At 42.1% G+C, this 143,340-nt stretch overlaps 4 protein-coding genes and 1 pseudogene across 15 annotated transcripts; 1 reads left to right on the forward strand and 4 right to left on the reverse strand.

The window, feature by feature from the left end:
• Positions 1 to 8,223: 8,223 nt before the first annotated feature.
• LOC122908309 (carbonyl reductase [NADPH] 1-like) lies at positions 8,224 to 16,893 on the reverse strand. The gene is made up of 3 exons (XM_044250965.1): positions 16,497 to 16,893; positions 15,583 to 15,690; positions 8,224 to 8,810 (listed from the first exon to the last, which is right to left on the reverse strand). Exons 1-3 carry the CDS (start codon positions 16,783 to 16,785, stop codon positions 8,329 to 8,331), a joined length of 879 nt encoding a protein of 292 aa, XP_044106900.1. The 5' UTR covers positions 16,786 to 16,893; the 3' UTR covers positions 8,224 to 8,328.
• SETD4 (SET domain containing 4) lies at positions 13,855 to 106,726 on the forward strand. 12 transcript variants are annotated; one of them, XM_044250952.1, is made up of 13 exons: positions 63,367 to 63,453; positions 64,110 to 64,167; positions 67,243 to 67,316; positions 74,125 to 74,220; positions 78,310 to 78,347; positions 81,248 to 81,336; positions 82,517 to 82,946; positions 84,997 to 85,171; positions 86,856 to 86,937; positions 88,185 to 88,265; positions 90,800 to 90,923; positions 91,762 to 91,892; positions 106,681 to 106,726. In XM_044250952.1, the coding sequence occupies exons 2-13, from the start codon at positions 64,148 to 64,150 to the stop codon at positions 106,721 to 106,723; spliced, it is 1,383 nt and encodes a 460-aa protein (XP_044106887.1). In that variant the 5' UTR covers positions 63,367 to 63,453; positions 64,110 to 64,147; the 3' UTR covers positions 106,724 to 106,726. The 12 variants fall into 12 exon arrangements, with proteins under 12 accessions (XP_044106889.1, XP_044106892.1, XP_044106887.1 ...); XM_044250954.1 differs by lacking the exons at positions 63,367 to 63,453; positions 64,110 to 64,167 and adding an exon at positions 13,855 to 14,487 and having other exon boundaries at positions 67,148 to 67,316; XM_044250957.1 differs by lacking the exons at positions 63,367 to 63,453; positions 64,110 to 64,167 and adding an exon at positions 32,519 to 32,545 and having other exon boundaries at positions 67,148 to 67,316.
• On the reverse strand, positions 27,322 to 32,545 carry LOC122908308 (carbonyl reductase [NADPH] 1-like). Its single transcript, XM_044250963.1, is given in 4 exon segments — positions 27,322 to 27,852; positions 27,855 to 28,052; positions 31,306 to 31,413; positions 32,220 to 32,545. Coding segments are annotated over 4 exon segments (879 nt in total). The 5' UTR covers positions 32,509 to 32,545; the 3' UTR covers positions 27,322 to 27,568.
• On the reverse strand, positions 43,044 to 55,310 carry LOC122909695 (annotated as a pseudogene).
• LOC122908310 (carbonyl reductase [NADPH] 1) lies at positions 55,689 to 60,131 on the reverse strand. Its single transcript, XM_044250966.1, has 3 exons — positions 59,757 to 60,131; positions 59,068 to 59,175; positions 55,689 to 56,372 (listed from the first exon to the last, which is right to left on the reverse strand). The coding sequence occupies exons 1-3, from the start codon at positions 60,043 to 60,045 to the stop codon at positions 55,936 to 55,938; spliced, it is 834 nt and encodes a 277-aa protein (XP_044106901.1). The 5' UTR covers positions 60,046 to 60,131; the 3' UTR covers positions 55,689 to 55,935.
• Positions 106,727 to 143,340: the final 36,614 nt, after the last annotated feature.

Genomic DNA, 143,340 nt, shown 5'->3' on the forward strand with positions numbered 1-143,340 from the left:
ATAATACCCACCACCTGGTACCCCAACCTCCCACCCCCCCGCCACTTCAAACCCCTCAGATTGTTTTTCAGAGTCCATAGTCTCTCATGGTTCACCTCCCCTTCCAATTTACCCAAATTCCCTACTCCTCTCTAACACCCCTTGTCCTCCATAGTCATGGGGAGTTTTAAGGCAAGAGTTACTAAGACTGGGATCTGGGCAGGGATTGATAAGCATTTGTAAATTCTATCAGTTGCTGAAACAGTCTGTGTTTAAACAGTTTACTGTTTATAGTCTTATCTTACTGGAACACAAAGCCAAGCAAGCTGTTGCTGAGCCCAGAGGGAAGAAGCTTAGGGCTCTGATGACAGAACTCAGACAGAAGTCAGAGATATTCTGGCTTTTTTTTTCAGAATTCCAGAACAAGTTACAGAACAATTTTGTAAATTGCTTTTGTCATATCACCACATTGAATGTATGGTTCTACCACAAACCTTTTTACCGTGAATTACAATACTCAACCCATATAGCACAAAGCCTCTCTTGTTCCCACTTCTTTCCCCCCCTGATCTCTTTCCAGATGATGGACATTTGTTTAGGTCCTGCATTCAGGAAACTACACTGGTCATTGATGGCCAAGAATCAGTTAGTCATCCGGTAGTTGTTTCAAAGTCGCCTGCTCTGGGACCGAGGTCCATGTGGTAGCCTCTCCTTTCTTGACCTGCCTGAAGAGGTAGCAGTGTCCTGTATCACTCGATAGCATGTTCTGTGTGTAGGGAGAGGTAGTAACCCTATGACAGAGTCCAAGGACACTCACAGAAGAAACATAGTGCTGATTCTGTGTGTTCCTTTGCTGAAGGCAAGGAACTTTCTGAACTCTTTGTTCTTCAATATCAATCCTTGGGTACAACCTGTAATCCAAAGGAGAGGTGCTGGAAAGAAATGCAAGAGGTTTTTACCTGAAGGCTCTTTAGGGTAATCTGCCAGAACTTATACTGAGTCACAAATATGGCCAAGCTGCTAAATAAACAAAGAACAAGTGTATCTTCTCTAGAAACTGAGAGTGCCCAGTACTGGAAGCACCTTGATTTCAGACCTCCATCCTCCAGAACTTTGAGAGAATAGATGGCTGTTGTTTTAAACTACCCAGTTTGTAATCATTCATTATGGTAGCCCCAGAAAAGTAAAACTCTTCCTTGACTCTTCTACCTTGTGGCTGTGGGTATTTCTTTCCTTGTGGCTACATCAGTCTGCTTACTGCATCCATGGTCACATGTTTCCTCTTCTTCCTCAAAACCTCCTCTGCCTCTGTCTATCACAGTATACGTGATGACATTTAGAGCCCAGCAAGATAATCCAGGATAGTTCCTTTGCTCAAAATCCTAACTTAAACATCTTTTCCAATATAGAATATTATTTATTCTTTTGCCATAAGTATTAATTAATTCAGAATATTGAGAGAAAAATGAACTGATATGGTGTGTGTGTGCGTGTGTGTGTGTATACACATACATAAAGGAAGAGAGGGAAAGTGTGTGTGAGATTTATTTTAAGGAACTTTAAAGAATTTCTCACAATTATGGAGGCTGGCAAGTCCAAAATCAGCAGGTAGACCAGTAGGCTGGAGACCTAGGGAAGAGTGGATATTGCAGCTTTATGTCAAAAACAATCTGAAGAGTAACATCAGCAAGGTGGAAGAGTAGGAAGTCCCATCCCTGGTTTTCCCACAGAAACACCAATTTGACTGAAGTCCAGAATCTAGTTAATACTCTGAAGTCCTCCAGATGAGCACAAAACTGAGAGGAGCTACAGTGAAATGAGCAAATGGAGAAATGAGTGTCCTTTGGAAATGTTGGTTTTAGACAGGGTTGGAGGTACTTGAGGTAGGAAGGGAGGACATCAGGTGCAAGTGAAGAGGCAGGAAGATAAATATGTGTGCCTGGGGATCTTGGAATATTAGGTAGATGACAGATTTTAGGGGTGCCTTATGAATTGGAGGTAGTGAAGTTTCCACTAGCCTGAATAGATCACTCAGAGAGAAGGAGAGAGGAATACTATATTGTAGACTGGCATGTCCAGGACCTTGTAGAAATCAAACAGGAAATCAAACAAGGCATAGATGCTCTGCAGGGTGTCGATGTCCAGCAGGTGAAAGCATGAATGTTAGCACAATGTCTCTAGAGAACTCACACAGGACATGTGGTGGTGAAGTAGTGCCTAGTTGGGTCCAGTCACCAGTGCCACATGGTGGCAGGCCTGCTAGGCTGAGTGAGGTAATGGATATGTAGAGCAGACATGGTGGGTCATTGGGGGTGCATGCTGTGGGGGCCTAACCACTGTCAGATGCCAGTAGAACTGTGTTCTAGAATCCAGTGCAGTATCACTTCTCGGCCTTTTGGCTAAAATCAAGTGAAGTGTAGAATCCAGTGCAGTGACTCTGAAAACTCAAGACTCCACCTCTGTCCTCCCTCAAAGTAGGGCCCAAATGTTCCAGAAGGTGTCCTAGTGACCCTACATGAAGTCTGTCTTTACTGGGGATGTACACTGACCACAAGCAGGACTCTATCCTCTCAGGATCGTACCTCTGAGCCAAGCAATGGTGCAGGTTGGGCTGATTTGCTCCCCCAAACAGAGGTGGTTGGTCATGGTTAATAGGGGGTTAGAGATTCATGGTAGTTGAATGAAAATTATTTTTGGAAAACCTCAACAGAAAAAGAAAAAAGGTACATAGAGATTAACTTGGGAATGTGTCCTTCCTCTGCAGAATGGGAATGGTTGCTTCCTTCTAAGATGTAGTGAAATTGCTTGCACAGGGGAAGTACTTCCAAGGAGAGAGATCCCCTTGCTTTCTTAGAAGAAACTCGAGGAGGAAATAGAGAATTAGGTCCTGGACTGAGACTTGGCTGTGGGCAGGGCTCTCCCTCTGCATGATTCCAGGGGCCACCAAATTAGAGGGGAGCATTATGAAGCTCATTGTGGACCAAGGTATTGATTAGAATGTTTGATTTAATGGTTACAAAATCCCCTGTATGCCTACAGTACCTACATTTTGGTTTTATTTAAGGTCACAATTAATAATGTTATATATAGTTAGGTGTTATTTTTAAAGTATTGAGGAAAAGAGATCTTTATGATACCAGGATACATTTCCAAACTAGCAGTAGAGATATTACTGTCTTGTCCTAGACATTGACATTCCTCATGGGTCAGTTTAGAATTACAAGCAAATAGGTGTAAGGTGGTATCTCTTTGTGGTTTTGATTTGTATTTCCCTGATGACTAATGATGCTGAATATTTTTTTCATGTGTCTGTTAGCCATTTGTACGTCTTCCTTGGAGAAATGTCTGTTCATGTCTACTGCCCATTTTTCAACTGGGTTATTTGTTTTTTTGAGTGTTGAGTTTGAGAAGTTCTTTATAGATCTTGGATATAAACCTTTTATCCATAATGTAATTTGCAAATATCTTCTCCCATTCCATGGGCTGCCTGTTAGTTTTGTTGACTATTTCCTTTACTGTGCAGAAGCTTTTTATCTTGATGAAGTCGCAACAGTTCATTTTTGCTTTTGTTACCCTTGACTTTGGAGATGTGGAGGAAGGGGAGCCCTCTTACACTGTTGGTGGGATTGCAAGTTGACACTTTGGAAACAGTATGGAGTTTCCTCAAGATGTTAAAAATAGAGCTACCCTACTACCTAGCAATTGCACTACTAGCTATTTACCCACAAAGATACAGATCTAGTGAAAAGAAGGGGCACATACGCTCTAATGTTCATAGCAGCAATGTCCACAATAGCCCAAACTGGAAGGAGCTGAGATGCCCTTCAACAGATGAATAGATAAAGAAGATGTGGTCCATATTTATAATGGAGTATTACTCAGCCATCAGAAAGGATGAATACCCACCATTTGCATCACCATGGATGGAAATGGAGGTGATTATGCTAAGTGAAATAAGTTAAGCAGAGAAAGTCAATTATTATATGGTTTCAGTTGTATGTGGAACATAAGCATGGATGACCATAGGGGAAGGGAGGGAAATCTGAAGGGGGTAAAAATCACAGAGAGAGATGAGCCATGAGAGACTATGGACCCAAGGAAATGAATTGAGGGTCTCAGAGGGGAGGAAGGTTGGGGAGGAGGTAACAGGGTGATGTGTATTAAGGAAGGCATGTGTTGTGATGTGCACTGGGTGTTATACACATATAATGAATCACTGAACACTACATCAAAAACTAATGATGTACTATACAGTGGCTAACAAAACATAATAAAAAAAATTACAAGCAAAAAGGGAAAATTAACAGCACTATTAAATGACAAAACTTGTAAAGAAAACCCCATCTTTAAATAAAGAGCCTTCCCTTATGTCAGGGGCCATCAGCTTTCATTGCCATCAGCTGAAGAGTCCTTGTAAAGAGTGAAAAATAATCATGAGAGGAGAGGAGTCTGTAGCATATGAATGCTTCTGTGAGGGGAGGGAGAGGGTGGGCATTCACTGAGCCCATGGTGAGCCGGGCTTGGTGCAGAGCCATGGCTGTGTCAGGTCCCACTACAGGGACTCCTGATGGTGGACACTTTGCACAGCCATTGTTTTTAGCCTGTCCAACTGTATCAGTTCACTTACTCCTCACAGCAGTGCTATGAGGTATCCCCCATTGTACACTTGAGGAGACTGGCATACAGCAACATGTGGCATTTTGCCACAAGGTCACCCAGTAAGGTGGCAGAGCCAGGACCTTTAGTTTCTAGATGTTTGTGTTCATGGCTTTCCAAGAGGACAGAATAGTATCGTGGACACCCATGGATTCACCAAAGTAACCTCAACAACGATGAATATTTCCCCCCGCCATGTGTTCACCTGTTCGTATTTTGCTGATCCATGTTAATGTTACAAACTTGGTGACCCTTTATCCCTACTTCAATAACACATTCACCTTGAGGAGATCTGACAATCATTCTTTCATATCCATTGAAACCAATCCACATTCACTTTCCCCCTTGTCTCAGCTTGTCTTATGGATGTATCTTAAGCACCCACTCCCATTTCTTTTTTTTTTTTTAATGTTATGTTATGTTAGTCACCATACAGTACTTCATTAGTTTTTGATGTAGTGTTCCATGATTCATTGTTTGCGAATAACACTCAGTGCTCTTTGCAGTACATGCCCTCCTTAGTACTCACCAACAGGCTAACCCATCTCATCCCCCTACCCTCTGAAACCTTCAGGTTATTTCCCAGAGTCCATAGTCTCCCATGGTTCATCTCCTCTGATTTCCCCCCCTTCATTTTTCCCTTCCTTCTAATGTCCTCCATGCTATTCCTTATGTTCCACAAATAAGTGAAACCATATGATAATTGTCTTTCTCTGCTTGACCTACTTCACTTAGCATAATCCCCTCCAGTTCCACCAATGTCAATGCAAATGGTGGATATTCATCCTTTCCAATGGCTAAGTAATACTCCATTATAAATATGGACCACATCTTCTTTATCCAGTCATCTGTTGAAAGGCATCTCAGCTCCTTCCACAGTTTGGCTATTTTGGACATTGCTGCTGTGAACATTAGAGTGCATGTGCCCCTTCTTTTCACTACATCTGTATCTTTGGGGATAAATACCCAGTAGCGCAATTGCTGGGTCATAGGGTAGCTCGATTTGTAGTTTTTTGAAGAACTGCCACACTGTTTCCAAAGTATCTGTACCAGCTTGCAATCCCACCAACAGTGTAGGAGGGTTCCCCTTTCTCCACATTCTCTCCAACATTTTTTGTTTCCTGCCTTGTTAATCTTTGCCATTCTAACTGGTATCTCAATGTGGCTTTTTGTTTTTTTAAAGATTTTATTTATTTATTTGACAGACAGAGATCACAAGTAGGCAGAGAGACAGGCAGAGAGAGAGGAGGAAGCAGGCACCCCGCTGAGCGGAGAGCCCGATGCGGGGCTCGATCCCAGGACGCTGGGATCATGACCCGAGCTGAAGGCAGCGGCTTTAACCCACTGAGCCACCCAGGTGCCCCTCAATGTGGTTTTGATTTGAATTTCACTGATGGCTAATGATGAACATTTTTTCATGTGTCTGTTAGCCATCTGTATGTTTTCTTCGGAGAAATGTCTGTTCATGTCTTCTGCCCACTTTTTGATTTATTTGTTTTTTTGGTGTTGAGTTTGAGAAGTGCCCACTTCCATTTCACACCTCTTAATTATTTTTCCCCCAGTGAATTTGAAATTTAAAGAGACAACAGGGGATGTCTATCCTTCATGGGGTTGTCCATGTCATAGTGGATAAAGTATGCTGGGCAGGGAAATTCAGCCCCATTCATGAATTAATTAATCAGATGATATTAATATATTATCTGTGGTGACTCTTAAGCTACAACAGCAGATTTGAGTTATTCCAACAAAAACCATTGGCCTGTAAAGGCAAAAATACTTACTATCTGGCTCTTTCACTGATGTTTACAAAGTCTTGAGTTAAATTGTCCCTTCTCTTGACATGGTTTAGGGTCTGTTGGAGTTTTAGACTTGTTGGCATGAAACAATTTGTACACATGGGCACTTAGATTGTTTATTCATCTATAATGTTCATCCATTATTGACATCAATTCTACTTTCTCTCTTTTTTAAAAGTTTATTTATTTATTTATTTATTTATTTCGTAGTGTTCAATGATTCATTACTTGCATATAACACTCAGTGTTCATCACAACACGTGCCCTTCTTTTTTTTTTTTTTTCCAATTTATTTATTTTCAGAAAAACAGTATTCATTATTTTTTCACCACACCCAGTGCTCCATGCAAGCTGTGCCCTCTATAATACCCACCACCTGGTACCCCAACCTCCCACCCCCCCGCCACTTCAAACCCCTCAGACTGTTTTCCAGAGTCCATAGTCTCTCATGGTTCATCTCCCCTTCCAATTTACCCAAAAGCACATACCCTCCCCAATGTCCATAACCTTCCCTCCTTCTCCCAACCCTCCTCCCCCCAGCAACCCACAGTTTGTTTCGTGAGATTAAGAGTCACTTATGGTTTGTCTCCCTCCCTATCCCATCTTGTTTCATGGATTCTTCTCCTACCCACTTAAGCCTCCATGTTGCATCACCACTCCCTCATATCAGGGAGATCATATGATAGTTGTCTTTCTCCGCTTGACTTATTTCGCTAAGCATGATACGCTCTAGTTCCTTCCATGTTGTCGCAAATGGCAAGATTTCATTTCTTTTGATGGCTGCATAGTATTCCATTGTGTATATATACCACATCTTCTTGATCCATTCATCTGTTGATGGACATCTAGGTTCTTTCCATAGTTTGGCTATTGTGGACATTGCTGCTATAAACATTCGGGTGCACGTGCCCCTTTGGATCACTACGTTTGTATCTTTAGGGTAAATTCCCAGTAGTGCAATTGCTGGGTCATAGGGCAGTTCTATTTTCAACATTTTGAGGAATCTCCATGCTGTTTTCCAGAGTGGTTGCACCAGCTTGCATTCCCACCAACAGTGTAGGAGGGTTCCCCTTTCTCCGCATCCTCGCCAGCATCTGTCATTTCCTGACTTGTTGATTTTAGCCATTCTGACTGGTGTGAGGTGATATCTCATTGTGGTTTTGATTTGTATTTCCCTGATGCCGAGTGATATGGAGCACTTTTTCATGTGTCTGTTGGCCATCTGGATGTCTTCTTTGCAGAAACGTCTGTTCATGTCCTCTGCCCATTTCTTGATTGGATTATTTGTTCTTTGGGTGTTGAGTTTGTTAAGTTCTTTATAGATTTGGGACACTAGTCCTTTATCTGATATGTCGTTTGCAAATATCTTCTCCCATTCTGTCAGTTGTCTTTTGGTTTTGTTAAGTGTTTCCTTTGCTGTGCAAAAGCTTTTGATCTTGATGAAATCCCAAAAGTTCATTTTTGCCCTTGCTTCCCTTGCCTTTGGCGATGTTCCTAGGAAGATGTTGCTGCGGCTGAGGTCGAAGAGGTTGCTGCCTGTGTTCTCCTCAAGGATTTTGATGGATTCCTTTCTCACATTGAGGTCCTTAATCCATTTTGAATCTATTTTTGTGTGTGGTGTAAGGAAATGGTCCAATTTCATTTTTCTGCAACACGTGCCCTTCTTAATATCCATCACTGGCTACCCCATCCCCACTCCCCTTCCCCTCTGAAACCCTCAGTTTGTTTCCCAGAGTCATACTTTTTCTTTTATATCACAGAATAAATCTCAGAAGACTTTACAGAATTAGTAGCCAATTCAGTGTGAGTACCCGATAGAGATGGTGATTTTTTTTTTTTTTTTGGTAAGGCTATTGTTGATGGTGTAAGAGTTGTTCTGGTCAAATCATGGCAGATATCAAATTGGGATCCATGAAGGGAACTGAGAGAGGATTCCCCATTTTTCAACTTTCTTCTCTATAAGAATCTCTCCCTGAGGTTTCTCAGCATCTGAGGGCAAAAGGGCCAAGTAGACAGGGATCTCTGCTCCTTCTTCTGGGCTTTTGATGGCTTTCGGTCCACCCATGTCTGTTCTCACCCACCCAGGGCAGCAGGCATTCAGGAGTATCTTGTCTCCTTTCCTCTGCTCACTCAGTTTCCTGGCATGGATTCTGGAGAGGACCACGATGCCCATTTTGGACACTCCATATAGGACTTGTTGTGTATCAGGCCAACCCTCCTCCTTGTGCACCCCGTTCTTTACGTCTTCCACAAACTTGTTCATGAGCACCCCCAGCTCCTCTTCTGTGATGGTCTCACTCATAAACTTCTGCTGAAGTTCTGGACTGCAATATTTAAGGGCTACGAAGCTCATTATGCTAGATATATTCACCACCCTGCCTAAAATATAACACAAAGAGTCAGGAAGAATGGCATGCCTGAGAGTGATAAATACCAAAATTGCTAGTATTTTGTTCATTTGGGAGCCAATTACCAGTTTGCTATGAGTGTTAATGAAGACTGCCTCTGTAAATGAAGGACATGATACAGGACAATGAAGGACATTGTTTTACCCATAATGTCTCAGAGGATGTCAGAAAATGACCTCCTGGGACTGGGCAGTGCCCAGATGTTCCATAAAGAAAAGATCATGTCTTGTATAGGAACATGCTAAGCAGAGTGTAAGGAGGCACTCTCTGAAGTTATATAGAACCGCTTTTCCTTATAGGTTCTCCTTGGACCGCCTGAAGATCTTGTGGTCACTTGTATAGTCCTCTATTAACAAGTGTCTATTAACCAAGAAATGGCTGATCAGTTTACTGATGGCATTTGAAGGTGAGCAGACTGCATTGGGTTAGGGAGGCTGTCACTCTGGGGTGGCCAGGTAAAAACAAATCACCTCGGTGGACTGAGTTGCCAGCTTTTTTCTCTAGGTTTGGGATTACATATCTTGGGAGCAGTGACAGAGTGCCTGGAAATATGGTCATGGAAAGGGGCAGTGGAAAGTGACATGTTAAGGAGATGGTATAAAAAGAAATGAAGTCCATGCTAGCATAGGTAAACCTTGAGAACATTATCTGAAATAAAGAGGGCAGTCACAAAAGACCATTCTATATGATTCTGTAAATGAATGTATTCGAAAAGGAAATGCACAGACAGAAAATATATTTGTGGTTGCTTGGGGCAGGGGAATGGGCTGGGCTGATGACAGTGTGCTGCTAGTCTTGAAGCAGTGATGGTTCCACAACTCTGCCCATTACTAAAATCCCGAGTTGGATATCTGAGGTGGGTGAAGAGTGCAATACGTGGACTGTATCTCAATAAAGCTGTTAAAAGTATAAAGCAATGACATACTTCTTACTAACTCTTCTTTGAGAATATCATTAGCAATTGTAACAATGAACTCATATTGACATGTATAAGTAAATGGTTTACTATTTTTATATATTTATTTAATTATTTACAGATTTATTTATTTATTTTAGGGAGAGCGTGAGCAAGAGAGCACTGAAATAATGAGTAGGGTTGGTCAACGAAAGACAGAGAGAGAGAATCCAAGAAGAGTCTCTGCAGAGCAGAGACTGACCTGAAAGTGATAAATACCAAAATGTGGACTCAATTCCACAACCGTGAGATCATGACCTGAGCTGATGATACTAAGAGTTGGTGACTAGTCCCACTGAGCCACCCAGGTGTTCCTATTTTTATGTTTAAATGAGTATTTTCAGCATTATAGAAAGGTTGAGATGGGACACCTGGGTGACTCATTCGGTTAAGTGTCTGCCTTTAGCTCAGGTCATGATCCCAGGGTCCTGAGATCAAGTCCCACATTGTGCTTCTTGCTCAGTGGGGAGCCTGATTCTTCTGCTTGTGGTCTCTCTGACAAATAAATAAATAAAATAAAAAAGAGAAAGTTTATGAGATCATACCAACAGTAAGAGATTCAAGAAAATTAGAAAGCTCTCCTTTTTAATGTAAATATCCAGGAAGGACAGTCATTGTCACTTAACTCTAAGCTCCCTCTCACTAAGGATTGGCAGTGCCAGGAAAGTTCAGTGGAAGAGAGAATGACTGGCACTCTGACTCTCATGAAGTGGTGTTTAGAGAGAATGAAAATGAATGATAGAAACTATCTTAATGTAACAGTCTTCTAAGATGAACACCTTTAAGAAAGGGGTCCTTTACTCTAGTCCTTTGTTTCACCTACAAGATGTTAAGTGTGAGGTTCATGGAACCTATTTTTCAAATGTTTTAATGAGTACTGCTATAAAATATTGAACACTATGGAAGAAATTGAAGAAGACAGAGGAAATAGAAAAACAGTTTATGTTCATGGATTGGAACAACATAGATTGTTAAAATGTCTATACTATTCAAGTACTCTACATATTCAATGCAATTGCTATCAAAATAACACCAGATTTTTCAGAGAGCTAGAACAAACAATTCTAAATTTGAATGGAACCAGAGAAGACTCCAGATAGCCAAAGGAATGTTGAAGAAGAAAAGCCAAGTGGGAGGCATCACAGTTCTGGACTTCAAGCTGTATTATAAAGCTGTAGTCATCAACAGTATGGAACTGGCACAAAAAGAGACACATAGATCATTGGAACAGAATAGAGAACCCAGAAATGGACCCTCAACTCTATGGTCAACTAATCTTCAACAAACCGGGAAAGAATATCCTATGGAAATGAAGGAGTCTCTTCAACAAATGGTTTTGAGAAAACTGGACAGCCACATGTGGAAGAATGAAACTGGAACACTTTCTTACACTATACACAAAAATAAATTCAAAATGGATGGAGGACCTGGATGAAGACAGGAATCTATCCAAATCCTAGAGGAGAAAGCATGCAGCAACCTCTTTAACCTCAGCTACAGCAAATTCTTACTAGACACATCTCCAGAGGCAAGGGAAACAAAGCACAAATGAACTATTGGGACCTCATCAAGATAAAAACTTTCTGCAGAGAGATGGAAAGAATCAACAAAATGTAAAGGTGACCAATGGAATGGGAGAAGAAATTTGCAAATGACATATCTGATAAAGGGTTAGTATCTAAAATCAAAAAAGAACGTCTTAAACTCAACATGGCAAAAATAAATATGCCCATAAGAAATGTGCAGAGGATAAGAATAGATGCTTTTCCGAAGAAGACATCCAGATGGCTAACAGACATGTGAAAAGATGCTCAACATTACTCATCATCAGGGAAATATAACTCCAAATCATAATGAGATACCACTTCACACCCATCAGAATGGCTGAAATTGCCCACTCAGGAAAGAAGAGATGTTCGTGTGGATGGGGAGAGTGGGGAACACTTTTGCACTGTTGGTGGGAATGCAAACTGGTGCAGACACCCTGGAAAGCAGTCCGGAGGTTCCTCAAAAAGTTAAAAATAGAACTACCCTATGACTCAGCAATTGCACTACTAAATGTGCTCATCCAAAGGATACAAAAATGCTGATTCTTAGGGACACACGCTCCCCAGTGTTTATAGCAGCACTATTAACAATAACCAGATTATGGAAATAGTCCAAATGTCCATCAATTGACGAATGGATAAAGAAGATGTGGTATACATATATATAGAAAGCAATGTTACTCAGCCATCAAAAAGAATGAAATCTTGCCATTTGTAACAACGTGGTTGGAAGTAGCGTGTATTATGTTAAGCCAAATTGGTCAATCAGAGAAAGACAAGTGTCATATGATTTCACTCATACACACACACACACAAAACCCAAACAGATGAACGTAGGGGAAGGAAAGGAAAAATAAAATAAGATAAAAACAGAGGAGGCTAAGCATAAGAGACTCTTAAGTATAAAGAACAAATTGAGGGTTGATGGGGGGGTGGTTGGGGGATGGACTAAATGGGTGATGGGCATTAAGGAAGGCACTTGTTGGGATGAGCACTGAGTGTTATATGTGAGTGAAGAATCACTAAATTCTATTCCTCAAACCAATACTACAGTATATGTTAACTATAATTTAAGTAAAAAAATTTTAGTGAGTTCTTCTCAGATATATATTACTTACCACTAGATTTATTTTCAAAAATATTGTCTGCCTGTCTCACAATAGGAAAAATACATATTCATGATTCAAAAGTGCAAAAATAAGACAAGATGGGACAGAGGGACCCACACTGGGTAACTGGTATACCAGAAAGGCAGCTGCCTTTACTCACAGGGGCTCAGGACCATTTTCTCATGTACCTGTAGTGGAGATAGTAGATGGAAAAACTCTATTAACTTTCTGTAGACTGTAACGAAGTGATGCCTTGTTTTCTATTCCATATTGTCTATCTCAGGAAGTCTAGAATCAGCTGTGAAAATATTGGCCTGTGTTATGAGTGAAACCTGATGGGGAGTCAAAGGTTGTTGTAGGTGAATTCCTAGATGTGGATGCTAGAACCAGTCCCTCTTCCCTTAGCCTGTCCCACCCAATTGCCACATTCCCCAAGGGGGCAAAGTGACCACCCGGGCCTTCTCCGTAGAACTGGGTGAGACTATAGACCCTTCAGGACTGATAGCTCAGGACATGAAACAGTGGGGCAGAAAACGGAAATAAATGTGGAGCTTCCGTATCAAAGACTCTGATCCAAACAATTTTGTCTTCTAGTCTACTCTCATGGCTTTCAAGAGTCATTTCAGGGACTCTGAACTAGAATGCACACACCTGTGCTCTAACTGTGTGGGCCATCTTGTTGTCCTTGTGATAAGTGTGTGTGAGGGCATGTGGGTGCGTGAGATATGTGTGTGTGTGTGTGAGAGAGAGAGAGAGAGAGAGACCTTTAGTACTGTAATTTCCCCACCCAATTCCTCTAGTGGTTTTTCAGAGTTCTAGACTTAGCAAAGCAGCTTTTCAAATGACGGTTGAGAACTTCTTCTTTAAGGTTTCCTTTGTAAGTGTAGCATTGACAAGTCTGTATTTCTTCCTAGTCCTTTAGCTAATATCTGATGAACAAGAATTTTCAGATTTGAAACATTTGCTTGACTCCTTAGACATGAGTATACGTTAATATCTTTTTGAAATAAATGTGTAGTATAATTTAAAGAGAAAAGAGAAAGACAGTAGTAAATGGTCTTAAATAAGTGCATATTATAATTTAGAGAGAAAAGGGAAGACAGCAGTTAATTACTTTCAAATTCAGGAGTATGAATTTGGAGGATGGGATGGGAAAGCCATGGAATGTGGGATTGGATGTACATGGCCTAGGCACTGATTGCCTGGTGGTGGCATTCAAGAAGGTGGTGGGCACCTCTTATTATTTTTTTTTTAAAGATTTTATTTATTTATTTGACAGAGAGAGATCACAAGTAGGCAGAGAGGCTGGCAGAGAGAGAGAGAGGAGGAAGCAGGCTCCCTGCTGAGCAGAGAGCCCAATGCGGGACTCGATCCCAGGACCCTGAGATCATGACCTGAGCCGAAGGCAGTGGCTTAACCCACTGAGCCACCCAGGCGCCCCAAGGGCACCTCTTATTATTATTATCTTTTTGGCTCAATTATTTCAGCAAAACTTAGGCTCACAGTTCTCTTTCATTTTGTCCTTCTAAGGCTCCGGAATGTGTTCTGCACACAGAGAACTGGTGAAGTCATTCAAGATTGTCCTTCATGTCTAAGGTTGTGAAGTATGAGTGAGAAGGGACAGTGTTTATTTGCTTTCAGTTATCCTAGCTACGATTTCTCCCAGATAGTTTCCCCAAAGAGGGTAAATTCCTGGTAACATGGCTGCAGAGGCTGGCATCCTCCCAAATAATGGAAGAACTCCCCTATTTCAAAAAGCAAGAAAACCCTACGTTCACACTGAGAATGTAGCTTGCATTTCCTTGTCCATGAAGTCCAGTTTCCCCGAGGCAAGAAGAGTTGTTTGATTAGAGCCTGCCTTAGCAAATGCAGAAGAGCACTCCCTCCTCATTCTGGTCCTAGGCCAACACACAGCAAGCACCAACACTGCTCGGTAGGTGAGAAGAATTTCTCAGCCAGAAGTCATTTTTGCCTTCTAAGGGAATACCTGTTGGATGTGTGGTGGCCCACAGAACTCCATCCCACTCAAGTGTTGTGGTGAGTAAAGGGGTCAGGTGACATCTGAGAGCTGCCCTTTGAGATGCCAGTGAAGCCAGTGAATGCTAGACGAAGCAGTAGAACTTTCCAGAACAGAAGAGGATTTGGGGGCAGAAGCGAGAGTCAACTGTACCTGCATGTTTTTAATTCAAGCCAGAATATTAATCTTCCTGAAAGTGTCAGCTTCCCTCTTAATGAGTATAGTAAAAGGGCTGTGCCTCCCCCTATCACGTTCTCATGGGGTTAAGTATTATAGTAGTTGACAACCAAGGAATTATGGCAGTTTGTTTTGAACCAGGGGAAGGGGAGTTGATGGGCCTGGAGTTTGGCAGGTCTGATGACAGAGATGCCTACAAGTGATGCTCAGGCTTGGGCTTTGCTTCTGAAGGTCTTTTGGGGGTAAGTGAGCCCTCAGAGAGTACAGAGAATGCTCAGAGAGGAAAAGACTGAAGAAGCAGGGTGTCTTAGGAAGGTTGAAATAATCCAGAAATGACAGCTGAGTGTGTGATGGGGTTTGTGACCAGGTTGTGTGTGGGAAATGATAAGTGTTTTGGAAATGTAGATGTTTAGATGGCGGTGCAGGATGGGTGCTGGAAGGGTGGGATTTGGGGAGGGGCAGGGGGCATCCTGAGGAGAAGGAGAGGCAGGAAGGGGACTATGTGTGTCTGGAACTCTGGGATTGTTTTAGGTAGGTGACACATATTAGCGGGACCTGAGAAGTTCAGAGAGTGTGGAGTCCACTAGTCTGGATAAAATCCCTAGGAGAGACGGAGAGGGAGAAGAAAGTGTTCAGAAAGGAATCCTCGGGGATCTTCTCCTGTGAGTGGCACCGAGGGAGTAAAAGGTCTCTCTGAGGAGTTTTGAACAACGACTGGAAGGATAAGACAGAGCCAGCTGTGAAGGACCAATGAGACCGAGGACACTGCTGACTTTAAGAGTCCTGAGGCAGAGGTACACTGTCCAGGTTGAGACTTGGTAATCAGGTTCAGGGTGTGGCTGAGCAGGGAGAGGAGCCAGCATCTGTAGATGAGGCCAGAGAGGCAGGGGCCAGATCACTCCCGAAACACCATAGCTTGGGGCCCTCATCAGGCTTACCTTGGGGTTTCATTAGAGGCAGGAGTTCTGTGCACACATCTTGGGTACCAAAGAAGTTTGTTTTCATGGTCGCTTCTGCTTGAATATGAAAGGGTGTGGGATCACCAGCTGTTAGGGGAAGAGGAGAACAGATTAATAAATAATAGCCATCTGAGAACATTCCATGAGTGACAGTAACATTTGTTTTTTGTACATGCAATCTGGTGAATTCTCACTGATGTCTGCGTTACTGAACTCTATTTTCCCAGTGTGTCGTATCTGCTGTGTTAATGCTGTGTAGCTTGGTTAAGTTGGCATCATTCCAGGAGGCTAAGGGAAGTGTGCCCAGTGGGATTTCTGTGTATCTCTTTTCCCAATTTGTTATTTATTAAATTTAAGTTAAACATTAACTGAGGGGGCACATGGGTCATTCAGATGGTTAAGCGTCTGCCTTTGGTTCAGGTCATGATTTCCAGGTCCTGGGCTGGAGCCCCGTGTCTGAATCCCAGCTCAGCAGGGAGTCTTGCTTCTCTCTTTCCCTCTGCCCCTTCCCCTGCTTGTAGTCTCTCTCTTTCTATCTCAAATGAATAAATAAAAAAACCTTTAAACAAACAAACTAAAAACCCAACAGAACAACCAAAGAAAAACATTAACTGAATGGCTGTGATCCAAACCAAATGAAACATACAAAAATCTCTGTCAGGTCCCTGAGATTGATTCATGGCTAAACCAAGGTGCTTTGGTTGGAAAGACTTGCAACCCGCGGAGGCTTCTGCTCTCCCTCTGCCTCCAGTGTGACCTCCTTCTGTGGGGAGACCCTTCTAGATCTTATTGGAGCTGTGGCCCCCCACAGGATTGGTTCAGGCACCAGCCCCAACCCATCCTTGGTGGTCCCCTAAGGGAGGTTGGTGCCCTAAGTGTTCCTGTGTCCTTACGCTTGAATATGATGCCCGCGTTGTTGACCAGCACGTCCAGGCCCCCGTACTCCTTGCGCACGAAGTCGCGCAGGGCGCGGATGCTCTGCAGGTCGTCGATGTCCAGCAGGTGGAAGCGGGGATTCAAGCCCTCGGCCTGGAGCTGCTGCACGGCCGCGCGGCCCCGCGCCTCGTCCCGCGCCGTGAGCACCACGTCCCCCGAAAACTGCCGGCACAGGTCACGCACGATGGTGAAGCCGAGGCCCTTGTTGGACCCGGTCACCAGCGCCACTCGCTGGGATGATGACATGGCTGTGAGGAGAGCAAGCAGTACCCTCTGTGGTGAGGTAATGTGCTGTGGGGTACACGGAGGGCTGGTGGTGCAGAGGTCTAGCGCAGTCAGAGATGCCAGTAAACATGTGTTCTAGTCTTCAGCATTGTGGCTTTTAATGCCCAAGGCTCCGCCTCAGTCCCTCCATAGAAGGAGGGGCCAAATGTCCTAGAAGATTTCCTAATAACACTATCCCAGGCCTGTCCCTCCGGTAGCTGCACCCTGAGCCCCACCTAGACTCCACCCTATTAGGATCCCTCCTCTGAGGCAAAAGGTGGTTCAGGTTACAATGAAATGCTCACCAAAAGCAAAGGTGGTTGGTGATGGGTTCTAGGGGGCTAGAGATTCATGGTAGTTGACCCAAAATCATTTTGGGAAAACCTCAAAAGGAATAAAAGGAGTAGATAGTCTTGGGAATGTGTCCTTCTTCTGCAGAATGGAAATGGTTGGGTTCTTCCAAGGGGTGGTGAAATTTCTGGCATAGGGAAAGTGCTTCTGAGGCTACAGGTCCCCTTCTGTTCCTAGGAGAGATTCAAGAAGGAGAAATAGAGAATTTGGTCCTGTGGTGAGACTTGGCTGTGGGCAAGGCTCTCCCTCTGCATGATTCCAAAGGTCTCTGAGTGTAAGGGGATGTTTATGAAGCCACTATGGGCTAAGGTATTGATCAGAATGTTTTGATTTAATGGTCACACATCTCATTTGCCTCAACTGCCCACTTTTTGAGTTCAGTTTAAGGTCCCAGTTAAAAAGTATTTTATATTATTAGGTGTTGCTTTAAAATATCAAGGAGGGGCACCTGGGTGGCTCAGTCATTAAGCATCTGCCTCCAGCTCAGGTCATGAGCCAAGGGTCCTGGGATGGAGCCCCGTATCAGGCTCCCTGGCTCCCTGTTCAGCGGGAAGAGTGCTTCTCCCTTTCCTACTCCCCTGCTTGTGTTCCTTCTCTCACTGTCTCTCTCTCTGTCAAATAAAAAAATAGTATATCAAGGGAAAAAGACCTATGACACCTCAGAGTACTTTTGAAAATTTATGGTGAAGATACACAGTGTTGTCCTAGACATTAATATTCCTCATGTATCAATTCTGAAATGCAAAGAAAAAATTAAATGCATAATAAACAGGGAGGAGGTTTTCATCCCTCTTGAAGTGAAAAACTTCTTTTTATTAACATAAAATGTATTCTGTGCCCCAGGGGAACAGGTCTGTGAATCATCAGTCTTACACATTTCACAGCACTCACCATAGCACATACCCTTCCCAATGTCTGTGACCCAGCCACACCATCCCTACCCCCCCAACTCCCAGCAAACCTCAGTTTGTTTCATGAGATCAAGAGTCTCTTATGGTTTTTCTCCCTCCCGATTCCATCTTTTTTAAAAATTTAATTTAATTTTTAAAAAATTTAATTTAATTTTTTCAGTGTTCCAAGATTCATTGTTTATGCACCACACCCAGTGCTCCACACAATACATGCCCTCCACAATACCCACCACCAGGCTCACCCAACCTCCCACTCCCCTCCCCACCAAAACCCTCAGCTAGTTCCTCAGAGTCCATAGTCTTCTCATGGTTCGTCTCCCCCTCCAATTTCCTCCAACTCCCTTCTCCTCTCCATCTCCCCATGTCCTCCATGTTATTCCTTATGCTCCAAAAGTAAGCGAAACCATATGATAATTGACTTTCTCTGCTTGACATATTTCACTCAGCCTAATCTTCTCCAGACCCATCCATGTTGGTACAAAAGTTGGGTATTCATCCTTTCTGATGGAGGCATAATATTCCATTGTATATATGGACCACATCTTCTTTATCCATTCATCTGTTGAAGGGCACATTGGATCTTTCCAGTTTGGCAACTGTGGCCATTGCTGCTATGAACACTGGGGTACAGATTGTAGTTCTTTTCATTGCATCTGTATCTTTGGGGTGAATACCCAGTAGTGCAATTGCAGGGTCATAGGGTAGCTCTATTTTAAATTTCTTTTTTTAAATTTCTTTTAATTTTTTCAGTGTTCCAAGATTCATTGTTCATGCACCACACCCAGTGCTCCATGCAATACGTGCCCTCCATAATACCACCACCAGGCTCACCCAACCCCCTCACCCCCTCCCCTCCCAGAATGCACCTGATCTTGTCTGACCTTGGATGCTAAGCATAGTTGGGCCTTGTTAGTATTGGATGGGAGACCACTCGATCCCATCTTATTTCATTTATTCCCACCCTAACCCCCATGACCCCCTGTACTGCCTCTCAAATTCCTCATATCAGAGAGATCAAATGATAATTGTCTTTCTTCGATTGTCTTATTTCACTTAGCATGATACCCTCTAGCTCCATCCATGTTGTTGCAAATGGCAATATTTTGTTTCTATTGATGACTTCATAGTATTTCTTTGTGTATATATACCACATCTTCTTTATTCATTCATCTATTGATGGACATCTAGGTTCTTTCCGTAGTTTGGCTATTGTGGACATTGCTGCTATAAACACTTGGGAGCATGTGCCCCTTCAGATCACTACATTTGTATCATTAGGGTAAATACCCAGTAGAGCAATTGCGGGGTTGTAGGGTAACTCTATTTTAAACTTTTTGAGGAACCTCCATATTGTTTTCCAGAGTGGTTGCACCAGCTTGCATTCCCACCAACAGTGTAGGAGGGTTCCCCTTTCTCCACATCCTCGCCATCATCTGTCATTTCCTGACTTGTTAATTTTAGCCGTTCTGACTGGTGTGAGGTGATATCTCATTGTGGTTTTGATTTGTATTTCCCTGATGCTGAGTGATGTGGAACATTTTTTCATATGTCTGTTGGCCATCTGGATGTCTTCTTTGCCAAAATGTCTGTTCATGTCTTCTGCCCATTTCCTGATTGGATTATTTGTTCTTTGGGTGTTGAGTTTGCTAAGCTCTTTAATTTTTATTTTTATTTTTTTTTAAGATTTTATTTATTTATTTGACAGAGAGAGATCACAAGTAGGCAGAGAGGCAGGCAGAGAGAGATGAAGGGAAGCAGGCTCCCTGCTGAGCAGAGAGCCCGATGCGGGACTCGATCCTAGGACCCTGAGATCATGACCTGAGCCGAAGGCAGCGGCTTAACACACTGAGCCACCCAGGCGCCCCTGCTAAGCTCTTTATAGATTTTGGATACTAGCCCTTTATTTGAAATGTTGTTTGCAAATATCTTCTCCCATTCTGTCAGTTGTCTTTTGGTTTTGTTAACTGTTTCCTTTGCTGTGCAAAAGCTTTTGATCTTGATGAAATCCCAATAGTTCATTTTTGCCCTTGCCTCCCTTGCCTTTGGCGATGTTCCTAGAAGAAGTTGCTGTGGCTGAGGTCGAAGAGGTTGCTGCCTGTGTTCTCCTCAAGGATTTTGATGGATTCCTTTCTCACATTGAGGTTCTTCATCCATTTGAGCCCATTTTTGTGTGTGGTGTAAGGAAATGGTCCAGCTTCATTCTTCTGCATGTGCTGTCCAATTTTCTCAACACCATTTGTTGAAGAGGCTGTCTTTTTTCCATTGGACATTCTTTCCTGCTTTGTTGAAGATTAATAAACCATAGAATTGAGGGTCCATTTCTGGGCTCTCTATTCTGTTCCATTATCTTTGTGTCAGTTTTTGTGCCAGTACCATACTGTGTTGATGATTATAGCTTTGTAATAGAGCTTGAAGTCTGGAATTGTGATGTTGCCAACTTTGGTTTTCTTTTTCAACATTCCTCTGGCTATTTGGGGTCTTTTCTGGTTCCATATAAATTTATAAATTTGTTCCATTTCTTTGAAAAAAATTGATGGTATTTTGATAGGGATTGTGTTAAATGTGTGGACTGCTTTAGATAGCATAGACATTTTCACAATATTTTTACTTCCAATCCATGAGCATGGAACATTTTTCCATTTCTTTATATCTTCCTCAATATCTTTTATGAGTAACCCGTAGTTTTCAAAGTACAGATCTTTCTCTTTGGTTAGGTTTATTCCTAGGTGTCTTATGGGTGCAATTGTAAATGGGATCGACTCCCTAATTTCTCTGTCTTCTGTTTTGTTGTTGGTGTATAGAAATACAACTGATTTCTGTGCATTGATTTTATATCCTGACACTTTACTGAATTCCTGTATGAGTTCTAGCAGTTTTGAAGTGGAGTCTTTTGGGTTTTCCATATAAAGTATCATATCATTGGCAAAGAGTGAGAGTCTGACTTCTTCTTTGCCAATTCAGATGACTTTTATTTCTTTTTGTTGTCTGATTGCTGAGGCTAGGACTTCTAGTACTATGTTGAATAGCAGTGGTGATAGTGGACATCCCTGCCATGTTCCTGACCTTAGGGGAAAGCTCCCAATTTTTCCCCACTAAAAGTGATACTCACTGTGGGTTTTTCATAGATGGCTTGATGACACTGAGGTAAGTACCCTCTATGCCTACACTGTGAAGAGTTTTGATCAAGAAGGGATGTTGTATTTTGTCAAATGCTTTTAAGCATCTATTGAGAGTATCATATGTTCTTGTTCTTTCTTTTATTAATGTATTGTATCACATAGATTGATTTGTGGATGTTGAACCAAACTTTCAGCCCAGGAAGAAATTCCACTTGGTCATAATGAATAATCCTTTTAAGGTACTGTTGGATCTTATTGGCTAGTACTTTGGTGAGAATTTTTGCATCCATATTCATGAAGGATATTGGTCTGTAATTCTCCTTTTTAATGGGGTCTTTGTTTTGGAATCAAGGTAATGCTGGCCTCATCAAATGAGTTTGCAAGTTTTCCTTCCATTTCTATTTTTTGAAACAGTTTCAGGACAATAGGTATTAATTCTTATTTAAATGTTCAGTAGAATTCCCTGGGAAGCTGTCTGGCCCTGGGCTCTTGTTTTTTGGGAGAGTTTTGATGACTGCTTCAATCTCCCCACTGGTTATGGGTCTGTTCAGGTTTTTTATTTCTTCCTGGTTCATTTTGGTAGTTTCTATGTCTCTAGTAATGCATCCATTTCTTCCAGATTGTCACATTTGCTGGGGTATAGTTCCTCATAATATGTTCCTATAATTATTTATATTTCTTTAGTGTTGGTTGTGATCTCTCCTCTTTCATATACAATTTTAATTAATTTGGGTCCTTTCTCTTTTCTTTTTGATAAGTCTGGCCAGGGTTTTATCAATCTTATTAATTCTTTTAAAGAACCAGCTCCTAGTTTCATTGGTTTGTTTTACTGTTCTTTTGGTTTCTATTTCATTGATTTCTGCTCTGATCTTTATAATTTCTCTTCTGCTGGGTTTAGGCTTTCTTTGCTGTTCTTTCAGCAACTACTTTAGGTGTAGGGTTAGGTTGTATATATGAAATCTTTCTTATTTCTTATTTCTTATTCTCTGAGAATAAGAGTAAAGCTTGTATAGTGATATACTTCCCTTACAAGAATGCCTTTGCTGCATCCCAGATATTTTGAACAGTTATGTGTTCATTTTCATTTGTTTCCGTGAATTTTTAAAATTCTTCTTTAATTTCCTGGTTGATCCCTTCATTCTTTAGTAGGATGCTGTTTAGGCTCCAGGCATTTGAGTTCTTTCCAACTTTCCTCTCATGGTTCACTTCTAGTTTCAGAGCATTCTGGTCTGAAAATATGAAGAATGATCCCAATCTTTTGGTACTGGTTGAGACCTGATTTGTGACCCAGGATGTGATCTCTTCTGGAGAATGTTCCATGTGCACTAGAGAAGAATGAGTAATCTGTTACTTTGGGATAAAATGTTCTGAATATATCTGTGATGTCCATCTGGCCCAGTGTGTCATTTAAAGCCGTTATTTCCGTGTTGATCTTTTGCTTAGATAATCTATCCATTTCAGTAAGAGGGGGTGTTAAAGTCCCCTGCTATTATTTTATTATTGTTGATGTGTTTCTTTGATTTTGTTATTAATTGGTTTATATAATCGGCTGCTCCCATGTTAGGGGCATAGATATCTAAAAGTTTTAGATCTTCTTGTTGGAGAGACCCTTTAAGTAAGATATAGTGTCCTTTTTCATCTCTTATTATAGTCTTTGGCTTGAAATCTAATTTGTCTGATAAAGGGATTGCCACCCCAGCTTTCTTTTGATGTCCATTAGCATGATAAATTCTTTTCCATCCCCTCACTTTCAATCTGGAGGTGACTTTGGGTCTAAAATGAGTTTCTTGTAGACAGCATATTGATAGGTATTTTTAAAAAATCCATTCTGATGTCCTGTGTCTTTTGATTGGGGCATTTAGCCCATTTACATTCAGGGTAACTATTGAAAGATATGAATTTAGTGCCACTGTATTCCCTGTAAGGTGACTGTTACTGAATATTGTATCTGTTCTTTCTGATCTATGTTACTTTTAGGCTCTCTCTTTGCTTTAAGGACCCCTTTCAATATTTCCTGTAGGGGTGGTTTCATGGTTGGAAATTCTTTTCATTATTGTTTGTCCTGGAAGCTTTTTATTTCTCCTTCTATTTTTAACGACACCCTAGCTGGATATAGTATTCTTGGCTGCATATTTTTCTCATATAGTGCTCTGAATATATCATGCCACTCTTTTCTGGCCAGCCAGATCTCTGTGGATAGGTCTGCTGCCAGTCTAGTATTTCTACCATTGTGTTACAGACCTTTTGTCCCGAGCTGCTTTCAGGATTTTCTCTTTGTCTCTGAGACTTGTAAGTTTTACTATTAGATGATGGGGTAGGGACCAATTTTTATTGGTTTTGGGGGGTTCTCTGTGCCTTCTGGATTTTGATGCATGTTTCCTTCCTCAGATTAGGGAAGTTCTCCACTATAATTTGCTCCAGTATACCTTCTGCCCCTCTCTTTCTTTCTTCTTCTGGATCCCAATTATTCTAAGATTGTTTCATCTTATGGTATCACTTTTCTCTCAAATTCTCCCCACGTGGTCCAGTAGTTGTTTATCTCTCTTTTCTCAGCTTCTTTATTCTCCATAATTTGGTCTTCTATTTCACTAATTCTCTCTTCTGCCTCATGTATCCTAGCAGTAAGAGCCTTCATATTTGATGGCATCTCATTAATAGCTTTTTAAATTTTAGCTTGGTTAGATTTTAGTTCTTTTATTTCTCCTGAAAGGGATTCTCTAGTATGTCCTATGCTTTCTTCAAGCCCAGCTAGTATCTTTATAATTGTCATTCTGAATTCTAGTCCTGCCATCTTACTAATGTCCATATTGATTAGGTCCCTAGCAGTTGGTATTTCCTCTTGTTCTTTTTATTTTTTTTTTGAGGTGAGTTTATCTGTTTAGTCATTTCATCCAGATAAGAATATATGATTGAGAGAACAAAATTCTAAAAGGATTACAATGACCCCAGAAAAATATGCGCTAACCAAATCAGAAGAGACCTGAAACTGGAGGAGATGAGAAAGGAGAGAGAAAATATATGATCAGGCTGGTGAACATAACAGAGCCAAACACTTGATTTGGGGTATATTTTGGACTGTTGGAAGAAGCTTCCTCCCAAAATTTTGAAGGAAGAAATAAGGGTAAATCTGATGAAGGAATGTTATATGATTGTAAAGATGAAATTAAAAGCAATTTTAAAAAAGGAATTGATAAGATAAGAAGTTGGTTAAGAAAAGAAAGAAAAAATTAAAAGAAAAAAGGAGAGAATGTGGTCAGGTGGAAGAGTAGAGCAAAGCCATAGACTAGATTTAGGATATATTTTGGTTTGTTAGAAGAAACTTATCCCACAATTTTAAAGAAGGAAAAACTTATATGTATACAAAAAATAAGGGTAATTACAATGAAGGGATAGAATATGAGTATAAAAATGAAAAGTAAAAAATATTTTTGAAAAGGTATTGATAAGATGTTGGTTAAAATAGGAAAGAGGAAAATTTTAGAAAAAATAGAAAAAGAAAAAAATAAAGAATATTTAAAAAATTAATTTTGAAAGACTAAAATATCATGGGAAGAAAACCATGAATTCTATGTGCTGTATTCCCCTAGTGCTGGAGTTTTGCATTCTCATTGATTGGTAAACCTGGTCTTGACTGGATGGTCTTGCTGATCTTCTGGGGGAGGGGCCTATTGCAGTGATTCTCAACTGTCTTTGTTTGAGGTGGAACTGCACCTCCCTTGCCAGGGGCCAGGCTAAATCATCTGCTTGAGTTTGCTCCCGGGAGCTTTTGTTCCCTGAAAACTTCCCCTACAGCTTTGGAGGATGAGAATGAAAATGGTGGCCTCCCAATCTCTGTCCTGGAGGAGCTGAAAGCTTGGGCCCCCCTCCTCACCGAGCCCTCAGAGAAAAGCAGTCAATCACTTCTGTCTTTCTGGTGTCTGGCTGCACTCCGGGCTCACCTGGCCTATGACTGAGAATTTCTATCTCTGGTGCATGGCCCCATTTGGAGTCTCTAAACCCAAAAGATTCCTGCAGCATGCTCCTGTGCCGCTCCTCCCAGTAGAGGAAGAAGGGGGGTCTCCCCAGATCTGCCACTTGTGGGATACCTGCTTGAACAGCAGTGGTCTGATTATGCCTTGGATCACAGTTAAGGTAACCCTGAGCTGAGAGCCCACTCCTTGGTGCTATCTCTACAGCTGGCTTCCCTGCTCCAATACCTGCCACACTCTGCCACACTCAAGCACCCCCAGTCTTTCTGTGACCCTGAGGGTCCTGGGACCACACTGTCCCAGCAAGTGTTCCACCCTCCTCTTAGCCACTGGAGCAATGTCCCTCATTAGAGCAGACTTCTAAAGTTTTGATTTTGTGCTCCGCTACTCTATCACTTGCTAGGAGCTGTCTGATGAAGGCACCCTTCTCCCCTGCAGTCTATCTTCCCCTATATCACCTCAGATTCACGTCTCCACACATCCTAACTTCTAGAAAGTGGTTGCTTTTCTGTTCATAGAAAGGTGGCTCTTCTTTTCTTTGATTCTCTGTTGAGTTTATAGGTGTTCAGAATGGTTTGATAACTAGCTGAATTCCTGGCACCAGATGAAATTTAAGTCTCCTCCTCCTCTGCCATCTTGCTCCTCCCCACTATTTTATGTTATTTTTTAAAAGATTATTTATTTATTTATTTATTTGACAGAGAGAGAGAGGAAGATCACAAGTATGTAGAGACTACAAATAGGCAGAGAGAGAGGGGGAAGCAGGCTCCCTGCTGAGCAGAGCCCAATGTGGTGATCAATCCCAGGACCCTGAGATCATGATCTGAGCTGAAGACAGAGGCTTAACCCATTGAGCCACCCAGGTGCTCCTATTTTATGTTATTTTTAAAAAAAGATTTTATTTTTAAGTAATCTCTGCACCCAACTTGGGCTCAAAGTTACAACCCTGAGATGAAGAGTCCCAAGATAAACCATTTGAGCCAGTTGGGTGCCCCAAAGGAATCCTCACTTTCAAAATAAAAAAAACTAACCCCTGCTTGCATGGGCCCTCAGTTTTCAATTCCATCACCTTGTAAAAGCCCTTGTAAAGAGTGAAAAATAATCATGAGAGGAGAGGAGTCTGTAGCACATGAATGCTTCTGTGAGGAGAGGGAGGTGGTGAGCATTCAGTGAGCCCACGGGAGCCCACGGGGAGCCAGGCTTGGTGCAGGGCAGTAAGAACTTCTCTTCAGAGCCATGGATGTGTCAGACCCCACTACAGGGACTCTTTTGGTGGACACTTAACACAGCCATTGTTTTCAGCCTGTCCATCTGTATCAGTTCACTTACTCCTCACAGCAGTGCTGTGAGGTGTCCCCCATTGTACACTTGAGGAGATTGACATACAGCAACATGTGGCATTTTGCTCAAGGTCACCCAGTAAGGTGGCAGAGACAGGACCTTTTAGTTTCCAGATGTTTGTGTCCATAGCTTTCCAAGAGAACAGTGGAAAGAACAGTATTTTGGACACTCATGGATTCAGCAAAGTAGCTTCAACAATGATGAATATTTTCTTCTCTTTATGTGTTCACCTTCTGTTGATATTTTGCTGATCCAAGTTAATGTTACAAACTTGGTGACCCTTTATCCCTACTTCAAGAACACATTCACCTTGAGGAGATTTGATAATCATTCTTTAATATCCCTTGGTACCAATCCACATTCATCCCCCTTGTCTCAGCTTGTCTTATGGATATATCTTGGGAACCCAGTTCCATTTCACACCTTGCAATTTCTTTTCCCTCAGTGAATTTGATTTTTAAGGATATATTAAGGATGCTTAAGGATATCAATGAGAAGGATAGACAGAGGATATCTATTCTTCCTGGGGTTGCCATGTCATAGTAGAGGCTGATAAAGTATGCTGGCCAGGGAAATCTAGCTCCATTCATATGTTGATATATCATCTGTGTTGACTTTCAAGCTTCAACAGCAGATTTGAGTAGGTCTTCAGAGACGATTGGCCTGCAAAGGCAAAAATACTTACTATCTGGCTCTTTCACTAATGTTTACCAAGCTCTGAGTTAAACTGTCCTTTCTTGACCCACCTCAGGGTCTGTTCCTTGAACTTAGTGTACTAAATTGTGATTTTTGGGATGGTTGCCATGTAAACACTCTGCAGACATGACATTTACTTAGAATTGTTTATTTGTGAGGTGAACGTGATAACCACTATAGAATTGTTTATTTGTGATGTCCATTAATTATTGTCATCAATTCTACTTTTTTCCCTCTCATAGCACAGAAGAAATCACAAGAAACTTCACAGAATTAGTAGCCAATTCAATGTGAATACTTGGTAGGGATAGTGATTCTTTTTTTGTTTCTGTTTTTTTGATAAGGATATTTTTGACAGTGTAACAGTTGTTTTGGTCAGTCATGGTGGGATTTGAGATGGGAGCCATGAAGGTAACTGATAGAGGGGTCCCCATTGTTCAACTTTCTTCTCTATAACAAATGCCCCATGAGGACCCTCAGCATCTGAGGGCAGAAGGGCCAAGTAGACAGGGGTCTCTGCTCCTTCTTCTGGGCTTTTAGTAGCTTTAGGTCCTGCCATGTCTGTTATCACCCACCCAGGGCAGCAGGCGTTCAGGAGGCTCTTGTCTCCTTTCCTCTGCTCACTCAGTTTCCTGGCATGGATTCTGGAGAGGACCGTGACACAATTTTTGTCACTCCATAGGCACTATTAGGCCAGCCCTTCTTCCTGTGCACGCCTTTCTTTGTGTCTTCCATGAACTTGTTCATGAGCCCCACCAGTTCCTCCTCTGTGATGGTCTCAATTATAAACTTCTGCTGCAGGTCTGGGTTGCACTTTTTAAGGGCTATGAGGCTTATTATCCTAGACACATTCACCACTCTGTCTAAAACAGAACACAAAGAGTCACAAAGAATGGCATGTATGAGGGTGATGAAATCCAAAATTGTTAGTATTTTGTCCACTTGGGAGACAATTATCAGTTTGCTATCACTATTAATGATGACTGCCTCTGTAACTGAAGGACATGATTCAGTTTTGAGCTTTGTTTTACCCATAATGTCTCCGACGATGTCAGAGAAATGATCTAATGGGACTGAGCAGTGCCCAGATGTTCCATAGAGAAAAGAATGTGCTTTATAGAGGAACATCCTAAGCAGAGTGGTAGGAGGCACTCTGTAGTCATGAGTAGAAAGCAACTTTTCCTCATTGGTCCTCTTTGGGACCATCTGACGATCTTATGGTTACTTGGGCAGTGCTCTATGAATCAGTGTCTACTGAACAACAAAGAGCTGATCACTTAACTGAGGGCGCCTTGAAGGTGTACAGACTGCATTAGGCTTGGTATGCTCTGGGTAGGTAAAAATGAGTCACCGCAGTGGGCTGAACAGCATACAGGTTTTCTCCCTGGGGTTTTTATTGGCTCAGAAGGAGTAACTAATGTCCTGGCAATATGGTCATAGAATGGAGCCATGGAAAACAAATCTGTTAAATGAATACTATCAAAGAAATGATGTTGGTGCTACAACATGCATGAACCCTGACAGCGATATTCAAAATTAAAAAGCCAGTCACAAAAGACCACTCATTATGTGATTCTCCGTCCAGAAAAGGAAATGTAGGGAGAGAGTATAGATTGATGGTTGCTTGGGGTAGAGGGAATGAGGGAACAGAGGGCTGATAGCTAAGGGCCCAGGATCTCCCTGGGCTGATGACAGTGTGCTAATCTTGAAGCAATGATGGTTCCACAACCCGGCCCCTTACTAAAATCCACTGAGCTGGATACCTGTAATGGGTGAAGTGTAGGATATGTGAACTGTATCTCAACAAAGCTGTTAAAAGTGTAAAGCATTGACATAGCTCTCACTTTTTTTGAAAATATACTCTTTTTTTGGCACCTGGGTGGCTCAGTTAAAGCCTCTGCCTTCAGCTCAGGTCATGATCCCAGGGTCCGGGGATTGAGCCCCGTGTTGGGCTCTCTGTTGAGCAGGGAGCCTGCTTCCTCCTCTCTCTCTCTGCCTGGCTCTCTGCCTACTTGTAATCTGTCTGTCAAATAAATAAATAAAATCTTTAAAAAAAGAAAGTATACTCTTTTTAAAAAAATATAGTTAGTATTTATAGAAATGAACTTATATTGACATGTATGAGTAATTGTTTACAGTCTTTATATTTAAATGGATATATATTTTTAATATCTTTTAAAAAATAAATCTAGTATAACTTAAAGGGAATACAAGGACAACAGTTTATCACTTTAGAGAATGTATCCTTTAAATTCAAGATTAATGAATTTAGGGGAAAGGGAAGAAAAATCCATGGAATGTGAGATGGGATATATATGGCCTAGATATTGATTGTCTGGTTACGATCAATGGTGGGCACCTTGTTGTTGTATTTTCTTTTTTTGTGGATCAATTATTTTAGTAAAACTTTCTTTTTTGAAGAAAGAATTTAAAAAGAAGAAAAATCAACATCTGCTATCCTGCATAGTCCTTAGGCTCACAATTCTCTTTCATTTTGTCCTTCCATGCCAAAAAACAGAGCAAACACAGGGCTATGAAGTGTGTTCTGCACTGACAGAGAGCTGGTAAAGTCATTCAAGATTGTCCTTCATGTCTTAGGTTGTGAAGTATGAGAGAGAAGGGACAGTGTTTATTTGCTTTCAGTTATCCTAGCTACGATTTCTCCCAGATAGTGTCCCCAAAGAGGGTAAATTCCTGGTAACATGGCTGCAGAGGCTGGCATCCTCCCAAATAATGGAAGAACTCCCCTATTTCAAAAAGCAAGAAAACCCTATGTTCACACTGAGTATGTAGCTTGCATTTCCTTGTCCATGAAGTCCAGTTTCCCCGAGGCAAGAAGAGTTGTTTGATTAGAGCCTGCCTTAGCAAATGCAGAAGAGCACTCCCTTCTCATTCTGGTCCTAGGCCAACACACAGCAAGCACCAACACTGCTCGGTAGGTGAGAAGAATTTCTCAGCCAGAAGTCATTTTTGCCAGGATGTGTGGTGGCCCACAGAACTCCATCCCACTCAAGTGTTGTGGTGAGTAAAGGAGTCAGGTGACATCTGAGAGCTGCCCTTTGAGATGCCAGTGAAGCCAGTGAATGCTAGACGAAGCAGTAGAACTTTCCAGAACAGAAGAGGATTTGGGGGCAGAAGCGAGAGTCAACTGTACCTGCATGTTTTTAATTCAAGCCAGAATATTAATCTTCCTGAAAGTGTCAGCTTCCCTCTTAATGAGTATAGTAAAAGGGCTGTGCCTCCCCCTATCACGTTCTCATGGGGTTAAGTATTATAGTAGTTGACAACCAAGGAATTATGGCAGTTTGTTTTGAACCAGGGGAAGGGGAGTTGATGGGCCTGGAGTTTGGCAGGTCTGATGACAGAGATGCCTACAAGTGATGCTCAGGCTTGGGCTTTGCTTCTGAAGGTCTTTTGGGGGTAAGTGAGCCCTCAGAGAGTACAGAGAATGCTCAGAGAGGAAAAGACTGAAGAAGCAGGGTGTCTTAGGAAGGTTGAAATAATCCAGAAATGACAGCTGAGTGTGTGATGGGGTTTGTGACCAGGTTGTGTGTGGGAAATGATAAGTGTTTTGGAAATGTAGATGTTTAGATGGCGGTGCAGGATGGGTGCTGGAAGGGTGGGATTTGGGGAGGGGCAGGGGGCATCCTGAGGAGAAGGAGAGGCAGGAAGGGGACTATGTGTGTCTGGAACTCTGGGATTGTTTTAGGTAGGTGACACATATTAGCGGGACCTGAGAAGTTCAGAGAGTGTGGAGTCCACTAGTCTGGATAAAATCCCTAGGAGAGACGGAGAGGGAGAAGAAAGTGTTCAGAAAGGAATCCTCGGGGATCTTCTCCTGTGAGTGGCACCGAGGGAGTAAAAGGTCTCTCTGAGGAGTTTTGAACAACGACTGGAAGGATAAGACAGAGCCAGCTGTGAAGGACCAATGAGACCGAGGACACTGCTGACTTTAAGAGTCCTGAGGCAGAGGTACACTGTCCAGGTTGAGACTTGGTAATCAGGTTCAGGGTGTGGCTGAGCAGGGAGAGGAGCCAGCATCTGTAGATGAGGCCAGAGAGGCAGGGGCCAGATCACTCCCGAAACACCATAGCTTGGGGCCCTCATCAGGCTCACCTTGGGGTTTCATTAGAGGCAGGAGTTCTGTGCACACATCTTGGGTACCAAAGAAGTTTGTTTTCATGGTCGCTTCTGCTTGAATATGAAAGGGTGTGGGATCACCAGCTGTTAGGGGAAGAGGAGAACAGATTAATAAATAATAGCCATCTGAGAACATTCCATGAGTGACAGTAACATTTGTTTTTTGTACATGCAATCTGGTGAATTCTCACTGATGTCTGCGTTACTGAACTCTATTTTCCCAGTGTGTCGTATCTGCTGTGTTAATGCTGTGTAGCTTGGTTAAGTTGGCATCATTCCAGGAGGCCAAGGGAAGTGTGCCCAGTGGGATTTCTGTGTATCTCTTTTCCCAATTTGTTATTTATTAAATTTAAGTTAAACATTAACTGAGGGGGCACATGGGTCATTCAGATGGTTAAGCGTCTGCCTTTGGTTCAGGTCATGATTTCCAGGTCCTGGGCTGGAGCCCCGTGTCTGAATCCCAGCTCAGCAGGGAGTCTTGCTTCTCTCTTTCCCTCTGCCCCTTCCCCTGCTTGTAGTCTCTCTCTTTCTATCTCAAATGAATAAATAAAAAAATCTTTAAACAAACAAACTAAAAACCCAACAGAACAACCAAAGAAAAACATTAACTGAATGGCTGTGATCCAAACCAAATGAAACATACAAAAATCTCTGTCAGGTCCCTGAGATTGATTCATGGCTAAACCAAGGTGCTTTGGTTGGAAAGACTTGCAACCCGCGGAGGCTTCTGCTCTCCCTCTGCCTCCAGTGTGACCTCCTTCTGTGGGGAGACCCTTCTAGATCTTATTGGAGCTGTGGCCCCCCACAGGATTGGTTCAGGCACCAGCCCCAACCCATCCTTGGTGGTCCCCTAAGGGAGGTTGGTGCCCTAAGTGTTCCTGTGTCCTTACGCTTGAATATGATGCCCGCGTTGTTGACCAGCACGTCCAGGCCCCCGTACTCCTTGCGCACGAAGTCGCGCAGGGCGCGGATGCTCTGCAGGTCGTCGATGTCCAGCAGGTGGAAGCGGGGATTCAAGCCCTCGGCCTGGAGCTGCTGCACGGCCGCGCGGCCCCGCGCCTCGTCCCGCGCCGTGAGCACCACGTCCCCCGAAAACTGCCGGCACAGGTCACGCACGATGGTGAAGCCGAGGCCCTTGTTGGACCCGGTCACCAGCGCCACTCGCTGGGATGATGACATGGCTGTGAGGAGAGCAAGCAGTACCCTCTGTGGTGAGGTAATGTGCTGTGGGGTACACGGAGGGCTGGTGGTGCAGAGGTCTAGCGCAGTCAGAGATGCCAGTAAACATGTGTTCTAGTCTTCAGCATTGTGGCTTTTAATGCCCAAGGCTCCGCCTCAGTCCCTCCATAGAAGGAGGGGCCAAATGTCCTAGAAGATTTCCTAATAACACTATCCCAGGCCTGTCCCTCCGGTAGCTGCACCCTGAGCCCCACCTAGACTCCACCCTATTAGGATCCCTCCTCTGAGGCAAAAGGTGGTTCAGGTTACAATGAAATGCTCACCAAAAGCAAAGGTGGTTGGTGATGGGTTCTAGGGGGCTAGAGATTCATGGTAGTTGACCCAAAATCATTTTGGGAAAACCTCAAAAGGAATAAAAGGAGTAGATAGTCTTGGGAATGTGTCCTTCTTCTGCAGAATGGAAATGGTTGGGTTCTTCCAAGGGGTGGTGAAATTTCTGGCATAGGGAAAGTGCTTCTGAGGCTACAGGTCCCCTTCTGTTCCTAGGAGAGATTCAAGAAGGAGAAATAGAGAATTTGGTCCTGTGGTGAGACTTGGCTGTGGGCAAGGCTCTCCCTCTGCATGATTCCAAAGGTCTCTGAGTGTAAGGGGATGTTTATGAAGCCACTATGGGCTAAGGTATTGATCAGAATGTTTTGATTTAATGGTCACACATCTCATTTGCCTCAACTGCCCACTTTTTGAGTTCAGTTTAAGGTCCCAGTTAAAAAGTATTTTATATTATTAGGTGTTGCTTTAAAATATCAAGGAGGGGCACCTGGGTGGCTCAGTCATTAAGCATCTGCCTCCAGCTCAGGTCATGAGCCAAGGGTCCTGGGATGGAGCCCCGTATCAGGCTCCCTGGCTCCCTGTTCAGCGGGAAGAGTGCTTCTCCCTTTCCTACTCCCCTGCTTGTGTTCCTTCTCTCACTGTCTCTCTCTCTGTCAAATAAAAAAATAGTATATCAAGGGAAAAAGACCTATGACACCTCAGAGTACTTTTGAAAATTTATGGTGAAGATACACAGTGTTGTCCTAGACATTAATATTCCTCATGTATCAATTCTGAAATGCAAAGAAAAAATTAAATGCATAATAAACAGGGAGGAGGTTTTCATCCCTCTTGAAGTGAAAAACTTCTTTTTATTAACATAAAATGTATTCTGTGCCCCAGGGGAACAGGTCTGTGAATCATCAGTCTTACACATTTCACAGCACTCACCATAGCACATACCCTTCCCAATGTCTGTGACCCAGCCACACCATCCCTACCCCCCCAACTCCCAGCAAACCTCAGTTTGTTTCATGAGATCAAGAGTCTCTTATGGTTTTTCTCCCTCCCGATTCCATCTTTTTTAAAAATTTAATTTAATTTTTAAAAAATTTAATTTAATTTTTTCAGTGTTCCAAGATTCATTGTTTATGCACCACACCCAGTGCTCCACACAATACATGCCCTCCACAATACCCACCACCAGGCTCACCCAACCTCCCACTCCCCTCCCCACCAAAACCCTCAGCTAGTTCCTCAGAGTCCATAGTCTTCTCATGGTTCGTCTCCCCCTCCAATTTCCTCCAACTCCCTTCTCCTCTCCATCTCCCCATGTCCTCCATGTTATTCCTTATGCTCCAAAAGTAAGCGAAACCATATGATAATTGACTTTCTCTGCTTGACATATTTCACTCAGCCTAATCTTCTCCAGACCCATCCATGTTGGTACAAAAGTTGGGTATTCATCCTTTCTGATGGAGGCATAATATTCCATTGTATATATGGACCACATCTTCTTTATCCATTCATCTGTTGAAGGGCACATTGGATCTTTCCAGTTTGGCAACTGTGGCCATTGCTGCTATGAACACTGGGGTACAGATTGTAGTTCTTTTCATTGCATCTGTATCTTTGGGGTGAATACCCAGTAGTGCAATTGCAGGGTCATAGGGTAGCTCTATTTTAAATTTCTTTTTTTAAATTTCTTTTAATTTTTTCAGTGTTCCAAGATTCATTGTTCATGCACCACACCCAGTGCTCCATGCAATACGTGCCCTCCATAATACCACCACCAGGCTCACCCAACCCCCTCACCCCCTCCCCTCCCAGAATGCACCTGATCTTGTCTGACCTTGGATGCTAAGCATAGTTGGGCCTTGTTAGTATTGGATGGGAGACCACTCGATCCCATCTTATTTCATTTATTCCCACCCTAACCCCCATGACCCCCTGTACTGCCTCTCAAATTCCTCATATCAGAGAGATCAAATGATAATTGTCTTTCTTCGTTTGTCTTATTTCACTTAGCATGATACCCTCTAGCTCCATCCATGTTGTTGCAAATGGCAATATTTTGTTTCTATTGATGACTTCATAGTATTTCTTTGTGTATATATACCACATCTTCTTTATTCATTCATCTATTGATGGACATCTAGGTTCTTTCCGTAGTTTGGCTATTGTGGACATTGCTGCTATAAACACTTGGGAGCATGTGCCCCTTCAGATCACTACATTTGTATCATTAGGGTAAATACCCAGTAGAGCAATTGCGGGGTTGTAGGGTAACTCTATTTTAAACTTTTTGAGGAACCTCCATATTGTTTTCCAGAGTGGTTGCACCAGCTTGCATTCCCACCAACAGTGTAGGAGGGTTCCCCTTTCTCCACATCCTCGCCATCATCTGTCATTTCCTGACTTGTTAATTTTAGCCGTTCTGACTGGTGTGAGGTGATATCTCATTGTGGTTTTGATTTGTATTTCCCTGATGCTGAGTGATGTGGAACATTTTTTCATATGTCTGTTGGCCATCTGGATGTCTTCTTTGCCAAAATGTCTGTTCATGTCTTCTGCCCATTTCCTGATTGGATTATTTGTTCTTTGGGTGTTGAGTTTGCTAAGCTCTTTAATTTTTATTTTTATTTTTTTTTAAGATTTTATTTATTTATTTGACAGAGAGAGATCACAAGTAGGCAGAGAGGCAGGCAGAGAGAGATGAAGGGAAGCAGGCTCCCTGCTGAGCAGAGAGCCCGATGCGGGACTCGATCCTAGGACCCTGAGATCATGACCTGAGCCGAAGGCAGCGGCTTAACACACTGAGCCACCCAGGCGCCCCTGCTAAGCTCTTTATAGATTTTGGATACTAGCCCTTTATTTGAAATGTTGTTTGCAAATATCTTCTCCCATTCTGTCAGTTGTCTTTTGGTTTTGTTAACTGTTTCCTTTGCTGTGCAAAAGATTTTGATCTTGATGAAATCCCAATAGTTCATTTTTGCCCTTGCCTCCCTTGCCTTTGGCGATGTTCCTAGAAGAAGTTGCTGTGGCTGAGGTCGAAGAGGTTGCTGCCTGTGTTCTCCTCAAGGATTTTGATGGATTCCTTTCTCACATTGAGGTTCTTCATCCATTTGAGCCCATTTTTGTGTGTGGTGTAAGGAAATGGTCCAGCTTCATTCTTCTGCATGTGCTGTCCAATTTTCTCAACACCATTTGTTGAAGAGGCTGTCTTTTTTCCATTGGACATTCTTTCCTGCTTTGTTGAAGATTAATAAACCATAGAATTGAGGGTCCATTTCTGGGCTCTCTATTCTGTTCCATTATCTTTGTGTCAGTTTTTGTGCCAGTACCATACTGTGTTGATGATTATAGCTTTGTAATAGAGCTTGAAGTCTGGAATTGTGATGTTGCCAACTTTGGTTTTCTTTTTCAACATTCCTCTGGCTATTTGGGGTCTTTTCTGGTTCCATATAAATTTATAAATTTGTTCCATTTCTTTGAAAAAAATTGATGGTATTTTGATAGGGATTGTGTTAAATGTGTGGACTGCTTTAGATAGCATAGACATTTTCACAATATTTTTACTTCCAATCCATGAGCATGGAACATTTTTCCATTTCTTTATATCTTCCTCAATATCTTTTATGAGTAACCCGTAGTTTTCAAAGTACAGATCTTTCTCTTTGGTTAGGTTTATTCCTAGGTGTCTTATGGGTGCAATTGTAAATGGGATCGACTCCCTAATTTCTCTGTCTTCTGTTTTGTTGTTGGTGTATAGAAATACAACTGATTTCTGTGCATTGATTTTATATCCTGACACTTTACTGAATTCCTGTATGAGTTCTAGCAGTTTTGAAGTGGAGTCTTTTGGGTTTTCCATATAAAGTATCATATCATTGGCAAAGAGTGAGAGTCTGACTTCTTCTTTGCCAATTCAGATGACTTTTATTTCTTTTTGTTGTCTGATTGCTGAGGCTAGGACTTCTAGTACTATGTTGAATAGCAGTGGTGATAGTGGACATCCCTGCCATGTTCCTGACCTTAGGGGAAAGCTCCCAATTTTTCCCCACTAAAAGTGATACTCACTGTGGGTTTTTCATAGATGGCTTGATGACACTGAGGTAAGTACCCTCTATGCCTACACTGTGAAGAGTTTTGATCAAGAAGGGATGTTGTAGTTTGTCAAATGCTTTTAAGCATCTATTGAGAGTATCATATGTTCTTGTTCTTTCTTTTATTAATGTATTGTATCACATAGATTGATTTGTGGATGTTGAACCAAACTTTCAGCCCAGGAAGAAATTCCACTTGGTCATAATGAATAATCCTTTTAAGGTACTGTTGGATCTTATTGGCTAGTACTTTGGTGAGAATTTTTGCATCCATATTCATGAAGGATATTGGTCTGTAATTCTCCTTTTTAATGGGGTCTTTGTTTTGGAATCAAGGTAATGCTGGCCTCATCAAATGAGTTTGCAAGTTTTCCTTCCATTTCTATTTTTTGAAACAGTTTCAGGACAATAGGTATTAATTCTTATTTAAATGTTCAGTAGAATTCCCTGGGAAGCTGTCTGGCCCTGGGCTCTTGTTTTTTGGGAGAGTTTTGATGACTGCTTCAATCTCCCCACTGGTTATGGGTCTGTTCAGGTTTTTTATTTCTTCCTGGTTCATTTTGGTAGTTTCTATGTCTCTAGTAATGCATCCATTTCTTCCAGATTGTCACATTTGCTGGGGTATAGTTCCTCATAATATGTTCCTATAATTATTTATATTTCTTTAGTGTTGGTTGTGATCTCTCCTCTTTCATATACAATTTTAATTAATTTGGGTCCTTTCTCTTTTCTTTTTGATAAGTCTGGCCAGGGTTTTATCAATCTTATTAATTCTTTTAAAGAACCAGCTCCTAGTTTCATTGGTTTGTTTTACTGTTCTTTTGGTTTCTATTTCATTGATTTCTGCTCTGATCTTTATAATTTCTCTTCTCCTGCTGGGTTTAGGCTTTCTTTGCTGTTCTTTCAGCAACTACTTTAGGTGTAGGGTTAGGTTGTATATATGAAATCTTTCTTATTTCTTATTTCTTATTCTCTGAGAATAGGAGTAAAGCTTGTATAGTGATATACTTCCCTTACAAGAATGCCTTTGCTGCATCCCAGATATTTTGAACAGTTATGTGTTCATTTTCATTTGTTTCCGTGAATTTTTAAAATTCTTCTTTAATTTCCTGGTTGATCCCTTCATTCTTTAGTAGGATGCTGTTTAGGCTCCAGGCATTTGAGTTCTTTCCAACTTTCCTCTCATGGTTCACTTCTAGTTTCAGAGCATTCTGGTCTGAAAATATGAAGAATGATCCCAATCTTTTGGTACTGGTTGAGACCTGATTTGTGACCCAGGATGTGATCTCTTCTGGAGAATGTTCCATGTGCACTAGAGAAGAATGAGTAATCTGTTACTTTGGGATAAAATGTTCTGAATATATCTGTGATGTCCATCTGGCCCAGTGTGTCATTTAAAGCCGTTATTTCCGTGTTGATCTTTTGCTTAGATAATCTATCCATTTCAGTAAGAGGGGGTGTTAAAGTCCCCTGCTATTATTTTATTATTGTTGATGTGTTTCTTTGATTTTGTTATTAATTGGTTTATATAATCGGCTGCTCCCATGTTAGGGGCATAGATATCTAAAAGTTTTAGATCTTCTTGTTGGAGAGACCCTTTAAGTAAGATATAGTGTCCTTTTTCATCTCTTATTATAGTCTTTGGCTTGAAATCTAATTTGTCTGATAAAGGGATTGCCACCCCAGCTTTCTTTTGATGTCCATTAGCATGATAAATTCTTTTCCATCCCCTCACTTTCAATCTGGAGGTGACTTTGGGTCTAAAATGAGTTTCTTGTAGACAGCATATTGATAGGTATTTTTAAAAAATCCATTCTGATGTCCTGTGTCTTTTGATTGGGGCATTTAGCCCATTTACATTCAGGGTAACTATTGAAAGATATGAATTTAGTGCCACTGTATTCCCTGTAAGGTGACTGTTACTGAATATTGTATCTGTTCTTTCTGATCTATGTTACTTTTAGGCTCTCTCTTTGCTTTAAGGACCCCTTTCAATATTTCCTGTAGGGGTGGTTTCATGGTTGGAAATTCTTTTCATTATTGTTTGTCCTGGAAGCTTTTTATTTCTCCTTCTATTTTTAACGACAGCCTAGCTGGATATAGTATTCTTGGCTGCATATTTTTCTCATATAGTGCTCTGAATATATCATGCCACTCTTTTCTGGCCAGCCAGATCTCTGTGGATAGGTCTGCTGCCAGTCTAGTATTTCTACCATTGTGTTACAGACCTTTTGTCCCGAGCTGCTTTCAGGATTTTCTCTTTGTCTCTGAGACTTGTAAGTTTTACTATTAGATGATGGGGTAGGGACCAATTTTTATTGGTTTTGGGGGGTTCTCTGTGCCTTCTGGATTTTGATGCATGTTTCCTTCCTCAGATTAGGGAAGTTCTCCACTATAATTTGCTCCAGTATACCTTCTGCCCCTCTCTTTCTTTCTTCTTCTGGATCCCAATTATTCTAAGATTGTTTCATCTTATGGTATCACTTTTCTCTCAAATTCTCCCCACGTGGTCCAGTAGTTGTTTATCTCTCTTTTCTCAGCTTCTTTATTCTCCATAATTTGGTCTTCTATTTCACTAATTCTCTCTTCTGCCTCATGTATCCTAGCAGTAAGAGCCTTCATATTTGATGGCATCTCATTAATAGCTTTTTAAATTTTAGCTTGGTTAGATTTTAGTTCTTTTATTTCTCCTGAAAGGGATTCTCTAGTATGTCCTATGCTTTCTTCAAGCCCAGCTAGTATCTTTATAATTGTCATTCTGAATTCTAGTCCTGCCATCTTACTAATGTCCATATTGATTAGGTCCCTAGCAGTTGGTATTTCCTCTTGTTCTTTTTATTTTTTTTTTGAGGTGAGTTTATCTGTTTAGTCATTTCATCCAGATAAGAATATATGATTGAGAGAACAAAATTCTAAAAGGATTACAATGACCCCAGAAAAATATGCGCTAACCAAATCAGAAGAGACCTGAAACTGGAGGAGATGAGAAAGGAGAGAGAAAATATATGATCAGGCTGGTGAACATAACAGAGCCAAACACTTGATTTGGGGTATATTTTGGACTGTTGGAAGAAGCTTCCTCCCAAAATTTTGAAGGAAGAAATAAGGGTAAATCTGATGAAGGAATGTTATATGATTGTAAAGATGAAATTAAAAGCAATTTTAAAAAAGGAATTGATAAGATAAGAAGTTGGTTAAGAAAAGAAAGAAAAAATTAAAAGAAAAAAGGAGAGAATGTGGTCAGGTGGAAGAGTAGAGCAAAGCCATAGACTAGATTTAGGATATATTTTGGTTTGTTAGAAGAAACTTATCCCACAATTTTAAAGAAGGAAAAACTTATATGTATACAAAAAATAAGGGTAATTACAATGAAGGGATAGAATATGAGTATAAAAATGAAAAGTAAAAAATATTTTTGAAAAGGTATTGATAAGATGTTGGTTAAAATAGGAAAGAGGAAAATTTTAGAAAAAATAGAAAAAGAAAAAAATAAAGAATATTTAAAAAATTAATTTTGAAAGACTAAAATATCATGGGAAGAAAACCATGAATTCTATGTGCTGTATTCCCCTAGTGCTGGAGTTTTGCATTCTCATTGATTGGTAAACCTGGTCTTGACTGGATGGTCTTGCTGATCTTCTGGGGGAGGGGCCTATTGCAGTGATTCTCAACTGTCTTTGTTTGAGGTGGAACTGCACCTCCCTTGCCAGGGGCCAGGCTAAATCATCGGCTTGAGTTTGCTCCCGGGAGCTTTTGTTCCCTGAAAACTTCCCCTACAGCTTTGGAGGATGAGAATGAAAATGGTGGCCTCCCAATCTCTGTCCTGGAGGAGCTGAAAGCTTGGGCCCCCCTCCTCACCGAGCCCTCAGAGAAAAGCAGTCAATCACTTCTGTCTTTCTGGTGTCTGGCTGCACTCCGGGCTCACCTGGCCTATGACTGAGAATTTCTATCTCTGGTGCATGGCCCCATTTGGAGTCTCTAAACCCAAAAGATTCCTGCAGCATGCTCCTGTGCCGCTCCTCCCAGTAGAGGAAGAAGGGGGGTCTCCCCAGATCTGCCACTTGTGGGATACCTGCTTGAACAGCAGTGGTCTGATTATGCCTTGGATCACAGTTAAGGTAACCCTGAGCTGAGAGCCCACTCCTTGGTGCTATCTCTACAGCTGGCTTCCCTGCTCCAATACCTGCCACACTCTGCCACACTCAAGCACCCCCAGTCTTTCTGTGACCCTGAGGGTCCTGGGACCACACTGTCCCAGCAAGTGTTCCACCCTCCTCTTAGCCACTGGAGCAATGTCCCTCATTAGAGCAGACTTCTAAAGTTTTGATTTTGTGCTCCGCTACTCTATCACTTGCTAGGAGCTGTCTGATGAAGGCACCCTTCTCCCCTGCAGTCTATCTTCCCCTATATCACCTCAGATTCACGTCTCCACACATCCTAACTTCTAGAAAGTGGTTGCTTTTCTGTTCATAGAAAGGTGGCTCTTCTTTTCTTTGATTCTCTGTTGAGTTTATAGGTGTTCAGAATGGTTTGATAACTAGCTGAATTCCTGGCACCAGATGAAATTTAAGTCTCCTCCTCCTCTGCCATCTTGCTCCTCCCCACTATTTTATGTTATTTTTTAAAAGATTATTTATTTATTTATTTGACAGAGAGAGAGAGGAAGATCACAAGTATGTAGAGACTACAAATAGGCAGAGAGAGAGGGGGAAGCAGGCTCCCTGCTGAGCAGAGCCCAATGTGGTGATCAATCCCAGGACCCTGAGATCATGATCTGAGCTGAAGACAGAGGCTTAACCCATTGAGCCACCCAGGTGCTCCTATTTTATGTTATTTTTAAAAAAAGATTTTATTTTTAAGTAATCTCTGCACCCAACTTGGGCTCAAAGTTACAACCCTGAGATGAAGAGTCCCAAGATAAACCATTTGAGCCAGTTGGGTGCCCCAAAGGAATCCTCACTTTCAAAATAAAAAAAACTAACCCCTGCTTGCATGGGCCCTCAGTTTTCAATTCCATCACCTTGTAAAAGCCCTTGTAAAGAGTGAAAAATAATCATGAGAGGAGAGGAGTCTGTAGCACATGAATGCTTCTGTGAGGAGAGGGAGGTGGTGAGCATTCAGTGAGCCCACGGGAGCCCACGGGGAGCCAGGCTTGGTGCAGGGCAGTAAGAACTTCTCTTCAGAGCCATGGATGTGTCAGACCCCACTACAGGGACTCTTTTGGTGGACACTTAACACAGCCATTGTTTTCAGCCTGTCCATCTGTATCAGTTCACTTACTCCTCAGAGCAGTGCTGTGAGGTGTCCCCCATTGTACACTTGAGGAGATTGACATACAGCAACATGTGGCATTTTGCTCAAGGTCACCCAGTAAGGTGGCAGAGACAGGACCTTTTAGTTTCCAGATGTTTGTGTCCATAGCTTTCCAAGAGAACAGTGGAAAGAACAGTATTTTGGACACTCATGGATTCAGCAAAGTAGCTTCAACAATGATGAATATTTTCTTCTCTTTATGTGTTCACCTTCTGTTGATATTTTGCTGATCCAAGTTAATGTTACAAACTTGGTGACCCTTTATCCCTACTTCAAGAACACATTCACCTTGAGGAGATTTGATAATCATTCTTTAATATCCCTTGGTACCAATCCACGTTCATCCCCCTTGTCTCAGCTTGTCTTATGGATATATCTTGGGAACCCAGTTCCATTTCACACCTTGCAATTTCTTTTCCCTCAGTGAATTTGATTTTTAAGGATATATTAAGGATGCTTAAGGATATCAATGAGAAGGATAGACAGAGGATATCTATTCTTCCTGGGGTTGCCATGTCATAGTAGAGGCTGATAAAGTATGCTGGCCAGGGAAATCTAGCTCCATTCATATGTTGATATATCATCTGTGTTGACTTTCAAGCTTCAACAGCAGATTTGAGTAGGTCTTCAGAGACGATTGGCCTGCAAAGGCAAAAATACTTACTATCTGGCTCTTTCACTAATGTTTACCAAGCTCTGAGTTAAACTGTCCTTTCTTGACCCACCTCAGGGTCTGTTCCTTGAACTTAGTGTACTAAATTGTGATTTTTGGGATGGTTGCCATGTAAACACTCTGCAGACATGACATTTACTTAGAATTGTTTATTTGTGAGGTGAACGTGATAACCACTATAGAATTGTTTATTTGTGATGTCCATTAATTATTGTCATCAATTCTACTTTTTTCCCTCTCATAGCACAGAAGAAATCACAAGAAACTTCACAGAATTAGTAGCCAATTCAATGTGAATACTTGGTAGGGATAGTGATTCTTTTTTTGTTTCTGTTTTTTTGATAAGGATATTTTTGACAGTGTAACAGTTGTTTTGGTCAGTCATGGTGGGATTTGAGATGGGAGCCATGAAGGTAACTGATAGAGGGGTCCCCATTGTTCAACTTTCTTCTCTATAACAAATGCCCCATGAGGACCCTCAGCATCTGAGGGCAGAAGGGCCAAGTAGACAGGGGTCTCTGCTCCTTCTTCTGGGCTTTTAGTAGCTTTAGGTCCTGCCATGTCTGTTATCACCCACCCAGGGCAGCAGGCGTTCAGGAGGCTCTTGTCTCCTTTCCTCTGCTCACTCAGTTTCCTGGCATGGATTCTGGAGAGGACCGTGACACAATTTTTGTCACTCCATGGGCACTATTAGGCCAGCCCTTCTTCCTGTGCACGCCTTTCTTTGTGTCTTCCATGAACTTGTTCATGAGCCCCACCAGTTCCTCCTCTGTGATGGTCTCAATTATAAACTTCTGCTGCAGGTCTGGGTTGCACTTTTTAAGGGCTATGAGGCTTATTATCCTAGACACATTCACCACTCTGTCTAAAACAGAACACAAAGAGTCACAAAGAATGGCATGTATGAGGGTGATGAAATCCAAAATTGTTAGTATTTTGTCCACTTGGGAGACAATTATCAGTTTGCTATCACTATTAATGATGACTGCCTCTGTAACTGAAGGACATGATTCAGTTTTGAGCTTTGTTTTACCCATAATGTCTCCGACGATGTCAGAGAAATGATCTAATGGGACTGAGCAGTGCCCAGATGTTCCATAGAGAAAAGAATGTGCTTTATAGAGGAACATCCTAAGCAGAGTGGTAGGAGGCACTCTGTAGTCATGAGTAGAAAGCAACTTTTCCTCATTGGTCCTCTTTGGGACCATCTGACGATCTTATGGTTACTTGGGCAGTGCTCTATGAATCAGTGTCTACTGAACAACAAAGAGCTGATCACTTAACTGAGGGCGCCTTGAAGGTGTACAGACTGCATTAGGCTTGGTATGCTCTGGGTAGGTAAAAATGAGTCACCGCAGTGGGCTGAACAGCATACAGGTTTTCTCCCTGGGGTTTTTATTGGCTCAGAAGGAGTAACTAATGTCCTGGCAATATGGTCATAGAATGGAGCCATGGAAAACAAATCTGTTAAATGAATACTATCAAAGAAATGATGTTGGTGCTACAACATGCATGAACCCTGACAGCGATATTCAAAATTAAAAAGCCAGTCACAAAAGACCACTCATTATGTGATTCTCCGTCCAGAAAAGGAAATGTAGGGAGAGAGTATAGATTGATGGTTGCTTGGGGTAGAGGGAATGAGGGAACAGAGGGCTGATAGCTAAGGGCCCAGGATCTCCCTGGGCTGATGACAGTGTGCTAATCTTGAAGCAATGATGGTTCCACAACCCGGCCCCTTACTAAAATCCACTGAGCTGGATACCTGTAATGGGTGAAGTGTAGGATATGTGAACTGTATCTCAACAAAGCTGTTAAAAGTGTAAAGCATTGACATAGCTCTCACTTTTTTTGAAAATATACTCTTTTTTTGGCACCTGGGTGGCTCAGTTAAAGCCTCTGCCTTCAGCTCAGGTCATGATCCCAGGGTCCGGGGATTGAGCCCCGTGTTGGGCTCTCTGTTGAGCAGGGAGCCTGCTTCCTCCTCTCTCTCTCTGCCTGGCTCTCTGCCTACTTGTAATCTGTCTGTCAAATAAATAAATAAAATCTTTAAAAAAAGAAAGTATACTCTTTTTAAAAAAATATAGTTAGTATTTATAGAAATGAACTTATATTGACATGTATGAGTAATTGTTTACAGTCTTTATATTTAAATGGATATATATTTTTAATATCTTTTAAAAAATAAATCTAGTATAACTTAAAGGGAATACAAGGACAACAGTTTATCACTTTAGAGAATGTATCCTTTAAATTCAAGATTAATGAATTTAGGGGAAAGGGAAGAAAAATCCATGGAATGTGAGATGGGATATATATGGCCTAGATATTGATTGTCTGGTTACGATCAATGGTGGGCACCTTGTTGTTGTATTTTCTTTTTTTGTGGATCAATTATTTTAGTAAAACTTTCTTTTTTGAAGAAAGAATTTAAAAAGAAGAAAAATCAACATCTGCTATCCTGCATAGTCCTTAGGCTCACAATTCTCTTTCATTTTGTCCTTCCATGCCAAAAAACAGAGCAAACACAGGGCTATGAAGTGTGTTCTGCACTGACAGAGAGCTGGTAAAGTCATTCAAGATTGTCCTTCATGTCTTAGGTTGTGAAGTATGAGAGAGAAGGGACAGTGTTTATTTGCTTTCAGTTATCCTAGCTACGATTTCTCCCAGATAGTGTCCCCAAAGAGGGTAAATTCCTGGTAACATGGCTGCAGAGGCTGGCATCCTCCCAAATAATGGAAGAACTCCCCTATTTCAAAAAGCAAGAAAACCCTACGTTCACACTGAGAATGTAGCTTGCATTTCCTTGTCCATGAAGTCCAGTTTCCCCGAGGCAAGAAGAGTTGTTTGATTAGAGCCTGCCTTAGCAAATGCAGAAGAGCACTCCCTTCTCATTCTGGTCCTAGGCCAACACACAGCAAGCACCAACACTGCTCGGTAGGTGAGAAGAATTTCTCAGCCAGAAGTCATTTTTGCCAGGATGTGTGGTGGCCCACAGAACTCCATCCCACTCAAGTGTTGTGGTGAGTAAAGGAGTCGTGGTGAGTAAAGGAGTCAGGTGACATCTGAGAGCTGCCCTTTGAGATGCCAGTGAAGCCAGTGAATGCTAGACGAAGCAGTAGAACTTTCCAGAACAGAAGAGGATTTGGGGGCAGAAGCGAGAGTCAACTGTACCTGCATGTTTTTAATTCAAGCCAGAATATTAATCTTCCTGAAAGTGTCAGCTTCCCTCTTAATGAGTATAGTAAAAGGGCTGTGCCTCCCCCTATCACGTTCTCATGGGGTTAAGTATTATAGTAGTTGACAACCAAGGAATTATGGCAGTTTGTTTTGAACCAGGGGAAGGGGAGTTGATGGGCCTGGAGTTTGGCAGGTCTGATGACAGAGATGCCTACAAGTGATGCTCAGGCTTGGGCTTTGCTTCTGAAGGTCTTTTGGGGGTAAGTGAGCCCTCAGAGAGTACAGAGAATGCTCAGAGAGGAAAAGACTGAAGAAGCAGGGTGTCTTAGGAAGGTTGAAATAATCCAGAAATGACAGCTGAGTGTGTGATGGGGTTTGTGACCAGGTTGTGTGTGGGAAATGATAAGTGTTTTGGAAATGTAGATGTTTAGATGGCGGTACAGGATGGGTGCTGGAAGGGTGGGATTTGGGGAGGGGCAGGGGGCATCCTGAGGAGAAGGAGAGGCAGGAAGGGGACTATGTGTGTCTGGAACTCTGGGATTGTTTTAGGTAGGTGACACATATTAGCGGGACCTGAGAAGTTCAGAGAGTGTGGAGTCCACTAGTCTGGATAAAATCCCTAGGAGAGACGGAGAGGGAGAAGAAAGTGTTCAGAAAGGAATCCTCGGGGATCTTCTCTTGTGAGTGGCACCGAGGGAGTAAAAGGTCTCTCTGAGGAGTTTTGAATGATGACTGGAAGGATAAGACAGAGCCAGCTGTGAAGGACCAATGAGACCGAGGACACTGCTGACTTTAAGAGTCCTGAGGCAGAGGTACACTGTCCAGGTTGAGACTTGGTAATCAGGTTCAGGGTGTGGCTGAGCAGGGAGAGGAGCCAGCATCTGTAGATGAGGCCAGAGAGGCAGGGGCCAGATCACTCCCGAAACACCATAGCTTGGGGCCCTCATCAGGCTCACCTTGGGGTTTCATTAGAGGCAGGAGTTCTGTGCACACATCTTGGGTACCAAAGAAGTTTGTTTTCATGGTCGCTTCTGCTTGAATATGAAAGGGTGTGGGATCACCAGCTGTTAGGGGAAGAAGAGAACAGATTAATAAATAATAGCCATCTGAGAACATTCCATGAGTGACAGTAACATTTGTTTTTTGTACATGCAATCTGGTGAATTCTCACTGATGTCTGCGTTACTGAACTCTATTTTCCCAGTGTGTCGTATCTGCTGTGTTAATGCTGTGTAGCTTGGTTAAGTTGGCATCATTCCAGGAGGCTAAGGGAAGTGTGCCCAGTGGGATTTCTGTGTATGTATCTTTGTAATTTGTGTTTATTACAAAATAGGTTGAACATGCACTGAATGGCTCTGGTCCAAACCAAATGAACCTTGCAAAAATCTCTGTCAGGTCCCTGAGATTAGTCCATGGCAATGCCATGGTTCTTTGGCTTTAAAGACTTGCAACCCCCAGAGGCTTCTTCTCTTCCTGTGCCTCCAGTCTGGATTTTTCCCCCAGGGAGGCCCTTCTGGATCCTACTGGAACTTTAAGCCCTCCAATAGCATTCAGAGATCATATCCAGCCCACACTGGAATGTCCTTTAAGAGAGGTTTTCAGCCCTAAGTGCTCCTGTGTTCTTACCCTTGAATGTGATGCCTGCATTGTTGACCAGCACATCTAGGCCCCTGTACTCCTTGAATTTTAATCCAACTCCAACCATTGCATCACGATGTGACTCAGGGCATAGATACTCTGCAGGTCGTTGATGTCCAGAAGGTGGAAGCGGGGATTCAGGCCCTTCGTCTGGAGCTGTTCACTGCTGCCCGGCCCTGTGCCTCATCCAATGCCGTGAGCACCACAGAACTGCTGGCACAGGTCCTGCACAATGGTAAAACCAATGCCCTTGTTGGCCCCTGTCACCAGTGCCACTCACAGGGACAATGACGTGGTTGCATGGAGAGCAAGCAGTGCCCTGTGTGGTGAGCCAATTTGCTGTGGGTCTATCACTGTCAGAGATGCCAGTAGAAGTGTATTCTAGGTTGTAGCACTACAGGTCCAAGGCACCGCCTCTGTCCCCCCATTGAAGAAGGGGCCAAATGTTTTAGAAGTTTTCCTAATAACACTATACCAGGTTTGTCCCTCCAGCAGCTGCACTCTCAGCCCAATCCAGACTCCACCCTCTTAGGTTCCCTCCTTTGAGGTAAACAATCGTTGGGGTTGGACTAAAATTCTCGCCAAAGAAAAGTGGTTGGTGATGGTCATAAGGAACTAGAGATTCACAGTGGCTGACCAAAAATAATTTTGGGAAAACCTGAAAAGGAATAAAAGGAGTAGATAGATTTTCTTGGGAATGAGTCCATCCTCTGCAGAATTGGAATGGTTGGGTTCTTCCAAAACGCAGTGAAATATCTGGCATAGGGAAAGTGCTTCTGAAGCTACAGTTCCCCTTCCTGTCTTAGGAGAGACTCAAGAGGGAGAAATAGAGAATTTGATACTGTTCTGAGACTTGGTTGTGGCCAGGGGATGTTTATGAAGCCACCATGGACCAAAGTATGATTGGAATTATTAATTTAATGGTTACATAATCCCTTCTGGCTTAAGTGCCTACTTTTTGGTTGAGCTTAAGTCACAGTTAAAATTATTTTATATAATTAGGTGTTTTAAAATATAAGGAAAAAAAGACCTATGTGACCTTAGAGTATTTTTGCAAATTTGCAGTGGAGATCCTATGTCTTCTTGTAGACGTTCATATTCTTCATTTGTCAGGTTAGAAATGCAAATAAGGGGATGCAAAGAAGGCAGAGGAGTAGGAACTCCATTTCAGGCAGTACCCTGAATTGAACTGGATACATGCCAGACCATTCTGAACACCTATGAAATCAGCCCGTGATGTAAGAAGGTATATCTGGATATCTACAAACAGAATATCTCAGGCAGTTGGTCTAGAGGTATGATGCAGGGAGCAGGGATTCTGCTGGCAGATATGGGAAGATAAACAGAAGGGGGAGGGAGCTCCTGGGATTCTGTGCTGCTGGAGCTCAATGGACAGACTTGCAGACTGGTAGCAGCAGGGAAAGTACTTTAGGACACGCCCCCCCATCCCCCAAACTGAAACCTGGAGTTTCCAGGAAACGAATGTGAACTGAGGATGGCTGGTGGTTTTAGAAGCACAAAGGGGAGTGATGTGCTTGGACCTGGAAGCAAGGACTGGAAGTGCTGCTGTGGGGGTGCACAACCCAGGTCCCTGTGGTTTTTGGCAGTGAAGACAGGAATGGAGACGGTGTGGCCTGGAGAGCTCTCTGTAGAACAGACTTTTTTTTTTTTTTTAATTTTATTTATTTATTTGACAGAGATCACAAGTAGGCAGAGAGGCAGGCAGAGAGAGAGAAGGGGGAAGCAGGCTCCCCGCTGAGTAGATAGCCCGATGTGGGGCTCCATCCCAGGATGGAGCCTGACTTGAGATCATGACTTGAGCCAAAAGCAGAGGCTTAACCCACTGAGCCACCCACGTGACCCAGAACAGACTTTTGAGACAGAGGTTTGGATATGGTCATTTCTGCTCTCTCAGAAGAGATGTGGAAAGCCTCCGGATGTGGAAAGTTCAGAAAGCCTTCCAGATGTGGAAAGTCACCAGAGAACAAAAGTCCCCAAAACCAAAAATTTTCACTGATCCTATCCCCCACACAGGGCACAGGGCAACTCTGCCCAAACAGTGTTGCCTGAATAACAGCATGGCATGCCCCTCCCCCAAAGGACAGGCTGGAAGAACCCTAAGTACCCTGTAAAACAGGTGCATCTTGCTTGGGTTGTGGTCAATAATTTGGACTCTGTACATTCCCTCAACAACCTCTCAACAAACTGGCTAAGAGGAGGAACTCCCAACATAGGAAACACTCAGAGACTGTGATCTCTGCCATAAGACTATTGGATATGGGCATAAGCAAGATGTTGGAAATAGACTTCAGGGTAACAGTTATGCAGACAATAGCTAGGATGGAGAAAACCATTAATGACAACATAGATTCTCTAAGGGTAGAAATGAGAGTTGGTCTGGCAGAACTTAAAAATGCTATCAGTGAGATCCAATCTAATCTAGATACTTTGACAGCTAGGGTAAATGAGATAGAAGAATGAGTTAGTGATCTAGAAGACAAACTGACATTAAGGAAGGAACAGGAGAAGGCCTGGAACAAACAGCTTAAAATCTATGAAAGCAGAATTAGAGAAATAAATGATGCCATGAAATATTCCAAAATCAGAATTATTAGGATCCCTAGGAGGGTGGAGAGAGAGAGAGAGGACTAGAAGAAATATTGGAGCAAATCATAGCTGAGAACTTCCCTAATCTGGGGAATGAAACAAGCATTTGTGTCCTAGAGGCAGAGAGAACACTTCCCAAGATCAAGGAGAATAAACGAATGCCCAGGCATGTAGCAGTAAAACACTAATCTTAGAACCAAGGATATCATCTTAAGGACAGGTCAGGGGAAGAGATTCCTTAGGTGCAAAAGGAGGAACATCAGAATAATGTGAAAACTGTCCACAGAGACCTGGCAAGCCAGAAAGGGCTCGCAAGACATATTTAGGGTACTAAATAAGAAGAACATGCAGCCAAGAATTCTTTATCTGGAAAAGATGTTATTCAGAATGGATGGAGAGATAAGGAGCTTCCAGGACCAGCAGATACTGAAAGAGTATGTGACCACTAAGCTGGTCCTGTAAGAAATATTAAGGGGGGGGACAGTGCTATAAAAGGAGAAAGGCCCCAAGAGTGATATAGAACAGAAAAATACAGAGATAGTCTATAGAAACAAGGACTTCACAGGCAACATGATGACAATAAAATTGTACCTTTCAATAATCACTCTCAATGTGAACGGCCTAAATGTTCCCATAAAAAAAGCACAGGTTTGCAGACTGGATAAAAGACAGGACCCATCCATATGCTGTTTACAAGAGACTCATTTTGAACCTAAACATACATCCAGACTGAAACTTAAGGTATGGACAACCATCTGTCATGTCAATGGACTGCAAAAGAAAGCTGGGGTAGCAATTCTCATATAAGGCAAATTAGATTTTAAGCTAAAGACTGTAGTCAGAGATACAGAAGGACACTATATCATTCTTAAAGGATCTATCCAATAAGAATATCTAACAATTGTAAATATCTATGCCTCCAACATGACAGTAGCCAACTACGTAAGCCAACTGTAAACCAAAATAGAGGCATATTGATAATAATACATTAATAGCAGGAGATGTTAACTCTCCACTCTCAGCAATAGACAGATCACCCAAGCAGAAAATCAACAGAGAAACAAGAGCATTGAATGACACACTGGATCCGATGGACCCCATAGATATATACAGAACATTCTACTCTAAAACAACAGAATACTAATTCTTTTTGAGCACACATAGAACTTTCTCCAGAATAGACCACATACATACTGGTTACAAATCAGGGTTCAACTGATACCAAAAGATTGAGATTATTCCCTGCATATTCTCAGACCACAGTGCTTTGAAACTGGCAAGTTTCAACCACAAGAAAAAGTTTGGAAGAACTGTTTGTTTGGAAGAACACTTGGAAACTAAAGATCATCCTGCTTAAGAATGGTTGGGTCAGGGCGCCTGGGTGGCTCAGTGGGTTAAGCCGCTGCCTTCGACTCGGGTCATGATCTCAGGGTCCTGGAATCGAATCTCACATCGGGCTTTCTGCTCAGCAGGGAGTCTGCTTCTCTCTCTCTCTCTCTGTCTGCTTGTGATCTCTCTCTGTCAAATAAATAAAATAAATAAAAATCTTTAAAAAAAAAAGGTTGGGTCAACTGGGAAATCAAAGAAGAAATTAAACAATTTATGGAAACGAATGAGAATGGTAACAGTCAGTCCAAAACCTATGGGATATGGCAAAGGCAGTCTTAAGGGGGAAATACATAGCCATCCAAGCCTCACTCAAAAAAAAAAAAAAAATCCTGGATACACAAACTAAGATAAACTCAAAATGGATAAAAGACTTCAACGTGAGACAGGAATCCATCAGAATCCTAGGGGAGAACATAGGCAGTAACCTCTTTGATATCAGCCACAGCAACTTCTTTCAAGATATGTCTCCAAAGGTAAAGGAAACAAAAGCGAAGATGAACTTTTGGGACTTCATAAAGATCAAAAGCTTCTGCACAGCAAAGGAAACAGTCAACAAAACAAAGAGGCAACCCACAGAATGGGAGAAGATATTTGCAAATGACAGTACAGACAAAAGGTTGATATCCAAGATCTATAAAGAACTCCTCAAACTCAACGCACACAAAACAGACAGATAATCATATCAAAAAATGGGCAGAAGATATGAACAGACTCTTCTCCAATGAAGACATACAAATGGCTATCAGACACATGAAAAAATGTTCATCATCACTAGCCCTCAGGGAGATTCAAATTAAAACCACATTGAGATACCACCTTATACCAGTTAGAATGGCCAAAATTAGCAAGACAGGAAACAACATGTGTTGGAGGGGATGTGGAGAAAGGGGAACCCTCTTACACTGTTGGTGGGAATGCAAGTTGGTGCAGCCATTTGGAGAACAGTGTGGAGATTCCTCAAGAAATTAAAAATAGAACTTCCCTATGACCCTGCTATTGCTCTCCTGAGTATTTACCCCAAAGATACAGATGTAGTGAAAAGAAGGGCCATCTGTACCCCCATGTTTATAGCAGCAATGGCCACGGTCGCCAAACTGTGGAAAGAACCAAGATGCCCTTCAACAGACGAATGGATAAGGAAGATGTGGTCCATATACACTATGGAGTATTATGCCTCCATCAGAAAGGACGAATACCCTACTTTTATAGCAACATGGACGGGACTGGAAGAGATTCTGCTGAGTGAAATAAGTCAAGCAGAGAGAGTCAATTATCATATGGTTTCACTTATTTGTGGAGCATAACAAAAAGCATGGAGGACATGGGGAGTTAGAGAGAAGGGGGCTGGGGTAAATTGGAAGGGGAGGTGAATCATGAGAGACTATGGACTCTGAAAAACAATCTGAGGGGTTTGAAGTGGCGGGGGTGTGGGAGGTCAGGGTACCAGGTGGTGGGTATTATAGAGGGCACGGATTGCATGGAGCACTGGGTGTGGTGAAAAAAATAATGATACTGTTATGCTGAAAATAAATAAATGAAAAAAAAAAAAAGAAAGGATGAATACCCAACTTTTGTAGCAACATAGACAGGATTGGAAGAGATTATGCTGAGTGAAATAAGTCAAGCAGAGAGAGTCATTTATCATATGGTTTCACTTATTTGTGGAACATAACAAATAGCATGGAGGACAAGGGGAGTTAGAGAGGAGAAGGGAGTTGGGGGAAATTGGAAGGGGAGGTGAACCATGAGAGACTATGGACTCTGAAAAACAATCTGAGGGTTTTGAAGGGGTGGGGGGTGGGAGTTGGGGAACCAGGTGGTGGGTATTAGAGAGGGCATGGATTGCATGGAGCACTGGGTGTGGTACAAAAACAATGAATACTGTCACGCTGAAAAGAAATAAAAAATTTAAAAAAAAAGAAAAAAATTATAAATAAAAAAATAATTAAAAAAATTTAAAAAAGAAAGAAAAAAAATCCTGGATACACAAACTATGTTTACACCTTAAATAACTGGAGAATCAACAACAAATTAGTCTAAGCCACAGAGGAGAAGGGGAATAATTAAAATTAGAGCAGAGATCAATGAATTAGAAAGCAGAAACACAGTAGGATACATCAACAAAACTAGAAACTGGTTATTTGAAAGAATTAGTAAGATTGATAAAACACTGGAAGACCTATCCAAAAGAAAAGAGAAAGGTCCTAAATTAATAAAATTATGAATGAAAGGGGAGAGACTGTGACCAACACCAAGGAAATAGAAATAATCATCAGAAATTATTATAAACAGCTATATGCCAATAAGTTAAGCAACATAGAAGAAATGGATGCCTATAAGAAAGAAACCTATAAACCTATAAACTTCCAAGACTGAAACAAGAAGAAATTGGTAACCTAAGTAGACAAATAACCAGTAATCAGATTGAAGCAGTGATCAAAAACCTTCCAAAAAACAAGAGTTCAGGACCTGATGGATTCCTGGGGAATTCTACCAATTCAGAAAAGAAATAATACCTATTCTCCTGAAGCTGTTTCAAAAAATAAAAGCAGAAGGAAACTTCCAGACTCTTTCTCAGGCTACCATTACCTTGATCCCCAAACCAAGCAAAGACCCCATCAAAAAGGAGAATTTGAGACCAATATCCCTGATAAATATGGATGCCAAGATTCTCAACAAGATAGTAGCTAATAGGATCCAACAGTACATTAAAAGGATGATCCATCATGACCAGGTGGGATTTACCCGAGTTGCAAGGGTGGTTCAACATTTGTTACATTTGTTCTATTACAACCAATGTGGTAGAACACATTAACAAGAGAAGAGAGAAGAACCACATGGTCCTCTCAATTGATGCAGAAAAGGCATTTGACAAAATACTGCATCCTTTCCTGATTAAAACTCTTCATAGTGTAGGGATAGAGGGAACATTTCTCAATTTCATAAAGTCTATCTATGAAAAGCCCACAGCAAATACCATTCTCAGTAGGGAAAAGCTGAGAGCCTTTCCCTTAAGATCAGGAACATGACAAGGATGCCCACTCTGGCCACTACTGTTCATCATAGTACTTGAAGTCCTAGCAACAGCTATCAGATAACAAAAACAGAATGCATTCAAATTGGCAAAGAAGCCAAACACTCTCTCTTCGCAGATGACATGATACTTTATGTGGAGAACCCAAAAGACCCCATCCCCAGATTATTGGAACTCATATATTCAGTAATGCGGCAGGATACAAAATCAATACATAGAAATTAGTTGCTTTCTTATACACTTAAGTGGAAAATAATAGGGAGGTCATTATCAGCCCATCGGAAGGGAAAGACTTAAAATAAGGACCCTACCCTTGCTTTTAGGGTCTCCCACCTTTCATTTGGGTGAGGCTGAAAATCCTTGAAGAGAGAAAAATAGTAGAGTAGAGGTCCCTTTCCAACAAGCATGTTCTTGTGAAGGGAGGCATGTGGTGGAGGTTCAATGAGGCCCACAGGCAGCCAGGCTTGGACAGGGCAGTAAGAATCTTCTTGTAGCACTGGTGTCTTGGGCCTCACTCACTGTCCATACCCAAACCATACTCAATTTTCTCCATTGTCTCAGAGCACCCTATGGATGTATCTAAGTTCCTTCTGTCATTTCACGCTTGGAAATTGTTTTTTCCCCAATGAGTTTGATATTCAGAGATTACAGGGGATATCTTCCCTTCATGCTATACTAGAGGCTGGCACAACAGGCTTCATGTCACACCTAACCAAGCTCATTGGTTTGTATCTTGTCTGTGCTTACTTTCATGCTACAGCAGCAGAGCTGAGATCTGACAGGAGTGTGTCCCCTGCAAAGCTCAACATACTGCTATCTGCCTCTTTGTATACTGTTTGCTTACCCTTGAGTGAAACTCTAACTTCTCTTCATTTTATTCAGTGTAGACGACTTCTTAGCTGGTTCAGCACATAAAGAGTCTGCACAAATCAGCATTTATAGAGAAACATTTATTCATGCCTGCGGTTCATTATCGCATTGATTTCATTCTGTGCCTGTATCACAGAAGAAATCAAAAGAACCTTCCCTGAATTAGTAGCCTCCTGAAATTGAATACTCAGCAGGGATATTTTATACCTTTTTTGCTGTGGTTAGGGATATTACTGATAGTGGAAGAGTCCTTTTGGTCAAAGGAGGGGGATTCTAAGGGGATCTATGGACAGAGCTGTGAATTCAGCTCACCATTGTTCAACTTTCTTCTCCATAACAAATGCCCCATGAGGCCCCTCAGCATCTGAGGGCAGAAGGGCCAAGTAGACAGGGGTCTCTGCTCCTTCTTCTGGGCTTTTAGTGGCTTTAGGCCCTGCCATGTCTGTTCTCACCCACCCAGGGCAGCAGGCGTTCAGGAGGATCTTGTCCCCTTTCCTCTGCTCACTCAGTTTCCTGGCATGGATTCTAGAGAGGACAGTGACGCCGATTTTTGTCACTCCATAGGCAGTATCAGGCCAGCCCTCCTTCCTGTGCACGCCTTTCTTCGTATCTTCCACGAACTTGTTCATGAGCCCCACCAGCTCCTCCTCTGTGATGATCTCACTTCTGAACTTCTGCTGCAGCTCTGGGCTGCAATTTTTCAGGGCCCGCAGACTCACCATGCTGGACACGTTCACCACCCTGCCTGAAATAACAATACACAACGTTACATCGAAAGGCTCAAGAACGACAAATGCCAATTTCACCTAGACTTTGTACAGAAAATTTCCACTTGAGACTTTATTAATTTGCTACGAGCATCGGTGAAGACTGCCTGTATGTGTGAAGACTATGATATGGTCTTGGAACTTGTTATACCCGTGACGTCTCTGATGAAGTCCGAAAAATTCTAGGGGGAGGGCACTGAGCCTATGTTCCATAGGAAAAATGGAAATACTGTAAGGAAGAACATGGTTAAGGAGGATATAAGGAGACACTCCTTGCATTCAAGAGGGGATTACCTCTTTCTCCCTAAGGCCACCTTTGGGACCACCTGAAGATCTCACGGTCACTTGGGGAGTGGCCTCAAATAGGTCTGTACAAATAAGGAGCTGACTGGTGTAAGGAGGGCAGTTCCATCTGGTTTGGAAGGCTGCTACTCTGTTTGAGGATGATAAAAACAAATTGGTTTAGTGGCCTGCCTTGCATGGTGATTTGTCCATGATGGAGTTTTTATGAACTTGGGCGTGTGTTATGGCCTGAGAACACAGTCATGGAGAGAGGCAGTGGAAAACTGGGGAACTGAAGGAAGTCCGTAGAGGGCATGGCCTATGGAAGTCCCTATGGCAATTTAGGGGGCAGAATAAAGTTGGACAAGTCAATGTCCCTCAGAAGAACCCCTTCGAGGACTGGAATGGGAGTGGAACTAGGAAGTGGATATCCTGGTATGCCTTTATGAAATGGCCATCTGGTCCCTGAGAGGAGTGGAAATGGGAGAGTTGCAGAAACGCAGAGCTGGGGTAACTGTTGACATAGATTCTGCACCCTGTGAGCAACACGCCCCCCCCCCCCGGCAAAATCTAAGGACTCTTCCATTTCTCAGCAAAAGAGACAAAAACTGGAGAGAGTTATGGGAGAGATTTCCCAAGGGGAAGGCCATCCACATAGGTGGCAAGTTAGGTTGAAGGTAGTAGCTTGGGAGGCTCCAAACAGGTAGTCCGGACAAGTCAAGGCAGTGTTTCTGGACCAAGCTTTGGAGAAACCCAGAAGAAGATGCCAATGCTTAAGCAGTATAGCAAGATGAAGACAGAAGATGCTGCACAAATTTGTCTTAAGGCGTTATCATTTCTGCAGGCCAAGCAATACATTTTCATATGCAGAGAGGTGGTTCCACAGAGAACTGGAACAGGCATCTGAATCCTTGCTTGTCTTCAACACGAGATAAAGATATGTGGGGCTTAGACACATTCATGAACATGTACTCACACTCAACATGAGGCGGGTGGGTGCCAAGGGACAATCCCCACTGGCGAGATTCTTCTGCTTCACTGGGGATACTGGGGAGAGGGTATCGGAGAGGATGCTGACTTGACCTCACCATTCTTCCCCACATCATCTCAACTTCCTTTTCTTCCTACTCTTACCATGTTCCCAGGATGAGGGGGTGCAAGTATGGGAATGGAAAGCAGGGATAATCTCTAATCAAGAAACCATGTAACTATAGCTTTAAATTTCTATGTCAGAATTCCTAGGCGCATAATGGAGTGGATTGTGCTTTCCCCATCTGGGAAAACTGGAGGGACAGTGAACATAGCTGCATTGTGCAGCGGCTGAAACAACCCACTCATTCTAGACTTGTGCAGCCTTCTCCTATAGGAATGGGAGTGGACTGGAGGGAAGGCGCTCCTTGGACTAGTATCATTGCAGGTAGTCAGGACCAGCACAGAGGGTGAACTTGATGTCCCTTTGAAAGGTGAATGGGGATGGGCTATCACATGGAAGAGAGAGGTGGGAGGGGGAGGAATGAGGATAAAGGCATGAACAGTGGTTTAGGCAACAAGAGACATCCAGTATCACAGATGTCCCATCTGCACGGAGACGCACCTCTGGCCTGTGGCCATCATTAGCTCTGCACATGTGAGTGTGCAGGCCTTCTGCTGGCCATGGGGAAGGGTCTTGCACCCAGGCTGAACAGGGTCTTTTTTTTTTTTTTTTTAAAGATTTTATTTTATTTATTTGAGAGAGAGAGACAGTGAGAGAGAGAATGAGCGAGGAGAAGGTCAGAGAGCGAAGCAGACTCCCCATGGAGCTGGGAGCCTGATGTGGGACTCGATCCTGGGACTCCAGGATCACGCCCTGAGCCGGAGGCAGTCGTCCAACCAACTGCGCCACCCAGGCGTCCCATGAACAGGGTCTTTGAGGGCATCCTGAGGAGAAGGAGAGGCAGGAAGAGAAATATGTGTGTCTGGAGCTCTGGGAATGTTCTAGGCAGGTGACCGATGTTAGGGGGGCCTGAGAAGTTTGGAGAGTGAGGCGTCCACTAGTTGTAGTAAAATCCTGGGTGAAAGGGTTGTGGGGGAGAAAGGGTCCAGGAAGGAATCCTTAGGGAACTTCCCCTGTGAGTGGCACTGAGGGAGTAAAAGGTCTCTCTGAGGAGAGATCTGAAGGAAGACTTCAAGGATAAGACAGAGGCAGTTGTGAGGGACTAGCGGGACAGAGGGCACTGCTGACTGCGGGCCAAGTGTGTAAGGGTCCTGAGACAGAGGGTCCAGTTGGAGACACAGCAAGAAGGCTGGTGTGGCTGAGCAAAGAGAGGGGCCAGGGTCCTGTAGAAGAGGTCAGAGAGGCAGGGGCCAGATCATTCCTGAAACACCACAGCTTGGGTCCCTCATCAGGCTCACCTTGGGGTTTCATCAGAGGCAGGAGTTCTGTGCATACATCTCGGGTACCAAAGAAGTTTGTTTTCATGGTCACTTCTGCTTGAATATGAAACGGTGTGGGATCATTAGCTTCCCGGGGGGGGGGAAAAAGAGAGAAGCAGTGTTAGTAGGAACCTTGTGAGAAAATTCCAGAAAATGTTATATATTTAAAAAGTACATGTGAAATGTTTTGAATTTTGTGTAAAGCTGGCATCTAGGTAACAGTATCCTGCCACTGACAATTTTTGCATTTGATAATGCTGTAGTCTTATAAAACGGCACCATTGGGGAAGGCTGGGCGAAGGTGTGGGATCGCCTTACCAATTTGTGCAGTTTTCTAGTTTATTACAAAATGCAGTAAAAATAAGAGAACTGCCCTAAAGTCCGATCAGACCCAAACTTTCTGACAACTTGGAAAAAATCCCCAGTAATCAGAGGAACACAAAGGTCACTCAGGCTGATAAGCAGGGCAGCTGATAATCGGGGCAATTTCTGTTGGACTTTGCCTGTGTCCCAATGCTGTCCCTCCATCCTTCCCCCTGCCCTAAGGAGCCATTTTGGATGCCACAGTCATTAAAAGCTAGATCGCCTGGATTTCCCAACAGATGGCGGCCACCCTGGTAGGAGGAGCTCCGGAGGTGAACCTCCCCTCCTCGTCTGCATCCCCTTACTCTTGAAAGCAATGCCCGCGTTGTTGACCAGCACGTCCAGGCCCCCATACTCCTTGCGCACGAAGTCGCGCAGGGCGCGGATGCTCTGCAGGTCGTCGATGTCCAGCAGGTGGAAGCGGGGACTCAGGCCCTCGGCCTGGAGCTGCTGCACGGCCGCGCGACCCCGCGCCTCGTCCCGCGCCGTGAGCACCACGTCCCCCGAAAACTGCCGGCACAGGTCACGCACGATGGCGAAGCCGATGCCCTTGTTGGACCCGGTCACCAGCGCCACTCGGTTGACTGACGACATGGCTGTGTGGGGGGCGCACGAAGTACAGGCGGGGAGAGCAGTCAAGGGGAATTTGTTCCGCGCGGTGCCCCGGAGTTCGCCGGCAGGCTTCGGCGCGCCTGCGCGAAGCCGGAGGTTGCTAGGGGCTGCGGGGCCGGACGCGCCCCCTTAGGGCGTGGCTTCCCGGGACCTCCCCGGAGCTGGTGGAGAATGGGTAAGGCTGCTAGGTTGATTTGCTAAACTGGCGGTGGGTGCCCGGGCTCGTCTGACGACTGCCCCGCCCTGCAGTGGGGGTAATTCTTCTATTTCGCAGAGTCACTCACGGTTTAGATCTAAACTGAAGCTTTGTACTTGGTTCTCCATGAGTTTTCCCTCGTATTCTCCCATTAAACTATTTGCGTGTGCACTTGAAGAAATAGCGTATTTGTCTAGACTTTTTTTTTTTTTCTTTTCTTTTCTTCTTTCTCCTGATGTTTAAAGAAAATCTCTTGAACTAAAGTCTTTGGAACTATAGTTATGGAATAAGCTAGGAGCAGCATGGCAAGGGATCATGTGTGTGTTGTTTTCTTTCTTAAGTACGTGAAAGCAAATCTACTTGCTAATCCTTGTATGGTTTTTACATAATAGTGGGGAACATTCACTGATAAGTCACAGGATTACCTCCCTAGTTGTTTGCAGGCTCATCAAGTTACTTGTCAAATTACTTAAAAGGTCCTGCAGGGTATAGGTGGGAGGGGGGATTTGAAGCCCTTTCTCACACTCTTAACTTGTCAGGGTTCATCTTATTTTCCCAGTTTCAAAGTGAGGAAATGGATCCCCAGAAACTTCATGAATTAGTTCAGTGGTGGGAAATAATTTTTCTTCCTCTTACTTCCTATTTACCCAGAGGAATAGGGGACTATAAAAAAATCAAATCTCGTTTTTGTACTGTCCCTGTAAGGGAGTCACAGCCACTAGTGGCTATTTAAATGTAAATTTAATCGAAATAATATAATTTAAAATTCAGTCTTTAGTTGCCTTAGCTATATTTCAAGTGCTGAGTAGTCACATGTGTTGTGGACGCTGTATTGGACAGTGCAGATCTACAGTATTTCCATCACAACAGAAAGTTACAAGCAATGCTTTAGATAGACTCCAATTATGCTGCAATTTCAAGGCGGGTTTCCAAGCAGTTGCAAATAACAAAACTGACAAAACAAAACTAACAATCTGGGCAAGACCCCGGCTTTCTTTGACCTAAATTTCTATTGAGATAATTGCAGATTCACATGCAGTAGCAAAAAGGAATACAGAGACTCTTTATACTTTATCCAGATTTCCTTTATGGTAAGGTTTTGCAGCAGTATAGTACAATATCCTAATGAGGATACTGACATCAAACAACCCACCAATCATATTCAGATTTCCTCAGTGTTTCTTGTACTTACTAGTGTGTGTATTTGGATCTGTACAATTTTATCAATGTAGGTTTGTCTGTCCAGCACTGTAGTCCAGATATAAAACATTTCTATCAGCACAAGGACCTCCAGTGTTGTTTTTTTATAGTCAAACATCTCTCTCTTGCCCACCCTCCCACTCCATTGCCTGGGAACCAGTAATCTGTTCCTTATTTTATTTTTTTTCAAGATTTTATTTATTTATTTGATAGAGATCACAAGTAGGCAGAGAGGCAGGCAGAGAGAGAGAGAGAGAGAGAGAGAGAGAGGAAAAAGCAGGCTCCCTGATGAGCAGAGAGCCCGAGTCAGGGCTTGATCCCAGGACCCTGAGATCATGACCTGAGCCGAAGGCAGAGGCTTTAACCCACTGAGCCACCCAGGTGCCCCAAATTTTTATTTACTTATTTATTTTAAAGTAAGCTCTGTGCCCAATGTGGGGCTTGAACTCACAATCCTGAGATCGAGAGTTACATGCCCTATCAACTGAGCCAGTCAGGTGCCCCTGTTCCTCATTTTTAAAAATTGTTTTAAAAATGTTACATAGATGGCGTTGTGCAGTGTAACCTTTGGGGATTTTTTTTTTTTTTTTTAACTTGGGATAACTAAGATCTTTGTTTTGGATTTTCTTTTATCTAAGTGTGTACTTGGTGGGTCATTTGCTGGCCTCTCTCCACATTACGTGCTGCTTTCTTCTATAGATGGGTTGAGCCAGTTGTTAGAAGGAATTAAATTCACTAAGAGAGCCATTCACAGATAGCATATGGTATGCAGGAAACTGGGCATGGTGAGGGCCTGCTGTTTCAAAAGGCAAATTCCAAAAGGGCCGTGAATTATATCTTCTACCTATTTGTTTATCCTTTTAGTACTGATCCCACAAGACTTTACAGGTCAATGAGGCAGGACACTCAAGAAAATGCAATACATAAAATATCATGGAGAAGTAAAAATTTAGCATATGATGAAAGTGGTATTAACAATTATGGGATTAACAAAAAATTATTGCAAAAATGGTAGTGGGGAAAGGGAGTGATAATTGCATAATGTCCTCAGCTAATTTCTAAAATGAGAAAAAAGTGATGTCTTACTTTTTCAATTTACAGTTACATAAATGAAACCATAAAACAGATAAAAGAAAATATACTAAAATTTGTGGGAAAAGGACTTTGTAAGCATAAGAACATGAGAAGAATCACAAAGGAAAGGACAGATTTAAGCATGGGGAACATTCTGAAACTTTTTTTTTTTTTGAAAAGCATGCTAATTTAAAGCCAGTGAATTAAGCAGGTAACTTTTAATTTTTTTCCTCCCTGTCAAATTTGGGTCTTGGACCTGGTGGTGTGTTTGTGAAGCACCTACCAATTTCCATACATAGCACCTTGTCTGACTTCTGAACAACTTGAGAAATGAAACAAAAGAGTAAAGTTGGAGGCTCCAGATCTCTGTAGTATGAGCTAGCTTGGAAGATACTGCTTAGTTGTGAGTCAACTCTGAGATTAACCTGGCTGCTATATGGAGAAGGAATGTTTATCACATCTTTTAACTTGTGGAATAAACACATCTTTACCATCCACTGGTTGAAAGCAGCCATTTTATTTGCTTAAGAGTACCCAGTTCTTTGGTATCTGTTAACATAAAAGACGGAGGAAAACAGTACTGTTAAATGACAAGTTATTAAGCTCTTAGGCTCTTCTCTTGCCTGTGATCATTTACACTCATAGAACTCCAGTTGGCACCGGCTTTTCTTCTTACATATTTTGCTTGTTTAGGATGTTCAACAAGCCTTCTTAAAAGGGTAGAGCATTGTTTTGATTTGCAGAATCAAACTGTAGCTGAGATGCATAGTAGATAGGTAACTCTCAGCAATTAATTTTGTTAAAGATAAATAACACTGGATACTATTTAAGGTGGTAAGGACAGAGTTCATCAGTAATAAGCTATTGAAATAGGGAAGTGGTTCCAGCATGAACTGAACTCAACTTGGATTTGTACAGAGGTGGCTGAGTATTTTAAAGAGAGAACAAGGGGGTAGGGATGGGAAATGGAGGGGCTTGAGTAGAGTCGGAGAAATGAAAAATTATAGAGTGGGTCAGTGCAAATGTCCTTAAGCCAGCTGTGTAGGCTATGCAGAGACTGAGAGACAGAGGCCCTATCCTTTCTGATGATGATATTTCGAAGGAATGGCTTTTAAGTCCTTGAGAAAACACTACTGAGTTGTAGGAGTCAGATTGTAAATCCTTTTTTAAGTAAATGCTCTAACAAATGGTGGTGAAGGGCTTATTATCAGTTGTTGGCTAAAACAAATAGTAAATTCTTTTTGGCAGCCTTGAGTAAGTTAAAGAGGGCTAGGGTCATCTTAGGGATGCAGCTTTGAGCTCTCAGAAACTGTTAGTGTTTGCTTTTAAAAAATATAATTTCAGTGTGTGTGGGGAGGGGATGAAATCAATGTACTGCGTTTGTAGATTTTATAGGTCAAGACCGAGGTCTAGTTCAGAGGAAGGCTCAGAAGAGTCTGGCTAGAGTTTCCTCAAGGAGAGAATTTTTGCCAATTCCTATCTAGAAAATGGGAATATGCATTATTTTCCTCCCTCATAAAAGGAAATAGTGTCTCTTTGGATCTTTTTAATCCTGTCATGAATTCATTTGTTCGAGGATGTGATGTTTGGAGCTGCAGCAACTGTCTTGACACTATGGAGAAACAAACTAAAAGGCGAGTAGCTAACTTCCCAAGAATGGCATTGAGGAAAATTAGAGCCTTGATCCTTGATGACAGCATTGAATCATAGGTCCAAATCTGGAGCCAACTCTTTCCAGTTCCCCCTTCATTATTTCCAGCTCCCCCTTCATTTTTCTTTCTTTCCTTAGTATTTTTTTTTTTTTTTTAAAGAGAGAGCATGTGCTTTAGCAGTGGGGGGTGGGCAGAGGGAGAAGGAGAGAGAGAATCTTAAGCAGGCTCTCTGCTCAGCACAGAGCCCAATGTAGGGATCCATCTCACAACCCTGATGTCATGACCTGAGCTGAAATCAAGCGTTGGATGGTTAACTGAGCCATTCAGCTGGTCCCTATCCCATTTACTTTTCAATAAACTTAATTTTAGAATATATTTGTTGAAAAGTTGCATATGTAGTAGAGAATTCTTCATCAAATTCGCCTTATAATTAACATCCATTATTTGTCACAAGTAAAAAAGCAACATTCAATAGCAGTATTAACGAAGTTGCGTGCTATATTTGGATTTTACTAGCTTTCTTCTATTCCAGGAGGCTCTCCAGAATGCCACCATTACGTGTAACTGTCATGTCTCCTTAGTTTTTTGTTTTTGTATTTTTTGTTTGTTTATGAGCTTCTGTGTTTGCTTGTTTTTCATGATTGTGTCAAAGTACGTGGTTGGGCGTTTTTGGGTTTGTCTGATATTTTTCTCAAGAAGAACTGGGGTTATGGGTTTTGGGGAGGAATGCCATAGAGGTGAAGTACCCTTCCTATATTTGGGGAGCACGCTTTCAACATGATTTATCAACGTTAATTCTCATCACCTGACCAAGGCACTATCTGCCAGGTTTCTCCACTGGAGTTAACTTTCTTCCCTCTTCACACTGTACTCCTGGGAAGCAAGTCATTAAGCACAGTGCGGAGGTGGGCAGAAAGCGAGCTCCATATCCAGGAACTCTTTAAGGCTGGGACTGGGGTAGCGAGGCTCTAACTCACGTGGCGCGACGCCAGGCCCCGGCCGACCGAGAAAGGGGCGGGGCAGGGCGGAGGCAAAGGCGGCCGGGGAGGGCCCGACGTTGAGCCCCAGCGCGAGGCGGAGGTCGAAGTACGGAGGGAGAAAGAGGGGAGCCGATTGCTTTACCCGCCGGGCCTTGTGAGGCTGCGCGCCCAGGAGGACCCTCTCCTCTTCCAAAAATAAGACTGCGCAGGCGGACGTTACACAGCGCACTCTCCCCGCCGGCGTGCTCTGGGGTTTATTTACTCCAGACTCCAGCTGGGAGGGGCGGCCGCGGCGCTTCCGGGAAACTAGGCGCAGGCGCAGGCGCAGGCGCAGGCGCAGGCGCAGGCGCAGGCGCAGGCGCAGACGCACGCCCGGGGGTGGTGGCGCAGCGTGGCGTGACTTCCGGGTGGAGACTGAGGACTTCGGTTGGTGAAGGCTGCGGGCGGGCGTTCCTGCGCTAGGCGTCTACCGCTTGTGCTTGCGCCCGCTCTTTAACTCGAGTTCATCTGGGGTTTTCTTTGGGTTTCTCCACGCGCTGGGCCCGCCGCCTCTCCGCGAGGTGAGCCGGAAGGACTTGCGGGGTGATGGAAGCTGGGGGACGCGGGGTGCCCGGTCCCGGAGCGGGTGGTGCTGGAGCTTTCCTTATGTTTTCATTGTTTGTTGTGAAAAGAGCGGCTCAGCTCGCAGACGCCCACCAGGCCTGGCGTTCAGCTGCGCGCTGCAGTAATCCCCGCCTCCTCCCGCCCAGCCTCCGTCTTCTGCACATCCTTCAGCGGATGTCGCCCCAGAAGCCGCGGTTGAGACGCGCTGGGGGATGCTCAGGAGCCTGCGGCCGGGAGTTGGTCCCTCCAGGGCCCGAGGCTCAGCCTCAAGTGCGAGTCCAAGGCTGGTGGGAGCGAGGCCGGGGGGTTAGCCGTGCTGTCACCGGGCGTCCCCGTACTGGCGAGGCTCTGGACACCGGAGGGGACGAGCCGCGGTTAGCTCCGGGACCCAGCTCGAGCCATGGGTCGATCAGGGAGCCTTCCACCGCCGCCGTGGGATGTTAATGGGGCCCGATACTCATTTCTGTCCGGTATTAGTAGTAGACGACTTTGGAACCAGTTGTGTGGTTAAAATGCACATATACGCACACAAGTAATATTCATGTTGTGTGATTTATGTGCTCATATATGAGTAAGTCACAGAATGGGAGGATACAGAAGTAATAGTAAAAGCTGCCTCCTCAGGCACGTTTTTGAATATCTTTCCTTAACTTCTCTTGTTTTATGAACATACTGAATGTGTCAAAAGCAAACCCAAAAGGGATCTTTAAATGTTCTGCAGCTTTATTTTCCATTTACTGTATCTTGAACATTCGGACACTTGCGCACATCCCTTTTTCCTGTTAATGGTTGCATAATACTCCACACCACTGACTATCATTCTGGTGTGGTTAAGGTATTTAATTTTTTATGCTTCCAAAGACGTAGCATGTAAAAACTACAATAGTAATTTTAGATTTTATGATCATTCCTTTGTTCTGTCTGCTTTTCATGGCCCCCATTCCCTCCCCAATCTGTTGCAACCCCCCTTTACTTATATTGATTTCAGTGTCCTGGTTCTAAGAACAAATCATTATTTCCTTCATATTAAAAGAGGAATTTTTTTTTTTAAAGATGATTCCCCCCCCCCCAAGACTTACTGGCTGATGAGGGCTTCATGGCTACTCCTTTTTTTAAAAAGTGGGTTGGGTTGGTGCTCAGTAGATGTTGATTAGAATGGAGGTGTGTAAGTCACCAAAGCATGCAGTTGTGAAATCAGTTTCCAGGATTTCGATGATTAATCAAGATAAAACCATTTTGGAAGAACTGATATAATAGGCATTCCCTTACTGCACAAAGAATCATGATTTAGCTGACAGTATAAATGTTTGTGTACTAAAACACTTTTTAGAGAAATGGTTTACCAAATAATATAAGTTTGTGTATTTAAATCCTTGTAGGTACAAAGAAGAGTGTTTGTCATACAATCGGAAAGGAAGGCAAAGAAGATGCTTTTGCTTTAGATTGGACAACTGAACAGAAATTGCAATTTTAGGATGAAGAGGGGAAGAGGAAGAACAAGTCGGATCAGAAGACAGAAACTCTTCAGAAGTTCCGTATCAAGAGGAGGTACAGTTTTGATCTTTTAGTGCCAGTGGTGCAAAGAAGGTTGAGTGGTGTTAACAGATACACATAGCTTTTCTTAAAGGCACATGGGCAATGTTCAAAGAGAATATTTCTTAGAGAATACTCTTTTTAATAGTGCTATTATGTACTTTTAATTATGTACAGTCCCTAGTGGGACTGTGAATATGTTTCTCATTGCTTTCAACTGTGTCTTCCTTAGGGGTGACTCCCAGGTTTCTATTTCTAGTCCTGACCTTTCTTCTGACCTCCAGCTGTCTGTAGAGTATCAGTGTTTGATTATAAATTCATCATTTCAGATTCAGTGTAACGGAGTGTGAACAAGACATTGCATGTGGAAGTGCTTGGCAAGCTGGAAAGTACTATATAAATGCAGTTATTTTTAATAAAAATTAATAAAAATCCTCCTGACTCCAGGCCTATCAGAAAAATTAGTAAAACTCCTAGTTGACCCCAAGCCTGTCAGCACCATCTGAAGGAGTCTTTTTACTATTTTCTTCTTTGCTTTCTGTAACCAAGATCCTACTAAATATCATCTAGTTTTTCTTAGGTTAACTTCTCCTCTCTTTCACTACTGGAAGATGAATTGAGGTGACTCTTTGCTGGTTTACTTACACCCTTGTTTTTCTTCCTTGCTTGTATCCATTTATTGCTTGAATCTCACTTTCCTAAGGAACTACTCATATGTTGCCTTTTTTGGGTTAAAAACCTCCAGGGATATTCATTCCCTTTTGCATGGTATCTATGGGCTCCATCCTGCCCCTCCTGTACCAGAAGTATGTTCTCTCCATACCTCTCCCTGGGCACAACGCACACATGTCTGCCTCTGCCGTGCCATTTCTCATAATCCTTTAGTCTAGAGCACCTGTTTTCCTTCTCCCTGCTTATTCAGTTTTTCTCCAACTTTTAAGATTGAGGTGAGATCTCACATTCTTGGTAATGTCATTTTCAGTTTTCACTGACATCACCCTTTGTTATGATGCTTAAGGACCTATGGTTTTTTAGTTGTTTTCTATCAAAGTCTTATTTCCCAGCTAAGTTGTCAGCTTTAGTATTTGAAGAACATGTTGAACATTCCCTACTGTGGTTAACATAGTGCTGTGTCTATAGTAGTTGCTAATTGAACACTCACTGATTAAATGCTGTTACTGTAAGATCTGTTCTCTAGTTTATGGTAGGGTATTTTGGAAAACTTTTATCTTGGATTTTTTTAAATAATTTTTTTTTTAAGATTTTGTTTATTTGACAGAGAAAGAGAGGTCACAAGTAGGCAGAGAGTCAGGCAGAGAGTGAGAAGGAAGCAGGCTCCCTGTTGAGCAGAGAGCCCGATGTGGGGCTCGATTTCGGGACACAGAGATCATGACCTGAGCCGAAGGCAGCGGCTTAATCCACTGAGCCACCCAGGCACCCCTTAAATCTTGTTTTTAAAAATGTTTTATTGAGGTTTAATTTGACATAACAATGAATGTCAATATTAAGGTGTATAATTTGATAGATTTTGACATGTATGTTCACATAGGAAACTATCACCACAATCAGAATAATGAACATATCCATCCATCTCAAGAAGTTTCCTTGTTTCCCCTTGTAATCCTTTCCTTTTGTCCCTCTTTACCCATCCAGGCCACAACTGATCTGCTTTCTGTCACTATCAATTTATTTGCATTTCATAGTTTATATGATCATATAGTATACCAAATGATTTAATAACACAGTATTTGGCTTCTTTTACTTAGCATAGTTACTTTGAGATAATTATGTGTATCAATAGCTCCTTGTTTTTTAATTGCTGAATATATTCCATGAATTGTTTATTCTGTTGATGGACATTTGGCTTGTTTTTATTTTTAGCTGTTATGAATATTTGCATACAAGTCTTTGCATGGATGCATGACTTCTTTTCTCTTGAGTAAATCCTTAGGACTAGAAAGACTGGATCATATGGTGGGGGTAGGTGTATCTTTTAAAGAAACTACCCAACTGTTTTTCAGAGTGGTTGTATAACTTCACATTTCTTTCAGCAGTTCATGAGAGTTCCATCTTTTGCCCATGTTTTTTATTAGCTGGTTTTCTTTTTCTTCCTTTTTTTTCCTTTTCCTTTATCTTTTTATTTATTTTTTATTTTTTTTATTTTTAAAATTTTGTTTTGTGGTTATGGTAAGTAAGGCATTACTTTCCATTACATCTTCTTACTGGCTCTTGTTTGTACTTGTCATGGCTGTTGATTTTTGCGCATTGGTTTTTGACTGTACTATCTTAGTATAAATTCTCTTCTATATATTTTTTGCACCTTCATTCTTTTATTTTTTGAGCTGAAAATGCTAATATTTATTTATTTATTTATGACATTTAATTTTTAAAATTCCAGTATAATTAATGTACAGTATTATTCTAGTTTCAAGTGTACAATATAGCGATTGAACAGTTCTGTACCTTACTCAGTGCTCATCAGGATAAGCGTACTGGTCTTCTCCATCCCCTCTTTCACCCATCCCCTCACCCAGTTCATCTCTGGCAACCATGGTTTGCTCTCTGAATTTGAGGGTTTTTGTTTTTTTTTTTTAAAGATTTTATTTATTTATTTGACAGAGAGATCACAAGTAGGCAGAGAGGCAGGCAGAGAGAGGGAGGAGGCTTTAACCCGCTGAGCCACCCAGGCGCCCCTGAGGGTTTGTGTTTTGTTTTTTTTACTTTGTTCATTTGTTTCTTAAATTCCACATAGGAGTGAAATCATAGGGTGTTTGTCTTTCTCTTACTGACTTATTTCACTTAGTATTATGCCCTCTGGATCCATCCCTATTGTTGTAAATGGCAGGATTTCATTCGTTTTTTGGCTGAGTAATCTTCCATTCATCTCTCGATGAACACTTGGGGAGCATTCATATCTTGGCTATTGTAAATGATGCTGCAGTAAACACAGGGGTGTACATATCTTTATTTTTTATTTTTTTGAAAGATTTTATTTATTTATTTCACAGAGACAGTGAGAGTGGGAACACAGGCAGGGGGAGTGGGAGATGGAGAAGCAGGCTCCCCACCAAGCAGGGAGCCCAGTGCAGGGCTCAATCCCAAGACCCTGGGATCATGACTTGAGCTGAAGGCAGACACCCAAAGAGTGATTCAGTCAGGCGCCCTGTGTTTTTGTATTCTTTGGATAAATACCCAGTAGTGGAATTACTGGATGATATGATAATTCTATTTTTAATGTTTTGAGGAAGCTCCTTAACTGTTTTCCGCAGTGGCTGTACCAGTTTGCATTCCTGCCAACAGTGTGCAGGCGTTTCTTTTTCTCCACATCCTCTCCAACACTTGTTGTTTCTTGTGTTTTTGATAATTAGCCATTCTCACAGGTGTGGTAATAGCTCATTGTAGTTTTGATTTGCATTTCCTTGATGGTGACTGATGTTGAGGATCTTTTCATGTGTCTGTTGGCCATCTGTGTGCCTTCTTTGGAAAATTGTCTGTTTTTTTTTTTTTTTTTTAAGATTTTTAAAATTTTTTTGACAGAGGGACACAGTGAGAGAGGGAACATAGCAGGGGGAGTGCGAGAGTGACAAGCAGGCTTCCCGCTGAGCAGGGAGCCCGATGTAGGGCTCCCTCCCAGGACCCTGCGATCATGACCTGAGTGGAAGGCAGATGCTTAAGGACTGAGCCGCCTAAATGCCCCTCTTGTTTTATTTTTCTTGACTCCTTTGTTTTTCTTGACTACTGAGAGTTCTTTAGATATTATGGATACACGTATTTTATCAGATAGGTGTTTTGCAAGTATTTTTAATCATTCTTTGGCTTTTTTTACTGCCCTTAACAGTGTCTTTCTTTTGAGGAACAGAAATTTGAAATTTTGGTAAAATCTTGTTTATCAGTTTGTTTTAGGATCTTCCTTTTGTGTTGTACCTGAGAAATTTGTATAACCCAAGGTAGCAAAGACTTTCTACTATTTTTTCTTCTAAGCAGTTTGATAGTTTAAGGCTTTATATTTAAGTCTGTGATTAATTTTGAATTAATATTATATATTGTACAAGATAGGAATAGTTCATTATTATTATCATCATCATTTTTTTTTCCTTAGGTAGGTCCAATTGTTTCAGCATTTATTGAAAAAACTAACCCTTTTCCATTGAATTACTTCTGCACTTTTGTAAAAAATCAACTATTCGTATATGTCTGTGTCTGTTTTTGGACTTGCTGTTCCGTTTCATTGATTTCTTTGTTAGTCTTTTTTTTTTTTTTTTTTTAAAAGATTTTAAAAATTTATTTGAGAGAGAGAAAGAGAGAGAGAACGCGTGCATGAGATGGGGGAGGGTCAAAGGGAGAAGCAGACTCACTGCTGAGCAGGGAGCCTGATGCAGGACTCTATCCTGGGACTCCAGGATCATGACCTGAGCCAAAGGGAGTCGCTTAACCAACTGACAGCCAAGTGCCCACCTTTGTTAGTCTTGATGACAGTGTCACATAATCTTATTTACTATAGCTTTATAATAAGTTTTGAAATCAGTATTTCAAGGTGGTTTTGACTGTTGTAGGTGCTTTGCATTTCCATATGGATTTTAGAATCATTTTGTCATTTTTTAACAAAAAAGCCTGCTTTAAATTTATTTGGATCATATTGAACTTATTTTTCCCTTTGAGGAGAATTTGCCAACCCATAAAGAAGGTCTGTTTCTCCATTTATTAAGGTTATTGACTTGAGATCTTTTATTTTTTAAATTTTTTAAAAAAGATTTTATTTATTTATTTGACAGACGGAGATCACAAGTAGGCAGGGAGGCAGACAGAGAGAGGAGGAAGCAGGCTTCCTGCTGAGCAGAGAGCCCGATGCGGGGCTTGATCCCAGAACCCTGGGATCATGACCTAAGCCGAAGGCAGAGGCTTTAACCCATTGAGCCACCCAGGCGCCCACCCTGACTTGAGATCTTTTAAAAATTTTTTTATTTTAATTGTGGTAAAATAAACATACTGTAAAATTTACCATTTTAATTATTTTTAAGTGTAGTCCAGTAGTGTAAAGTACATTCACATTGTTGTCCAGCTTTCTCCAGAACTCTTTTCATCTTGCAGAACTGGGATTATATATCCATATAATAGTAACTCCTCATTCCCTTCTTTTCCCTGGCCCTTAGCAGCTACCATTCTACCTTTTGTTTCAGTGAACTTCTTCTAGATAACTTATGTATGTGGAATCATACAGTATTTGCCTTTTTGTGACCGGCTTATTTCATGTAATGTAGTGCCCTCAAGAGTCATCTGTGTTGTAGCATGTGTCAGAATTTCCTTCCTTTTTAAGGCTGAATAATATTCCATTGTATATATGCCACATTTTCTTTATCCATCTCTCTGTTGATAGATATTTATTGTTTTTTCCCACCTCTTGGCTATTTTTGAATAATGCTGCTATGAACATGGGCAGATATCTCTTCGAGATCCTGCTTTCTATTTTGGATCTATATCCAGAATTGGGTGCTGGGTCACTTCTATTAATTTTTTGAGCAGTCACCATAGCAGTTATACCGTTTTACATTCTCACCAGCAGTGCTCAAGAGTTCCAGGTTTTCAACATCTTTGCTGGCACTTTTCCTGTTTTTTGTGATGGTAGCCATCCTAATGGATATGGGGTGACACACATTGTAGGTTTGATTTGCGTTTCCCAAGTGATTAATGATGTTGAACTTTTTAAATATACTTATTCACCATTTGTATACCATCATTGGAGAAATGTTTCTTCAAGTCCTTTGCCTGTTTTTTATTATTTTTATTTTTAATTTAATTTTTTTTCTTTGCCTGTTTTTTTAATTGGGTCTTCTTTTTTCATATTAGCCTTTATAGCTGTATATTTCCCTGTCTCACAGTTCTGAAGGCTAGAAGTCCAAAATTAAGGTGTCAGCAGGATTGGTTTCTTTGCAGGGCTGTGAGGGAAGCATCTGTTCCAGGCTTCTCTCCTTGGCTTGTAGACAGTGTCTTCCCCGTGTTTCTTCTGTCATCTTCCCTCTTTGCATGCCTGTGTCCAAATTTTTCCTTTTTATAATGACACTAGTCATATTGGAATAGGGGCCACCCTAATGACTACATTTTAACTTGATTTCTCTTGTAAAGACCCTATATCTCTAAAGTCATATTTTGAAGTACTGGTGATTAGGACTTCAGCATAGAATTTTGAGGATACAAAATTCAATCCATAATTGATGCCTTTTATTTATTTTTCTTTCCTTTATACTGGCTAGAACCACTAGTACAATGGTGACTGGAAGCGTCTTGTTCCTTGGCTTGTTTCTGATCTTAGGGGGAATGCACTCAATTTTTCATCATTATGTCAGCTGTAGATTTTTTGTTAGATGGTCATTATCAGGTTCTTTCCTTGCTTGTTGGCATTATTGATCAGAAATGAATATTAGATTTTATCAGATGCTTTTTCTGCTTCTTTGAGATGATTGCATGGTTTTTTACTTTTAGTTTATATTATTTAGGTGTTACTTATTCTCTTTTATGATAGGACCATCTGTCTGAGGCGGTTACTTTTTATTTATTCATTATTTATTGTTTTGAAATAGCACAAGCAGGGTATAGGGAGGAGCAGAGGGAAGGGGGGAGAGAATCTTCAGCAGGCTTCATGCCAAGCATGGAGCATGATGTGGGGCTTGATTTCACGACCCTGAGATCCTGACCTGAGCTGAAATCAAGAGTCAGATGCTTAACTGACTGAGCCACCCATGTGCCCCTGAGACAGTACTTTTTATAAATGGTGCTCTGATTATGTAGTGATTTTAATCACCATTTTTTTCTTTCTTCTCTTGATTAGTGAATGAGAGCTGCAAGCCTGAATTTATAGAGTTTAAGAAGTGGCTGAAAGACAGGAAGTTTGAAGATACAAACTTAATACCTGCTTGTTTTCCAGGTAAGGTCTGGCATCAATTCTCAGGACTTTGCTCACGTGAGAGACATGTGGGCTCAGGTGATCGGAAAGCAGGGGTAGTTCTTGAGGGTGGGCGGGATTCTCTCTGAAGCACATCTCCTGTTGTGTGTCAGACTTCTTCCTTTGTAGCTATAATATTGATTTATACCTTACTTTGTTCTAAAAATAAATTGAATGGCTTTTGGGGAGAAATTCCAAAATGGTAAAATAATATTAAAAATTTAAAAAAGGGAAATGAGAATAGAAAAATAAGAGGAAGGCAGGGATAAGAATAATACATAAAAGCCGTGATTCTAAGATCTTGCATACTTGTCAGAGATCAGCCACAAAGTATAACTTATCTTTCCAATAGTGAGTCCATTTATATGATCAGTTACCTGAGTCTTTGTATTCTGTAAACAAAACTAAGTTGTTACTCAACAGAAGTGGGAACTTCTGGAACTTAGACCTGAGGGAAATGTCTTCATTTGGTCTTCATAGGGAAGACATTTCTGTAATGTGACACCCTTATCATCATACTCGTAGTGATTTCTTGGGATTTTCAAGCCATGCAGGCTGATGGGATTATCCCATAGCTCAGGTGAGTCACAATTGTTTTCCAAGGGAAGGAGGTGCTTTTCTCTGCTGGTGTGGCTGGAGGACAGATGTCCTTAGGGAGGCCTGAGCAGATACTGCTCCCTCTGCCTGTTCGTGGGTGTGCTCCCCCGATGTTAAAAGAGGAGCCTTTTGTGTGGCCCTAGTTCAACAGTCACCTAAGCAGAGGTAGATTAACATAATTTTCTGGAATTGAGCTTATCATTGGAGTGTAGGTTAGCATTTTCTTCTGGAACATTCTCTGGGTATGTGCCTGCATTCAGCACCACCCAGTTCTGTCCAGATGTGGGCTTGAGGATGTTACCATGGGGAGGGCCTTCAAAGGGATTCTGGGTCTGCTGTAGCGTAGAGACAGTTGTGCAGTCAGGGCCTTGAAGTTTTACAGCACAGGGCAGGTGTGGCTCTTTTATAGAAGATTAAATCCTACGCCTGTCTGCTCCCTTTCAAGACTGATATGATTAACTACCCATTAGGTAATTTAGCTTTGAGCAGGTTAACTTCCTTTTACATTGTCAAGATAAACGATTTATCACGTGTGGCCGTGGTTGAATGAGGTGATGTGTCTAAAGTTGTTCCGTATGCATTATGACAACTTTGGCCTAAAACGCTTGCTTCGAGCCATTACTTGTTAGGGCTGCTCCTATTTAAAATGGTAAACTATTTTTGTCAGCCTCTAACAGAATGTTTAACTTTCTGTTTTTATGTGTCAAGAAGCACAAAAACAGGAAAAGTCACATTGTTAGATTTTACTGGATGGTGTTCTTCACAAGGTGGTCTAGAGAAAATAGTGTCAGGAGTGGACTTAGGCCTTTGGCTGATCTATGCCTCAGGAGTCACTTTGACTTAAGAAGGATAGGATTAAAATTATCAAGCAGGGACTGGCATATGTCTAAGTGGAATGCCTGAAAAGAAATAATCTATCTATAATTTGGAGCAATGAAGACTTAACCTTTTTTTTTTTTTTTTTTTTTTGACTTAACCATTTTTAATGGTACAACTCTTTCCAGGCCCACCTCCAGATTCTTGGTCACAGAGCAGCTAAAGTACAATGGTTTGGTAATGATCCTAGCCCACTAGTTCCAGTTCTGGGGTCAGGGAACCTTCTGTCTTACTCAGTTTTGGCTGCTGTAACAAATTACCATAGACTGGGTGACGACGAATTCCTTCCTCACAGTTGGGGGCTGGGAAGGCTAAGATCAAGTTATGGGCAAGTTCAGGGTCTAGTGAGGACTGATTACAGATTTGCAAATTACCATCTTCAAGTTGGGTCCTCACGTGACACAGAGCTGGGAACTGGACAAGCTTTCTGGTCTCTTACTGCTATAGTAGGCACTAAATCCCATTCATGAGGCTCTGATTTTATGACCTAAACATGTATCAAACGTCCCTACCTCCTAATGTCATCACATTGTGGGTTGGGATTTCAACATATCTTCCCTAAATGCTTTATATACCTTTAGCTTTAATATGTTAAGAGGGAACGTTTATGGGAGTCTCTCAAAATGTACAAAATTCTGGGGAATTAATCTTAGTTTGTGGAGGGCCAAGGCAGGATTTCTAAGTTGCAAACAGGATTTATGCTTTGGGAATTGACCCCAGTATTCGTTTTTGCCACCAAAAGAACTGGCCAAATCTGGGTCTCCGAGGTGGACTTATGATAGTAGAAATTTTCAGGTGCAGGAAAGTCTATAATAAGTTTTCCTTTTATAGGATCCTAATGGCCACTTCCTACCTTGCCTTGGTAAGTGCAGGTTACTGTGATTTGTTTTCTGATACTGGATGCTGTACTGTAGAAATACAGGTGAAGTATCTTCCAGATTTATTCCATATGCCACATTCTCTTCATATATGTATTTGAAGAGAAATTTCCACTTAATTTAGCACATGAGTCTTTTATTTATTTATTTGATTTATTTATTTTTGAAGATTTTATTTATTTATTTGACAGAGAGAGATCACAAGTAGGCAGAGAGGCAGGCAGAGAGAGAGAGAGAGAGGAGGAAGCAGGCTCCCCGCTGAGCAGAGAGCCCGATGCGGGACTCGATCCCAGGACCCTGGGATCATGACCTGAGCCGAAGGCAGCGGCTTAACCCACCGAGCCACCCAGGTGCCCCAGCACATGAGTCTTTTAAAGAATGACCCCATAGAAATAAAATCCTCCCATTAGTAACTCGTTCCAGGAAGGGTTCTGGCCCACAGGAATGATTAACTCTGCTATGGCACACATGGAAGAAATTAAGTTTTTGAAACCAAAACCAGGTGTCTGAGTAGATAGTATGCCTCTGGGTGGATAGATGAGTTAGGACTCATCAAATCAGACTTGCCAGACATCTGATCCAGGATCAAGGCAGGAGTTCCCTCCATGAACTGGGAGCTCCCAGTAGACCTGCAGGGCTTGACCTTTGCTGAATTATATTCCTTCCTAGTTGAGAGAGAAAGAAAAAGATCAAGGACTATGAATTTGAAAAAGTGAATATTTTGTACCCCGTAGGATAATTATAGGTCATAGTGTACCTAGGCGTGCCAGAAGAGCTGCTGACTGTTACAGGAAAGGAGCCTTGGGCTTAGAAGTGTAAATTTCTGGGCAGTAGTGGTGTTGACAGTGTAGCTGGTGAAGTTATGTGCTGTGACTGCTCTGGCCGAGGCCTTGGCTCACAGGGAGGAGGTGGTCTTGGATCTCCCCTGTTGAGCTCACCCAGTCAAGAAGAGTCTAGTGGTTTTCATGGTCAGGGAGGGGCGGGTGTAGTCCACTCAGCTTTGCGGGAGCTGGGTGGATTTACTGGTCAGCCAGTCAAAGAGGCCTCAAGATCATCATTGGGAAAACTGGGTTTGGTAGTGGGTAAAAGTGGTTTGAGGGTTTAGCTTTTCAGGTTGGGTGGGCATTGGGAGTAGGCCCCCAGCCCAGTGGGCTGGCCGCAGGGGAGAGGGTCCAGCTTGAAGGACACCCAGTCCTACTGGGTAACACTCCCGGTAGCAGGTCTGTATAAAGTTGATGATCTCTAAGTCTTCACTCTTTGCTCTTCAGGGGTTATAAGCCCAAAAGGAGGTCAGGACATTTTCTGGAACAGCTTCTTGATCTCTTCCCCCTGGGAGTCAAAGGATGAGAGAGAGATCCACCTTCAGCTTGGTGTAATTTGGAGGTTCAGTAGCATTTAAAAAAACGATTTATTTATTTATTTGAAAGAGAGAGAGAGAGAGAGTGAGTGAGCCAGAGCAGGATGGGGGAGTACAGAGGGAGAGGATCTTCAAGCAGACTCCCCACTGAGCTCAGAGCCTAACGCGGGGCTCAATCCCATGAAATCATGACCTGAGCTGAAACCAAGAGTCAGATGCTTAACTGACTGAGCCACCGAGGCACCCCTGTTCAGTTGCATGTTTTATTTAAAGTGATATCCTTAAGATCTTGAAGATATTATAAGTTTTTTGTTTTTTTGGACATTGTAGGATTTTTACCTTTTTTTTTTCTTTGTGTCTTAGGTACAGGAAGAGGGCTGATGAGCAAAACATCCCTGCAGGTGAGAATTTCTCTAATCCTTGAAATCTAATGTAGATTTTGCTACTTTGTTTTTGTGAATTCAAATCAAGTAAATTAAAAATATTTAAGATACACAGCCATTTTTTACCTAATGATAGGTTTGAATATAATTTTGTCCGTTAGCTTTAAGTTTGCTGGATAGGAGACAAACCCAAAGTAACAGAGTGGAACTTAATTTTGTTCTCAAGTAAACAAGCCTGGATGGGCAGACCTGGGCTGGTGTGGTGATCCCATGGCCGTGGGAGGCCCAGACTCCTTCAAGCTCTCTGTCCACATTCTAAAGGAAGTCCCTTATACTCAGGTTCAGGGAGTAGCTCCTGGAGCTTGAACAGCAAGATGGAACAAGGGGGTGAAGAAGGACAGGTTTCCTTTTTTTGAGAAAGTTCCAGTCCTATCACATCTGCCAGTGACTGGGTACACAGTCCCCCTGGCTGTGAGAGAGGTCCCTTGCACAGTGACCTCCCGATAGGATTGCACTAACGGCAGGAGAGAAGGCATGTTGGATTGGCAACTAGCTGCCTCTGCCACAGCAAACTGTGTAAAGCAGACTTTATATATATATTTTTAAAGATTTTATTTATTTATTTATTTGACAGAGATCACAAGTAGGCAGAGGGGCAGGCAGAGGGGGGCAGGAAGCAGGCTCCCCGCTGAGCAGAGAGCCCGATGTGGGGCTCAATCCCAGGACCCTGAGATCATGACCTGCCGAAGGCAGAGGCTTTAACCCACTGAGTCACCCAGGTGCCCCTAAAGCAGACTATATTTTAAAGAGCCAGGGGAGGGAGCGGCTCTCATCTGAGAGGGTGTGCTTAGTATGCCAAGTATAAGCCTGAATAAGCTTAAACCTGAGTAAGCAGTGGGCAGAGCCTCAGAGCCTGTCCCAGGATTATCTTAAGCTGGTGGTGGGACCCCCTTGGCTTGTTTCCTAACTTGGAAAATGAGGAGGTAAATGGCATAGATGATCTCCAAGGTCCATTTTAAATGTTCTTCCTATGCTATTTAAAGGATATCTAATGCAAATTTTCTGTGAAGCTAGAACTTAACTTTTTTTTTTTTTTTTTTTATATTTTATTTATTTATTTGACAGGCAGATCACAAGCAGGCAGAGAGGCAGGCAGAGAGAGAGGGGGAAGCAGGCTCCCTACTGGGCAGAGAGCCCGATTCGGGGCTCGATCCCAGGACCCTGGGACCATGACCTGAGCCGAAGGCAGAGGCTTTATTTAACCCACTGAGCCACCCAGGCGCCCCTTTAGTTCCTTAACTTTGAAATCCAGCTATCACTTACACAGTTAGCCCAAAGAACGGTACTTTTTAAGTTGCATTTCTCTTAGGCTACTTTTTAAATTTAAAACTTTATTTATTTACTTATTTTTAAGATTTTATTTATTAATTTGACAGAGATATAGAGAGCACAACTAAGCAGAGCGGCAAGCCGGGAGAGAGGAAAGCAGGCTCTCTGCTAAGCAGGGACCCTGGAATCCTGAGGGCCGCCACTTAACTGACTGAGCCAGCCAGGCACCCCTAAAACTTGGTAATTTTAAAACATACCTGACAAAATTTACTATCTTAGCCATTTTGGAGTGTACAGTTCAATAATATTAAGTATAGTCACATTGTACAATATTTTTATTTTTTGAGGAAACATAATTGTGTTCTGTTTTGGGAGGGGAGATCTATTTCTCATGTATATGGCAGTAAACGTAGGTAGTCTTTGTTTAGATTATGGAATGATAATTGGCAGTTGCTTCACATCTTTCCAATATGATCTTTGGTTAAACTTTTTGAAAACTGGTACATATTTTACGCCTGGTGAAATGCACAGATTTTAAGCATCCAGTTTGGTAAGTGTTGATCAAGAGGTTTACTGTAGTCAGGATATAGAACATTTTATTATTTATTTATTTATTTAAAAGATTTTATTTGTTTATTTGACAGAGATCACAAGTAGATGGAGAGGCAGGCAGAGAGAGAGAGAGAGGGAAGCAGGCTCCCCGCTGAGCAGAGAGCCTGATGCGGGACTCGATCCCAGGACCTTGAGATCATGACCTGAGCCGAAGGCAGCGGCTTAACCCACTGAGCCACCCAGGTTCCCCATATAGAACATTTTATTAAGTGGCTTTATTAAAATCAGAAAATTGTGCGATGTTGGAGCAGGAAGGGACTGTAGTGATTGTCCAGCTTGATCTTGATTCACACATGAGGAAACCAGAAATGGAACCCAGAAGATTATTGGCTGAGATTTTTTAACCAGCTTAGATGCCAGTTACAGTGGAAGCTGGGATCTTAAATAACGTCAGACTTCTTAATGCTTTATTTGTTTCTGGTGTCTGTGACTTGACATCTTAATTTTTCTTTGTGTTTCTGTCTCAGTGGGAGGAACTGAAAACTCTACTTTTGCAGGTGGTAAAATGAGACCCTTGTGCTGGCTGGGCTGCCCTTTTCTTAGTCCGTTTTGGCACAGGTCGTATGGAGAGTAGGCCTTTGCTGGGAGTAGTCACTGGACACGTGGATTTCACCAGATGGAGTTACTGCCTATTTCTGGTTTCTGCCTATTTCCTAGAACACTGTTTCCTGGTATAAGAAAGTGAAGGAGTGGTAGGATCTGTCCAGAGTGTTTCCACATTCCTTTCTGGTGAAGGGCTGACTGCTAGTGGATGTCGGTCGTATGATGACCCCTTCATTCTTGTTGGGGTTGTAGTACCTGCTGTTGGAGCAGACTTGCCTGCATCCGCCGACTTGGGCTTGGGAGCCAGACGGTTGGTGGGCTCTTTGGTGTCTATGGTTGGGTTATCCTGGGTTCTTAGTAGATAGTCGTGGACTGCAGGACACAGGTCCTTCTCAGAGTGCAGGTGTTCTAAACTTTACTTTCTTTTTGGTAAGGAGGGACAGATGATTATTTCGTTGCCTGAGAGTTGCCTGCTCACCACGGACACAGTGATTAGAAGCTACTTAGGGACGTACATTGCTAAGTAAGTGAACATACACATGCTTGTCTGGTGCACGTGCTTGTCTTGTAAAGTCTGCAGCATTGGCAGATAAAGTCCTCTAAGTAAGGCATAGTTTGTTAGGATGAGCCCCTTTGTATACCTCATACATGTTTGAAGTGCTTCAGAAGGTTTATTCTGTTCTCGAAGTTGTGTTCTTAATTCATTTTAAGCTGCATTTTTAAGGGTTTTAATAAGCTGCCTGGGATGTGGGCTCCAATCCTCATCTATCACTTACTAGGAAATGAAGATAAAGTGAGAGAATAGATGGCCATCATTCTGAGTGCCCCGAGTCCTCCTCGCCTGTTCTCCACATGTTCCTCTTATTTTCACCCTTACTGTATTTGCTTGAACTCTCCCTCCACTACGAAGGGCTGTTGATGTTACGAAAGTGTAGTTTTGTTTAGCGTAGAAGAAAGGAGGCCAGAATAGGAGAACTATTTTCTGGCTTTTGTTATAGTGGGTCTTTGTTCTGCGGAACTTTCTGAGGACAGCTTGAATGGGGTCCGTAGCAGAAGGGGTTTCTAAATTATGAGGGTTGTAAGATTGTATTGTTTCTTCTCAGAGTCTACGTTCTGGACTTTAAATCTCCTTGGCATGTTTTTATGAGGGCAAATGTATCTTTATTGGCCTGAGTAAAAGCAGCGATGCTCTTGTATTAACATTTTCTACGTCATTCTGAAATTTTGAGCAGGCTATTTTCGCGGTATAGGAATCTGGACTTTGAAGGTTTAATGAAAACTTTTGATATAGGTTCTTTTCCACCAGTTTTTGCCCCCACCAAGTTTGATACCTTTTATCCAAGCAAAATAAGTGAACTTGGAGCAGAAGCTTTACAATTGGAGAACCAAGTCGGAAACAAAGAGGTTGCTTGTAAAAAGGATTCTCTTGCAAACAAAGCTGGAACTTGGGGTGGTGAGACAGCTCTTGTCGCCGCTCATCAGTGTGACTTGCTTAGGGCATTTACGGTGGGATGCGCTCTGGAGAGGAAAGTCTTGAGGAAGCAAAACCCTCTCCTGGTGCACGGAGTAAGCTCAGCGTGCGCTGACAGTTTGGCCACAGTCCCTCTGGGAGCAGAACAAACCACTAGGATACCTGTGTCTCTAGCTGATTCCATATTTTGAATAAAAGTAATTCTTTTAATCTGGCTTGTGTTTTTTAAAAGGTGCCAGCCTCCTCCATCTCCTCTTCTGGCTCTGTGCACCTTTTTAGTTTCAGAAAAGCATGCTGGGGACCAGTCTCTCTGGAAGCCTTACCTGGACATTTTACCAAAGGCCTACACCTGCCCCGTATGTTTGGAGCCAAAAGTGGTGAATCTTTTTCCTGAACCTTTGAAGGCAAAGGCTGAAGAGCAGAGAGCCCGTGTGCAGGGGTTCTTTTCTTCCTCCAGAGACTTTTTCTCTTCCCTGCAGCCTCTGTTTTCTGAGGCTGTTGAGAGCATTTTTAGCTACAGTGCCCTCCTTTGGGCTTGGTGCACAGTCAACACCAGAGCTGTGTACATGAAGCATGGGCAGAGGAAATGCTTTTCTCCAGAGCCGGACACCTACGCGCTCGCCCCGTACTTGGATCTGCTGAATCACAGCCCAGATGTCCAGGTGAGACATAAGACAAACATGTTCTGTTTGATAGGAAGGACTCTGACATGTAGAACCTGACTTGGAAACCACAGAGGGAGGTGTTGCTGGCTTTAGGGAAATCTACCTCCACCATGTATTTTTCTGACTTTTCTCCCAGCCCCCTTTTCCTTTCTGGCATCCTGTTCTTTTGTTTTCCCACTCTGCTTTCCAGGCCAGCAGAGCTATATCCCTTGATACAGCCTTAACCAGCAGCAGCCCCTCACCCCCCAGCTTTGGTGCAAAGTTCTCTTTCCTCTTGGCTAGTATGGGGACTAATGTCCTGACTGCTCTCCTGTCCCATTCCTTTTTACACCTGGTGATATTGCTGTCACTATCTATCTTGGCTGTGATCAGTGATTGACTTGATGTCTCCGTCTCTGAGCTGTATAAGGATTTGAAGGGACTGTGCCTTTTTCTCCCTGTAACCCAGTGGAGGGTCAGGCGCCTAGTAAAGACTTGATAAACCTTTGCTGAATGGATGAATATTTGTGGGGAGAAGGAGTCTGGGAAACATTAAAGAATCCCTCTTTGGGAGATAGTCATAGATCTCGTCTGCAGCCCTTTCCGGCTATCGCACATAAAGGTGACGATTTAGTGTAGGCATGCTGAGGTAGGTACCTGGCTTTGAGGGCAAAGGTGTCCCTATGTCAGCTCACCTGTAACCTGTTCAGGGTCTGTTTAGAGGTACACTGGCTGGGCCCTTGCTCACGCTCTTCTCTTCGTACTGCACCCCGCCTGGAGAAGATGGTTGGCCCCCCGGCTAGCCCACGTACTGGTGCGAGGCGAGCATAGGGAGGCCCGTACTGTGCTTTCTCAGGCAGAGGCAATCTCCTTGTCTGTCTGCTTGCTACTGTTGAGAAAGATGCATTTCTGACAATATTCAGCAAAGGAGATGGAGGTTTGATGGCTGTTTCTGTGGCTGATGTTGATGAATTAATGTCGGCGCCGTGCCTGTAAACGGGTGCTGGACACAGGGCTGAGTCAGTCCTCACTGGGGTGACTTTATTTGTATTGGGCTGTTAGTGCGTTTGTGCTCCAAGCCAGTGATTCGACAGCCTTCGTAGGGGCCCCACAAACTACAGCCTGTGGGTATGTGGCCCAGTGGCCCGCAGAGCCTAAAATACTTGCTCGCTGGCCCTTTATGGAAAAAAGATTGTTGACCCTTGGTCTCAAGCGCATTACCGCTGGCTTTTGGCAAGTAACTGGAAACCGTGGCCCTAATCTGTTGATGCTGCAAGCTGAGAATTTCAGCCCGGTTCCTCCTCCTCATCCTCGCTGGGCTTTACTGTGGAGTGTGGCGACCTCAGCTCTTGTACCCGCTCCTCAGTGTGGAGGGCAGGTGGGTCATCTTGGTTCTTTCCTCTGCAGTCTGTTAACTAACAGAACTGTCACAAAAGCCATATCATCGTGTCAATCAGTATCCTGCTGCCCGAACACTGTGTATTGTGAGGCCTGAAATTCATGTGTTGCCTTGACATCTTTGGGCATCACAGGGCCCCAGGGGTCTGACTGTGAGTTCCTCTGCTCTCCCTGGATATGTCCCCCACCCAGAGGGAAAGGCTCCATCACTCGGCCCTCAGCCTAATGGTTTCTTCCTTCTTGCCTGCCTCTTCATGCGAGCGCTCACATCTCCCCGCACGAGACGGGGTCACTTCCTGTTACTCCCAAGCCTGCTTCCTGAGGCTCCTGCAGGTCCCACAGTTCCCAAGCGTAGCCCCTGTGTGGCTGGGGTGTCCTTACCTAGGCTGTATATGTGACTAGTGAACCACTCTCTGGCGTACCTGTCCGCTTTCACGTGTCCTGCATTTGGCCATCCTGAGAGCCCTTGGGCAGGCCACCTCCCCCTCACCAAGTGGGGACGTGGAGGCACCCAGGAGCCCCGAGTGCAGGGCCGCCATGTTCCCACATGTGGTTGAATTCACACTGTGATGAGAGTTTGAAAGCTGCATCTGACTTTAATACAGCAAACTTAATATTTTCGGTTTTATGCTTGGCTTTAAAAAAATCATTAATGATTTTTTTTGCCTAGGTAAAAGCAGCATTTAATGAGGAAACTCGCTGTTATGAAGTCAGAACGGCTTCAGGCTGCAGGAAACATGAACAGGTGTTCATCTGCTATGGCCCCCATGATAACCAGCGGCTGCTCCTGGAATATGGATTCGTGTCCATCCAGAATCCTCATGCTTGTGTTTATGTCTCAGCAGGTTGGAATCAGCTTTGTTCTTATTACGAAGATACAGTTCTTTTTTTTTTTTTTTAACGCCATCTGAAGATGTGGATTTTTTTAAGCTTTAGTAAAAATGGCAAAACCTTAAAATGTGTATCATTTATTTTCCCCTAGGTAGGGGGAAGACACTCACTGACCATGTAATTTGAATGTCGAAGTGAAAAACAAGGCTCTGGTCACTACTGAGGAAAGGAAGAGCTGAGAAAAGTTGTTGCATTAGGTCAGACAGTAGAATGGGAGAAAAGAAAGACCACTGAGGAAATGAATATAACATTTAATATATAATATATTAATATTACTAATCAATTAGTGTAGTAATATTTTAATAATTAATAAGATGGGAAGAAATGGTAACTTTTGTTCTGAGACATTATCACTGTCACTAAATACAGGATAGATTAGAGAAACAAAAAACTTAAAAAATTAAATTTAAGCATTTACTGTGTGATTGCTTCTCGGACTTTTGGCTAAGATCATGTCTAGTATCTCTTATCAGTTTGTATGAGGAACTATGACAGGGATAAATATATTACATAGTTATTGTCTTGGAGGTTAATGCCATGATGATATATTGATTTCATTTATGTTTTTCTGTGACCTACTAATTAGCCATCATCAGTATTACTATTTTTGAAAATAAGAATTTAGCTGTTAAATTAATGCTGTGGAAATTCCAAATACAGTATTAATAACAGTATATAGAAAAATGTTTCTTTCTCCCTTCTCCTGAAGCAGCAGAGGAGTAGTTTGTAGGCCATCAAGATATATGGCTGGAGATTTACTGACTGTATAATTTGGGGTAGTTTTAATATAAGCTGTATGAAGTAGAAACTTGTTCAAGGTGAAACTACTTTGTCCTATGGGCAGAATAATAGTGTTATTTCTCAAAATAGAAATTAAAAGCAGGGTGTCTTAGACAACTAGCTTTGAAATTAGCCTCCTGTTACCAGAATAATTTTAATATTGTTGACCATGAAATACCGATTTGCGAAGTTTGGACAAAATTTACATTTTAGTTATTTTTACATTTATAAAACCAAGACATAGAAATATAAAAGAGATTTTTAAAAACAGAAAAATCAGTCATTACCCTGCTATCTTAACAAGCTTTGTTAATTTTTACATGTTCACTTTTAATTGCTTATGATTATAATCACTAATACCCAGTTTCGAAATCTGACTTTTGGAAACATCATAATAAACAATTCTTCATGTTTGTAGTGGGTAGTGGGTTTAACTTCCTGCATCTGCCACTGTCTTAATTACCAGGTTTTGTGGATTAATTTGCTTAGTGGGAATGTGTGTTGAGGTTATGGATGTTTTCCTCCCTGCCCTGAAATTCTGTAGCTTTCCAGGGCCTAATCAAGATCTTGATTTGGACTTGATTGGAGCTTTTTGGTGTGAATTAGGAAAAACTGTTTACACATCTTTTTTTTTTGAAATTTTTATTTTACTCTTTTTAAAATTATGTTCAGTTAGCCACTGTGTAATACATCATTAGTTTTTGATGTAGTGTTCAATGGTTCATCACTTAATGCACAACACACATTGCATGTCTTTAATTGTTGGTGGAAGGGAAAGTAATTGTAGAAGGCCCACACTTTTGTCTGATGACACTCTAAATTTCCTTTTTCTGTTTCCTTTTTTTTTTCTTTTTGTAGATCTACTTGTTAAATATCTGCCATCAACAGATAAACAAATGAACAAGAAGATGTCCATTTTGAAGGATCATGACTTTATAGAGTAAGTGTTTTTTCTCTCTCTTAAAATTATTTCTTCAGGAAACTGGTAAGAAAATTGAGGTAGCATTTCTAGAGATATGAGATACCTCTTGACTGTATCAGTTGACACATAGGTATTTATTGAGCATTTACTATGTGTAGTAAATTGTGCTGCATGTGGGGCACACAAAAAGTGTAAAGATACTTTTCAAGAAACTTACTTGGGGACATAAGATACAAACTTGAAGTATTATTGTACTGAAAGAAAGCCCTGTTTGTATGGATTGGTAGCCCGGTGTTTGTCTCCAATACGTGGTCAGTGGGATGGCATTGGGCTCCTGCAGGCGAGGCTGGCTCTCGGTCAGTCACTCAGTAACATGGTGTAGGCACTTAGGGTGCAGGACTGGGGGTGCTGACTGGGCGATTCCATGCCAAGTGGAGACTCTCAGATTTTCTTCTCTAAATAAAATGAAGTTTTACATGGTTCCAGCAGCAGTGTGAGGGCACTCTGGCTGTGTGGCTACCATTTGTTTGATGTCCAGGGAGCGCTGATTCTTCATCTTCCATCTCACTGGGACCTGTGGCACTGACCCTCTTCCTCTGGCTTCCTCAACCAGATTTTAGTTCCTTACTGAAATTAGGGGGAAAGTTGTTTTTTTTATCCCCCCCCCGCCTTTTTTTTTTTACTTAAAGACTTATTTGAGAGAGAGAGGGAGAGGGAGCAGAGGGAGGGGCAGGCTCTCCACTAAGCAGGGAGCACACGGATGTAAGCCTTGATCCCAGGACTCTTCGGGATCATGACCTGGACTGAAGGCAGACCTTTAATCACCTGAGCCACCCCAGCTCCCCTTTTACATTTTCTTTTTTTTAAATTTTTTATAAGATTTTATTTATTTGACAGAGAGAGCATAAGTAGGCAGAGCAGCAGGCAGAGAGATTGGGGAATAGGCTCCATGCTGAGCAGAGAGCCTGATGCGGGGCTTGATCCCAGGACCCTGAGATCATGACCCGAGCCTAAGGCAGAGGCTTAACCCACTGAGCCACCCAGGCGCCCCTATATTTTCTTTTTAAACAGAAATGATTTTTTTTTCCTGCTCTGGCTTTGTTCTTAAGTATTTACAGACTTACTTTTTTCTTTTGCCTTTGTGACCAAGACACAAGTTACATAATGTTTAGCCCTTCAGAGAGTGTTTGGCTCTTCACCCATTTGCCACGGTGTCATGGAGTACTGAAGTGACTGGTGTGTTCTTACTTGTTTTTATGCTTTAGAAATTTAACATTTGGATGGGATGGACCATCTTGGAGGTTACTCACAGCTATTAAGTTGTTATGTCTGGAAGCCGAAGAATTGTAAGTGTCATCTGTGTTGGTTGTGAGCTGTAGTTACAACCTGTATATAACCTTGGGGCTTCTCTTGGCGTACATTCAAATACCCAGCCTGGGAGGAGAAAGGAATGCCATTGTATAACGGGAGGCTTATTCTTTTTGGAACTTGCCCGTGTCCTGAGCATTTCACTTTTAAGTTTTTACCATTTCTGGAATCTGGCTTTAGAGTCAAAATCAGAGTACATGACCCTGAGAACTTTTTATTATCAGGTATTTTTTTCCCTGGTGACCTGCAGTTGTTGAGAGTCGATTTTTTAAAAAAGATTTTATTTATTTATTTATTTGAGAGGGTGAATGCTCATGTGACATGCGAGTGGGGGAGGAGCAGAAGGAGAGGGGGAGAGAGAATCTCAAGCAAGCTCTGTGCTCAGCGTGGAGCCCGACACAAGCTTCAGCTCAGGATGCTGAGATCATGCACGACCTGAGCTGAAATCAACAGTCAGATGCCCAACTGACTGAACCCCTCAGGAAACCCTAGAATAAATATATATATTTATTTTCATAGAGTAAATATTTTAAAAAATGTGAGCCTTGGCACTGTTCAAAGGAAGGCCGGAGTAGGTAGTTTATTCTTTGGGACAAATAGTTCCTCCCCTCTGCTTCTGCCCCAGTGCACAGATCCAGGCCCCTGCTAAAGGAGAGGCCTGGAAATTTCCATGGGGAAGGCAGGTAGAGGGGAAGCCCGGTGGAGACACATGTCTTGGTTAGGCTCCTTAATGTTACCTTGAGGCTGCCTGTTCCTCCCCCAGCGTGGAAAGGGCTGTCCGCTGCCCAGTGCAGGGACTTCTTCAGCCTGGGTGCATTGCTTAGCAGAGGCTCACATGGGAGGAACCATAGGAAAGGAGGAGTTGCTGAGGATACTGACCCCTTCCTCCAGCAGTTGGGCGGACTAAAGGAGCTAATGCATAGAGTTAGCCCTTGGAACAGGGCCTCGAAGTTTTTGGTGCTCACTGAGTAACTCTTGTTGGGATAATGCTTACATCTTCTGCTGTAAGGACTCAGAGAAAAAATTACTTCCTCATCTCAAACCCAGAAATAGTTGAGTTTATTCTCAGCAGTTGTGTTTTTATCTTACAGCTGCTGTGGATTCTGTATCTGATAGTTTTCTCTGTTGTTTGCTAGAAAACTCAGTGGCAGATTTGCGGCCTGTCCAGGCATGCAGGGTTTTAAGGCGCACCTTTATCCTGGTTTATTTTACCCCTCCTCCTCCTCTCACCTTTGCTTTGGTCTTGTTTTCACTGTCCATTCATCTTAACCTTGTATTTCCTCTCGCATGTGCCCTTGTAAGTTTCTGTACATCCTTCATGGCAAAGGGTCTGAGAGGACACCCCGAGGCCTCTTTTCCTCCGTCTTTGAGTTCCTCCTAACAGTCTGGAGTGATGTGGCAGAACAGGGGGCGGTTTGGCCGAATGTTGTTCGCATGCGGTTTCTGCCTCTCCTTAGCTTTGTCACCTGGAGTGAGTTCCTTACCACTCCCAAGTCTTAGTTTGTGTCAAACTTGGGAATACTAAATGCTTTCTCTACTAGGTAATTGTGAAGAGTTAATTAGGTAATTGTTTTATATGAAACCCTGTGCCGGGCATATAGTGATTTCCTTCCTTCTTTTCTTCCCTGAGAGCTTAGCTATTCCTGAGGTTTCCATTGTTTGTGAAGCTGAAGACTTGTAAGACTTCTCCATGGCTTATGAGCTGTCCTGAATTTCTAAGTGACATCTGTATACTTCCACTCTGATGTGGCGATTTTCACCTTATCTTTCCCCTCCTAAGCCATTCCGCTTTGGACTCTCGGCATCCAGAATTTATTCCTTCACCCTCTTCGGCTCTGCTTAGTGCTTCTTGCCAGCACGTGGCTTTGGCTCTGCCCTTGTCTGGCTCGGCATCTTGCTGTGGCTCCCTCTCGCTTACCCTGCAACCCTTCTGCTCCTCTGCCTGAAGGGAATTGGCCCCAAGTGCCCCTGGAACCGCATTTCCTGCGTATTTTCACAGTGTAAAACGGGAATGACCTCCATGCACAGAAGGCCTTCACTGTCGATTCTTTCCATCTCCAGAGCCTTTTACCTTGTGAAACGTGTTCTCTTCAGTTTGCCGTAGTTTAGAAACGACTGTCACTTGAAGAGAAGGAAAGTTCTACTGTCTTTGCTCCTCAGCCTTAGTCCTTTTGTCTGGGAGTCCCCTTCCGTCTTCTGCTCTGTGTCCATGCCTGGGGGACATGACAGCACTCACTCGCGTGCCTGACACGGTTGCAGCGATAATCAGATTCAGTCCCTCCCTACGAAGCGTCAGTCCCCTTGATTCTTACAATCAGTTGTTTCTTTTCCTTCTGTACCTTGTCTGCTGCAACAGGAGCTGCCTGTGGTAGGAGCTTTCAGGGAATGTGCTCATGGGATGAGTTGATTGTGCTTCTGGAAAAATTGGAGAAGAGTTATGTTGAAGTGTGAAAAGCCTTCTTTACCTTTTGAGAGACTGCTGACATTACCTTATTGAACAATTTGGTTTTAGTACATGCTGGAAAAAAGTACTTCTTGGGGAAATCATTTCAGATACAAATGAGAAGAGAAGTTTGGTCATAGCCCAGAAAATATGCCATTATTTCATAGAGGAAACCAATGCTATGCTGCGAAAGGTATGTTTCTAGAATACTGCATTCTTTTGATGCCTTAAATAGATGAATGTTGATGTAATTTCTGGGGTTTTTGACTGTTAACATTGTGCTTATAGATTCAGTAGGTAAAATTATTGCATGAATTTTCAAGTACTTTTAAAAATATTTCTATTTAGTAGTTGTTTTCATTAAATGGGAAATATTTTTTCAAAAAGATTGCATTTTAATTTTAAGTATAATTTTAAATTTAAATTTATTTTAATTTTAAAAGATTTAAAAAAACCTTTTTTTAAAAAGATTTTATTTATTTGAGCTGGGGAGAGAGAGAATGAGCAGGGGGAGGGGCAGAGGGAGAAGCAGACTCCCTGCTGAGCAGGGAGCCCCAGTGGGGCTTGGTCCCAGGACCCTGGGATCGTGATCTAAGCTGAAGGCAGGCAGTTGTTGTACCAACTGAGCCACCCAGGTACCCTGAGAAGCCAGCTCATTTTAATGAAAACATTACTGGGATTGAAAAATAATTTTAATGAACCTTCAAGACATAATGCTAAGTAAAATAAATACAAGAAGACGAATGTTGTATGATTCCACTGTCCAGCATAGGCAAACTCATCGAGACAGAAAGTAGAGTAGAGGTTCCCAGGGGCTGAGGGTGAGGGGAATGGGGTTTGTGTGTAATGGGTGCAAAGTTTCTGTTAGAGACGTTGAAGGAATCCTGGGGACACTTAATGGTGACAGTTACATAACACTTAGAGCATATTTAATGCCATTGAACTGTACACGGAAAAGTGGTCATAATGGTAAATTTTATGTTTGTTTATATTTTACTACAGTAAAAAATTAATTTTAAAATACTTTCCAGGTTTCTCATATGAAAGATGAAGAAGTGGCTTTGATAAACCAACTAACTTTGGTAGAAACACTGTGGACAGAAGAGCTAAAGATTCTGCAGGCCTCTGCTGAGATTCTAAACAGTTTGCAGATGCCTTTTAGGTAACTTCACCTAATGCGTTTGGTCACCTCCTGTGGTGGGGGTGACAAAGATTCATTTTGTATAGAATCATTTATAGTCAGTGAATGGTTTTATTAAACAATTGTTTACTGAATACTACTCCTTTTGCTTTCTTTGTTTGTGGGGTGGAGCGGTGGCTGCTCCTCAAGCTTTGAAGGGTATCTGCGGGGGGGTGGGGTGGGGGGATGTTGGGGAGGTGGAGGGGGTGGGGGGGCAGGGCAGGCTCTGCGGATTCTGGAGCAGTACGTGGAGATGGATGTGCCGTCCTCGCAGCGCCTCTGATCTGCTCAAAACGGACCGCAGTCCTGCAGGAGGAAGGAGAAGGAAGGCCCGGCACTGTAAGGAGAGAGGGGGCTGTGAGGGCTCTGTGTGGGGCCTTCCACTCGGTGTCCTACCTCCCCTCTGCCTCAGCGCCTGTAAAAGGGCGAGAAGTTGTATGTGTATTATGTTTTGATACCATCAGGTTTAGGGATGAGCTGGCGGTTCTGATACCATCAGGTTTAGGGATGAGCTGGCGGTGGGTGGCTTTGAGGGGGAGTATGGGGAGTGCGGGCCTGGCCGGGGTCTCGGCGGGCCTTTACCCCCAGCTGCACTGAGCTGGAGCAAACCACACCGTGTTTTTCGGTTCTGATTTCCAGTCTGGAAAGGAGATTGTTGGGCAGGAATGGGGGTGGACGCCCTGTGTATCAGCTCTGACCCCCCGACCCAGTGGAAAGGCTAAGCGCCTGAGACACGTCCGCAGAGGCCCCAGGAGATGCTGCCTCTCTCCTTGTTGGCCTCACTTACTAGGGACCAGGGAATCGGTAGTGGGAGGGACAGTCGGGGCACTGTCTGTCTCTGATTTTTTACAGAATGAAAGTTCAGTCATTAAATACAGGAGAGAGCGGGGCCTGCCTTAGCAGACCTCCCTTTGTTGGCTGTTTTCCAGTATGTGTTTGAATCTCTTATTAGATATGTCCCTTATCCATTCTTTTTCCCGTGGGTGTTTAACTCTTTTATTCTGCTGCTTTTCTGTCATTTTAGTGGGAGTCTGGGAGGAATAGGAGATGAATTTTTGGGCTCAGTTGGACATTTTTAATTAAGAGTCTTTACGCCCCCCCTTTTTTTCCTTTAAAAATATTTGAGGCTATCAACTTCCCTCCAAGATTGGTTTTTATATAAAAACATGTACTAATTAGTACTTTTTATTTTATTAATTTTTATTTAATAAAATAAATCACAAGTAGAGATCACAAGTAGGCAGAGAGGCAGGCAGAGAGAGAGGTGGAGGTAGGCTCCCTGCTGAGCAGAGAGCCCGATGCTGAAGGCAGAGGCTTAACCCACTGAGCCACCCAGGCCCCCCTAATTAGTACTTTTTAGATCTTGGCTCGGTATTTACAGTTTTCATAGTGTTCTCATGTCTGTCAGTGAACATTCAGGACCACCGTGAGGAAGTCTGCTGGTGTTACATATCACAGAAGCAAATATGTACCTGTCATAAAACTGGACTACGATTGAAACATAAGACAACGACATTTATTAAATACTAGCATTGCTGGATGTGACGCGATTTGCTCAGGCCTTGGTGTGCAGTGTTTTATTTAAGCCTCATAGTTATCCTGAAGAAACTGCCTAAGATGCTATGTCTAGTGGGTGCTACAGTGAAAATGCCCTCACACCCTGCCCTCAGAGGGACCAGGGTCCATAGGTTGGGTGTGTTTTTCTCCAGGGTGTACCGTGCTGTCCTGACATGGGGATCTGGTTTACACCTATGGGCCTGTCACCTCCATTTCAATGGGCATCAGTGTACCAGTCGGGGAGCCTGGCACAGCTCCACCTCAGTGAGGATGTGTGCTTGATTCTGGGGTTCTGTGTAGGTAAACTGCCTTAAAGCCGTGGTTATATGTGAACTTCCATCCTTAATCTTGTCTTTTTTTTTTAAAAATTAACATGTATTATTTGGGTACAGGTCTGTGAATCATCATGCTTACATATTTTGCAGCAGTCATCATAGTACATACCCTCCCCATTGTCCATAACCCCACCACTATCCCTACCCCCCCACCCCCAGCAACCCTCAGTTTGTTTCATGAGATTCTCTTATGGTTTGTCTCCCTCCTGATCCCATCTTTATTTTTTCCTTCCCTACCAGCAAACCCTTCCTCACCCTGCCTCTCAAATTCCTCATATCAGAGAGATCATACGATGATTGTTTCTCTGATTGACTTATTTCGCTCAGCATGATATCCTCTAGTTCCATCCACGTTGTTGCAAATGACAAGATTTCATTTCTTTTGATGGCTGCATGGTATTCCATTGTATGTACATATCACATCTTCTTTTTCCATTCATCTGTTGATGGAATCTAGGTTCTTTCCATAGTTTGGCTATTGTGGACATTGCTGCTATAAACGTCTGTGTGTACGTGCCCCTTTGGATCACTACATTTGTATCTTTAGGGTTAATACTCAGTAGTGCGTTTGCTGGGTCATAGGGTAGCTCTATTTTCAACTTTTTGAGGAGCTCCATACTGTTTTCCAGAGTGACTGCACCAGCTTGCATTCCCACCAACAGTGTAGGAGGGTTCCCCTTTCTCCGCATCCTTGCCAACATCTGTCGTTTCCCAACTTGCTAATTTTAGCCATTCTGACTGGTGTGAGGTGGTATCTCACTGTGGTTTTGATTTGTATTTCTCTGATGCCAAGTGATGTTGAGCACTTTTTCATATGTTTGTTGCCCATTTGGATGTCTTCTTCCCATTTCTTGATTGGATTATTTGTTCTTTGGGTGTTGAGTTTGATAACTTCTTTATAGGTTTTGGATACTAGCTCTTTACCCAATATGTCATTTGCAAATATTTTCTCCCATTCTGTCAGTTGTCTTTTGGCTTCGTTGACTGTTTCCTTTGCTGTGCAAAAGCTTTTGATCTTGATGAAATCCCAGTAGTTCATTTTTGCCCTTGTTTCCCTGCCTTTGGTGATATTTCTAGGAAGAAGTTGCTGTGGCTGAGGTCGGAGAAGTTGCTGCCTGTGTTCTCCTCAAGGATTTTGATGAATTCCTGTCTCACATTGAGGTCTTTCATCCATTTTGAGCCTATTTTTGTGTGGTATAAGGAAATGGTCCAGTTTCATTCTTCTGCATGTGGCTGTCCAATTTTCCCAACACCATTTGTTGAAGAGACGATCTTTTTTCCATTGGACATTCTTCCTGCTTTTTTGAAGATTAGTTGACCATAGAGTTGAGGGTCTATTTCTAGGCTCTCTACTCTGTTCCATTGATCTGCATGTCTGTTTTAGTGCCAGTACCCTGCTGTCTTGATGATGACAGCTTTGTAATAGAGCCTGAAGTATGAGATTTTGATGCCGCCAACTTTGGTTTTCTTTTTCAACATTCCTCTGGCCATTCGGGGTCTTTTCTGGTTTCATATGAATTTTAAGATTATTTGTTCCATTTCTTTGAAAAAAATTGATGGTATTTTGTTTTGTTTTGTTTTTCACCCTTGGAATATTCTATTAGACCCTAAATTTTTTTTGTTTTTAAATTGATGGTATTTTGATACAGATTGCATTAAATGTGTAGATTGCTTTAGGTAGCGTAGACATTTTCACAATATTTGTTCTTCCAGCCCATGGGCATGGAACGTTTTTCCATTTCTTTGTGTCTTCCTCAATTTCTTTCATGAGTACTTTATAGTTTTATGAGTATAGATTTTTTTGCCTCTTTGGTTAGGTTTATACCTAGGTATCTTATGGTCATGGTGAATAATATTTTTAATGTACTGTTGGATCCTATTGGCTAGTATTTTACTGAGCATTTTTGCATCCGTGTTCATGAAGGATATTGGTCTGTAATTCTCCTTTTTGATGGGGTCTTTCTCTGGTTTTGGGATCAAGGTAATGCTGGCCTCATCAAATGAGTTTGCAAGTTTTCCTTCCATTTCTACTTTTTGGAACAGTTTCAGAATACTAGGTATTAATTCATCTTTAAATGTTCAGTAGAATTCCCTGGGAAGCTGTCTGGCCCTGGGCTCTTGTTTCTGGGGAAATTATTTTTTTTTTAAAGATTTTATTTATTTTATTTGACAGAGATTACAAGTAGGCAGAGAGGCAGGCAGAGAGAGGAGGAAGCAGGCTCCCTGCTGAGCAGAGAGCCCAACGCGGGGCTTGATCCCAGGACCCTGGGATCATGACCTGAGCCGAAGGCAGAGGCTTTAACCCTCTGAGCCACCCAGGCGCCCCTGTGGGGAAATTTTTGATGGCTTCTTCAATCTCCTTACTGGTTATGGGTCTGTTCAGGTTTTCTGTTTCTTCCTGGTTCAGTTTTGGTAGTTTCTATGTCTCTAGGAATGTATCCATTTCTTCCATATTGTCAAATTTGCTGGCATATAGTTGCTCATAATATGTTCTTATAATTGTTTATATTTCTTTGGTGTTGGTTGTGATCTCTCCTCTTCATTCATGATTTTAATTAATTTGAGTCCTTTCTCTTTCCTTTTGATAAGTCTGGCCAGAAGTTTATCAATCTTATTAATTCTTTCAAAGAACCAGCTCCTAATTTCATTGATTTGTTCTACTGTTCTTTTGGTTTCTATTTCATTGATTTCTGTTCTGATCTTTATTGTTTCTCTTCTCCTGCTGGGTTTAGGTTTTCTCTGCTGTTCCTTTTCCAGCTTCTTTAGGTGTATAGGTGTGTAGGTGTAGGTTGTGTACTTGAGACCTTTCTTGTTTCTTGAGAAAGGCTTATATTGCTATATACTTTCCTCTCAGGACTGCCTTTGATGTGCCCCACAGATTTTGAACAGTTGTGTTTTCATTTTCACTTGTTTCCATGAATTTTTTCAATTCTTCTTTAATTTCCTGGTTGACCCGTTCATTCTTTAGTAGGGTGCTCTGTAGCTTCCATGTATTTGAGTTCTTTCCAATGTTTCTCTTGTGTTTTGTGTTTCTCTTGTGTTTCCAATGTTTTCTCTTGAGTTCTAGCTTCAGAGCACTGAAAATATGCAGGGAATGATCCCAAATGATCCCAATCTTTTGGTACCAGTTGAGACCTGATTTGTGACCCACAACGTGATCTATTCTGGAGAATGTTCCATGTGCACTAGAGAAGAATGTGTATTCTATTGTTTTTGGATGAAATGTTCTTAATATATCTACCTGATGTCCATCTGGTCCGGTGTGTCATTTAATGCTTTTATTTCCTTGTTGATCATTTGCTTAGATGATTTGTCCATTTCAGTGAGGGGGGTGTTAAAGTCCCCTACTATTATTGTATTATTGTCGACGTGTTTCTTTAATTTTGTTATTAATTGGTTTATGTAATTGGCTGCTCCCATGTTAGGGGCATAGATATTTAAAATTTTTAGATCTTCTTGTTGGACAGACCCTATATGTAGGGTATAGCATCCTTCCTTATCTCTTGTAGTCTTTGGAGTAAAATCTCATTTATCTTTCATAAAGATCACCACCCCAACTTTCTTTTGATGTCTATTAGCATGGTAAATTGTTTTCCACCCCCTCACTTTCAATCTGGAGGTGTCTTTGGGTCTTAATTGAGTTTCTTGTAGACAACATATCGATGGGTCTTGTTTTTTTTTTAATCCCATTCGGATACCCTGTGTCTTTTGATTGGGGCACTTAGCCCATTTACATTCAGGGTAACTATTGAGAGATACGAATTTAGTGCCATTGTATTGCCTGTAAAGTGACTGTTACTGTATATTGTCTCTGTTCCTTTCTGGTCTACTACTTTTATGCTCTCTCTTTGCTTAGAGGACCCCTTTCAATATTTCCTGTAGGGCTGCCTTGGTGGTTGTAAATTCTTTTAATTTTTGTTTGTCCTGGAAGCTCTTTATCTTTCCTTTTATTTTCAGTGACAGCCTAGCTGGATATATATAGTATTGGCTGCATATTTTTTCGTTTAGTGCTCTGAATATATCATGCCAGTCCTTTCTGGCCTGCCAGATCTGTGGATAGGTTTGCTGCCGGTCTAGTATTTCTACCCTTGTATGTTACAGACCTCTTGTCCCAAGCTGCTTTCAGGATTTTCTCTTTGTCACTGAGACTTGTAAGTTTTACTATTAGATGACGGGGTGTGGACCTATTCACTGAGTTTGAAGGAAATTCTCTGTGCCTTCTGGATTTTGATGCTTGTTCCCTTTGCCATATTAGGGAAGTTCTCTGCTATAACTTTTTCCATTATACCTTCTGCTCCCTCTCTCTTTCTTCTTCTGAGATCCCAATTGTTCTAATATTGTTTCATCTTATAGTGTCACTTATCTCTTGAATTCTCCCCTCCTGGTCCAGTAGTTGTGTCTCTTTTGCTCAGCTTCTTTATCCTCTATCATTTGGTCTTCTATATCACTAATTCTCTCTTCTGCATCATGTACCTAGCAGTAAGAGCCTCCATTTTTTATCTCATCTCATTAATAGCTTTTTTGATTTCAGTTTAGTTAGATTTTAGTTTTTGTATTTCTCCAGAAAGGGATTCTCTAATATCTTCCATGCTTTTACCAAGCCTTGCTAGCACCTTGGTAATCGTCATTCTGAACTCTAGTTCTGACATATTACTAATGTCCATATTGATTAGATCCCTAGTTGTTGGTACTGCCTCTTGTTCTTTTTTTTGTGGTGAGTTTTTCCGCCTTGTCATTTTATCCAGATAAAATATATGAATGAGAACAAAATGCTAAAAGGGTAGCAGCAACCCTAGAAAAATAAACACTAATCAAATCAGAAGAGACCTGAAACTTGGGGGGGAGGGGAGAAGAAAGGGGGAAAATAAGAAAAAAAGTGTGTGTGTGTGTGTATTATATATTATATAGTATATATATAATATCTTCCTATCTATATCTGTATCTAAGACTGGGGAGTAGAACAGAGACACACACGTGATTTTGGTTGTATTTTGTTCTGTTAGAAGAAACTACCTACCAAAATTTTAAAGGTAGAAAAACTTCTATATATACACAAAAATAAGGGTGAACACAATGAAGGTATGAAATATGACTCTAAAGATAAAAATTAAAAAGGATTCTAAAAAAGGAATTGATAAGAAGTTTGTTGAAAAAAGAAAGAGAAAGACTGTGATTGAGGCTGGAGACTAGAATAAAGCTATGCACTAGATTCAGGGTGTATTTTGGTCTATTAGAAGAAATTGTATGCCACAATTTTAAAGAAAAAACCCTATATATTTATTAATAAGGGTATTTACAATGAAGGGATAAAATGTGATTAAATGAAAGTTAAAAAGGATTTTTAAAAAGATACTGATAAGATAAAATAGTTAAAAAACATTAAAATAGGAGAGAGGAAAAACTAGAATAAGAAAAAAATAAAATTTGAAAAAATAAAATTTGAAAAATTTAACTTTGAAAGATTAAAGGATCATGGGATAAAAGCCATGAATTCTATGTGTTACTTTTCCCCAGCTCTGGATTTCCGCTGTTCTCCTTGATTGGTGAGCTTGGTCCTGACTGGATGTTCTTGCTGATCTCCTTGGGGAGGGGCCGTTGCAGTGATTCTCAATTGTCTTTGCCCGAGGTGGAATTGCACCACCCTTGCCAGGGGCCAGGTTAAGCAATCTGCTTGGGTTTGCTCTTGGTAGCTTTTGTTCCCTAAATGCTTTCCGTACAGCTTTGGAGGACGGGAATGAAAATGGTGGCCTCCCAGACTCTGGCCTAGAGGAACTGAGAGCTCAAGGCCCCACTCCTCAGTGCGCTGTCAGAGAAAAACAGTCAATCTCTCCTGCCTCTGTGGCCTCCAGCTGCACTTAGAGCCTACCTGGCCTGTGACTGAGCATTTCTATCTCTGGCGCAAAGCCCTGTTTGGAGTCTCCAAACCCACCAGATTCCTGCCACTCATTCCCATGCCACTCTGCTTAGAGGAGGAAGAAGGTCTCTCTGGATCTGCCACTTGTGGGGTCCCTGCTCGAAGAGCAGTGGCCCGACTGTGCCTTGGATCACAGTTTAAGGTAACCCTGAACTGAGACCCGCCCCCGCCCCCCCATCCTTGGCTCTGTTTCTACAGCCAAGTTCCCTGCTCCAATACCTGGGAGCTTTGCCATACTCAGACACCCCCGGTCTTTCTGTGACTCTGCGGGTCCTGAGATCACACTGTCTCCAAGAGGGCTTCACCCCCACTTAGCCTCTGGAGTGATGTCCCTCAGTGGAGCAGACCTCTAAAAGTTCTGATTTTGTGCTCTGCTGTTCCACAGCTTGCCAGGAACTGACCCCTCCCCCAGCGGTCTATCTTCCCATTGCTTCAGATTCATTCTCCAAACGTCCTACCTTGCGGAAAGTGGTCAATTTACTGTTCCTAGAATTGCTGCTCTTCTTCTCTTCTATCTCCTGTTGAGTTTGTAGGTGTTCAGAATGGTTTGATAACTATCTATTTTCCTTATCCATTCGTCTATTGAAGGGCATCTTGGTTCTTTCCACAGTTTGGCGACCGTGGCCATTGCTGCTATAAACATTGGGGTACAGATGGCCCTTCTTTTCACTACATCTGTATCTTTGGGTAAATACCCAGTAGTGCAATTGCAGGGTCATAGGGAAGCTCTATTTTTAATTTCTTGAGGAATCTCCACACTGTTCTCCAAAAAGGCTGCACCAACTTGCATTCCCACCAGCAGTGTAGGAGGGTTCCCCTTTTTCCACATCCCCTCCAACACATGTTGTTTCCTGTCTTGCTAATTTTGGCCATTCTAACTGGTGTAAGGTGGTATCTCAATGTGGTTTTAATTGGAATCTCCCTGATGGCTAGTGATGATGAACATTTTTTTCATGTGTCTGATATCCATTTGTATGTCTTCATTGGAGAAGTGTCTGTTCATGTCTTCTGCCCATTTTTTGATATGATTGTCTGTTTTGTGTGTGTTGAGTTTGAGGAATTCTTTATAGATCCTGGATATCAACCTTTTGTCTGTACTGTCATTTGCAAATATCTTCTCCCATTCCGTGAGTTGCATCTTTGTATTGTTGACTGTTTCCTTTGCTGTGCAGAAGCTTTTGATTTTGATGAAGTCCCAAAAGTTCATCTTCGCTTTTGTTTCCTTTGCCTTTGGAGACATATCTTGAAAGAAGTTGCTGTGGCTGATATCGAAGAGATTACTGCCTATGTTCTCTCTAGGATTCTGATGGATTCCTGCCTCACATTGAGGTCTTTTATCCATTTTGAGTTTATCTTTGTGTATGGTGTAAGAGAATGGTCGAGTTTTATTCTTCTACATATAGCTGCCCAGTTTTCCCAGCACCATTTATTGAAGAGACTGTCTTTTTTCCACTGTATATTTTTTCCCATTTTGTTGAAGATTATTTGATCATAGAGTTGAGGGTCCATATCTGGGCTCTCTACTCTGTTCCACTGGAAGTATAGTAGAACTTAATAAAAATGCAAGGTTCACACTTCACAAGGACAGCTGTAAAAAAGATAAATTGTCAAGGATGTAGAGAAATTGGAACCTTCTTACACTGCTGAGGGAGAAGTCCAGCGGTGCAGCGGCTTTGAACAACAGTCTGGCAGTTCCTCCAAAGGTGTAGCCCAGAGTTTATGACCCAGCAATTCCCCTCCCAGGTATACATACCCAAGACTTGAAAACATCCACACAAAAACTTGAACATGAATGATCATAGTAGTTTGTATAGCACTTGTTCATAACAGCCCTAATCCAAAGGTTTATCTGTGGATGAATGGATACATAAATTGAGGTTTTTCCATAAAATGGAATATTATTCAGTCACAGAAAGGAGCAAAATACTCATATATGGCACAACACGGATGAGCCTTAAAGACATGCTAAATGAAAGAACCTTGTCACAAAGGGTCACATATAATAGTATTTTTATGAAATATGCTGAATTGGCAAATCTAGAGCATTGGGAAGTAGATTAGTGGTTCCCTGGGGCAGGCTGGGGCACTGCTGGGATTGGGTGGCAAGGGCTATGCAGGGTTTTTCTCTGGGGTGACAGAAGTGCTCTTGAGTTGTGATGGCCGCGTGGTTCAGCAGAATTCTGAGGCCCATTGGATTGTACACTTTAAATGGGTCAGTGGTATGGCCTATGAGCTAGATGTTAGTAAACCGATTTTTTTAAACAAATAAGGTTAGTGCCTAATTAGGATTCTCTTCCCACCTGCAGCTAACACTTTTTCCAGGAAGGCCAGGGGCTGTCAATCTGACAGTGTCTGTAAATGCCCACGCATTACATTTGTTATCTTGTCCATTCTTACCATGATCTGATGAGGAAGTATTTTCCTGCTTTTTGTAAACGTAAATGTTAAGTTATTGCTGAGGTCACGTAGCTGCTGAGGGGCAGAGCTGGGATTCAAACCTCAGTCAGCCTCCAGACGCCGTGCTTGTGATGTTCATGCAGCAAAGATTGTGTTTGTGGAAGGCACACACAGGTGTACGGAGGCTCCTGATCTCACCTGATCAGGGCTCTGTGTAGCTGGATTGACCATTCTTGGAAGAACATTTGGAGGGTTGAAATGCTACAGTCTTGACTGTTTAAGTCTGTACTTTTGGCCCTTTTTGTTTTTTTAAGATCTTATTTACGTATTTGGCAGGGAGAGAGAGACACAGCGAGAGAGGGAACACACAAGCAGGAGGAGTGAGAGAGGGAGCAGGGAGCCCAATGCAGGGCTCGATTCCAAGACCCTGGGATCATGACCACTTAATAACGACTGAGCCACCCAGGCGCCCTTCTCCTGGCATTTTTGATAAGCAAAGAGACCCCTTAATACGTTGAAGAGCAGACTCATGGCCCAGGGAACCCATCTTCAAAAACGATAGCCCAGTCCCTGAGAGAGGGTGTTACTAGCCACATTTTCAGAGGAGCAAACCGGCTCAGAGAAGGGAAGTATTGGGGCCGAGGGTATTCAGCGTGAGCCCAGAGCCATATGGGGTGGGAGTGGAGCTACCTGAGTCACAGGAAGTTGAAACTTTTCTTATTGCTTGTTAGGATGTGCGCCCCTGACCGTGGCATCGGACACTGCCAGGTTCTACAAGCCCATCCCAAACCCACAGAATCTCTGAGGGTAGGGCCAGGAATATGTATTTTCACGGAGGCCCCAGGTGATGTTGTGCCCTTTGTGAACCACTGATCTATAGATTCTGGAGGAGAAGTGCTCTCTGAGGTGCTGGTCCCCCGGATTTTAGTTGGTCATCTCATGACTCTTAATGTGTGAAATATTAGGCACGCCCCAGATTCTGTGACTCCGAGGCCGGGCCTCTGAATACAGGTCTTGCCAGAGGGTTGGGGTGACAGAGGGCCTTGAGATAATCCGCTCAGACCCCCTCATTTTGTTGTGGAAGCCTTGAAAGGCTGAGAAGCTTGCTCCGGACCCCGAATTTGGCCTGTCAGAATCCACGTTTTCTTTGTGATTCTAGTAGACATCACACTGCCCTGCTTTCTCCTTCAGTAGTGTGAGGCCTAGACGGTCTCCCCAATGGACTCCCCAAACTGTATTCTTCTATAGAAGAATCAGTGGAAGTGAGGCAGTTGGAGGAGAAAGGAAAGTGGCAGCCCCAGCCCAGGAAGGGGCGGAGAGACACTAGCAGGAGCTGAGCCCCTCCCTGCACTGGCCTTCACGTTCTCATCTGATTTTCCCATCTTGTTTCACAGTAGCTCTGTGGGGCAAGTATTCCATGTTTTACCAGAGATGAAGAAACTGAGGGACAGAGGGGTCATGGGACCCATCCACATTATACAATTGGGATTCAAACCCAGGAGTCCCTGAATTCAAGTCTATCACTTGCCAGTTATACCTATTTCTGTTTCCAAAATGGGCAGCCTACAGTGTAGAGTGGGGATAGAGCCTCTTACATCAGTTTGTTTTGTCTCATTTTAATGTTCTAATAGGAAACTCCCCCGACCTCATCGGGCAGACTGGCAAAAGGGAACAAGAAGCAGCCAGGTGCCACGAGGAGGTCCTGCTCTGGCATCTCTGGGGGCCAAGCCCTCTCCTTGTGGTTTTCCATTTTACAATCCCTCTCCCTGTCACTGTGACACCCACATCCCATAGGGGCAGAGGAGGGAGAAGGGGTGAGTGATCCCAAAAGGCAGCCTTCTCGCATTTCAGAGGAATTTGTCCTGACGGTGGCAGATTCTCCTTTTGATCTTAGGGGCCCTTGTCTGGTGACACAGCTCTGGTGATGGGCATTTAAAAGCCTTCTGTTGGTGCTTAGAGTCTGCACAGGACTGTGCAGGGTCTGCCCAGTAGTCATTAGGACAGTAACAAATTCCAGTTTTAAGTTTGCCCTTGTCATACAGGGAAACTTCAAAATGTTTGCAATAAAAGGGAATTCAGGATGCCACTCATGATGGGGTTCAAGTGTAAGGGTGTGTTTGTTGCAGGCAGTGTAGATCTTTGCTTCCGGGGTCCTCCCAAGCCTCAGATAGTAAGGGTGGCAGCAGCCATGCCAAGCCTTAGCTGTTCATGGGAACCACATGTGATGCATTTTAAAAAAACTTCATTGAGGAATAATTAACAAATATATTTGTAAAAACTTAAAGTGTACACATGATGATTTGATACACGTACATATTATAGAGTGATTACGAGATCAAGATCATGAACATAGTCATCAGCTCACATAGTTAACATAGTTAACTTTTATTTTCTTTCTGTGGTGGGAATGCTTAAGATTTGCTCTCAGTGACTTGCAAGTAAATAGTACCATGGCATTAACTAGTCACCATGCTGTGCATTAGTTCCTCTGAACTTACTCTTCTTACAGCTGAAAAACTGTACCCTTTGATTAATGCTGCTCCATTTTCCCATCCTTCCAGCCCCTGGCAACCACTATTCCATTCTCCATTTGTATGAAACTGGATCCCCCCCAACTTAATATTCCATGTAGGTAATATCATACAGTATTTGTCTTTCTCAGTCTGGCTTATTTCTCTTAGCAAAATGCCTTCCAGACTGATCCATGTAGTTGCATGTGGCAGGATTTCCTTTTTCATGGCCGAATAATATTCCATTGTATATATGTACCACATTGTCTTTACCCATTCATCTGTTGAAGCACACTTTACATTGTTCCAGTATCTTGACTATTTTGAATAATGCTGTAATTAATGTGGGTGTGCAGATAGCTCTTTGAGATACTGACTTCAATTCCTTTGGATATATGCCCAGAAGTGGGATTGCTGGATCATATGGTAATTCAATTTTAAATTTTTTGTGGAACTGTTAAAACTGCTTTCCATAATGGTCATACCAGTATACTACCACCAACAGTGTCCAAGTGTCCTTTTTCTCCACATCCTCACCAACATCAAGATCTCTGGTCTTTTTGGTAATAGGCATCCTATTAGATGTTATCTCATTGTGGTTTTGATTTGTATTTTCCTGATGATTAATGATGTTAAACATCTTTTCATATATCTTTTGTATGTCTTTTTTTTTCTTTCTGAAAAATGTCTATTCAGGTCCTATGCCCATTTTAAAATCATATTATTTGCTTTTCTTGCTATTGTATGAGTTCTTTGTATATCATACATACATACAGTTTGCAAATGTTATCACCCATCCTACAGGCTTTTTTTTCAATTCATTGACTGTTTCCTTGTTGTGAAGAATCTCTTTAGTTTGAAGCAGTCCCACTTGTTTATTTTAGCTTTTGTTACCTGTACTTTTTTTTTTTTTAAAGATTTTATTTATTTGACAGACAGAGATCACAAGTAGGCAGAGAGGCAGGCAGAGAGAGAGGAGGGAGCAGACTCTCCGCTGAGCAGAGAGCCCAATGTGGGGCTCGATCCCAGGACCCTGGGATCATGACCCAAGCTGAAGGCAGAGGCTTTAACCACTGAGCCACCCAGGCGCCCCTGTTACCTGTACTTTTGATGTCTTATCCAAGAAATCATTGGTAAGACCCATGTCAAGGGTCTTTTCTCCTATGTTTTCTTCTAGGAGTTTTATGGTTTCAGGTCTTACATTTGAATCTTTATTCTGTTTTGAGTTAATTTTTGTGAATGGTATAAGATAGGGGTCCAGTTTTACTGTTTTGCATGTGGATATCTAGTTTCCCTGGCACCATTTATTGAAGAGACCCCATTGTATGTTCTTGGTGGCCTTGTCAAAATTTAGTTGAACATGTATGTGTGGGTTTATGTCTGGGCTCTCTCTCTATTCTCTTCCATGTGATGGTTTTTAGGCCAGTACCATACTGTTCTGATTATTCTAGCTTTGTAATATAGCTTGAAATCAGGAAGTACCATGCCTCCAACTTTGTTCCTTTTTTTGAGGATCACTTTTGCTATTTGGGGTCTTTTGTGGTTCCATATAAATTTTTAGGTTTTTTTTCCTATTTCTGTGAAAGATGCCAGTCATATTTTGATAGGGTTTGAATCTATAGATCACTTTGGGTAGTATGAACATCTTTACAGTATTAATTTTTTAAATCCATGAACATGGAATATCTTTACATTTATTTGTGTCTTCTTGTCTTCTTTAGTCTCTTTCATCAGTGTCGTAGTTTTCAGTGTACAGGTCCTTCATCTAATTGGTAAAATTTATTCCTATGTATTTTATTGTTTTTGATGCTGTTTTAAGTGGGATTGCTTTCTTAATTTGTCTTTCAGGCAGTTTGTTATTAATGTATAGAAACAGAATGGATTTCTGTATGTTGATTTTGCATTCTGCTTCTTTACTGAACTTATTGATTAGTGCTAACATATATTTGGTGGAGTCTTTAGGGTTTTCTACGTATAAGATCATGTCATCTGCAAACAGGTGCTTTATATCTTCCTTTCTGATTTGGATGCCTTGATTTCTTTTTCTTCCCTAATAGCTGTGGCTGGGACTTCCAGTACGATGTTGAATGGAAACGGTGAGAGTAAGCATCCCTGTCTTATTCCTGATCTTTTAACTTTTCACCATTGTATATGATGTAGCTGTCGGCTTGTCATATATGACTTCTGTTATGCTGAGGAACATTTCTCCTATACCCAATTTACTGAGAATTTTTATAATGAAAGTATGTTGAATTTTTGTCAAGTGCTTTTCTGCATCTATTAAAATCATACGATTGTTATCCTTTGTTTTGTTAATGTGGTGTATCACATTTACTCATTTGCTTGTGTTCAACTACCTTTGCATCCCATGGATGAATCCCTCTTGATCATGGTGTGTGATCATTTTAATGTGTTCTTGAATTTGGTTTGCTAGTATTTGTTGAGGATTTTTGCATTTGGGTTCATCAGGGATAATTGCCTGTAATTTTCTTTGCTTGTGGTATCCTTGTCTGCCTTCAGTATCAGGGTAATGTTGGCTTCATAAAATGAGTTTGGAAGTGTTCCTTCTTTTGCAATTTTTTTTGAAGAGTTTGAAAAGGATTGGTATTAATTTTTAAGTGTTTGGTAGAGTTCACCTGTGAAGTCATCTGGTCCTGAGCTTTAATTTGTTGTGAGATTTTTGATTACTAATTCAATTTCCTTGCTTGTATTGGTCTCCTCAAAATTTTTATTACTTCATAGTTCAGTCTTGGTAAGTAATGTGTTTCTAGGAATTTGTCAATTTCTCATAAATTACCTGATTTGTTGGCATATAATGGACCACAGTTGTCTCTTATGATCTTTAGAATATGTGTGCTATCAGTTGTAATGTCTCTTCTTTCATTTATTTTTATTGAGTCATCTTTTTTTCCTTAATCTAGATAAATATTTGTCAATTTTGTGTATTTTTTAAAAAAGCCCCAACTTAGGGCGCCTGGGTGACTCAGTTGGATAAGCGGCTGCCTTCGGCTCAGGTCATGATCCCAGCATCCTGGGATTGAGTCCCACATCAAGCTCCTTGCTCAGCAGGGAGCCTGCTTCTCCCTCTGCCTCTGCCTGCCACTCTGTCTACCTGTACTTCCTCTCTCTTGGTGGCCTTGTCAAAATTTAGTTGAACATGTATGTGTTCTCTCTCTCTCTCTGACAAATAAATAAATAAAATCTTAAAAAAACCAACAACTTAGTTTTATAGGTATTTTCTATTGTTTCTCTAGTCTTTAAAAATTTTTTTGTATTATATTTATTTATATGAGAGAGAGAGAGACAGCAAAAGTGGAACAGAGTGAGAAGCAGGCTCTGCACTGAGCAGGGAGCCTGATATGGGGCTCAGTCTCAGGACTCCGGGGTCACGACCTGAGCCAAAGGCAGATGCTTAACTGTCTGAGCCACTCAGGCACCCCACTCTAGTCTTTTTTTTAAAAGAATTTTATTTATTAGAGAGAGAGAAAGAGAAAGCAGGAGCAGGGGGAGGGGCAGATGGAGAGAGAGAAGTAGGTTCCTGGCTGAGCAGGGAGCCTGACGCAGGGCTTGATCCCAGGACCCTGAAATTATGACCTGAGGTAAAGGCAGATGCTTAACTAACCGAGCCACTTAGTAGGCACCACTCTCTAGTCTTTATTTCATCTATTTTTGCTCTAATCTTTATTAGATCTATTTCTGCTCTAATCTTTATTCCCTTCCTTCTGCTAACTTTGGGCTTGGTTTGCTTTTTTTTTTTTTTTCAGTTCCTTGAGGTATAAGGTTAGGTTGTTTATTTGAGATCTTCTTTTTCCTTATAGTAAGCATTTATTCCTATAAAATTTCCTATTTGAACTGCTTTGGCTGCATCCCTTAAGTTTTGGTATGTTGTGTTTTCATTTTTGTTTGTAGATTTTTTAAAAATTTCTTCTTTGACCCATTGGTTGTTAAGAAGTGTGATACACATATTTGTAAACTTTCCAACTTTCTTCTTGTTGCTGATTTCCAGTCTCAAATCATTGTGGTTGGAAGAGGTACTGGATATGATTTCAGTGTTTTTAAATTTCTTAATACCTATTTTGTGACCTACCGTATAATTTATTCGGGAGAAGGTGTCATGTGTGCTTGAGAAGACTGTGTTTTCTTTTGCTGTTGGAATAGAATGTTCTGTTATATATCTGTTAGGTACATTTGGTTTAAAGGGTCATTCAAGTCCATTATTTTCTTACTGATTTTGTCTCTGAATGATCTGTTGAAAGTGATGTATTAAAGTTCCCTACCATTCCTGCATTGCTATCTATTTTTGCCTTCACATCTATTAATACTTGTTTAATATATATAGGTTTTCCAATATTAGGTATATAGATTTTTACAGTTGTTAAATCCTTTTGATGACTTGATCCCTTCATAATTATATAATGATATTCTTTGTCTCTCTTAGGTTTTAGACTTAAAGCCTATTTTGCCTGATGTAAGTATAGCTATCCCTGCTCTCTTTTGTTTTTTATTTGTGCAGAATATCTTTTTCCATCCTTTACTGTCAGCCTTTGTCCTTAAAGCATAAGTGAATCTCTTGTGAGCAGCATTGAGGTTTTTTTTTTTAATCCTTTTTTTTTTGTCTATTCAGCCATTCTTTGCTTTTAATTAGGGGATTTAAACAGTTACATTTAGAGTAATAACTGATTTTAGGTAAAGAGTTACTATCACCATCCTATTAATTGCTTTTTCTGATTGGTTTGCAGTTCCTTTGTTTCTTTTTTCCTTTCTTGCTTTCTTTGTGAGCTGATGATTTTTTACAGTGTTATTCATGGATTCTGTTCTCTTTATTCATTTATGTATCTATTATAGATTTTTGCTTTGTGGTTATCATGAAACTTTTATAATATAATATATCTTATAATTATGACTATTTAAAAAAATTTTAATTTTTTAAATTTCTTTTCAGTGTACCAGAATTCATTGTTTATGCACCACACCCAGTGCTCCATGCAATACGTGCCCTCCATAATACCCACCACCAGGCTCACCCAACCTCCCACCCTCCGCCCCTTCAAAACCCTCAGATTGTTTTTCAGAGTCCATAGTCTCTCATGGTTCGTCTCCCCCTCCAGTTACCCCCAACTCCCTTCTCCTCTCCATCTCCCCATGTCCTCTGTATTATTTCTTATGCTCCACAAATAAGTGAAACCATATAATTGACTCTCTCTGCTTGACTTATTTCACTCAGCAGAATCTCTTCCAGTCCCATCCATGTTGGTACAAACATTGGGTATTCATCCTTTCTGATGGAGACATAATGCTCCATAGTGTATATGGACCACATCTTCCTTATCCATTCATCCTTTGAAGGGCATCTTGGTTCTTTCTACAGTATGGTGACCGTGGCCATTGCTTCTATGAACATTGGGGTACTGATGGCCCTTCTTTTCACTACATCTGTATCTTTGGGGTAAATACTCAGGAGTGCAATTGCAGGGTCATAGGGAAGCTCTATTTTTAATTTCTTGAGGAATCTCCACACTGTTCTCCAAAGTGGCTGCACCAACTTGCATTCCCACCAACAGTGTATGAGGGTTCCCCTTTCTCCACATCCCCTCCAACACATGTTGTTTCCTGTCTTGCTAATTTTGGCCATTCTAACTGGTGTAAGGTGGTATCTCAATGTGGTTTTAGTTTGAATCTCCCTGATGGCTAGTGATGATGAACATTTTTTCATGTGTCTAATAGCCATTTGTATGTCTTCACTGGAGAAGTGTCTGTTCATATCTTCTGCCCATTTTTTTATATGATTATCTGTTTTGTGTGTGTTGAGTTTGAGGAGTTCTTTATAGTTCCTGGATATCAGCCTTTTGTCTGTACTGTCATTTGCAAATATCTTCTCCCATTCCGTGAGTTGCATCTTTGTATTGTTGACTGTTTCCTTTGCTGTGCAGAAGCTTTTGATTTTGATGAAGTCCCAAAAGTTCATTTTTGCTTTTGTTTCCTTTACCTTTGGAGACATATTTTTGAAAGAAGTTGCTGTGGCTGATATTGAAGAGATTACTGCCTATGTTCTCCTCTAGGATTCTGATGGATTCCTGCCTCACGTTGAGGTCTTTTATCCATTGTGTACGGTGTAAGAGAATGGTTGAGTTTCATTCTTCTACATATAGCTGTCCAGTTTTCCCAGCACCATTTATTGAAGAGACTGTCTTTTTTCCTGTATATTTTTTCCTGCTTTGTTCAAGATTATTTGACCATAGAGTTGAGGGTCCATATCTGGGCTCTCTACTCTGTTCCACTGGTCTATGTGTCTGCTTTTATGTCAGTACCATGCTGTCTTGGTGATCACAGCTTTGTAATAAAGCTTGAAATCAGGCAACATGATGCCCCCAGTTTTGCTTTTCTTTTTCAACATTTCCTTTGCAATTTGGGGTCTGTTCTGATTCCATACAAATTTTAGGATTGTTTGCTCTTTGAAAAATGCCCGTGGATTTTTGATCAGAATGGCATTAAAAGTATAGATTGCTCTAGGCAGTATGGGCATTTTAACAATGTTTATTGTTTTGATCCATGAGCATAGAATGGTCTTCCATCTTTTTGTGTCTTCTTCAATTTCTTTCACGAGTGTTCTTTAGTTCCTTGAGTACAGATCCTGTACCTCTTTGGTTAGGCTTATTCCCAGATATCTTATGGTTCTTGGTGCTATAGTAAATGGAATCGATTCTCTAATTATCCTTTCTGTATTTTCATTGTTAGTGTATAAGAAAGCAACTGATTCCTGTACATTGACTTTGTATCCTGCCACGTTACTGAATTGCTGTATGAGTTCTCGTAGTTTGAGGGTGGAGTCTTTGGATTTTCTGTATAAAGTATCATGTCATCTGCGAAGAGAGAGAATTTGATTTTTTCATTGCCAATTTGGATACCTTTTATTTCTCTTTGTTGTCTGATTGCTGTTGCTAGGACTTCTAATACTATGCTGAACAAGAGTGGTGAGAGTGGGCATCCTTGTCGTGTTCCTGATCTCAACGGGAAGGCTGCAAGCTTTTTCCCATTGAAGATGGTATTTGCTGTGGGTCTTTCATAGATAGATTTTACGAAGTTCAGGAATGTTCCCTCTATCCCTATACTTTGAAGTGTTTTAATCAGGAATGGATGCTTGATTTTTCAAATGCTCTTTCTGCATCACTTGAGAGGACCATGTGGTTCTTCTATCTTTTCTTACTGCTGTGTTCTATCACATTGATTGATTTGTGAATGTTGAGCCATCCTTGAAACCCAGGGATGAATCCCACTTGGTCATGGTGGATAAACTTTTTAATGTGCTATTGGATCTTATTAGCTAGCATCTTGTTAAGAATCTAAGCATCCATATTCATCAGGGATATTGGTCTGAAATTCTCCTTTTTGGTGGGGTCTTTGCCTGGCTTGGGGATCAGGGTAATGTTGGCTTCATAAAAAGGGTCTGGAAATTTTCCTTCTGCTTCAATATTTTGTATATGTGCTGCCGAAGCGAGCACTGCTTCAATATTTTGAAATAGTTTCAGGAGAATAGGTGTTATTTCTTCTTTGAAATTTTGGTAGAATTCTCCAGGGAATCTGTTGGTCCTGGGCTCTTGTTTTTGGGAGTTTTTGGATCACTGCTTCAGTCTCATTACTAGATATCAGTCTATTCAGGTTGTCAGTTTCTTCCTGGTTCAATTTTGGAAGTTTATAGTTTCCCAGGAATGCATCCATTTCATCTAGATTGCTTAACTTTTTGGCATATAACTGTTGATAATAATTTCTGATAATTGTTTCTGTTTCCTTGGTGTTAGTTATGATCTCTCCCTTTTCATTCATAATTTTTTAACTTGGGCCTTCTTTCTTTTCTTTTGGATTAGTTTTGCCAATGGTTTATGGATTTTATTGATTCTTTCAAAAAACCAGCTTCTAATTTCATTGATGCATTCTACTGTATCTCTAGTTTCTATCTCATTGATCTCTGCTCTAATCTTGATTATTTCCCTTCTTGTGTGTGGAGTTGGCTTAATTTGTTGTTGATTATCCAGTTCTTTAAGGTGTAGAGACAGCTGGTGTATTCTGGATTTTTCAGTTTTTTTTTTGAGGAAGGCTTGGATGGCTAGGTATTTTCCCCCTTAGGACCGCTTTTGCTGTATCCCATAGGTTTTGGACTGAAGTGTCTTCATTCTCATTGGTTTCCATGAATTGTTTAAGTTCTTCTTTGATTTCCTGGCTGATGCAAGCTTTCTTAAGGAAGGTGGTCTTTAGTTTCTGGGTGTTTGAATTCCTTCCAAACTTTTACTTGTGGTTGAGCTCCACTTTTGAAGCATTGTGATCTGAGAACATGCAGGGAATAATCTCAATCTTTTGGTATTGGTTGAGCCCTGATTTGTGACCCAGTAGGTGGTCTATTCTGGAGAAGGTTCCATGTGCATTCAAGAAGAATGAGTATTCTGTTGTTTTAGGGTAGAATGTTCTGTATATATCTGTGAGATCCATCTGGTCCAGTATGTCATTCAGTGCTCTTGTTTCTTTATTGTTTTTCTGCTTGGATGATCTGTCTATTACTGAGAGTGTTGTGGTAAGATCTCCTACTATTAATGTATTCATATCAATATGACTCTATCTTGATTACTAGTTTTCTTGTGTAATTGGCTGCTCCCATATTGGGGGCATAAATATTTACAATTGTTAGATCTTCTTGGTGTATAGTCCCTTTAAGAATTATGTATTGTCCTTCTGTATCTCTGACTACAGTCTTTAGTTTAAAATCTAATTAATCTGATATGAGAATCACTACCCCGGCCGCCTTTTGAGGCCCATTGGCATGAGAGATGCTTCTCCATCCCTTCACTTTCAGTCTGAATGTATCCTTAGGTTCAAAATGGATCTCTTGTAAACATCATATGGATGGGCCCTGTCTTTTTATCTAATCTGCAACCCTGTGCCATTTTATGGGTGCGTTTAGGCCATTCACATTGAGAGTGATTATTGAGAGTTACATTTTTATTGACATCATGTTACCTGTGAGGTCTTTGTTTCTATAGATTGTTCTGTTCGATGATATTCTTGGCTTTTTCCCTGTTTCATAGAACCCCCCTTAATATTTCTTGCAGTGCCGGCTTGGTGGTCACATACTCTTGTAAACCTTGCCGGTCTTGGAAGCTCTTTATGTCTCCATTCATATTGAATGTCAGTCTTTCTGGATAAAGTATTCTTAGCTGCATTTTCTTCTCATTTAGTGCCCTGAATACACCTTGCCAGCCCTTTCTGGCTTGCCAGGTTTCTTTGGCCGGGTCTGAACTTATTATGATGGGCTTTCCTCTGTATGTAAGGAATTTCTTCCTCCTAAATGCTTTCAAGAGCTCCTGTCTAAAATTACGATTCACCATTTTCACAATCGGGTGTCTTAACGTCTTTCTAGATTCTATGATCTTGGGGGCAGACCTTTCTGCCTCTAGTACATGAATGCTGGTCCCATTCGCCAGATTGGAAAAATTATCATGGAGAATTTGTTCAACTATATCTTCTAGTCTTTTTTCTTTCTCCTCCCCATCAGGGATTCCAATAATTCTGACGTTGGAACGTTTCATGCATCATTTATTTCCCTAATTCTGTTTTCATGGCTTCTAAGCTGTTTGTTCCAGGCTTCCTCCTGATCTTTTTTCTCTGTTTGTCCTCCAGATCACTAATTCTATCTTCTGCCTCAGTTACCCTAGCTTTTAGAGAATTTAGATTAGATTGGAGCTCTTTGAGAGCATTGTTAACATTATCCCTGGTGACTTTCACTTCTTCCCTAATCAATTCCATTTTGTCATCAAAGGCTTTCTCCAAGCTAGCTATTGCCTGATTAGACTGAATTCCCTTTCCGACATACTGTTTATGTCCATATCCAAAAACCCTGATGATGAGGGCCCAGTCTCTGAATTTTTCTTCCATTGGGCATTCTTCCTCCTAGTCATTTTGGTGAGAGATGGCTGAATGGATGTGTAGCAGAATGTATCAATTGTGGTTCAGGCAAGGTACATCCTGGAACGCTTCTGAGCAATCAGGAGTCCTCACCAAAAGGAAAGAAAAAAGAAAAAAAGAGAGAGAGAGAGAGACAGGAAAAGAAATAAGAAAGATAAAATAAAAGAGAAGGTCCTGTCCAAATGGGCCCCAAAGGTAAGATTTATGATGTATACAAACAAAAACAGAGAAACAAGAGACCAACAAAATAAGATAACAAGAGAAAAAAATAAATTAATTAAATAATAAATATAAATAAATAAATAAATAAATAAAATAAAAAAAAATAAATAAAAATAAATTAATTAAAAAAAAGATCCCCATCAAAATGAACCCCAAGATTTATATACTACCAGAACAAAAACAAATACACAGAAACACTGACAGAAGGAAAAGATGGGAGGGTGGTTATAAATTCTCAGTGTGGGTGAGGAAGGTTAATTTGATTCTTCCTGGATATATCTTGATATCTTTTTAAAGGACTCAACTTTCCTGAGATAAAGGGGGATTAAAACTGGTTTACATATAGGGGTAGCATTGATTGGGGAAAAGGGATTAACTTGAATCTTATCTCTATATGAATATTAATAAAATAAAATAAAATAAATTTAAAAATAGAAAAGCAAAAGAAATACACAGGTATATGTATCAAAAAAGTTCAGGTTAAAAGGTTATTATGGAATTTGATGTACTGAACATCTCATTGGGATGATAAATAGGTTAAAAAGTTATATATAAAAAAGGAAAAAACCAGAATTGTGGGAACGAATTAAAAATAAATGTTATATCTATGAAGTAGTCGTGGTTGTCCTCTTGTTTTTTTGTTTTTTGTTTTTGGTTGGCTTTCTGCGGGAGGGGCCTGCCACGTTTTTCCGTTTTTCCGGGAATCTCCCTAGAGTTGAGTCCTCCTGCTCCCATCAAGGGGCTGGGCTCTGAGGAAACCGGTTTTTCAGGCTTTTGTTCTCTGGAAGTATTTTTTTGTTTGTTTGTTCATTTGTTTTCTCTCCTTTTGTTGGCTTTTGGTGGTTCTTTGGGGGTTTAGAGGAAAACAAATTGCACCCAGACCTCCCTCTCAGAGAGAAGCCTCAGTGTGTTCCCCTCTGGGTGCTCCAGAGCACATAAATTTCCCCTCGGCCACTGGCAGAGCATGTCCCCAGTCACAGTCTCTGGGGTCATAGGAACTCCCACTTGTACCCCAAACCAGGAGAAATACTAGCCGGGCTGTCTGGGCAGGTCCTGACCACCAGAGAGGTCCCAAGCAGAGAGAGCGCATTGAGATTTTCCTGCTGGCCGAGGCTGGGAGTGCTCAGACTGTCTGGGTCCAAGAGGGCACCGGTTGGCACCTGCATGCACCTCTCTCAGAGAAGGGTGTGGGGCGTGACTCAGACCCCGGTCCCACAGTGCGTGTGCAGAGTGCAAAAGGCTGTGGTTCTGTTGGCTGGTGTCCACAGCAGTCTCCCTCACCCTCCTGGGCGCTGCCACCCAGATGCTTTCAGGTGCACCAGTGATGCAGGGACCAAGACCTGGCTTCTTCACTGCACTCTCTTGTTCCCTGCCAGCAGTGGCCATCCTGGATCTGTACGCTTAAGTCCCTGTCCCTAACCACCCAATTCCACCAATTCCTCCAATTTCCCCTTAAGATCTTTTGCTTTTGCTTTCCCTCCAAAAGATCTTTTGATCTTTTTGAGTGCTTTCAACCAGACTCCAAGTTAATGCTGGTCCCCAATTACAGGGCACTCTAGTATTGGGGTATTACTTTCCAATGGGTCACTTCTGGTGGCTCCCTCCCCCTTTTGTTCATTTTCTTTTTTTTAAAAAGATTTTATTTATTTTATTTGACACAGAGAGAGATCACAAGTAGGCAGAGAGGCAGGCAGAGACAGAGGGGGAAGCAGGCTCCCTGCTGAGCAGAGGGCCGACGCGGGACTCAATCCCAGGACACTGAGATCATGACCCGAGCCGAAGGCAGCGGCTTAATCCACTGAGCCACCCAGGCGCCCTTCAATTTCTGGTATCAGTCTGATGTTCTTACTCCTCTATCTGTCCACTGGCGCCTTCTGCCCCCATAGAGATCCAGAAGTGTATAATTTTTTTTTAAAAGACTTTATTTATTTATTTGACAGAGATCACAAGTAGGCAGAGAGGCAGGCAGAGAGAGAGGAGGAAGCAGGCTCCCTGCTGAGCAGAGAGCCCGATGTGGGGCTCAATCCCAGGACCCTGAGATCATGACCTGAGCTGAAGGCAGAGGTTTTAACCCACTGAGCCACCCAGGTGCCCAGAAGTGTATAATTCTAATATCAGGCTGATTTCATGGGTGATCAGAGTACTTTGGTAGGTAATCAACTCACTTTGGGGAACAGGTTGAAACAGCGCCTCCTACTTCTCCACCATCGTCTCCTTCCCGCCTAATTATGACTATTTTGACCTGATAACTTCAGTTGCGTAAAAATCTTCCACCCATTTACTTGTTCACATAGTTTATGTTGTTGTTATCCCAATTTACATCTTTTTATATTATCTATCCATTAACAAAATATTGTTGCTATAGTTATTTTTACTTTTTTTTGGTCTCTTAACCTGTATGTTGGAATTCAAAGTGATTTATACCACTTTGTAGTAATACCACTTTGTAGTATTAGAGTATTTTGAATTTGGTCCTATGTTTTCCTTTACTAGTGAATTTATGCTTCTACCTGTTTTCATGTTACTAATCAGTGTTTTTTGTTTGTTTGTTTCAGCCTCAGTAACTCATTTTAGTATTTCTTATAAGGCAGATATGATGGTGATAAATTCCTTCAACTTTTGTTTGTTTGCAAAAGATTCTATTTCTCCTTTACTTCTTAAGGACAACTTTACTGTGTAAACTATTCTTGGCTGAAAAAAACAATCAAGGTAAAAAATGGACGGACGGCATGAACAGATACTTCTTTAAAGAAGACGTACAAATGGTTAACAGACACATGAAAAAATGTTCCTCATCATTAACCATTAGGGAAATTGAAATAAAAACCACACTGAGATACCGCCTTATCCAGTTAGAATGGCAGAAATTGGCAGGAAACAACAAATGTTGGAGAGGATGTGGAGAAAGGGGAACCCTCTTACACTGTTGGTGGGAATGCAAGTTGGTACAGCCGCTTTGGAAAACAGTGTGGAGGTTCCTCAAAAAGTTAAAATTAGAGTACCCTATGACCCAGGAATTGCACTACTGGGCATTTACCCCAAAGATATAGATGTAGTGAAAAGAAGGGGCACATGTACCTCAATGTTCTTGGTTGACAGTTTTTTAAAATTTTTCCTTGAGCACTTGAAATATGTTACCTCCTCTCCTGGTCTGCAAGGCTTCTGCTGAGAAATCTGCTGATAGTCTTCTTGGGATTCCCTTGTATGTGATTTTTTTCTCTTGTGTTTTCAAAATTCTCTTTTTGTCTTGGTTTTGACTCTTGTGAAGATCTCTTTGGGTTGTATCTGGGGGCCTTTGAGCTTCATGCACCTGGATGGCCGTACTTTTCCTAGATTTGGGAAGTGTTCAGCCATTATTTAAGTAACCTTTCTGTCCCTTCCTCTGTCTCTTCTTCTGGGACACCCATAGTACAGATATTATTTCACTGATTATGTCCCATAATTCACATAGGGTTTCTTCACTCTTTTCTATTCCAATTTCTTTTTTCTTCTCTGACTGGATGATTTCAACCTGACCTGTCTTTAAGTTTCCAGATTCTTTTTCCTGTCTGAGTGAGCCTAATGTTGGAGCTTTTACTGTATTTTTAATTTCATTCATTGTGTTTTTTTCAGCTCAGAGTCTTGGTTAGATTCTTTTTGTATGATTTATGTCTCTGTTGAACTTCTCATTTTGCTCATGTATGGTTTTCCTTCGTTCATGAAATTGTATTTTCTTGAATCTCACTGAGCTTCCTTAAAATTCCTTAAAAATGATTATTTTAAATTCTTTTTCAGGTAACTCACAGGTCTACATTTCTTTGGGATTGGTTACTGGAAAATAATGTTCCTTTGGTGGTGCCATGTTTGCTTTGTCATGTTTCTAATGACTTTGTGTTGATCGTTGCACATTTGAGGGTGCATTCACCTCTTCCAGCCATTTGAGCTGGCTTTGGTGGGGAAAGACTTGGACCTAAAGGTGGCTGCAAGGGTGGCAGGTCTGTGGAATGCAGCATCTTTTGTTCTGGGAAGGCACAGCAGTGTGGTTTCCATGCAGTTGTGCCAGCTGAGGTCCATGTGGGCATAGACTTGTGGGTATTTTCTGTGGCCAAGACTGTGGGTGGCATGGTGACTAAGGCTGTTGGGATATTCAGAGGTGAAGGTTGCTTGCATCTTCTGTTCTATTTTTGCCTGTGGGAGGAAGTTCTGGCACAAGGGGATCCCTCTTAGCCTGTAGCCTGGAATGTTGGCACTCAGAGCAATAGGAGAGCAGGAGTCCTGGGATCAGATGCCTGTGGGACTACCACAGTGCCTGGGTCCTGGGGCACCAGTTCCCTCGCTATGGTGGTAGCACTGATGTCTAAGGTGTGGTTATGTAGAACCTTGTGAAACCAGGGTCTCTGGGTCTTGCAGTGATTCTGGCCAGGTAGATAATGCAGCAGAGGCACAGGCCCTGGGTAGCAAGGAATAGCAGTGGCTTGGGCCTAGGGGACAGAGGTCCGTAGCAATAGGGCCTGTGGTGGGTCACTCACAACTTTGGCCTCAGGGGCAGTTTCAGGATAGCAGAAGCACATCCCTAGTGATGGTCTGTTAAAGCCCGTGTTAGGATCTGGGGAGCGAGTGCCCCTGGCAATGACAGTTCAGAGCTTTGATCTGGAACCCAGGGCCAGGATCGGAGCGGTCATAGTTTGGCCTGGCGATGATGGTTCAGAACAGTAACCTGGGACCTGGGGGCTTGGGCTCTGAGCAGTGTCAGCACAACCCCATCAATGAAGTTTCACAGATATGACCTGGGACCTGGGGGCGGGGCTCAGGATAGCCCCTGCAAGGGGGCAAAGCTGCAACCCGAGTCAACAGCAGGGCTCAGGACAGTGGCAGCTCCCATCTGGTATTTGGTGAGGCACTGTGAAGTCTCGATCCCAAAGAACTGGGTACAGCAGTGACAGGGCTCCTGAGGGCAGATCTTATTGCAGTAACAGCTCAAGCCACGAGGAGGGGACTCAGTGGTGGGAAGTCAGGGCAGCTCCATCAGCTGGGAACAGCACTGGTGTAGACTGTGGGAGGCCACAGTAGCAAAGGCTGCAAACATCCACAGTGGTGTGGCTTGCTGGGATTCTCCTGCCTCTTCTTTACCCCATGAGAGCAGCTGCCCCTGAGTGGGTCCCTGGTGCACTAAGCCGCTCTTGACTTGAGAAAAGGGAGATGTGGGTAAAACCCTTCCTGTCCTTTACTGTGTGACTATGCTCAGGTTTTATGCTCTGCAGGGCCTTTGCTTCTTTTTAAAAACCGTAGCCCAGAGCTTTCCCTGAGTTATTTTCATTGATTTGCAGTTATTTATGAACTATTTTCTTTGTTTTTTTTAATGGGGATGATGTGCACTGGGATCCCCTAGCCCTCCGTCTTGCTGACTGACAGTACCTCCCTTGCACAAGGCAGAGCTTTATAAACTACTGAGCCCAGGTCCCACCTAGAGGCTCAGATTTAATTGGTCTGGGGTGTGCCAAGATACTGGGGGCCCTAAAGCTCCAGGTGCCTCTGATGTATGTCACAGTTCCCTTTCTGAGGCTCTGCTCTGTAGGAAAAGCTGCTTTAGCTAGCCCAGCTGGAACCCTCTGGTTTTCCAGTGCCTCCAAGGACGATAGTTTGGGAGGCAGGATACACAGTGCCTATTGCTATACTACCACAAAAGTTTATGCTGCTTAAATTAGTCTTTTAAATGGTGCCAATCCATATTGAGCACAGATTAATCCGAAGCTCAAATGCTTTAACATTTGGTTTAGTGAGGGGATGTAAATATGGGTGCAACCACAACAGATGCTCACTGCATTTTAGTTATTTTCATGCAACTCTTTTAAAAACAAGTCGTACCTGTAAGTGTCCCAAATGTTTGGCTGGATGCCTGAAATATACAAAGTGGATCTCTCAATCTTTGTGGGACTTTGCCACGAGTTGAGACACTTCTAATTTCGTACACTAGATGGCACAAGAAGACCATCGGGCTGAGGCTGCTGCCTCCGGTCACTGAGGCTCCGTCAAAATGAGGCTGCAGAGTATCATTTTTTTCAGGTGTTAGTAGGATTCAGACAAGGCAAAACAACTCTGTGTGTTGCTACTGGGACAAAATGCAGAGATTCGTTTTCTCTGGGGGGTGTCGGATCTCCTTGGGTGAGAAACACAGGCAGATAAACATTAGTTCAAGGTGACAGCTGCCAGACAAGGCCAGGTGTGGAGCTCAGAGGAAGGGGCTGGGGTGGGGGTAGGGGTTTGAAAAGATGCAGAAACTGCCCTGGTTCTGCCTACACACGAGCCATAAAAAAATGTTGATATTTAGCACTTTCTTTTGAGAAAGAAACAATGTCTCACACCAGATAGCAGGTTTTCATTTCTAACATCACTGGTAGCATGTCGACTCAGATCCTGACACGCAGGCGACCAGAGAAAGGGTAGCTTTGAAAGGAGTTTGAATTGACCACCCCCACAGAGAAAGGGGTCTAGTCCTGTGACTTCTCTCTGCAAGATGTTTCCGGAATTAGAAAATGGTGCATTTTGTGGAGAGAGCTGGCCAGGAGCTGTTCCTTCTGACTGATGGGAGGGCCGGTGCGTCTGTTGTTAGAGGTGTGTGCGTTTGATCTGAAGACAGAGCTTCTAGGTAGAGTGAAAACACCAGGGTGTCCTTGGGTTTCCTGGTCCACAGGTGGCTGACAGCCTCCGGCCCCAGACTGCTGGCCATGTGAAGTGGCCTAGCACAGGGTCACACACTGCTGAGGCTGGCGGTCCTATTTGAAATGACTCTTTGGTCTGCTGGACTCTCTCTGTGCCTTCATGCTCTGTCCTTAGATCAAGACCAACTCGCCTTGCAGATGGGGGAGCTCCTGTCCCATGTCTTTCCTTTTGATTTCTCTGCTCCGTCTACACCTCTTGCTATTGACACGCATTCTGGCTTTGCCTTGAGTGGACGCTGCCTTCTCTTTGGCACTTCATCTAGAGTGTTCTGGCAAGACCTGCACGAGGCCCTTACTACGGTGTTGGATTTCTTCCCCCCTTAACTGAAAGAGTAGAGGAAACTGCAAATGACTGTTTGTCTGATTGGAGTAGCCTTACTGGTGGTGGCTGCCTGTTTGGAAAACAAATCTGGCTTAAGCGTCTTCAGGTTGGGTTAACGAGCTCGTTCTGATTGTTGTGGGTCAATATTCAGAGCAGGCAGCCCCAGGAGAGTCTAGGTTGGAGGACACTGCTCATGTGGATACGGACGTCAGCGGAAATTGTGCGTAAGATGAAATATTCTGCTTCTTTATTCAGAGGACAGTGTCTCTGATACCAGTAGGACCAAACACTAGCAGTGGGTGGGCAACCGATTAGAACCCATTCTCTTTCTTTTGTGGCTTATTAGTGGCAGGTGTGTATAGGGGAGGCCACTGCGGCCACAGACCATCCCTCAGCCTCAGCCAGCCCCTTCTGAATCGGAGTCTGCGCTGTCACAAGATGTGTGTTCCTGGGAAGGGTAGAAAAGCTGCGTCTCAGGGGTGTGTCTAGCTCTAGGCGTTGTGTTTTGTCAAGTTGTACCGGTCTCCTGGGCCTATCAGTCTGACCATCAGCAAACTGGAGAGCCTGGGTGGGGGCTGGTCCCCGATAAGAGGCTTCATTGAAGCCGGCCCAGCCGCAGGGAGTTGGGGGCGGGGCTGCGGGTTCCACCACGAGCCCAGATTATCAGAGCAATTATCATGGTTTTGCCCCTTATACTTTGGGCCATGACCGTTCCCAAGCCCCTCATAGTACCAGGTGAGGTGGCCCCACAGAAGCTGCCGGCTCCTCACCTGCACTCCGTGCCGGGGAACTGCTGGGCAGTTGGAACCCTAGTCTCCCTAACACACATTTCTGAGGTTCACCTTCACGGGGTGGGGGTTAGACCCTAATGCGGCAGTGTTGTTCTGACGTCCGTGAGCCGCTGTGGATACATTGACGCTGGTGGGCCTTGACTGGAGGGGTGCAGGGACGTTCAGACTGGCCAGTGTTTCCAGGGACTGCCTAGCTACGAGGGGCCAGCACGATACAAGACGGGTGCCAGCCATGAGTGGACTCCATCCTCGCCATGCACTGTTCTCTGTCTGACAGATGAAGCAGGCCCAGCTCAGTGGGTCACCAGGTAAAGTCCCTTCCTTGCTGGACACAGCCCTGGTCTGCTTGAGGCCACTTGGGCTTTATACCCATCCAGCGTCTCTCGGGTCATTTCTGTGGGCCACCCTCCGACTTCCTGTAACGCTTCCATTAAGAGTAGGAATGAGTTTGGTTGGAATCTTAAAGAAGGAGGCAGTGGGGATGGGGGCAGCCTTCTTATTTGCTTCCTTAGGCTGTCCATGGGTTTCTGCGGGCGAGGAAGGGGGCCGACAACTGCAGTCTGAATCCTGGCTGTGCCTTCCCTTTCTTGTGGCTTTGGTTCCCCGCAGCGGGTTCCGACATGCCTCTAGCTCACAGACTGAGCCAGGCGGAGCTGCTGCAGCCACAGGCATCCTGGCCAGGCTGATTTCACGGCATTGTTCCCGCGCATTAGCTCATATTTGTGTGGAATGATGGGGAACAGTGCCCGGTGTCCCTTCTTTTGTTTATATACATTTTTTTTTCTTTGTGAGGTGGGTAAAAAGAGCTGACTCCCTTTTAAGGGACATGAAAACTGAGTTTTGTCTTCCCTTCCTATTAATGTCAAACAAAAGTCACCTTAGAATTCAAAATCACATGGGGTCCGTCACTGGCAGGAAGCAAGGCCTTTCCTCGTCAATGTATAACTTACAGTAAGTTCTCAGCAGACCAAAAAAAATGCCTTTTATCATGTTCTGGTTTTTCCCTCCCACTGTTTTATTTCACTTACAACATCACTCAGGCCCAAATGGTATTTGTCAGGAGTAATTGGCAAACGCTGGAGGCTGTGTTCAAGGCTGCTTGAATGGAAAATCTCAAAGCAGTCGCCCATGTTGAAAGAAAATATTACATTTGATCTTTTTTTATGATTTCTGCAGACATGATGCGTGTCTGCATTCTTTAGCCTTATAACCCCTTTGTATTTGGAAGAAAAAAAAATCCCTGCAGGAAGTAGCACTTCACATTTAATTTACAGTATGCCCGAAAAGTAACCACAACACATGGGAAGTCATTTTAAAAACACCTCCATGATTTATTTTTATTAGCCATCTAATAAACCTGTGCTGGTTTGCAGGTTGTTATACGTTGAATGATGACTTTGAGCCTAGTGTTTCATGTCTATTTCTATGAGGCTGTTTACTGTTCTGGATGAAAACCTGCCTAAGGATGCTGGCAGCCGTCCGCGAGTGTGTAATGCCCGCTCGCTGGGTCTTGTTTGTAAGCGGCGTGCTTTCGGATACAGGAAATTAGGATTCTCGGATCAAATGGAGGTCCCGAGCAGAGGTGATGTGACTGACGGCAGCGTGGTGAACCGGGGCTGGTGCCCGGAATTGCTGGGCTGCTCCCGCAGCCAGACGGAACCTCTGTGTTTTCTCTCCTGGGCACACAGCACTGTTATGACAGAGCGTGGACAACCTAATCGAAGTCCGCCTTCCTCCGTATTCCAGATTTGTATGGAATATGGTCATGTCCTAAGAAGGAAGCGGCATAGGATCTCAGAGCTTGTGGCGAGTCCTTACCACCTTGTACCTACTACGCTGGGGTGGTTCTGGAGCAGGAACGAACACTAAGAGTCCTCTCAGTGTCACAGAAACTCTGGATCACAGGTCCCCAAACTACAGCTCCTCTCCATTTTTGTAAATATAGTTTGTTTTTTTCCTAAATGCAAACTTTATAAAGTTGTGGTAAAATATGCATAACTTAAAATTTGCCATCATGACCATCGTTAAGCCTACAGTTTGGTGGCATTGAGTACGATGTTGCATAAGCATCACTGAGGTCTGTTTCCAAAGCTTCATCACCCCAGAGGGAAACTCAGTGTCCATTAATCAGTAACTCCCCCTTCCACTCCCTGCCCCACCCCAGCACCTGGTAGCCTCTCATCTACTTTCTGTCCCTATGATTTGCCTGTTCCAGATATTTCATAGAGGCGGAATCGTATACTCTGTGTCCTTTCCGTCTGGTTTGTTTAACTTAGCCTCCTGTTTTTGAGGTTCATGCATGATGTGGCATGTATTACAGATTCATTGCTCCTTCTGGCTTTGGTGAGGTTTCATTGAGAGTTAAGCATCATAAGTATTTAAGGTGTACATTTTATTTTACATATTTTTACATTATGAAATAATTACCACAATTAAGCTAATGAATATATCCATCACCTCACGTAGTTACCATATAATTTTTTTTTCTTTGTGGTAAAGGCACTTAAAATCTACTCTCTTAGCAAATTTCAGGTATACAAAACAGTACTATTAACTATAGTCACAGCATTGTACATCAGATCTCCAGAACTTACTCATCTTGCATTGCTGCTTTTTTCCTTTGTGATAAAAACATAAAATAACCATAACATAAACGTAATATAAAATTTGTCATCTTCACCATTTTTAAATGTACACTTTAGTAGTGGCAACTATATTCACATTGTTGTACCACAGATCTCTAGGACTTTTTCATCTTGCAAAACTGAAGCTCTGTACCCATTGAATAATACCTCCCCTTTTCCCTCTCCCCTCTGCCCCTGGGGACTATCATTCGACTTTTTATTTCTAAGAGTTTTTCTCCTTGGATACCTCCCAGGGGTGGAATCCTACAGTATTTGTCCTTTTGTGACTGACTTATTTCACTTAGCATTACATCCTTAAGCTTTATCCATTTTGTAGCATGTGACAGAATTTCCTGAATAATACCTCCATGTATTTATGACATATTTTGTTATCTGTTCATCAGTTGGTGGACACTTGGGATGTTTCTACCTCTTGGCTGTTGTGAATAATGCTGCTATGAACGGGGACGTACAGATATCTGTTTGAGTCTTAGCTTTCAGTTTCTTTGGGTGTTACCCAGAAGTGTATAAATAAAGTTTTATTGTAACACAGCCATGTCTGTTTGTTTACCAATTGTCTGTGGCTGTTTCCCCTTACAACAGGAGAGTGGAGCAGTTGTGACAGAGACCATATGGCCCACAAACTTGAAAATATTTACTCTCTGGCCCTTCCCAGAAAGAATTTGCTGGCTGCTGTTCTGGATCTAAAGAACATGTATGTTTTACATTTGGTGGCTCTGTTGGAGAGTTTACTTCTCTTGGTCACTGGTTTTGAGTCAGGCCTAATTATTTACCTGGTGTTTGGTAGACACAAAACAGTCACAGCCAGTTCCAGTCATAGAATGACTCTTTTGGCCCCAATGCATCGGCTTACCTCCCAGGGGCTTGACTGACAATGATGAAGTACGAGATCTCTACTGTGGCGATATTTTTTTTCTCCTGCCATAATACATATGTATTAGTTTCTTAGGGCTGCTATAACAAATAACCACAAACCTTGTGGCTTAAAACAATAGCATTTTAGGGATGCCTGGGTGTCTCAGTTGATTGAGCATCTGACTCTTGGTTTCAGCTCAGGTCATGATCTCAGGGTCGTGAGACGAGTCCCATGTCAGGCTTATGCTCAGTGCAGAGTCTGCTTCAGAACCTCTCCCTCTCCCTCTGTCCCTCTCGCTGCTCTCTCATATAAATAGATAGATGGATAAATAACTTAAAAAAAATGACAAAAAGAAAAGCATTTTATTCTGTCACAATCTTGGAGGCCAGAAGTCTGAAATCTGGTGTCAGTAGAGTTGTTTTCTTCTGGAGGCTCTAAGGAGGAATCTGTTCCACACCTTTCTCCTAGGTTCTGGTGCTTGCTAACAATCCTTGGGCTTCCTTGGCTTATAGCTACATCATCCCAATCTTTGCCTCCATGGTCATATGACCTGTTTTCTGTCTCTCTCTTTAGCTGTTTCTCCTTTTCTTTTAAAAGGACCTCTCATTGAGAGGGCACATGTGTGGCTCAGATGCTTAAGAAGCGTCTGGCTCTTGGTTTCAGCTTAAGTTGTGATCTTGAGGTCATGGAATTGGGCCCTGCTTCAGGCTCTGCACTCAGCATGGAATCTACCTGAGGTTCTCTTCTTCTGTCCCTCCCCTCCCCCTGCTCAAGGTCTCTCTCTCTCTCTCTCAAATAAATAAAATCTTAAGAAAAAAAAAGAGAACTTGTCATTGGATTTAGGGTATACAGGGTTGCTCTAGGATGAGTTCATCTTGAGATCCTTCACTTAATTACATCCATAGAAATATTAATTTCCAAATAAGTTTACATTCAAAGGTACTTGGGTTTATGACTTAGACATTTCTAAGGGTGACACTGTAGGGGAGGGAAAACAGTTTTCTCTACTCTTTTGAGTTCAGTGACAGGGGCCTGTGTCTTAAACTGCCAAAAGACAGATCAATAGGAGGAAACATTTATTTTACATGCACATGGGGGCTGCATAGAAAACAAAACCCAAAGAAATAGTTAGGCCTGAGACCTTATTTACTATTTTTTAAAAAGGTAATAAATGTAGAGAAGTGACAAGTGCAAAGGAAAAGGGGTTTGGGCTTCTGGGAAGCCCAGTTTTGGGAAGGTAAATATATGGGGAAACTAATGGAAAATAAGGGCTATTTAGTAAGGGTTGTTATGCAGACTGAAGTTGGCGATCTCCAGTGATATATATGAGTCCCTGGTGATAAAGAGTTGTTCTGCTCTTCCTTGTACAGGGACAAATAGAAATTTATGCCCTGATTTTAGGCAGAAAGGAAGAGGGCAGAGAGTTCTTCCTGCATCTACTGTTTCTCAATTGCCTGTAACCCAAAAAGCCCTATGCTACAGTGACATATTCTGGGGTACATGTTCTGATTCATTTCAACTCCATTCAACACAGTATGACATATAATGGATGATATTTATGTCCAAGCTGTATAGACATATGTATATCTAATATAAACACCCATTCCATGAGTGGACTCAGAGTTTTGTTAGGTTTTCAGTTATGTGCAGCTGAAAATATCCGAGAGTGATTATTGCATCCTGTGCAATAGGAATATTCCCTGTTTTCTTTAGTGTCTCCTACTTTCCATGTCATCAGGCTAAGAGAACACAGATTGTTCTGCAGAAAAGTAGCATCAAAGGGACCAGACAGTCACTGGCTTCTGTATAAAGCAGACCAAGTACAGCCTCAAGCTTACATGGAATATAACTTTGCTGAGACCCTTTAGGCTGCCCTGAACATTAAAAAAATCCTTAAATCCCTAAGGGGTTTATCATTTTTGCCACTTGCATGAAAGTGGATAAAAAAAGGACAGATTGGATTTGGAGAGGCAGAGTGGAGCTTGAATTGTCACTCACAGAATGACTGTGTATGTTCATCAGGGTTCCCCAGAACACCAGGCCAATAGAAATGGTCCCACATTTTTGCCCCCTGGGACACATGCCCAATGTAATTCCCCTTCGTTATATGTGGATGGGACTGAAAACACAATGATTAGGGTATGTTATGTGACATAAGTGTGGGGGCTTTTCAGATATAATTAAGGTTCCAAATCAGTTGACTTTGAGTTAATCAAAAGACAGGTTATTGTAAGTGGGTCTGACCTAATCAGATGGGCCCTTAAAAGCGACTGAGCACCTTCTAAAAAGATAGATTTGAAGTATGAGGGGGCCTCTGGTGAGGGCTACCTGGCAAGGGCTTGAGAGCATCCTCTAGTAGCTAGAGTTGTCCCCAGGTGACAACTAGCAAGATAATGTGGACCTCAGTCATCAAACTCCAAGGAAGTCAATTCTGTCAACAACTTGAAGCTGCTTGGAAGTGGATCTTTCCCTCACTGAGCATCCAAATGGCGATGTACTGGGCTAATAATGCTTTCAGCCTTGTGAGACTGTCTTAGTCTGCTTGGGCTGCTATAACAAAAATACCGTAGACTGAGCGGTTTAACCAACAGGTGTTTATTTCTCACTGTCGGAGACCTTGGAAGTCCAAGAGCAGCATGCTGGTGGATTGTGTGTCTGGTGAGAGCCCTCTTCCTGGTCTGCAGATGACTGCATTCTTGCTGTGTCTTCACATGCTTGACAGAGTGAGCTCTGTCAAGCAAGCTCCAGTCTCTTCATTTTCTGATATGACCTCATTCAAGGCTAATTAGTTCCCAGAGTTTCCAGCACATTGATGATAGGGCTTCAACATATGAATCTGGAGTGATACAAACATTTAGTGCAAACTGAGAGCAAAGAATCCAGTTAAAATGTGCTGGAGTCCTAGCCTACAGAAACTATGAAATTAATAAACTGGTACTCCTTGAAGCACTAAGTTTGTGATAATTTGTTATGCAGCAATAGAAAATTAATATAGGTAACATTTCAACTATCATTCCTTTATATTTGAAAAACTAGGTTTATGATCAATGTAGAATAAATTGTGAAAAGTAATAATGTTTGACAACTCAGAAAATTACATATAGATCAATTCCCCAGCAAATTGCCTTTTATTATTATTTTTTTCTATTAAATGTTTCTATTTAAAAAATTTTTTTTTAATTTTAAAATTTTAAAATTAAAAAAATTTTTTTTAAAAAATTTATCTTTCTATTAAATGTCACTTCTGAGGGGACCCCACAGACAAGGGGCAGTTTTGGGGAGGGTGTAGAGAATGCTTTTCTATCTTGCCCCAAAGAGTTGGACAGGTGTCTTCAGCTGTTGGCTGAAGAGCCCCTTCTCCTGGCCCTGAGATGGCCTTAGCCCTTAGATGCCATAGTCAGCCCTGGCTTGTACACACTCCAGGTAGGGCTCCTTGTGTCAGAAGAAATCTGCTCCAGGCAAGTGCATCCAGGTTAAGAAGAACCATGGCATTTGGAAAGAGGACTTCAAATACACAGGGCCGGTATCTGGTTGAGTATTGTTTCTCTTTGGCATGAGATACAGTCATTTCTTGAAACCGTCTTTTTTTTTTTCTTAAAGATTTTATTTATTTATTAGAGAGAGAGTGTGTGAGCACAAGCAGGTGGAGGCAGAGGGGCAGAGGGAGAGGGAGAGGCAGGCTCTCCACTGAGCAGGGAGACCGACACAGGGCTCGATCCCAGAACTCTGGGATCATAACTGAAGCCGAAGGCAGCAGCTTAACCGACTGAGCCACCCAGGTGCCCCTGAAACCTTCTTACTCAGTAAAAATTGTTCAGGTTTGCTCGGTAGCTCTGCTTGTCCTTACTCAGCTTGGGCATCAATCATAGTTCTTAGGTATAGCATTAAGATCGTGTCCGATTCCATGTTATTAAACTGATAACAAAATGATTTCTTAAAGAAAAATGATCAAAACTACTGACCTTTTATTAACCTTACCTAAGAAGTTCTTGGGATTATTTCTTATTGTTGCAGGTTGATAAAGAATAATTTTCTTTTCTCTTTTTGGCTTTGATGGGATCACAGGTAGTCATGTGCATTTCTAGCTTGCTAGAGTACCTTTTCTCTTGTTTTTGGGTTGACAGTGGAAATGTGAATTAGACGGAGGTTTTTCTTTTCTTTCCTTTTTTTTTTTTTAGTAAATTTAAAAAAATGTCCAGTCATTTGTACAAATGGTTTAAAAGCCTTGAGATTTTAGGAATGTGTATTTGCAATTATTCCCCTTTAATAATTAATCACTAATATGTTTTAATCACCGAGAACATTGTTTTGATCATTAAGAATTTACAATGTAAAGATTATTTCAAGGTCAAATTTCAAATGTTAATCATTGTAACCTAATGCATGTAAATCTCTACTGAATTCGGTTTAAAAATAAAAAGTAAATCATTAATTCGAGCAAGCATACTTACTGGAAATTGTCTTTTATTATTCTCTGCTGTGGGTCAAGGTCATTCTTTAATCAAACCTCAGTTTGATCCAGAGTCGTGGGAAGAAAAATCACTCTTCTCCTCTCTTTCTTTCCCTAAAAATACAGTTTTTACAGGGAACCTCTTCCAACTTCCCTTTCTCTTAACTGTTCTCATCTCATCTGTAATTACTGCTGCTGCTATTTGGAGGGCAGTTTGTGCCATCAGGCACAAGATACTAAGAAGTTGTATGACTTTGCTTGCCCGTCCGGTATTTTTGCTTGTTGCTTTGATATGCAAGCTTTGTATAGTATCATCCTTTGCTTGAACGGGCATCCTGATTTCTGAGGCCTTCTGCTTAACTGTCTTCTAACCAGGGGCCGTGTGGGGTATAGGTTGCCAGCCTGGGTTCTAGATGGAGCCTCACTTGGGTTTGGCTCCTGATGCACCACTAACTAGTTCTGGAACCTCGCGAAGTTCTCAGTCACCCATCTTGTGCTTCTTCCTCTTCATCTGTACATGGGGACAAGCAGAGTACTGATGTCCAGGGGCTGTTTTGAGGATGAAATGTACCTCAGCATGCAACCAAGGCTGGCAGGTGTGTAGGGGCATCAATTTAACTCCTACTACTAAGAAAATGTGATGCCTTCATTGTGGCTGCATGATCCAATTTCCCTCTCAGCCCGCCCCACAGGTTACTGGGTAAAATCTGGCTTTTAGTCCTGTCCAGTTTAAATTTTATCTCATCCAATTTAATTTAAAAAACCTCAATTGAATTTAAATGGCTTCTTTAGGCAATTGCCTGAGGAGAAACATGGTCCAGTAGCCTCTCTTGTTTCTTTCCCTAAAATGGTATTGGGTGGGAGGAGGGGTTTTTTGTTTACAGTTCTACCCTCCCCCTGCTGGTTCTTCTGTCTGTAACTGGTGAATTTGCAGCCTGTCGCATGCACTGTCTCTGGGACACATCTACTGACTCTGTCTTATTGGCTTTTGCTACCTGCAGGCTTCTGAGCCTGATTCTCTACCTGGCTGCAGGCCAGGAATCCATGTGGCCCAGGCTGGCTGATCTTCAAGGCATCTTCTAGAATGACCATGCTTATTGGTGCTGCCAAATTTTGCAGGATGTATCCAGTCCTTGAATTGGAATGTGGGACAGCCTGTAAGCTGGTTCCTATATCTTTATATAGCTAGAACTCTGTCCTGGATATCCTCACTTAAAGAATAGTCTACCTGTTGGCTTATAGTTATGGACTTCATGTTTCTGTCTTCCCCACCCCCCATTCATATGTTGAAACCTTAACTCCTGGTGTGATGGTTTTGGGGCCTTTGAGAAGTTGTTAGGTTTAGATGAGGTCATGAGAGTCTAGTCCCCATATTGGGATTAGTGCTCCTATAAGATGAGGAAGAGCCCAGAGCTCCTGGTCTCCCTCTGCCATGTGAGGACACACACCAAGAAGAGGGATGTCTACACAGCAGGGAGAGAGCTCTGACCAGAACCTGACCAGGCCGGTACCCTGATCTCAGATCTCCCAACCTCTGGAACTATAAAAGAGAAATATTTTTTGTCTAAACCACTCAATCTGTGGTATTTTTTATAACAGCCAGAGTGGAGGAAGGCAATTATCTTGCTCTCCTGCCTCTGGGCCCGCTTCTCCTCACCACAGTTCACTCAGGGCCAAAATGGAGCTGATTCTGTCTAGGCCTCCAGGATAAAGACCCCATGGCTCAGTCTTCTAAGCCTGGCTGTTGATATGCTACTGGGGGATAAGGAAAACTGGATGCCCTGTGTTAGGACAACACCCCAGCCCGAAGGGCCATTTCTCACTGCAAAATCATCATTTTGAGTGCACGAAAGTGAACATTCTGTCAGTCTATCTCTTTGCATGTCTTCTATCCCCAATCTCCCCCTAGACAGACGGATGTCTCAAAGAGAGAGAGAGAGAAAGAGAAAGCAAAGAGAAAGACAAAAGGGGGGGTGGGAAAGCACATTAATACTTTCTAAACTGCTACCCTTATAGCACTGATGCTGGACTGAAGTTTCTTGCAGGCTGAGACTGGGTCGCACACTTGCCAGGGCCCTACCCAGGACCAAACACAGTTTTTGGTTACAATGCAATAAATAATTGTTGAATGAATGATGAGAACGGGGAGTATCTTTAGAGCTTCCTATGAACAAATGTGGATGGACTTCTCAAACAGCTTGTCAGCAGTTACTAGCAGATGTCTCCTAGATATTTTACCATGAAGAAATAATGGGTCCCTTGCTTCTTGTGAAGAGAGTAACTCTTTGAAGTGAAGGGAAGAGGAGTTTTTCCCTTTTCTCCATGAAGAGCAGAATTAAAGGAATGATAAACTCTTGTCAAAGCAAAAACTGCCCTGGACAATGTTGAACAGCCAGGGATGACTTTATGCAAGACTGTCACAATGGTGGAGGAGAGACTGGAATGGAGTCTGAACTCAGTGCTACGGAAACAAAGGGCAGGAACTAACGGCTGGAAAGGCTAGTGGAGGAGGTTAGCAGGAGGTTGATTTGATGTGATATATAGGGCACATTGGGCCTAATGTCCTCCATGTTCTGATGCTACTACCAGCCATATAAGTATTGAATCAAACACTCGAAGATAAAATATGTCATATACATACAGTTTTTTTTTTACTACAAAGACAAGTCTATTCTATGGGCTATTTGTTCTTATGTATCCCTCACAATTCTATGTTTCCCCCCCCCCCCATCATCCCGCTTCGGTAATAATTATTAGTAGGTCTTCATTGCTATAATTCTCCAGCATTAGTGAAGTTAAATAGAAAACATTCATGGGAGATCAGACACACTGGATACAGATATAGGCATCTAAAGTAGCATGGATTTGGGGCTTAAAAGAACCCAATGTTGGAAGCAAGGAGAAAATGATGGAGAAAGCAAAGAAAAATAGGAAATTTAAGCTAACAGTATTGGTTAGGCCACAAAGACACTGGTGTTATGGGTCAAGTTAAAGTAATAGCTTCAACTTCTCCACCATACTATAGAGTTTTTATATTTGTCTTAGTCAAAACATGCCTTTCTGTAAATGTGTATTAGTGTATGTTCTGTTAAGGCCTGCACTGTGTTTCTCCAAATTCATATTTTGAAGCTCTAATTTTCATTGTGACTCTATTTGGAGACAGTCCCTTTGAGGAGATAATTAGGGTTGAATGAGAGTGATGGTTAAATTTATGTCAACTTTATTGGGCTAATAGATGCCCAGATAGTTGGTAAAACATTATTTCTGTGCTTGAGAGTGTTTCCGGAAGACATTAGCATTTGAATTGGTGAACTATCTAAAGCAGATGGCCCTCTCCAATGTGGGTGGTCATCATCTAGTCATTGAGGTCCCAAATAGAACAAATGGGCAGAGGAGGGTGAATTTACCCTCTGCTAGAGCTGAGCCTCCAACATTGACAGTCTTGGTTCTTGGGTTTTTGGACTCACTTTGGGACTTAGATGATCAGCCTTTGTTTTCAGGCCTTTGAACTTGAACTGTTTATTATACTACTGGCTTTCCTGATTCTCCAGCTTGCAGACAGCAAACTCTGGGAGTTCCTGGCCTCCACAACCACGTGAACCAATTCTTATAATAAGTCTCCTTCTCTGGAGAATTCTAACTAATACAATGAAGTCCTGAGGCTGGGGTCCTACTTCAAGAGTCCTGGTTTCCTTACAAGAAGAGGTGGAGACATAGGGATGTGTGCACGCAAACGAAAGGCCATGTGAGGACACAGCGAGAAGATCCATGTACAAGCCATGTACAAGCCAGGTCTCTCTCAGGAGAGACCAAACCTGTCGACACCTTGATCTTGGACTTCCAGCATCCAGAATGGTGAGAAAGAAAAGTCTATTGTTGATGCCCCCCAGTCTTGTGATATTCTGTCATGGCAGTCGTAGAAGACTACCAAATCCTCTAAGGAAGTTAAGTATTGGGCAGTTTACAATCCAAGGACTCAGGAAATGCTCCAACAGATCAAAGCTACACAATGCAAGTATTTAATCCCTATCCCTCCCCTCTGGTAATTTGCGTCTGAACGATCTGAAAAAGTGCTGGAAAAAGCTGAGAAATATAAGGAAGTTTTTCTTTCTTAGGTGAGTGAGTGAACCCTAGTACCTTCTGCCACATAAGCTCTCCTTGGGCCACTCCAGTTAATGAGTTGCCCTGATTTCTTAGAGCAAGTGTTACATAAGAGACTGACAAAGAGATTCCTAACATATGTGAGAAAAATATGAAAAAGCCCAAGGAATGTTTTTTTTCTTGTTTGTTTTAAAAAAAGGATGGGGCACCTGGGTGGCTCGGTTGGTTGAGTAGTCCTACTCTTGATTTCAGCTCAGGTCATGATCTCAGGGTACATCACCTGCTTTAGGTTCTCTCTTTCCCTCTCCCATTGCCCCTTCCCCGCTTTAAAAAAAATACAAATAAATCATTATGATTTATGATAAATCATTATGGAGATACCTTGTTAAGTAAGTAAAGGGTCCTATTAGTACAGAAAGAGATGAGCATATCTGCAGTTATTGTGATAAGAAGAGTCAGGACGCAGTTATCCATGTGACACATTTTACAGAAAGCGGAAGTCGAATGTGCTTATCCCCCTTGCTGATCCACTCTTCGCTGCTTCAGGAGCCCTTACTAATTAGCCTCATGACGCTGCTGTGAGGCAAGTGAGCGTCTCTACCCTCGTTTTCCTTACTGTACCATTTTCCGCTGGATGGAGCAGAGCAAACTGCCCAGTGTTTATGGCTATTCCACGGCTGTGGCTTCCAGCTAGTTTTCTTCACCGTGAAGTGTCTATTGGATACTGCAAATCCCAACATTTGTCCATTTACCTGTGACTCTGGGCAGATCTGGTCCTATTTCCAAAACAACGTCATTTGATATTTAAGAAGTGACCGGAATTCTTAGTTATTTTTACTTGCAATTTCAAGTTTTTTTTTTTTTTCCCTTTCCCCAGATCTCCTTGGGCTATAAATTAATCTTAGTCAAAACATGCTTTTAAGAGAAGGGGACTCAAAGTAGGACAACGACTTGTTCTTTTTGAAATTGCACATAATTTAACATAGTATAACCTTTGAAGGGGAAATGTGATCTGTTCAGAGCATCGCAGTGGTATTTAAGGAGGCTCTATGTCTGAAAGCCTCATCTCAGAGAAAGCAGGTATTTTGTTTCAAATGATCAAAACAGCCTTGTACTCTTCTTGGAGTTATTTTGACATCTAAATAATAGTTCTGGCATTTCTTTCAGAGTGTAAATCAATAACATTGACTTAGTGCATTCTTTCTTCTTACTTTCTTTCCTTACTCTTTTATAACCTTAGATCAAGTATTAATAATTATTTTAAGCCTTGCTTAGGTTTGGTACTTTGCCACTTAGTGATGCAGAAGGTACTTCCTCCTCCTCCCCCTTTTCCAGTTGCCTGGTTTTTCCAGAATATTCTCTTTCTGAGACAAAGACAACACCTTCCAAAGCAGATAAGTGGTTGCCTTTGATGTGTTTCTTTTTCTTCTTCTCTAATACACACAGTATTGGAACATGTACATCTCTCTCCTATTCTTCTTTTAAAAAAAGATTTATTTTAGAGAGAGAGAGAGAGAGAGAGAGAGCACAAGGAGGGGAAGGGGCAGAAGAAGAGGGAGAGAGAGAATCCCAGACTCCCCGATGAGTGCAGATCTTGACATGGGGCTTGATCTCACAACCTGAGATCGTGACCTGAGATGAAACCAAGAGTTGGATACTTAAACCGACTGAGCCACCTAGCTGACCCTTCTCCTATTCTTCTCACATTCCGCTAGTATTAATTGCCCTGATTTCTCACCAGTGTTTCTGAATGCTTCTGCCAGTGGCCCACCTCAGAATCACTGGTGCTTATTGAAGCTGCTATTGTTGGGCTTCACCTCATACCTAAAAACCCCAAATCTCTGGGGATGGGGACCTAGAAGGTGCAGTTTTCTTCTTTAAAAATTAAAAAAAAATTTTTTTTGTAGACCCCACACCCAATGTGGGGCTTGAACTCATGACCCCAAGATCGAGAGTCTCATGCTCCACAGACTGAGCCAGCCAGCCACCCCTAGAAAGTGTAGTTTGAACAAGCACCCAGAGATGCTTTCAGCATTAATACCCAAGGAGCACTACCTTACACCTTGCTGGTTTCCCAACTGTCTTCTCTCCATTCTGGTCAGACTCCCATTAGTTACTGAATACTTATACACTAACTTCTAATTATGGCTGTTACTATAGTTTCAAAAATACACCAGCTCTAAAATCTTCATGATTTGGCTTTAAAACTCTGCAGAACATGGGAGGCAGTATGGTGTGGGAGGGGACTGAGGGGGCGGGCGGGAGAGCAGAGAGACATGGAGGGGGTCAGAGCGGTTTGGAGGTCCTTCAGACCTGGGTTTGATTTGCATTCTGCTATAGAACGAGATAAATGACCTTGGTTGATTTGACCTTGTGAAACTCAGGGATGGTAATTTGTCAGGCAGAGCTATTGAGGAGGATAAAATGAAACCACAGATGTAGCGCTGGGAGGTATGACTGTGTGGTAGCTTTTGTTGATCTTTAATTTATTCCTTTTATCTTCTGTGTTCTTGTTCTTCTGTCTTTGGTTGTCTTAGCTTCTTACATTGTCTTTATTATGCCCTTGAATATGATGGTTACCTTCTTAAATTCTCTTTTGAGTCTTCTTTTTCAGATATTCCTCTCTAAATTGATTACAGCTTATTCAAACCTTTAATTTTTTTTTCTTTTTAAACTTTTTTTTTTTCCCTTTTAAGTAGGCTCCATGCCCAGCGTCGAGCCCAACACGGGACTTGAATTCACGACCCTGAAATCAAGACCTGAGCTGAAAACAAGAGTCAGACACTTAACTGACTGAACTACCCAGGCACCCCTAAACCTTTTACTTTTGATTGTTTTGAGGTAACGGTCTAGAAATTTCTCAGGCTGAGAGTCTGTGGTAGATATCTCCTGTTTGGTCTGTTCGGCATCCCTCCCTCCAATATCAGCACTTCTTTTCACCTTTAGGGTTTTGCCATTCCTCCCCTATCATGGGTGGTTCAGGGAGTCTGGCTGGGGGATAGGCACTGACTTGGGCATGCCATTCAAGGCACCATGTCCTTCCCACCATGTTGAGTGGTCTCATGAGTGGTCATGTGACATAAGCAGGGTCAGTCAGTGTGATTTTCTATAGTTTTCTGGGTGGGACTTACAGGGAAGGCTTGCTTTGCTTTTGGAGCCTCATGTCTCTGGGAGCTTTGTGATTCCTTTAGGCTGCTAACACTTGCTTGAGGGTGGGGAGTAGGAGTGGGGGAAGAAGGCAGTATCTGTTACCTACTGAGGCTTATTCCCACTCTTGATTTTAGAGAAACACCTTTCTAATCTCTTTTGGAGGGGAACCCGATGTGGAGATGCTGGATTCTAGCTCCTCTAGGACTTAACAGCTTTTTGAATTGTATTCCACACCTCTTCTCTTTCCCAAGTCATGTACACAATGTCAATGTGGTCAAGTTTGGGGAAGCATCTAGGTAGAGGCATTTGTCATACCTGGAATCACCATTCCCCTCATCCCCTAGGTTCAGATGGTGAGATTGACCCATCAGATCAACCCTTTTATCTAGTATGGGAGACTCTTTTCCAGGGACCCCCACAATCTCCCTATTCCTACCTTATGTTGATTCCCCTTACTTGGCCCTGTTCTACTTGCCCCCAGGCTCAACAGACATTCAAGTAATTTCTGGGAAGCATCTGGCCCCCATGATACTTAGTGGATTACATGTGTGTATGTCTGGGCCATCGATTTCTGCCGGCCTCATCCATACCCTAGCCAGGACTTTTGTTACACATATCCTTAGAACCATGCAGAAGTGTGTAGATATATCATTGAAATATGGGAATGGTTAATAATATGTGAGTCATCAATGGATGCAAGTTCAGTAACCCAATTCCATTTAATTGGTGAAAACTTCAGTGGGGTGAGGTGGAAATAGGAGGAGGTGGGAGTCAAGGTATATATATAATATTTTTGCGTCTGCCATTGGGTAGATGTGAAGTTTGGACTAGTCAGGAAGACCCTTTCCCACAATTTTCTCTCTGACAAAACAAAAGATTTGGTTTACATAAACCTCCCAACTCTAAATAATGGATGACTCTGTGACAAGGTTTTGGGTTTTTTTTTTTTTAAGATTTTTAGTTATTAGAGAGAGAGTGGAAGAGAGTGAGCAGTCTTGGGGAAGGGGCAGAGGGAGAAGCAGGCTCCCTGCTGAGCAGAGAGCCCCATGCAGGGCTCCATCCTGGGACCCTGGGATCATGACCTGTGCGGAAGGTAGACGCTTAACTGACTGAGCCATTCAAGTGCCCCTGTGGCAATGGTTTTAAGTGGAAATTTAGTGTCATATGGCAGTGGACTTTGAGCTGTGTGCCCAGGGCCCAAAGTGTTGAAGGGCAGGGGTCTAGGGTCTAAAGGGGTTGAATCAGAGGATAAGAGAAAATCAAGTGGATGAATCTCTGAATCTCCATCCTCCTGCTTTATGAAGACTAGCTTGGATCTCATATATTGAAGACCTATATATAATTTTATTCATTAAAATTGCACTGCTGCTTAAAAAATGCTGGAACCCCCTCCTGCCTCATTTATTCAAGCAAGTGACACCATTTTTACCTTGGTCTAGCTAGTTCTAACCAAACTTACCTTTCAGTACTCCCCAAATGGACACTCAACATCAATCAGACAGATAATCTCACAGTCTTTTAAATATTTCATGCCCATTCCTTTCTACATGGGTTCTGTTAACAATGATCTATCCTTGGAAAATGTAATTGCCAAGTGCAAGAATATCTTGGTTTCTGAAGTTACTAAAATTAGTTTCATTTAGCAAGATAGTGTATAGTTGGGCTGGTGACTCAAGTGAGGCCACATTGTTGGCTGGAGGGCCATAGGAGTAAAGTATTTGATAACTTTGAATCTTCATTGTTTCTGATAGAACACCTCTGGGGACAGGGGCAGCAAGGCACGAGCTTCATTTCTAATGAGATAAGCAGGGGAAAGGCATCAGCTTGTCCTGAGCTGCGGCCATAGGGCAGTTGTGGGGTGCACCTGGCTGATTCATAAAATCAGATGAAATCATTTCTTTGAATGGTCATTTGGAGAAGTGGGGCAACAAAATCATTAGGAGTCACTGACATGCTCACTGTTCACTCTGCTTAGGATTCTCTCCTGGAACACATGGGCTAGAGGCTTGACATCTACTCTCTGGTCTCTGGGGGCTGGGACAGTGGATACAGGACAGGTTTTATTCTTTACGTTCATCTATAACACCACCCAGAAAGTGTGTGGATTTATCAGGAATTAATGGAAGGATTGGGGTTTAATTAAGATAAATTACAACATAAAAGGGGAAGGATGTAAAAACTTTCTATGTTAAAAATGGCTTTTTTTTTATAAGTTGAAAGGCAAAGTTACCATGAAGTTCAACATGCCCCACTTCCCAATATAGCTTCTCTGGCCTAAAGTTTCTTTTCTCATCTCATGCTGTTTTTGGCAGCAAGATTATATTAGCATAAAAAGTAAGTTGTATTGTTTTCTCTTTTCCTAGTATCTGAAAAAAATTATGAGATATTAGAATCCCTTTTCCTTGAATGTTTGATAAAGCTTATCTGCAAAAACATTGTTATATGAGAAATTTTTATTATTATTTTTGTTTTTGCATATACTTAAAAATTTCCATAATAAAAAGTGGAGAGAATAAAATAATAAACCGCACAAACTCAGCTGAAAAAATTTTAAATTAGAGGTTAAAATTTATAAATAGTATAGGACTATTCAGGTTTTCTGTATTTTCTATAGTCATTTATTTATTTATTTATTTGGATTTTTAATTTATTTATTTGACAGACAGAGATCACAAGTAGGCAGAGAGGCAGGCAGAGAGAGATGGGGAAGCAGGCTTCCCGCTGAGCAGAGAGCCCAATGCGGGGCTCCATCCCAGGACCCTGGGATCATGACCTTAGCTGAAGGCAGAGGCTTTAACCCACTGAGCCACCCAGGCACCCCTTCTAGAGTCATTTTTGACAACAAATATTTTTTCTAGGTCACTACCTATTTCAATTAAGTTCTTAGATTATTGGAAAAAGTTGTTCATAATTTTCTCTTTTTTTAATTTGTGCATCTATATTTCTATTTCTGTTTTTCATTCTGAATCCTTTTTATTTGTGCCTTCTCTCTTTTCTTCAATCAGACTTTCAAAGATTTGCCAAAATTTATTTCAGAGTCATTTGTCTACTTTCGTCTTACTGTTCCTTTGTTTCAGTGTCCGGATGGAGCTGTATCCCAGGGCTGGAACTGAGGGTGGAAAGGGAGAGACTTTCAAGACCAAGCTAAAGAAGTTCTCTTTCAGGAAGATAGTACATATTAAAAGCTATGCCACTGAGAGAAAGACAACAACAATCATAATTTTAATACTAGTATAGGTAGAACTATTGTGTGCTGAGGACTAGGTTAGGTATTTTACACATATTAACTCATTTAATCTTCATATAAAACCTGTAAGATTTCCATTGTTCATTTTCAGATGAGGAAATACGCTCTGTGTGAATAAGTAATATCTCAAAATCATATAATTTATTGATGGTATTTGACTTCAAATGTTTTTCCTATTACCCCATTAGCTATGAACAGAGGGAAAACTGGGTGGGTTTCTGGAGATCTTGAAAATCTGGGACATGAGACATGAAAAGCCAAAAGGGATAAACAAAGGTTCAGCTTGTCACCTACTTCCTTGGCCATTCTGGCCTACATGATGAGTTCCATTTTATTTTATTATTTGTTTGTTTACTTATTTATTTATTATTGTGTTATGTTAGTCACCATCAAATACATTATTAGTTTTGATGAGTTCCATTCTAAATGACCTGATATTTATTTTATTGTGGGAACTCCAGGGAGAAAAAAACTCATCTGATAAAAAAAGATGCAAATGGAAATAAATGTATTTTTTTCAATACAAGGGAAAGGTATTCCTTCAGAAATGAATTTTTAGTATGAAAAAGTTTGGGCAAAAACTATTAAAAATTAAAGTACAGTGTCAATGTTTGCCAAAAAACTGAGCTGACCTATAAGCTTGCTTTCTTTTTTTTAAAGTTTTTCCACAGCAAAAATAGAAAGATGATAATTTGGCTTTTATATTGTTTTTGTTCAGTACCTTTCAAAGAAAACCAGTATTTAGTATCTCTGAGAAAATAGTTAAGGAGATAATTGGCAACAAAATCAACTTAACAGAATATCTCTAAAATAAAGACTATTATAGAAACAGTACATAAACTATAAAAAATGTCTATACTTCCTTTCCAAAGAAAGCATATATGTTTAGAAATTTAAACATAAAAATCATCTTAGCTTTTAATGTATATTGGAAACAATTTATCTGTTAGTACTTTAATCTCCTTGTAAAATATTTGCTTTCTTTGAGTAATGTAGCGATGAAGCAGTGTGTCATGCAAACTCTGTCCATAATGTCTGGAAGCACAAGTGAATGAATATACTTGTTGTCAAAGACATCTTTAATCTGTAAAAAATAAAAATAATATTAGATATATTCAGATTTTATGGACATCCTGCATTATAATATTTTTGAGTATTGGGATATATCTATTAGATGGGTTAATTTCTTAAACTCACAGTTTTTTCCCCCTTTGCATCCTTGGTATTACTGCCCGGAGCACCTTCTCTCTGAGACTTCCTCTTTCTGAGAACTGTCTGCTTCTTAGCCTCCCACACCTCAGTAGCTGTTGCTGATGTGTTTACTATAGATAGTTCCACTCTCCCTCCATGATTGTTTGGACCATTGAGAGATAAGCTGGGCCAATCAGTTCTGGGTACATGGAACTGAGTCTCTAAAATTCTGAGCACCAAGGGACATGTGAAATCCAAGGTTCATGAAGTGTCCACATATGTTCTTTAGAGCTGAGGGATGGCCCTTTCCACCCTGTGATAAGAGAAGCAGAGAATAAAGTTCTAAAGAGAGTGAGCAATTATGTATTTGGACAAAGGGAAGCAGAAATGTGAGGCAGAGAGAAATGATGGAAGTCCTTCATGAGGCCTCATTACCCTCAGATCCCATGAAGTATTCTCGAATCCATCTGACAAATTTCCTTCTCTCATTAAGGCAACACAGATTGGTTTCTGTTACTGTTAAGCAAAGAGCCTTGACTGAAACAATCTCTACTGCTCCAGAGCAACTATTCAAGGTTGGTATGGTCCTGGAGCAAAGGCTTCTGCTAAGAAAATTCCAGAAAGAAAAAACACAACCTAATTTATGATGAGCATTTATGGAAAGAAGAGGGCCAGTAAATATACATGTTCTAAAAGTGGGAAGTAGGATGTTTTCCTGTTCCATTTCAGAAAGATTGAAACTTGTTCCACTAGAAATCAGAAGAATAGATTATCAAAATGCACATGAGACCACCAATCAGCCTTTTGTTGAAAGGGTTGCTCTCAGCTTGCTTATAACAGTTACAAAATAATTACCCATGGTGCATATACAATTACTACTTTTAATGGAACAACATTGATCTATGTAGTCCTAGAATCTTGTATCAAGTCATTGATGTGTTCATTGTGTTTGAGTATGCCTTTGGGAAGCAAGCATCAAGATAGGAATATGGTGAATACTTAGGTTTCTGAAAAAAATTTTTTTTTTTTGTGAAAAGAACTCTTTTATTTCTTTTTAAACTCCCTTTCCTTCTTCCTTTCTTAGTGTTTACTC

This window comes from Neovison vison, chromosome 6 (genome assembly GCF_020171115.1).
Source record: "Neovison vison isolate M4711 chromosome 6, ASM_NN_V1, whole genome shotgun sequence".
Taxonomy (NCBI): domain Eukaryota; kingdom Metazoa; phylum Chordata; class Mammalia; order Carnivora; family Mustelidae; genus Neogale; species Neogale vison.

What these genes read in the sequence shown, in the direction of transcription:
- LOC122908309 (XM_044250965.1), bottom strand. Translation starts at nt 16,785, where the DNA reads ATGTCATCATCCCAGCGAGTGGCGCTGGTGACCGGGTCCAACAAGGGC. An exon ending in CGCGGGCATCATATTCAAGC is followed by an intron (nt 15,691 to 16,496) that starts GTAAGGACACAG and finishes TTCCCCTAACAG; the next exon opens with CTGGTGATCCCACACCCTTT. An exon ending in GCCTCTAATGAAACCCCAAG is followed by an intron (nt 8,811 to 15,582) that starts GTAAGCCTGATG and finishes GTTATATTTTAG; the next exon opens with GCAGGGTGGTGAATATATCT.
- LOC122908310 (XM_044250966.1), bottom strand. Translation starts at nt 60,045, where the DNA reads ATGTCGTCAGTCAACCGAGTGGCGCTGGTGACCGGGTCCAACAAGGGC. An exon ending in CGCGGGCATTGCTTTCAAGA is followed by an intron (nt 59,176 to 59,756) that starts GTAAGGGGATGC and finishes CCCCCCGGGAAG; the next exon opens with CTAATGATCCCACACCGTTT. An exon ending in GCCTCTGATGAAACCCCAAG is followed by an intron (nt 56,373 to 59,067) that starts GTGAGCCTGATG and finishes TTGTTATTTCAG; the next exon opens with GCAGGGTGGTGAACGTGTCC.
- SETD4 (XM_044250951.1), top strand. Translation starts at nt 64,091, where the DNA reads ATGAATTCATTTGTTCGAGGATGTGATGTTTGGAGCTGCAGCAACTGT. An exon ending in AATACCTGCTTGTTTTCCAG is followed by an intron (nt 74,221 to 78,309) that starts GTAAGGTCTGGC and finishes TTTGTGTCTTAG; the next exon opens with GTACAGGAAGAGGGCTGATG. An exon ending in CCAATGCTATGCTGCGAAAG is followed by an intron (nt 90,924 to 91,761) that starts GTATGTTTCTAG and finishes AATACTTTCCAG; the next exon opens with GTTTCTCATATGAAAGATGA.